Source organism: Lutjanus erythropterus, chromosome 3, assembly GCF_056507025.1.
Source record: "Lutjanus erythropterus isolate fLutEry1 chromosome 3, fLutEry1.hap2, whole genome shotgun sequence".
NCBI lineage: Eukaryota > Metazoa > Chordata > Actinopteri > Lutjaniformes > Lutjanidae > Lutjanus > Lutjanus erythropterus.
Genome location: NC_139319.1, coordinates 27,957,611 through 28,101,789, shown reverse-complemented (window position 1 = coordinate 28,101,789; position 144,179 = coordinate 27,957,611). Strand labels below are relative to the sequence as shown.

At 38.8% G+C, this 144,179-nt stretch overlaps 5 protein-coding genes, 2 long non-coding RNA genes and 4 other non-coding genes across 12 annotated transcripts; 4 read left to right on the top strand and 7 right to left on the bottom strand.

Annotated features, from left to right (window-relative positions):
* Nucleotides 1-8,604: 8,604 nt before the first annotated feature.
* Nucleotides 8,605-10,356, bottom strand: cxcl18b (chemokine (C-X-C motif) ligand 18b). Its single transcript, XM_084713437.1, has 4 exons — nucleotides 10,191-10,356; nucleotides 9,860-9,974; nucleotides 9,673-9,765; nucleotides 8,605-9,103 (listed from the first exon to the last, which is right to left on the bottom strand). The coding sequence occupies exons 1-4, from the start codon at nucleotides 10,261-10,263 to the stop codon at nucleotides 9,043-9,045; spliced, it is 342 nt and encodes a 113-aa protein (XP_084569563.1). The 5' UTR covers nucleotides 10,264-10,356; the 3' UTR covers nucleotides 8,605-9,042.
* Nucleotides 10,357-22,942: 12,586 nt separating this feature from the next.
* LOC146330204 (uncharacterized) lies at nucleotides 22,943-26,134 on the bottom strand. The gene is made up of 2 exons (XM_084713425.1): nucleotides 26,001-26,134; nucleotides 22,943-23,692 (listed from the first exon to the last, which is right to left on the bottom strand). The coding sequence occupies exon 2, from the start codon at nucleotides 23,689-23,691 to the stop codon at nucleotides 23,296-23,298; it is 396 nt and encodes a 131-aa protein (XP_084569551.1). The 5' UTR covers nucleotide 23,692; nucleotides 26,001-26,134; the 3' UTR covers nucleotides 22,943-23,295.
* Nucleotides 26,135-38,494: 12,360 nt separating this feature from the next.
* Nucleotides 38,495-46,431, bottom strand: LOC146330203 (macrophage mannose receptor 1-like). The gene is made up of 10 exons (XM_084713412.1): nucleotides 46,366-46,431; nucleotides 46,186-46,268; nucleotides 44,529-44,884; nucleotides 43,728-43,853; nucleotides 41,780-41,879; nucleotides 41,415-41,483; nucleotides 40,976-41,067; nucleotides 39,265-39,378; nucleotides 39,033-39,135; nucleotides 38,495-38,701 (listed from the first exon to the last, which is right to left on the bottom strand). Exons 2-10 carry the CDS (start codon nucleotides 46,247-46,249, stop codon nucleotides 38,634-38,636), a joined length of 1,092 nt encoding a protein of 363 aa, XP_084569538.1. The 5' UTR covers nucleotides 46,250-46,268; nucleotides 46,366-46,431; the 3' UTR covers nucleotides 38,495-38,633.
* A 9,169-nt stretch (nucleotides 46,432-55,600) lies between these two features.
* On the bottom strand, nucleotides 55,601-71,859 carry LOC146330202 (ribosomal protein S6 kinase beta-2-like). Its single transcript, XM_084715685.1, has 17 exons — nucleotides 71,626-71,859; nucleotides 68,982-69,003; nucleotides 68,718-68,772; nucleotides 68,442-68,479; nucleotides 68,227-68,341; nucleotides 67,022-67,090; nucleotides 66,739-66,886; nucleotides 66,442-66,499; nucleotides 66,149-66,249; nucleotides 65,553-65,643; nucleotides 64,417-64,507; nucleotides 62,388-62,495; nucleotides 59,193-59,255; nucleotides 57,799-57,876; nucleotides 57,427-57,534; nucleotides 57,167-57,279; nucleotides 55,601-55,792 (listed from the first exon to the last, which is right to left on the bottom strand). The coding sequence occupies exons 3-17, from the start codon at nucleotides 68,769-68,771 to the stop codon at nucleotides 55,615-55,617; spliced, it is 1,413 nt and encodes a 470-aa protein (XP_084571811.1). The 5' UTR covers nucleotide 68,772; nucleotides 68,982-69,003; nucleotides 71,626-71,859; the 3' UTR covers nucleotides 55,601-55,614.
* A 504-nt stretch (nucleotides 71,860-72,363) lies between these two features.
* On the top strand, nucleotides 72,364-79,480 carry LOC146330201 (uncharacterized). Its single transcript, XR_014769257.1, has 3 exons — nucleotides 72,364-73,269; nucleotides 76,789-76,983; nucleotides 77,323-79,480. It is a non-coding gene; the product is annotated as an uncharacterized LOC146330201 (long non-coding RNA).
* A 1,280-nt stretch (nucleotides 79,481-80,760) lies between these two features.
* On the bottom strand, nucleotides 80,761-80,833 carry trnak-uuu (transfer RNA lysine (anticodon UUU)). Its single transcript has one exon. It is a non-coding gene; the product is annotated as a tRNA-Lys (tRNA).
* Nucleotides 80,834-81,368: 535 nt separating this feature from the next.
* On the bottom strand, nucleotides 81,369-81,441 carry trnat-ugu (transfer RNA threonine (anticodon UGU)). The gene has a single exon. It is a non-coding gene; the product is annotated as a tRNA-Thr (tRNA).
* An 857-nt stretch (nucleotides 81,442-82,298) lies between these two features.
* Nucleotides 82,299-126,073, top strand: LOC146330198 (E3 ubiquitin-protein ligase DTX4-like). 2 transcript variants are annotated; one of them, XM_084715684.1, is made up of 12 exons: nucleotides 82,299-82,619; nucleotides 84,898-85,124; nucleotides 104,750-104,964; nucleotides 105,112-106,013; nucleotides 117,563-117,624; nucleotides 117,764-117,925; nucleotides 118,735-118,796; nucleotides 118,912-119,078; nucleotides 119,771-119,924; nucleotides 120,013-120,102; nucleotides 120,234-120,332; nucleotides 121,414-126,073. In XM_084715684.1, exons 2-12 carry the CDS (start codon nucleotides 84,914-84,916, stop codon nucleotides 121,543-121,545), a joined length of 2,256 nt encoding a protein of 751 aa, XP_084571810.1. In that variant the 5' UTR covers nucleotides 82,299-82,619; nucleotides 84,898-84,913; the 3' UTR covers nucleotides 121,546-126,073. The 2 variants fall into 2 exon arrangements, with proteins under 2 accessions (XP_084571810.1, XP_084571809.1); XM_084715683.1 differs by lacking the exon at nucleotides 82,299-82,619 and adding an exon at nucleotides 84,094-84,606.
* A 523-nt stretch (nucleotides 126,074-126,596) lies between these two features.
* On the top strand, nucleotides 126,597-126,684 carry trnay-gua (transfer RNA tyrosine (anticodon GUA)). The gene is given in 2 exon segments: nucleotides 126,597-126,633; nucleotides 126,649-126,684. It is a non-coding gene; the product is annotated as a tRNA-Tyr (tRNA).
* Nucleotides 126,685-127,428: 744 nt separating this feature from the next.
* On the bottom strand, nucleotides 127,429-127,500 carry trnae-cuc (transfer RNA glutamic acid (anticodon CUC)). Its single transcript has one exon. It is a non-coding gene; the product is annotated as a tRNA-Glu (tRNA).
* A 963-nt stretch (nucleotides 127,501-128,463) lies between these two features.
* Nucleotides 128,464-132,315, top strand: LOC146330195 (uncharacterized). Its single transcript, XR_014769256.1, has 2 exons — nucleotides 128,464-129,028; nucleotides 131,792-132,315. It is a non-coding gene; the product is annotated as an uncharacterized LOC146330195 (long non-coding RNA).
* The last annotated feature ends 11,864 nt before the right edge of the window (nucleotides 132,316-144,179 follow it).

Sequence of the window (144,179 nt, the reverse complement as noted above, 5' to 3'; positions counted from 1 at the left end):
CAGAACTAAACCCTGACCTGCAATTATCTCTAAGTCAGTCCTGCCCAGAATAGTTAATAAAAGCACAGATGCAGTCACTTACTGTTACTGTTCCCATATTGTTGATGAGCCTAGCTTGCAGCTATTTGACAAGCAGCAAAGCCCCTGACAACGTTATTCTCACAGTCTTTAAACACACCAAAATTATCCCAAAAGTCCAATTTGGTCTTCGACGGTGTATTGTGCACAATTTGGTATCCTCCACTGGCTATTTTTTGCCTTTATCCCTCAGCTAGCCCACATCGCTGTCAGATCAGATAGTGAGGTGCCATTACTTGGCAGGATGTGGGGTCAAAGGTTGTGTCATAGGCTTTCACAATATAATCCTGCTGGCTGATTAGGCTTAATGTTACCGTGAATTTATATAAATATATTTCTTATTTTATTCTGACTCCATATGGAGCTGTCTCAGGTGTCATCACCTAAAATTATTATTATTGTTGACCAATAATTTCCAGCCTAGTTTTCGTCAATGATATGTTTTCACTGACTAAAATGAGACAATAACCAAATAAAAAGTCATTTATGATGACAAACTATGATGAAATCTATTGACACTTTTGTCAGTGAATAAAAAGAAGGAACTGTTAGGGAAGAGTGAGTTGGGAAGAGATCCAATCACCTTTTGTGGCAGAGAGGTTAGATTGGACAGAACTGGTTAGAACTGGATAATCCATAACTGGGGAAACACAACTCTGTATTTGTTTCACTGTGCTTAAATTGAAACAAATATATGACAAAAAAGAGAATGTATGTTTGAAGAAACGTTGTATACTTAATGTTAATAGCAGGGTGATCGATGTTTCACCTAGAAATATAAATTATAATGACTGTGGAAATTCTAGAAAAATATTTAAGAAATACATCACACTTTTAAGGGTCCAGTTAATCCCAAAATCAAAAATACATACAGTATCTCACAAAAGTGAGTACACCCCTCACATTTCTGCAAATATTTAATTATATCTTTTCATGGGACAACACTGAAGAAATGACACTTTGATACAATGTAAAGTAGTCAGTGTACAGCTTGTATAACAGTGTAAATTTACTGTCCCCTCAAAATAACTCAACACACAGCCATTAATGTCTAAACCGCTGGCAACAAAAGTGAGTACACCAATAGGTGAAAATGTCCAAATTGGGCCCAATTAGCCATTTTCCCTCCCCGGTGTCATGTGACTCGTTAGTGTTACAAGGTCTCAGGTGTGAATGGGGAGCAGGTGTGTTAAATTCGGTGTTATCGCTCTCACACTCTCTCATACTGGTCACTGGAAGTTCAACATGGCACCTCATGGCAAAGAACTCTCTGAGGATCTGAAAAAAAGAATTGTTGCTCTAAATAAAGATGGCCTAGGCTATAAGAAGATTGGCAACACCCCAAAACTGAGCTACAGCACGGACCAAGACCATACAGCGCTTTAACAGGACAGGTTCCACTCAGAACAGGCCTCGCCATGGTCGACCAAAATAGTTGGGTGCATGTGCTCAGCGTCATATCCAGAGGCTGGCAAAGCCCGCAAACAGTTGACTAAAGACAAGCAGACTAAGGACATGGATTACTGGAACCATGTCCTGTGGTCTGATGAGACCAAGATAAACTTATTTGGTTCAGATGGTGTCAAGCGTGTGTGGTGGCAACCAGGTGAGGAGTACAAAGACAAGTGTGTCTTGCCTACAGTCAAAAATGGTGGTGGGAGCGTCATGGTCTGGGGCTGCATGAGTGCTGCCGACACTGAGGACATCAGCCAAAGAGATGTCTGCCCTTTCTACAATTTACTTGAACTAGATGATCCTCGGCTTGTGGTGCTCACAGAGACAAAAAATATATAGCAATGTCACTTTTGAAAAGTCATGACCCGGTAATGTTAGGTGTAGTGCGTGACATTTGTGGTGGGATTCCCTTCAATGACATGTAACTTTAATCATGTGACTTTTGCGAGTTTTTTTTTTTTGTTTTTTTTTATGCGTAAACCTAGTCTGGCTCACTGGATGCACAAAGTGGATATAAGCCTGCCACTGGTTGTTTGATTCCAGGTGGCATCGCGGCAGTGGCAAGTTACCAGGAAACAACAACAACCTCTGAGTTGCAGCCTGCACTCTGAAAACAGCAAATTAGCGTCGGGGACACTAATGGTACAAATGTAAACATCAGATGGAGCCGCTAAAGGTTGCCTTGTACTGTAAGACGCTGAGGAGCAGTAGAGGTATATGATTTGATATAATTTGTAAATACAGTGGTTATTATTGTAGACTATAGTGTAAAGCCCCTTGAGACCTGCGTGATGGGAGCTACATAAATACACTTGTTTGTTTACAGCTTAGAAGAGGATTTTCTCATTAGTTTGGAGAAGTATCAGCAACTGGCTGAGGTTCATGGGTTTTCTAGTCTTGGTCTGGTATTGAAGGGCTTCCTGTTTGTTGTCTTGTTTCAGAGCAGTGAATAAGTACTGCTTAATGTCTGTGAACGGGCAGTCAGAGGCTCACTGTGTAGGAATCCCTGCTGTTTGCACTCAAGGGACTTTGGCATGTAGCTAATATTTTATCATGCGTTTCTTTTGTTTATGTGTGTGTGTGTGTGTGTGTGTGTGTGTGTGTGTGTGTGTGTGTGTGTGTGTGTGTGTGTGTGTGTGAACAACCAGCCGGAGCAAGCACAGCCTTAGGACCTAGAGAAGGAGTGGACTTATCGAGGATCTATTCTTTCCCACACTCTTGTGCTCTGACCCAGACCAGGCCTGCTCTGATTTCCCTGGAGTGAAGCTGCCGCAGCTCTGATATTCTCCAGCAAACTTTATCTCTCCAGCAAAGTTAATGGTCAAAAATCAAGACGCGTTAGCTCAGCTGATCACTCAAAGGAAGTCAGCGTGGTTGAGAGGCAGAGCGGGCTCTGGCCAATCAATAACCCACTCAGCATTACCACGTTAGCATTCATTCAGACAGGCAGGGGATAAATGTGCTGCACTTATTTGAAAATGCAGAAAATGTTGAAGTCGTTTTGTAGTACATTATCTGATCAATCCAGGCTTCACCTATTATCAGCCTGAGAAATTAAAAACACCATCTGTAATATTGTATAAGCAGTAAATAGGGTAAAAATGTGATGCAGTTAGGCACAAAAAAACATCTCTAGCTGGCCTTAATGTTTCAAGCTGATACACCACAGAAAACCTGATGGCTGAATAGGCTCACATGATATCAAGCTAAAAGACTGAGGCTAAAGCTGCATGTCACCTTAAAGATCAGATGTGCTATTCTAATCTGATAAAGTTTCTAGACAGCCCTGGCTCTAGAAATGGTAAACAAAAAGTGGCTTGGGCTGATTACACAACACTCTTCCAGCCTATCATTGACAGGAGTGCTGAAGGAGGATTTGTTTGGTTGTCCAGTTCAAATATAAACAGAATAGTGTACCACGCCTTTAAGCTAAATATTTCCTTAAGCTAAGGAGTTCACCCTCTCAGGTTGTCTAAGTGTTTAGACTAAGGCTTTCACAACAGTTACTGTCATAATACAGCATGTGGTTTCCAGTTACCAAAGTTATGCTTCACCCATATCATCCTTTAATGTTGATTGACAGGTGTTTGCTAGCTACGCTAACACAACTAGTTAACGTGTTTTAGCTAGCTTCACCAAATTAGACAATAAAAGGAATAAAAGGGGATGATAATGTTGTTTTCCTTGAAGAATATGGAAAGCACAAGCCTGTAATCCAAAGTAAATTTAACCAAGCAGCCATAATCCCCTTTTTCCCTTTTCTTCCCCCCTGCTTACAGACTATTGTTCCCTAGCTTTGGTGCAGCTGGTAGAGTGTTCGCCCCATGTACTGAGGCTATTGGTCCTCTGCAGCAGTCGCTGGTTCGATTCCTGCCTGTGACCCATTTGCTGCATGTCATTCCCCCTCTCTCTACCCCCTCTCCTGTCTTCAGTTATCCCTACCCAAAATAAAGGCAAAAGCCCCAAAAAAAAAAAAAAAAAAATACACACTGGCAGAAGAACTAACTGACAAAATCAATGTTAGAAATCTGCTGTGAAACGAACCATAGCTTGAGTAATGAAGAAATATAAAAATACTGCTGTGACAGCAAGCAAACATCGACAGGAGTCGACAACAATGGATAAGTTTCACTAAAAGCTAATGATTATATCACGTGTCAAATTCAAGACCCGCGGGCCAAATGTGTCCCGCCACACCATTTTATGTGGCCCGCGAGAGCTTAAAAGGTCTGACTGTCTTATAATAAATAAGTCAAAAGGGTGCATTGACCATAAACTACATTTCCCATAATGCATGCCGATTATGTTACCCGCAAAGTGACGGCATTCCACCAATAGATTGCAGTGTTTCCACATCAATGCCATTTTCCGAACAAGTGGAATAGAGAAATACAAACAATGATCCCAAAATGTCCAGGAAGAGAAAAACTGATGCAGATGGAAGGCTGTTTCAAGAAAGATGGGAAGGCAAATAACATGTCACAACTTGTTATTTTTCCTTTTTCACTTGGATAGTTTGATCGTTGATTGATGGAGTAATGTCGGTTTCATAACCTGACAAATTAAAAGGATTTATGTTATAACAGAGCAACAAGCAAACATTTTTTTACATCAATGCAAATATATATATGTAATATTGTAAGTTGAATAAGTAAAAAATTCAGAGTTATTTAACATTAAGCAGTAGTTGCATTTATTTTACATTACATTTAGTTAAATTTAGCTACATTTATACTGTCTTACAGTTACATCTGGCCCTCTGAGGGCAACCATTATGCTGATGTGGCCCTCTGTGAAAATGAGTTTGACACCCCTGGTTTATATGAATGCTGTTTACGTTCGCTGCTAACATCAAATTGATACTGTCTTGGTATCTCCTCTCCATGTCCAATCACCATAAATTCAGCCACTCCACAAATTAGTTTACTTGAACTGTTCTGAGTCTACGGCAGTCCTAGTATTCACTCATATGTCCATAGTCATTACTTTATCCCATTGTGCTTGAGCACTCTATATGTTACTGTGTGACTGTACACGACTCTGTGTTGAGATTTGAATCACAGAGTAAAATACAGACTGGCTTTCTGTTTCAAAGTGAGCTCATTTTCCCATAATATCATGTAAAAACTCATGTGAATCAGGTCTAATTCTAACAAGCTAAGCTAAATAACTCCAACTCTCAAAGCAGAGCTTTCACTTTCCAAGTGGTATGCAGATTTACATCATATCACTCCAACTATTATTACAAGAAACTAAGTTGGAAAAATGGTTCAGGTTCATGTTATAATTGCAGGTATTTGGAATTTCTTACAGCATCACTGTCTCACACTTGCTAATTTTAAGAGGAGCTACTGGCTACATTCTTTTTCTAGATGAAGTGAAGCGTACCGGAACAACTCTCTGTCACTTATCTTTTCTTCAAGAGAGGAAATAGACTATTCACGTTCATATAATCCACTGTGTGCCTGAAGATTGAATAATACTAAAGCTATCGTCACAGTCAGACAGAGCACATGCAGTTCACATGCAGATTTTGCAATGAGAGGCGTGTTTTTCCCGTTGTTTTCTGCAGACTCAGGTACTTAAACAAATAGCACTACACCTCTGTTTGTTTCCATTTTCACTTCTTTACAAATAACCACAAATTCCCAACACGACAAAAGTAGCTAAATCAGGGTTTTTATCTGCTGAGAATGTAAAGCTAGAAATCAGGGAAACCATCTTAGATTAATGTGCGGCATATGTTTTTTTCCTGTTCTTACTGTTCTGCTATGTTTGGTAATGTAGAAGAAGGTATATAGTTAGCTCAGCTTGCTAGATTTACCTTGTCTCGATGGAAAACAAATGTAACGGCTTGATAGATGCTCACAAATGATGAATGCTGTAAACTAAGAAAAACAAGACTGAAATGGCAAACAGTGACTCTACGTGGCAGTCTTGAAAAATGGGAGAAAAATATCTTGAAGGTTAAGTTCACTGGAGGGCAATATTGTAGAGTTTGTGAGTAATACTATAACCTGCAGTAACATGTAGATTAAAATGTTCCATGTTGTCTAAACTGTTTGGTCACAGATTTCCAAGTGAGGTGCAAATTCTTTGCCTATTGACTTTCATTATAAGGTGTACATGTGCAGTTTGCTGCTCTCAATAAAACTTACCAGAGCACAGAGTACCTGCATGCTGAAATGTATGATTTCACAGCCACATTTCTAAAGAATTATGATGGATGTGATGCATTTTTTTTAGAGTTTTTTTGCGGTGAAATTTCAGAAGCAAGTGAAAACTGCAAAGAAAAAAGTTACTTTTTTTTGGTATAATTCATTAAAAATCAAAGGCAGTTGGTAAGAAACCTTACCAAGGAGGCTCAGGATTATAAATATTCTAACAAATATCCTGTATTTGTGAATGAAGGAAGGTACAATTATTAGTCAAATTTGCAGAGAAGTTGTGATGATTGAACAAGATTTATTGCAAGGTTGTGCAGAAGCCTGGCAACTTCCTGGAGAGACTTATTTATCTGCATGCTGCTGATTTACACACCACCAATCACTGGGTTGCAGCAGAATGGCTCGTGGCTCGTAAATCCGACATTTAATGCGCCAGAATGAGTTGCTAAGCAAAGAGTTGGAGGAATCATGCACATCAGATGGCAAGTATAATTTAACTAGCTAGAATGGAGACAGAACGTTCTGTTAAGTCCCTAAAAATAATGACTTTTGAGAGAGGAGCATTGCAAGAGCAGCTCAGGGTTAAAGAGCCCGGACCTGATTATACTGATGTCGCAATTCAACAACAATCAGATGAAGATAATGTTCTGTAAACAACAGACCAGCAGCTGGGAAAGAAACACTGCACACTGGGACTAGGGGAACTTCAGAGAGCAGTTACAGAGGTGAGCAGAAGTGGAAAAAGTATTCTTTACCTCAGTAAAAGTAAAAATATGCTGTGAAAATACTCCACTACAAGTAAAAGCCCTGCATTCAAAACCTTACTTGAGTAAAAGTATTATAAGTAAGTATTATCAACTAAATGCACTTAATGTATGAAAAGTAAGTATAGGATAAAAGGGATGTACAAGTATCTCTAATTTCTAATGAGCAAATGTACATAGTTATTACATAGTTACATTCCCCCACTGCAATGTTTGAACAGTGCTGTACTGTGCAGAAAAGTAAAAGAAAATACACCCTAAAGCTACTATAAGGAGTTTATAACAAATTATGAATCAGTGTCAATTTAATACTGATCCCTTTATATGACCTACATAAGCAAACAAGACTGAAGATCCATTTCTATATAGGCTAGTTATTCTTAATAGCTGTCATTGTATTCTCCTTAAACCCAAATGAAACAAGTCTGTGTTTACATTTTCTCAGGCAAAGTTACAGTTAGTGGTACATTAGCATGTTAAAAGGAAGCAGGAGGAGTTTTTTCTCCAGATAATTTTATTTCTGACATTATATTTTGTGGATTTGGCAGTGGAGACACTACCACTCCAAAATCAACACAAAATTAAAGTTACTTGAAAGTCTCAAAGAGAGAAAGTGCAAATTTATGTACAAAAAAAACACATAGTAGCAAAGTCATTTGGCTTTGAGCCAGTTCACTATTTCAAATGTAATACCATATTTTATTTTTGTTTCTTAAATGTTGTTATTCTGTATAAGGCTTTAGGGTGTTAATTTTCTGCCATTGTCTCAAGGTTTGTGTTTTCTTTCACATTTATTGAGATACCTTTTGTTTCGTTTATCTTTGACCATGAGGAATTGTAACGTTAAAGGTAACTATTAAAAAGAATTTGCACTAACTAACTAATAATATTCAGCTGAGTCATAATACATTAGCATGATTTTTCAGCAGCCACTACAGGCTATGATGCCAGTAGCTTACCACAGAGGGTGGCAGCTCATCTTTTAGGACCTGTGGCTGAAAAAATGTCTGAAGCTTTTGCTTCTGCCACAAACATGTGCAAAAACAGTTTTATAGTCTCATGAAAAATGACTCACAACAGCTGCAGTGTAATTTATAAGTCCGTACACAAAAACAATGAGCAGAGTTCAAGTTTCTGTTTGACTTGCTTGTTTCCTTGTTGCTCTATTCACTCAAGTCTTCAAAGCTTTAGCAGTCATATTTTATCAGTTTTCACCTCAGTCGAGTCACGAGATGCTTCAGGAATCCTTCCCCTCTCTGTCATCCGGGCTGCAGCTGCTACAAACAGCTGTGGTCAGATTTTCTCATAGGCATCATTTAATTGTTATCATGCAAAGCCCCAATTCCCCCAGAGGAGAGAGCCGTTTTCTGTGATAACAATTAATTTGTCACTCCCTGCAACAAAGTCACTACAGTGTCCTCAAGTGCCAGCTGCGTCTTTGCTGTGGAAAAATAACTGTTTTTATTTTGATGCTCTGCTGTGACTGCTCACATGCTCAGCTGCAGAATTGCTTTTGGTGAGCCACAGGTTTCATTAGGTGGGTTAAAAAAAAAAAAAAAAAAAAAAACGGCAGTTGGAAGTAATTTTCTTACCCAGGAATTTAAATTAGAGAGATAAAAAAACAAGCAGGAGGCATGGAGTTATATCAAAATCATTAAATCTTTATTTGATTTGACTCACACATTTGTAAAAAATTAATGAAATAAACATTTGACAATAAATAAATCAGCATAAATAAAAGCTATGTCAAGCAAAAATATAAAAGTATGTGCATTTCAACAGTGGCATTCTTACACAGACTTGCTGCTATAGTACTGTACATATTTATCCATCCCTTAACTTCCATAACTTCTTGTCTTTATTCCATTCTCTCCCCATCCTGCCTCCTAGCTGTTAATCATTTCCACTCCCACTGTTCTTCCACTCTTGCTGTCATTTCCCAGTCCTCTCCAGTGCAGGAGTTCAGTGAAAGCTCTGCTCTCAGCATTCTTAGGCTTGTGTTCTCAGTCTTCATGTCACCTCCGGGACTCCAGTCCGGATAACTTTCCTCCCCAGTCGGGCCTCCCTCTCTTGTACTTTCACTCGGCCCTCCTTTTTCTGTCAATGCACTCCATTTTACGGCTCTCGTCTTTGTTTATCCTGAAAAGAGTTGAGGAAGAAAAACTGGGGTTAAGCCAGAGGACTAATATGAAACATCTGGACGTTTGTGCAATAAGTCACATGTTTCGCAATAAAAAACTTTCTTATTTGCATAAAGATGTCTGTTTCAACGACTGTTTTTTTGCAGAATAAACTGGGAGGTTTTGCCATGCAGAGTTTTGGCTCCCCAAAACTTATTCTTACACTACATCTTGAGGCCAAATCAAACATTTTTTAAGTGGTGCTATTTTCTGCCACGACTCTCCTGAAAGCAATGCAAAATCCAACTGTTACTGCAGGATTCAGCCAGGGTAGCTCAGATGCCGTTTCGAAAAGGTTTGAATTTGTGTACAGATTTAAGCTCAGATTGCCTAAAGTGGAGCTAATGTGTAGCTTTTCAATTTAACAATTTAGCAGCATGAAAGAACTGGAAAAGAGCAGCCAATAGCAACTACATTATCCAAGGTATTGAGATTTTTTTAAAAGCACATTTTTTTCAAGCTGAAGGTGGTATTTTATTGCATGAGAGTGAGGCAGTAATGTTGTTTGTGTTTGCAGAGTGCACTTACCGTTCCCAGCATCTCAAGAAAGCCTTGGCCATCTTTCCCTCAGTGTTCATACAGAATCTCTCAGTTGTGTTATCTGGGTTGTTCATGGTTACACTAAAAAAAGTCAAAACAACAAATTAGAATCGGTCAACAACACTGATGTGAAAGCTGTAAATCAACAGGCATTCAAAGTTGTAATTAAACTTACATTAGTTCAGTTTTATCACATCCAGGTCGTCTTTCAAGGACTATGAAATCTGACATGTTGCCTTTGATGAACTTGATGCTGTTGTGACATGAGCAGCGTCCAAGAAAGTCATGAGCTGCAGTGAAAAGTTTTTCAGTTAGGTGTGTACCTTCAGCAATAGCAGAGTCAAACATAGTTTTAACATGGAAACAATATCTATTCAACTGCATTTGTACTATAAGAATGAAAGTAGTGCAGTATAATTGAATAATGCATCATAAGTTGTAATCTTTTTCAGTATCTTTTTCCTGTAATATGCTACTTTGAGCATTATAAGTTGTTTTTAACTCACCTTGGTAGAGCTGAATGCAAACTGCAGCCACAACAACCAGCAGGAGAGTGCAGCTTTTCTGAGACAAGGCCATTTTTCTCAAGTGGTAGTGACAAAAAAGAAGTCCAGAGATTCCTCAGAGGAAAAAGCGAGCGCTCAAGCAGGTTGAGAAGAGAGGAGTGAATAGCTGCTGCGAGCCTCTTCCCCTTTTATAGGCAATGCAGGGTGGGTTTTCCCATAGTCCATGCTTTTTCCCGTCAAGCCAAATCTGAAAGCGCCTCTGGAATTTCCACACGCACTCTGGAGACACACGCTGGAATGCATTCAGAACTTCTTTCTCAGATAAGGCAACGGAAAAAACTGCACTTTCATTATGTGGATTACTGAGTAAATCATAAACAGTGACTTGACTGCACACAGAGATGATTAATACAGCATGTCACACTATGCCAAGGCATGTCCAGGCAAAGCAAACTCTAAGACTGGCTTCTACCAACGCAGATCAGTTTGATAACATTATGTTGCCAGTCAACAAAACTAGTTTCAAAATGAGTAAATCCAGATTTAAAATTAAGGAGCGCTCTGTCATACAACTGAAAACTAATCTTCGTTCAGTGAATCCATGTCTGTTGATGTAAACTGGAATTAGAGTTTAATCAGTATGGAGATACTTGTTTGCCCAAATTAAAATAAATTAATGAAAAATATATTTGAGTGCTGTCAGGACCTAGTGAGTGTAATGAGTGTGTTCCTTAACAAAACGTTACATTGTTTGCTAGCTAGCTAAAAACTTAACAAACTTTGCATTATGTAATAGCTAGCTAAAGAGTTAAACATTTTTACTAGCTATCTAAAAAGTTAACGTCTTTGCAAGCTAGCTATAAATTTACCAAAACGTGACATTCTTGCTAGCTAAAACATTAGTAAGCCTAGTTAGCCTACTCATGACGGGTCAGCAGAGGACACCCCACTCCTCAATTAATGATGCAATATGAATGAATAAAAGAAAGAAGATTAAAGAACGGGCAACAGCACAGTAAGGAATCGAGAAACTGCCTGGCAGCAACTGGCAGACTGTTTTAACAGTTCAACTGTTTTTATAGGGTTTTCTATAGACTTTGTGTAGCAGAGTGGTTCTACTAACAAGTCAGTGCATCATTAGATGGTTTCAGAGATTTACAAGGTTCTGTAAATGCATTGTGAAAACAATACAGCATGTATTGATATTAGAAAATTTACTTTGTAATTTGTACTTTTGAATGCATAAGTATTTTTTAAAAGCAAGTACTCTAGTACTGTAACTCAAGTAAAATTTTGACTGAGCAACTTTCACTTGTCATTGAGTAATATTTGACCTGTATCTATATTTTTACTCGAGTACTGGGGTTGAGTACTTTGTCCACCACTAACTGTTTGAGTCTGTCTTATGTTCCTCAACATTCCTGACACATGTTAAGAGTTACTGGCAAACCACAAAAACATGACACACTAAGCCGTCATGGTGGTCAACTGTGTGTGTGTGTGTGTGTGTGTGTGTGTGTGTGTGGGGGTAGGGGGTGGGAGGATCCTTTTCTGCTGGATGGAAGGAGGCCAACAAACAGAAGACAGCCACCTGTTATGTAGAATGTACTGAAACACTTCAACTGTAGCTAATGGTTTAACGCATGTGATGAATCAGCTCCTGTTTCCGGTATTTACAAGTGTGTTTGAGTAGTGTATACATGCTGTGGCAAGTATCATCCCAGTCATGACTGAACAACTCACAGCGTGTGAAGAGTTCACTTTCCCATACACCACGCAGGAGATATATTTCACAATAGATAAACTCAGTGATTGCTTTGACAGCAGGTGAGAATTCAGCATTTTGCTACCTGAACACATTTCAAGTTAAGCATGCAAAGTGTACTGTGCTTCAAATGAAAAGAAATCAAAGGATGCACACACTTTTTGAATTGCAAACACAGTTAACTGATCAGTTAACAGACATGAGGTGATTTTTGAGTGGTGCAAAACACTTATATTACTCAAATGTTACTAGACTTCTTTATATATTTGCTCATGTTCAAAAGATACAGACAAACATTAGGATCCGGCATAAGGACGGCAAGATGAATGAAGATTATGACTTCATGCCTTTTTTGGCATTGGCTTTATTTTCAACAAACATTTCAACTTAATTCTTGAAATTTCAACTTTATTCTCATTCTTTCAACTTTTTTCCTCAACATTTCGATTTTGTTCTCATCACTGACTCCATATGGACATTCAACTTCATTTTCAATATTTTGACTTTATTCAGTACTTTTCAACTTTATTCTCGGCATTTTGACTTTATTGTCGGCATTCAACTTTATTCTTGACATTGATTTATTCTTGACATTTTGACTTTATTCAATGCATTTCAACTTTGTTCTTGATGTTTAGATCTTATTCTCACATTTAGACTTTGTACAACATTTCTTAACTTAATTCTCATAACAATCTTACTCTTCGCATATACTCTACACTCTTACGTAGAAAGGAAAATTACCAGCAGAAAAGTAATGAATTCCCAAGTACAATGATTAATAAATTGCAAAAAATGAAGATACACAAATGCCAGGGGACTCAGCCAAAGCATCTAAATAACAGGATTACCCATTGTCTTCCCAGCAGACCAGTTTTGAACATTACTAAGCTGGGAGCACCACAAGCTGATACAAGCTTATTTATGTGGTCGGGTTTTCATCTGTAAACAAAAAGAGATGGGTCAACAATTTGTTGGCCTGGAAAGAGTCATCTGAGGACAACAAATGCCAGTGTTTCCTAAAAATATTTTCAATCGCACAAGAGTAAGCCTGCACCCTGACCACAGAAACTCTCAAATCAAAACATGGCATGCTAAATCCTTTGCTGTACCAGCAGAGCCGAAGTCAGGAGGCTCATTCAGGCTTCACAGCTGCATCCTGCAGTCAAACAGAGTGTGTGATTGCAGCAAAAAACAAATGACAAAGCTGTGATTTTGCACTGTGACATATTTGCAGGCTTGGGGAGTAACAGATTACATGTAATGGCATTACGTAATTAGGATGCAAAAAAAGGTATCTATAATCTGTTACAGTACAGAAAAAATATTTGATAAAACGGGGATTACTTAGCAGGATTACATTTTAAAATCAAACAGGATATACTACAATGCAGCAGACACATGCACAGTGCGCACACATTGCGACACTTTACGACAACACCACAACAAATCACCATGTGAAATGACCACCCGTGTAGCCTCGATCCGTGTGTAAACATAATGTAAGCTAAGGTCGTTCCTCATTATGGCCACTGCCGGGGAGAGAAATGCTTCTACTGGATGGAAACTCCGGCATCATTTTGAGTTTAAATTAGAAAAGGAGAACAACATCAGATTATGCCTCCCAGCTGTCAAAATACTGTCATCATTCAGGGACCTGACGTCCAACTTTAAGAAACATCTACAGGTACGAAGACAAACCGCTAACGTTTGCTGAAATACACAGAAAGCCAGTAAACTAAAGTTAAGGTTTGTTAGCTTGCTAACCTGTCAATAACCTGTCAATACTGCTACTCGTGCTACTACTGTACTGTACAACTACTACTGGAAAACATTTTGTGACTGTAGGTGCTGATGCTGACTTGTGTCGTGCCAAAAAGTGATAATGTTAGTCCACCAAACACTGAATAACCCAGTTTATATATGTCTAATACCATAACAGCTGCATTTATCTGGATCAAACAGTCATAACGTGCAGTAAACATGTCATCTCCTGTTGTGTAGGTGTTTGGTCTTATATTCTTGCTTATCATCTACATTATTTTACCTGCTCTGTGCTGTAAATTATAACCATCCAATCTCTTTTTAACACTTTAAAAGCCCTTCTTGGGTTTAGAGGGGTGAAACAAATCATGTTTTTAGTGATAATAGCAAGATTTCTGCCAGAAAGGGCTATTGGCACAATGCCATTAAGGCTAACTGCTTCTGTGTGCAAAGGAAATCAGTTTCAGCAGATGATCATGTTTGTAACACCTTTAATTAAAGTCAGCACCTGTGCATTTCATGTCACACGCAATACAGACACCAGGGCAGGCAAATTACCTGTAGGTAACTTTGGAGCACACCTCTTTCAGGTGGTGATTTTATTTTATTTTATTTTTTTTACAACCAATAACAATAATAATATTTACTATTATTGTTGCTGTTGTGTAGGTAACTTTTAGGTAACTCTGAAGCATGTTAATACCTGACACACCTCCCAACCCTGCATATTTGCCTCCACATCAGCCGTCTCTCTCTCTCTGCTTTAATTATTTGGCTCCTTCCTGTCTATTGTTGTTGCGGTTTCTTAGTTGATGATAGAACAGAATGAAAGTCATACTGCAATTCACTTGAGGCCTCTTTTTTATTAACAACTTTATTTCAAAGCCAATATGATTGTGCAGCACATTACAGGCCAGCAGTTCCTCACATCATCACATTTCAATTTTATGTCTCCATTGAAAATGACACAAACTCCCGATGGCAAGAAGTGAGTGTGAAGAGCTATTCTCTGACTGTAAAGCCATCAGACTCTGGGCTTGTAAACCTGGACACAAAGATGAGATAGTGGTAATTCTGAGGTTTATTAACCATTCAAACCAGCCATTTCCATAAGGTATTTATATCTTTAATGAGCAAATGAATGAATTAAACTTTGACAGGTGACCTCAGTGATTTATATTCTTTCCAGTGTGGTTTAAATGACAGAGTTGTGTGATTTGTATTACTCAACACTGATTTTATTTATTTATTCAGTAAACAAAGAGGTAAGGTTGAAGGCTAGTATGCCTGCACTGCATGCTTCCTGATAAACCTGGATATATATATATATGTATATATATAAATATAAATATATATATATACACACACACAGACACACACATAACTAGACCTAATGCCACTTTTACTGTTAAAAAAAAAGCTCAAGCTGTATCTGATCCACAGTAATCTGCCAGCCACTCAGTCCAGCAGATCTCTCACTCTGACAAAAGTACACTGAGAATAAACAACGTGGACACAGTTGAACACACATTTCTCACTACTCAGTAATGTGCTCCGATTTTAATCGGTGTCTTGCAGCAATTGTGCTTTTGGGATGTATTTTTTATTCTATCATTTCTTTAACCTTGATTCATTCATGTGCAAAAACAGTGTTATCTGCTGGCCACGGAGCAGCAACACTGGAGCGGCTGGGGTTAAGAACTTTGCTCAGGGGCACCTCAGTGGTGGTAATGAGGGGAGGGCAAGCATGGCGCTTTCATTTTCCCCACCCAGATGTGTCCTGCCGGTCAGGGGATTGAACCGGGGACGTCCCGCTCACAGGCTCACTTCTTAAAACCTTAGGCCACTACAGCACCAAATAATACTGTTATGTTAAACTTACAATTTCAATTAAATCGAGTTACTGTAAAAAAAAAATAAAATAAAATCAAAAAAATGATAGTGTGAAAATAATAAAATTCTGATTCAAGGAAAAGAAAAAAGAAAAGTACAGCAATATGCAAGGTCCAAAATCTGACACAACCACAACAAAATCTGCAAAGAAAGTTACATAAATGTTTCTATTTTGCTGACTTATTGACTAGTAAGATAGACAGCTAACATTAAGTGATGGCGAGGCAGGTAAGGGTCAAAACCAGAGAAGCAATCCAACACAAGGAAAGAAATCCTTCTTATTGTCAGCTTCCTCCAGCAATAGTTCAAAATGTAGAAATTAAACAAATACCTGTAATGGACTCTTCATAGAGAATTTATAAGAGGATACAGCAGCACATCTAGTTTCTTTGACTCAGGTCTTTTGGAGCTGGGAGCCAGATTATATTTTCTGTTTCTGTCATCAGCATCATGCTTTACTACAGCACACCCTGGCACAGCAGCTTATCTGTGAAACTTTAAACCATATAATCAAATCCGAATTTGTGCAAACATTATTGGCCAATCTGAGGTTTACTCTTTTCAAGCAACTCACAAGAAGACTTACTATCAAGTTCATTTATTATTATTACACAACACAGGGTTGCAAAATGACATGAGAGTTGTACTTCATTAATACTACGCACAAATCCAACATAAATTGATTAGGTTTAAAATAGAATAGGATCAAATGTAAAAATAAAAACAAACACAGAGTCCTTCTCCCCTCATCCTGCCAGAGTCTTACATGTTGTGTCCTGTCAGCTTGGAACTGGTTTGTCCATCAGATTAAACAGCTTGATCCAGGATGGTGTGGTGGAGCAGATGTCTGCAAAATGTGGACACAGCAGTCTCTGGTTTTGTACTGTTTGTCCAGCCAGAATCCCAATTCATCTGTTTCATTTTCCTGTATGGGCATTAGACAGGAGCAGCTTTAAATCCAAGCTGTCTTAGCATGGCTCTTATACCCACTCTCCTCCACTCCTCCTGGGGTGGTCCATCGTGGTGCGTCTACCTTATCTGGTCGGTGGATGAAAGATGCTGTGTCCATGTTTTTCTGCTCTTTAAACCCAAACCTTTCCTTCCTTTTCCAATGCCTACAAGCGTATTTCCATCGTAGGTGTTTCAGCAATAAAGCCAAAAAATGAGAGATTAAAAGAAATAGTGGCAGCTATCTTGCACCGCCATCTGCCATTATACTAATGGTATATCTTCTGACTTCTACTGACTTCTTACGCCCTCCAATAGGCAATTTCAAATCCCTCCATTTGAATGCAACAGGCTAAATAATTATTTTATAAATCAGTCTGTCTTGTTATTATTAACAAAGTAGCAGTGGCAGACAGTACATTTACTTCAGTACTGTACTTAAGTACATTTTATGAGTACCTGGACTTTACTTGAGTATTTGTTTTTTTGTAAACTTATAACTCTCGCTCCACTACATTACAAAGGCAAATATTTTACTTCTGACTCCGCTACATTTCCAGGAAGGTTGTCATTACTTGTTACTTTCAGGTTTAGTATTGCTTTGAAGTCAGCTGTTGCTGTTTTTGCTTTTTTAAAATGCAACTGGTCACCTGCTGTATTTCTCACAGAAGGAAATCAATCGCAGTACCCGCTCTCAACTGGGATTGATGTGAAAGCAGAAATACATCATAAACACAAGCAAGCTCTCCCTCTTTCAAACAAAACACAGAAATGGTGATGGCAGAAGACAAAATTAAATCTCAAGATGTTATTATAATTAACAAAAGAGAAATAATTCCATATAGGCTTTTAATGTTGGATTGTTTTTATCAGAGTGAAAAATACCACAATTAATGTATATATTGCTCCTGAAACCAGACAAATCTCATTTATTTAACAGACTATGACAGACTATTTGTTTTTTTGGCCCCTTCTGTGATTGAGTTTCAACAGATAAACACAATACTGGCACAGCGGCTGGAGAAGTGAACTGGTGTAGTGAAGGCTGATTAGGGAAGGAGGTGCAGATGGGGAGATGGGTGGGGAAGCTCAGGGCTCATGACAAGTGGGAACAGGTGTGTGGAAGGGTGGGGCAGTCAGGTGATGAGGAAAGGAGGGAAGGTCTGAGGACATCTGATGGATGATGGCAGGTCTGAGGAGTTGGAGAAAGTACATGGCCTGGCAGAACTGAGCAGGGGCTGCAGACAGGCGACTGAGATCAATGTGGAGGGCTGGGGATGAGAGACGGGCTGAAAATGGGAACAGAGGAACAGATTGTGACACAGTCTTTGAGCAAAAATAACATCTGGCAGGCTCCAGATTTAAACAGATATTTATGAGAGTAGTATTAATATAACTCTTGAAATGAAGTGTATTTCCCAAAATGGCATACTTTTCTTTAAATGGCTATTTCAGTGACATCACTGGAGGTCAGCTGGGCCTATTAAAGAGGAACTCCATGAACACAAAACACCAAGTAAAACCACAACTTGCCATTTTCGCATTTCAATTTTTGTATACGTGATACAAACACACAAGATGTACTGTTATAATCTGTGACTTTTATAAGTGTTGATTTTGTCTTATTAGGCCTGTATAGGCCTGTTGAAATGAAACCAACTATGTGCACATCCAGGCAAGAATCAAATGCAAAAGAAAAGTAATATCACTGCAGGGCATAGAGGAGAAATGTCTGCACACTGTTGGACTCCAAATAAATAAATTCCCATTTAAGGCATTGTTTCGATCCACGAGAGAATAATACTCAACCATGGGGACAGTTCTGATGGTGGAGTTAAAGTTATGTTTAATCTGCCTGTACTTAAAGCTGCACCAATCAATACTTTTACATTAACAATGTGTAATACAAGATGTATCACTCGTAATGTTGAACCAGCAGAAAATGATCACTCCACTCTGCAGTTCCTCTCATTTCTACTCAGCATTTTAGCATGTTTGAGGTGATTCTTGGTTTTACCAGGACACACAACATTATGTTCTGTTTCACTCACCACTCCCATCACCCTTATTTTCTGCCATAGCAGGCAGCTGTTTTCAGCAAAAGAACTCTGATAAATCCACTGTATACTACCTCTGCAGCATCAGCAGAGTTAGCAGCTACTACAGATATAGACTCCAGTCATATGACTTGGACTCAATGCCCACACACAAATTTGATGACTTTGAACCCAACTTAACAAAATCTAAATAGATTTGCAAATACTTGCCTATAACTAATTTCACTCATGTGCTGAAACAATGCAGTGGTGGACAACAACAAATTGCAGATGTAAAACATATGGGTGAAGAGCACATTATGGGCCCTATCTTATGCCCGGCGCAAAGCCATTGTGCCACTAGCGCAAGTGGTTTTGCTATCTTACCCTAGCGCAAGTGCCAGTTTTGCCATGTGTGTAAGATAGCAAATGCACTTGCGCTGGGTCTGTGCCTCTGTGGGCGGTAGGTCTAAACCTGAAGGCAAAACGAAGGCGTGGCCCGGCACGTTTGCTATCTTGTGCTCAGCGCATTGGGGTGAAAACCGCAGCGGGACAGAGGAGCGAGGATGGGAGGAGGAGATGAGGATTAGGTGGGAGAGGCGAAGGAGGAGGAGCATGGACAGCCGCGTATCTGCTCCTCCACCTGGCTCAGGTGAACCACGGGAACCGGGAACCTTCGTGGCTAGACTGGATCTCTACTGCACCATCTCTCTCCCCCTGCTCCTCAGCCAGCAGAGTTAATAATGATGATGATGATAATAATTAATTATAAAATACAACATACTTTCAACGTGCTTCAGGTTAAAATACAAGCACTTACATATCTGCATGACATTTGCGGTTCATTTATTGTATTGGTTTTTTGCAGGCGCGAGTGTAAAATAAATTATTTACACATGAAGCCATTTTGGAGACGTCCTGCTGTCTCCATATATTGCATGCTTTTGCGCTTTCACTTCTGGAAACAGGAGATTTGTCTCCTCACTTTGAAAATCTTTTCTCTTTGTTTCCTCCTGGTAAATCCTCCGCCATGCTGCCTCTGCTTGCACTGCTGGCGCACCTGCCTCTTAAAGGTGATGAGAGCTGACTTTCTGATTGGTTTATTGCATGTTCAGCCTAAACTCGCCTGTGAATTAATGAGGGCACTTGGGCACACCTGATAGGTGTATCCTGGTTTGTGCTGCTGGCGCAAAGGGTGGGGCAGGGCACAGTATCACTCCCATCCCTGGCACAAGACGGCAAAGGTAGATTTCGACACACTTTGAATAAATGAAATCCATTGCGCCTTGCGCTTGCCACTTGCACTTTAGATCAGCGTAAGACTTGTTAGGACTCAGTACTCATCATGTAGGACATGGGACTTGACTCAGGACTTACCTATCTTGTCTTGGGACTTGAGTGCAAAGACTTGAGACTTGCTAAACAATGACTTGGTCTCACCTCTGTTTGTGGTGCATTTGGCAGCTAAAAAGCCAGATGTTTCACTGCAGAGTTGGTGGCGACCAAAACAGAGGTAAAAGGAGCATGAATTTTAGATTTGTTGATGATACAGCTCCTAATGAATGCTAATGTTGCTTTATATCTGCTCAATGTACAAATAATCAGCTGTTTGCTACCAGGTTTGCTTTAACATTATATATCAGTATTGTGTTTACGGTGTGTTGCACTGACCCATAATGGCCAAAATATCAATGAATGCCACTTTAATAAGAACATTTGCAGGTTCAGGTGCTGTTTTGCAACCAGTTTGAACTCAGGAGACTCTTTCATAATATACAGCAACTTAGAGATAAGCTACTCTGTCTTGGGAAATAATAAGATTATGCAAAGTTAACGTACTGTGACAGTTTTTACTTGATCATTTGGAAATATAATTCATCCATACTAAAAGTTGAACATTTCCTTTTCTCCCCCTATGACCACAGTACGTGTTCAGACTGGAGCCTGGCAGCTTGCTGCTACAATCCCAGTGCTGTCTCTGTGTTTTGTTATTGGATTTCAGCCACATGACGTGTAGTTTTCGAGACAGATTCTTTTGATATTATTACCTCAATACTGAGCTCTTGCAGTGGCTTAACACACAAAATTCTGATTACTTCACTGCTTTTTTTGGCAGTATTTCATATTTAAAGCCACACTTCAGAGTGTTTACACATCACAAGGGTCTTTTGGATATTACAACCAAACTTTGAATCGACTACAGCAAATCTGTTTTATATCACTCCTCTGACATGCTGCAATATATCTTATTGCAGAGCGCCGCTCACAGTAACTCACTCCTCTAATTTAATGAGTTTTGGAGAATGATACGATATCTGCACCTCAACATCACTGTGGAGGATTCAATTAAAAGGAAATCCATTGTTGTCAACAGACACATTGCTGAAGCAGCACTAAAAGTAATAGCTCATGAGTCTTTTCTTATCTGCACACCATTAACTTACTAATGATACATGAGTGAGGTTATTCCTCTAGAATGTTGTGCAGGACAGTCATCTTTCTGAGGAATACGTTTTTTTATTCTGTCTGCGTGACGTATGCAGTGTTGCACACTGTAAGAGTAATTTCGGGTCAGTTAGAATAACACTTGCAGGCTTGTTCTGTAGAAACGTCTCCAGGGGGCTGCTCTGCTCCCTCTCTCCCTCAACACATGTTTGTTGAACGCAGTTTTTGCCAAGACCCAGCTGGAGACAGTTTCCACATGGTCACAAAACTTCAGGGAAAAAGAAACTAAAAGTAGATGGTTGAGCGTGAAGCGTAGCCTCGAAAGATAATGAAAGACAGCAGTGTTTAGAACCAGAAAGGATGTTTACACAGTCATTGCTGAAGGTTGAGTCATGTTTTTCGCACAATTGTTTCATTTACTATTGCACAAAACGTCTTTAGACATACAGACTAGCTGAAACTTGTAAGCTCAGTATACAGAATAGTAACACTGCAGGAATAATGAAGGTGTTTTTTTATTGTTTCATCCAGGAGTCTATTTTACAGTGAATATTTAGAATGCCAAAACAAATCAAACAAAAAAATTACACATTTAATACGGTATATTTTATAGTAACACAGTTTCACTCCCAACTCATCAAATACAACAGCTTGGTCAGTGGCTCCACACTTCAAACTATGACGCTGTAGGTATTGTCAGTTTTGCATGTGGAGGACTCTGCAGCAAAGCAAGCAATGATAAATATGTAACATTGGGTAGACTGTCAAAATAAAGGCACAAAAACTACTTAATTAAGCTTAGGCACAAACGCTACTTTGTTAGGTTTAGGAAAAGATCATGGTTTGGGTTAAAATAAGTATGTTTCTTGTGTAAATATGGATGAAAGTTTAATGATAAAGTATTGCTGTTTCAAATTGAATCATTATGAATATTGTGTTTGATTACCGTGTTGTAAAAAATTAATGGTACTGTCTTGCAACATCAGTGTTAATTATAAATGAAAACATACTGGAAAACAACATCACTCAGGAGACTTTCTTGCTGTCAAGGAGGACAAAGTTTGAAGCATGGTCATATTTGTTTTTTATAAAACTGCGGAGGGAAGCTTCATTGAAGATTATCTCTCATTGTGTCCACAAAACATGCAGAAAAAGTTGTTACAAACACTTCACTTAAAATCTTATGTGTCATAACTTAACACCACTTTATAGTGAATGCAAAGTAACTTAACTTTTAGCTCAGTATGTGATGTAGAGACTTCAGAATGGTTGGAATAGTTTAGTGTGTCATGTTTTGTCTGTTAAACTTGCTGACAGCTCTCTCCAGAGAGAGACATAACCTGTGTAAATTAGTCCTGTGTTTATTTTAACTATCCGTCCACTCCACCTCTTCAACATGCCAGTTTTCTCACTCTTTATACTTCATCACCTGACTTCAGCAGCATATCAAAACACAGTGCTAGAGAGATGCTATCAGGAGGGGCAACTGCAGCTTCATAGTTTGAAGCATAGGGGCACTGACAAACCGCTGTGTTTGACACACTGGGAATAAGCGAGAGCTGGTTATGGCATGAAAAAGTCCCAATCAAAAACCACTCATTCAGTTTATTTAAAACTGAAAATAAAATAATGGTCCTTTAATATTTGTTTTCAATGAATTATGATACGGTAAATGAAATACAGTGTTGTACAATGTCATATAATACAGTGTTTATTGTATTTCAGCTTGTTTCGTTTCTTTGTTTGATTTGTTTAATTTAGGCACTTTTCCATAGTTCGGGGTCTTCAGAAGATAAAGATATTTTATGCATACCAGGACAACAGGTCACTAAGCATCCACTTAGTGGGACTGTTTTTTTCATATTGGCATTTTAAATCTTCCATACTTATGGTCCTCAGAAGAAAAAAGAAAGTATAATCAAATCAGAACCTAAAACCCAAAGAGAGTTCAGATTTTCAGTTTGTTTGGGGGCCCCCTGGTGGCTAAAGGGCCCTACGCAACTACTTAGTTTGCTCACCCCTTAGGCGGGCTCTGCTCATTTGTTTGTTCTGCCCTTGATATTTTTCCCTTTTCATCTTTTGTTTCATGTGTTGCACTCATTTAACACTTCAAAGGGAATGCATATCACTTTGGGAAAGTGGCTGTACTCAATTACTTCTTACATAAATGAATCATGCAACATGGAGCATGTGTCAAAGCACGCTGCAGGGATAAAGTCATGAATCTGTTCGCCCTGTTAATCCCACCGCCAGCTCACAGGCCTGCAAACAGCAACTGTCCAATCAGCCTGTCCAGCAGGTTGTGGTTAGAACGCAGCAATGAGTCGCAGTTTGATTCGTCAGTTAAAGTAATCGATACGTCTGACAGGTCCACTGGTATCCAGGGTGCGTAGGTCCTCGAGGACTTTGAAAACATAGAAGGAGCCACAGGCGTAGCCCTTCGGCTTGTGCGCTCCATCCAGCGGCGGTGACCTCTGAGGGGCCCATGGAGAGGATAGGGAGCCGGCTGGGAGAGCTCTTTGATGGAGTCCACGTACTCCTCCATGGTGTGTGAGGAAAAACCCAGGTCTCCATCCTCTGTGTCACTCTCCTGCAGCTCATTGATGGTAGGAAGTCTATCCACTGTGGAGAGGAGGCATCTGGGCTTCATCCTGCAAACAAAAGCATGACCTTTAATGTTGCTTTTGTGAGATTGTGATGTGAACATTAAAGGTGATTCCCTCTTGTTTTTCAGAGGGATATCCTGTGCTCCTGTGAGTCACTTCCTCATTAAGACTTTAGCAGTCATGGCAGAATCAGCTGGATTTACTCTATGGGAGAAGCCTAGAAGGGCAATAGTCAAAATTTAGGAAAAAGCAATCTGTGATGTAAATTTCCTGATACAGAGTGACAAGTATTCAGGATATTTATCTGATTTTGGTCAAATATTGAACTAATAACCCCTCTCTTAAACATAATATGCTGTGGCCCAGTTTGAAATCTGAAAATTTGAAATGTAAGCCTAAACCTTTAAGATAGATATATTTTGATAATGTGACTCCGCTCCAAATATGGTGTAACACCTGTTGAACTAGGTCAGATAAATGAAGAATAGCTTGTTATTTAAATTCTATGACTTTGTTTTATTAAATATTTATATTATAAATATTATATATATATGATATAAATATTATATTTTTAATGGTCATTTCAAATGTATGGGAATCACAGATCTAAACATATGAACACAGTTTGGTTTCTGAATTTTGGGCAAAGAGAAAACTTTTCCACACTGTCACTTGTCTATCTCCCAGTTACACTGGAAGCTATGATGCCTATTCTGACACCATGTGTTGTTTATAGCTACACCAGTCCATCATGGAAAAGCTCCAGATGTCCTCTGCATTAATTCATACCCATCTCACCAAATCTATGGAAACTGTACACTTAATTAATATTAATTAATAATTAATTAATTAATTATTATTTATTTATTATCTCCGCCAGGTGTAAGCCAAGGGAAGATCATGTGATTGGTCAGATGTGTAAGTGTGTGCACGTGTGTGAATGTGTGTGTGTGACCAATAGGTCTCAAACTACTGTCTGTATTGCAGGACCCATCAGCCTAAAATTTTTAGGTACATTCGTGACTGAATGCTGAAGGACCTCTCATGGTCACAGTGATAGACATTTTTTGACAAACCTTGAAAAACCTTTATAAAGTCTGTTTATACCCTGTATGGACTACAATGGCTGTGACTATATGAGGCTGCAAGTCATCAACAACTGCTAGGCTAAAAACAAGGCTTATACCTACCAGCAATGTTGGGGGAGTGACTAGTGAAATGTAATTCACTTACAAAATACATGTAATTGTAATCTGTCACACTAAATTCCAGTTACTAATCAAAATGTTGGTGATTACAAAATCTTGTAATATTGTCTTTTGATTGCTTGGTATAGATCTGTATCAGTATGATACAAAAGTAGTAGTTTTTTCAGTATTATTTATTTTTTATTTTATTCCCTACTATGGAAAAACAATGTACAAAGTAATCGATGTGGAGTAAGCCAGTACAGTGAATGAAAAGACAAATATTTCAGATTTACTTTTTGATTAACTCAGTCTGTACCAGTATACAGAACATGTTTTACATGTAAAAGTAGAACAGGCTTAAAGAGACTCACAGGATCAAGGTAATATATGGATTTTTGTTTGCTTGCTTGTTTTTGGAAAGTCAAAAGTGTTTCAGTATTAAAGTAATATATAAAAAATTATAAAAAAAAAAAATTGTTGTATTTATTTTTTTTTCTTAAGACATCAAATAAGTATTTTATTGGAAAAGTCATATTATATAGTTTGAACTGAAATGTGACCAGGGCATACTATATATATATATATATATATATATATATATATATATATATATATATATATATATATATATATATATATGTGTGTGTGTGTGTGTGTGTGTGTGTGTGTGTGTGTGTGTGTGTGTGTGTGTATGTAGTCACAGTTTCCATAATCAGCTTTTTGATCATATGTTCTACAAGTTCTCTTTAAATTGAGCTGTTCTTTCAAGGACATTTCTCTGAAAATCAAAAAAATGCCTACTAAACTCTATTTTTCTTATAATTTGTATCAGATTACCCAATTCTTTCCGGAAAACCACTAAATACAATATTAATTTAAAAAAAAAGCATTACCATTTTATTTCGCTGCATGAACCCTGTTCATGCTGTCTGGAATAACATGATGATGCAGAAACAGAATCCTAGTTGAGAAATTCTGGGCCTGATTCACTGAATTACTAAATTAACTTAGAAATGGGTAGACTTTTCATTGTGCAACCTAAACTCCTAGTTGGTTGCCAAAACTCCCAAATTACCAGAACAAAAATAAGATCCTCAGTGGTAGATCCTGTTTAAGAGTACTAAAATGACTCTGTTTCCATTTCCATCCAAACACAGACTCACCTAGAAAACTCTCTGTGATTTGTCCTGGTGACAGGTTGCCTTATGACAGAAATTCCTTCTCAGTGTCTTCCTGCCTTCCTGTCTGCCGGTGCGCTGTTGTTCTCCTCTCTGTTTTCACCCAGGTTGCCAACAGTCTGTGGGTGTAGTCGACCGAGCTTTTGCTAAGGCTCTCAGCATGTACAGAACATGGTGTGGCGACATGGAAGTGCGAATCTGTAAGCGCTGTCGGAGGATAAGCCAGGCCAGGGGAGCTTTTATAATGTATTATCCTCACCAGGCTAACGGAGCCAATTATAGCCCTGAGAGCAGAGAGAGAAAGTCACGCTGTGGTGGTGAATGTGGGTTGAGATGTACTGTACAACAGGAGGGAAGCAGGGTGGTCAGGGGTGGCCGAGGTGATCAGTGAGGGGATTATCGATGGGGAAATGTCATTATCTCACACTCAGACACACTAGTTATACTCAAGTTACAGCTGGGACTCTTCTTTTATTGATTGGTTGAGGTTGTGGTTAAATTCATCAATCTATGAATTTCCTCAGTTGAAAAAGTCAGGGAAAACAAATTTATCTCATGAATGCTAGGCCTCTGACATCACAGTGTATGTATCATGATGTACATTCAAGGAAGAGTGGAGTATTTTTTTTCCAGGAGGTGAGGTTTAATACGTAAATAAACCTGCAGGATTAACCTAATTCTTTTTCTTTTGGTGTTCGCTCTAACTGCTGATCAAATCGGTAATATTGTTCCAGATCAGATCAGGGGTGTGTGTGTCAGAATTTCTGTTTATCTCTTTGTTGTTGTGGCTGACTTTTAGGCAGAGCAAAGGAGAAATGTTATATTTATTTAGCAAGGGATATTTGTTGCAATATCGTTTCCCGTGAAGTGCATAAACATGCTGATAAAGGGAAACTTCACTGGTTCAACAAGAAGGGTGACTCAGTCCATCTCCACCAAGTAACCCGAAAAGAATGTCTGGATGTAATCCTTTTTAACCAGGGATTAGGAGCGGTAATATGAGTACACATTTTTCTCAGCAACTGCGACGGATCACAATGACATTTATTGTCTCATGTAATTACATGTAAATGCGTAAGTAGCACGTATCCTATTAGACATTTGTGTGAAATTTTGTCATAACTATTGCATGAATTTCTGAGCTATGGCCAAAAATGTGTCTTGTGAGGTCACAGTGATATTTGACCACCAAAATCTAAATCAGTACATCCTTGAGTCCAAGAGGTCATTGGTGCCAGGTTTGAAGAAATTCCTTTGAGTCGATCTTGAGATATCCTTTTCACAAGACTGGGATGACCTGAAAGCATCACTGTGGCCACAGCTATAGCATAGGGCATTTTTTCATTATGAATCACAGAGGTCGTTCAGTTTACAGTCAAGAAAGTGTGCAAAAGATTGGCTTATAGGTCCAGTATTATGCAAGATGAACTCCAGGCCCGGAGGGAAAACACACACACACATACACAAGCGATTGCATCACTATTGACTGTAGAAATGTCTGCCTGCAGTCTCTCTGTCTAAACTTTTTAACTTTTCTTTATCGTTAACTTTCTGGCCTTAGTTATAATTTTGTATACTTTAGAAATAGCTTACCCTTGTTTGTTCTTCGGAAGATAGCTTTTAGTTACCTTCTTGGTGATTTTGTTGTACTTTTTTTTGTTGTTTTACTTTGGTTTCCTGTTCTTTTTTCCTCTGACAAATATTTATTGTTACCCCACTCATCCCCTGGCCAAACTTTGTGGTCATAACAGGGTGAAACACTGAGCCCGGCTCTATCCAGGACTTCACTTTGCCTTACCAAGAAATAACCCTCAGCAAAACCATTTTTACTCTTTGTTTTTTGTGGGAATTAAACAAATCAGATGTAACACAGTTGTAGCAGTAGTTGGTGGATTTAGTTACCTTTGGACAGAGACAGGGTAGTTACAGTCTTCATGTTAAATTAAGTTAAATGTTTCCTGCTCTAGCTTAATATTTTAACAAAGTTGTTGCCAATCATCAAGAAAGAAGTTAAGAGTATTGACCAAAATATTGAGATATTCTTTAAAGTTGCCCTTCAAAAACGAATGGTGTACCAGAGATCTCAAAAGGGTTAGGAGGCAGTGGTAATTAAAATGGAGTCTAAATTAACAAGCAAACCAGTCAACCACATAGTTGAGTTCTACACAGGAACTCATTACAGATAAGAAACACCACGGTCATGAATCTGGATGAAGCTTTTATAGATATGAAGTGTTTTTCCAAGTTTTGTTGGAAAAATGACTCACTGTTAGCCTTTATTATAATTATGATAATGATCCTCATCCTGGCAGATTATTTTTTCGCCCATGATTTTCCACCACAAATTAAATTGTATAAATCAATCTGCTAACAGGTTGCTAAAACTTTCATATCTTCCAAAATACAGAAGACATGACCTCAGAATTTCTGGGCCTGTAGAAATGTAAAATAACAAACACCTTACACCCTACATATATACCTTTTATTTGCTTGATTTTGTTTGTTTTTTGTTTTTAATTAAAGCTTTACTCAAAGTTTGCACCTTTCTATAAGAAAGAAAGTGGTTCCAACACGAAACTGCTCACAGCAAGGTGTGTGGATTATCTTGAGTAACTGAGTCTTGATTTCTGGAAATAGTCATTGCTGTTGAGATTTTCAAGTGTATTTTTTGGTGCTTTGAGCACCACAAACTGACTGCCATTTAGGCCCATTATATTGGAGAGAAGGCAGACATCTCTATGGCCAATATATCCAAAATTCTTCAACTCACAGAAGAGTGCTGTGGTTTTGATTAGTGTGGAGGAACAGTGATGCAGTGACATGACGTCTGTGGATCAGATTTGTGTCTCCGTACTCTGCTGTCAGACACGTTTTGCATAAATGATCTGCAGCAGTGTTTCTCATCTTTCTTAGAAAACCCAAACTTAGTGTACACTTGAGCGTCATGAAAGTTTGGTGGTGTGGCGTGGTCTGTTTTCAGTAAATGAAGAGGAGACACAGGAGGGGGAGGAGGGAGGTCTTGTTTTTGTGAGCGCGGCAGCAGGCGTCCAGCGAGAGTGATGCAAGCAGAGACAGCGGGAGAGAGAAGACGGAGGAAAGTTACAGTGGCAGCTCCCTGATCCCAAAATTAAACGTATGCACATCCTAATGAGGTTTATCGATACGCTAGTGCTGCATCGATTTGTTTCCGATTCATGTTCAGCTTTTTACCGATACAGGCCGTCTGAACCGATGCACTCGTATCTAACACATTAAAGTCTGATGCATCGGGTGCATGAGTGACTCGTTACACCCCTAATAAATAGCACTGCAGGCTAGGGGAGAAATATGTATCTTTGATTGTGGGGTGAACTGTCAATTTAAATAGAAATTACTGAATCTAAACACCACATGAAGTCTTCAGGGTACTTTAAAAACATATTGTTTAATGGGGAAGGAAGTATTACACACAATGTGGTTTGGTGAGCAAGCAAGGTTTCAGACTGAAATCAGTCCTGTGTTCATATAACACAGCGGGCTGTGTTGTTTCAGGTACTTGTGAGACATGAAATACAGTCCAGGAATTCTGAGGAAAAGCTCCATAACTTTGGAGACTTAATAGACCAAAAAAGGTCAACACAAAGTCTATAATTCTCTGAGACAGGATATCACATCCTGCTGTTGGGTGATAAAAATTAATTTACATTGGACGCTACATGTCAGCCCTTAGACCTGCTTTCTTCATGTTTTCTAAACTAACAATTATTTCAGGCAGCGTTCCATTTCTGACATCCGCCTGCTACAGTTTTTAAAGACGCTATTACTGTGTGAAACAACAGCAACATCAGACTCTTGTCTCTTTTATCAGGAAAAGTCATATCACATAGTGGACATGTCAAAATCAAACCAAACATGGTGCCATCCTGGTAGGGCTACCACCTGGAGATGTGTTTTGTAACTCATGCCCCCTTGTTTTGACTTGAGTGACTGTAAAATGGATAACCATTTCATTTGATATAAATTTGTCGCAATAAAAGTCTTCATTATTTTATTTAAAAGCTGATATTATAAAGCATCAAAATCAGGAAATGTTCAGATTTCATCAGAAGTAACTTAACACAACTCCTATCAGCTGAAAGTGACATGAAATGGTAAAATAAAACTGATACCTGACAGTACAAACAGTGACACAGGAGATTCAGTTAGAAGCAACAAATGCTGAGAGCTGAACACACAGAGATTTTCAAAAACGCCTCCTGCACAGACGCAACATGTGCTCCTTTGAGGGAGAGAAGTGGGTCATCATGGGTCGGCCACAGTCAACGACACAACACTGCAATCCACTTTTTGTGCCTTTATTTTGAAAGTCTATCTAGATGTTATATTGTTATTCACTTGATCATGAGGGCCAGGGCTCCCCTCCCCATGAACACATTATCTACCTAAACCACCGTCGAAACAAGTTCCTTCCCGATACTGTTTACAAGGACATATACTATAATGCAGTGTTCCCCAGCCCTGTTCTTCAGGGACCCCTGCCCTGCATGTTTTATGTGTTTCCCTGCCCCAACACACCTGATTCAAATGATCAGGTTGTTGTCAGGCGTCTGCAGAGGCTTGATGACGAGCTGATCATTTGAATCAGGTGTGTTGGAGCAGGGAAACACGCAGGGCAGGGGTCCCTGAGGAACAGGGCTGGGGAACACTGCTGAAATGGATTTAACCAGACCCTCCTCCAGCACTATCACAGAGTGAAAGTGGAGATTACCACTCCATAACAGACAGCTGACAATTTAAAAGAAAAAAAAAAAAAAAATCAAGGGAAAAACATAATGGACTCTATACTATGGCCCCTACAGTCCTCACACAGTGTATTGTCTGTAGTTTAGCCTTTATTAAATCAGGTTAGTCCCACTGAGATCAAGGATATTACCATAAGGGAGACTTGGCCAAGAATAGCATCAACACAGTTTCAACAGAAGTAATTAACAGACAAAGACATAGATTAATTACATTAAAACTTGATCAAAACACTTGCAAACAGTCAACCTGGACTCAAGAGGTTTCACCAGAGCTTTGAAAACTCATTCAAGGCTACTAGGTTTTTGAAATTGAAGATCAGTCTGTAAATCAGTCCACGCATTAGGAGACCTAAAAAAAAAACTAAAAAATGTTTTTCCCAGTTCACTTAGGAATTTGGGAACAACAAATCACTCAACAAAGAGGTTTTATAAATAAACACATAAGAGAGACGTGTCAGACAGCGCTCTCCATCGCAATTTTCAAAATGCCAAATGAAGGAATATCTGTTGAAAGAATTATGTTCATCCCTCCAGTCGAGTTTCAGAGAGTTGGAGAGTCTGTTGTTGAGTCTCCTGGTGGAATAACCTTACTAAGAGGTTTTGTGTTGGGTTTTACCTTCATTTGTCACCCATCTGCATTTCAACAACCAGCCCTCTGAAAACACTTTGTCTTGCTGAACTGATTTGTTGAGGTAAGTGATCTACTTCCTAATTAAGAGCACTGTACAGCCTGCCAACACACACACTCCCACATTTTTCATAGAAACAGCAGAGAACAACAGCTGTTACAGTAACACACTTTAGTCACCGTCTAGGAACTGAAGCCATCTGCTGTTGCTCTCAGCGAAAGCCACTTTTGATAAGAACACAGACTGGGTTTTTAAAATGTTAATATATTTCACTGTCCTTTATTAGTGTGGCTACGAGAGCGACATGCTTCAACTGCACAGCACTCGCAGAGAGACGAGTGAATTCTGCAAACAATACTTCAGTCACAGAAAGGAAAATTTAGCCACGTTCAGCTCAGACCACGGCGTCACAGATAACAGGAATAAAACACATTCAGGGATTTTCTTGAAACAGTAAAAAACTCAAGCAAGAGTACTCCCACCATGAAAACAAAAAAAAATATTTTAGTGTGTTCAGTAAATAATACACTGCAACCCAAACTACGTATGGACATTCCATGACTGAAAACGGAGCAGGAAGAAGAAAAAAATTGGCCCTTTATTAATAATAACATAAATACAGATGGTCTGTTTTCAACCAGCTAAAATATGGATACAACATCGACATGTCACAAAACACACTACTCATACTACTCTTAAAGTGCAAATCCTGCTGACATGTGGTCTAAAAGTGAAGGTTCAAAATAGACCACACTGTAAAATCTAATAAGTTGGGTGTATTCAAAAAAAATATGCAAAATCATTGCCTCAAAAAAAAAGTAAGCAAGCGTAAGTAAAGTTGAGATTTTAAAGTAAATAACTTGAGTCCATAACACTTAAACAACTTGTGTATTTTAAGTCCACAGTACTTGTATGTACTAACCTGTTTATTGTGAGTGTAACACTAATATCAACACTTGTACACATGTATCTACAAAAACACTGTAATCTTTGTTGACGGTACTGGCAAAACATTTTGAATGTCTTTTCACTGAGGAGTCATTATAAAGCAAAATAACTTTAAAAACAGAACAAAATTAAATTGAATAAATGAAAATAAGACCACCGTCTAATCCATTTAATTTATTCATTGATTATAGATTACCTTGATACCTTCATTTCATAAAATGAAATCAATATTTTGGCCAGGAAATATTGTGTAATTTCTCCTTTTTTACAGGAGCACATTTTATTCACGTATTCAAGAAAAAAACATTTTTATAATACAGTCAGTGTGTCATTAGTTTGTTTTACCTTCTCATTTCATGACTATCTGATTATGTCATGACACATTAGATCCAGTAATCTGATCAGGGATTTCAGCAATACTTCCACTGGTAGTAATAGTAAAATGTAGTGTACAGACTCGTGTACAGAACATAAATTGTCAATATTTCTAATAACAATCAGCAGAACTTTCAAAGTCATAAAGATGAATATATAAAGAGTGGAGAAAGGTATGGTGATGAGTTAAACACAGGATTGGGGGTTTTCTTCCCACGTGAAACCAATTAGTTCAAGTAGATATTTGAATCCAAACCATGATCTTTTCCTAAACCAAGCAGTTTTGTTGCCTAAGTCTAACCAAGTGTGACCAGACGTTGCATCTTCATTATTGCTAACTTGACTGTAAAATGAAATACATTAGTTTGAAAGTCTGAACTGTTATGAGACTGTTTGGGTTAGATAGATAGATAGATAGATAGATAGATAGATAGATAGATAGATAGATAGATAGATAGATAGATAGATAGACAGACTTATATATATATATATATATATATATATATATATATATATATATATATATATATATATATACATATTAACTTAAATTAAGAAAAAAGATTGAAAAATGATAGAATAACCTTTATACCATAGCACTACAGGCTTGAATTGACAACAAGAGACTTTCAGATGGTAATTATTGATGACTGTGGATGACTTTCTGGTAGTGATAGTGTTATAGTATTATTTGGTAAGAATGACAAATAGTTTGTGTCACATTTTAACCACCAGTTCACTGAACTCCTAAATTCGCCAACAAAAAGAAACTAAGAGGAAAGAAACTAACATGCCTTTTGCAAGAAGTGACCTCGTGTACTGTATGACCCCGGACAGGCACTGCCTCGCAGTAAAAATGATGGTGTCACAGTTGTTTCAGTAATACGTTTCATCTATAATCAGACACTGGAAACACTGAGTCAGTTTTCTGCAAAACATTTTCTAGGAACTGAGGCCAGGCTGTCTCTTGATAGGAACATCTCCACAGTGATTGTACAAACATCCCTCACAGCTTGTCCCGAGAGCTTCAGTATTTCATCCGTGTCTCACTTTGCAGTTACTGTACAGCTCCAGGGGAAAAATGTATATCAGGAATTGTTAGTGATTATAATCACTAGACAGGAAGCTGAGTTTCAACATTGCGCTGTGAAATTAAGTGTGACCATACTTTTCCATTAGCTATACACCAGCCATCAGTGTCAGTGTGGCTTAAATTTTACAGTGTGAAATGAGCTCACCTGAAGGTTTGTGATATTAATACGTTTTCCACCTCCTCTCTTTCATAATTCTCACTTACTATATATGGTAAAATGTAATGTAAAACTGTACTCTGGTCATTAATGCAATAATAGTAATATGTTAAATGTGGCAATTCATCCTCATTAAAATGTGATTTTTTTTTTATCTGGACACATTTAGGTTTTAATGAAAATAAATGGCATAAATTTGCATTAACAGTGGTCTTTATATCTGCCGCAGCACAGCGGCTGTTACCTCAGATGCAGCTCTGCTGAGAGCTGACCTCAGGGACACACAGCTAACTATAAAATGGTGTACATTAAGCTTGCATGCTAATGTGCTATTTGAGGCACATTTCTTTGTCAACATAGCCTGACATAAACCCTGAGATTAAGGCCAGAGCTGAAAATAGATGCTGCTGTGATTAAGAATAGACTGTGAGGCTCAGGTGCTGCAGACGCACGGATATTACTGTAAGGAGGACTGAGACAAGCTAATTGCACCGTGTCACCTGATCCAATAGTAGTCCACCTTAAAACTTGGTGAAAGTTTCCTCCAGTTAGTTTGGTAGGCAGGTAGGTCAGTGGATGGGTATGTAGGTAGGTAGTAGGTACATGCATAGGTAAATATGTACATATATAGGCAGGGTAGGTAGGTAAATTTGTAGAGTGAGACATTTCTTTATCAACAGAGCGTGACATAAACCTTGAGATTAAGGCCAGAGCTGAAAAAAGATGCTGCTGTGATTAAAAATAGACTCTGAGGCTCAGGTGCTGCAGATACACGGATATTATTGTAACAAGGACCGAGACAGGCTAATTGCACCATGTCACCTGATCCAGTAGTAGTCCAATTTAAAACCTGGTTAATCTGGTTTATATTTCTTCCAGTTAGTTACTTTGTTAGTTAGTTAGTCAGGTTGGTAGATATGCTCTTAGAAAAAGTAATGCTAACTAAATAGGATAGGAGACGAGGTTCTCCTATAGGAACCCTTTTTGGTCCCTCGTAGAACCTTTTATAAAGGTTTCACTTGGAACACTTTCAGAGAGTTCTACCTGGAACCCTACAGAAAGGGTTTTACCTAGAACCATCAATGAAAGGGTTCAAACAGAACCCATCAATGGTGAATGGTCCCATCCAGAACCCTCTCTTAGGCCCTTGTATTTTGTCACAGCATGAATGGAAGGAGTGTGGGTAACAAATTTTCATTTATTTTTTTAAATCAACATAAGCTAATGTTTTACACATGTGACCTATTTAATGTTCTTATTTGTTGTTTTTATACTGTAATGTTTGGTTTGATGCAGAATTTTCCTTTATCCAAAAATGGTCAACAAAAAACAAAAGGCAGTAAAGTGTGGGTCGAAAAATTACAGACAGAGACACAAGAATTTTCAACTACATTTGACATTTAAAGTTGCGAGCAGTAAACTGTGACTAATATTATCATTGTTAGTGAGATAATGTTCAGCTAACATAAGCCTAATAGCTAAGTACCTTTGTAGGTCAATGAGGCTGGAAACAGTGCTAAAGTATAACTTGTTTAGGAATCTAAACTCAAAGTTTAGGACTTTGGACTTGACTCGGGACTTGCCTGTCTATAGGACTTGACTTGACTTGGGACAGTACATAAATCAGATAAGTAATCACCCCTGTGGCTGTATACTATAAAGATAAAGTATTATGGAGCTTGAATATCAGGCATAATTTAATATAGGCCTAATAAAAAGTGACTACTTGTAAAAACAGCAACAAACAAATAAAAATAAAATATATAAATATTGTTGTCAGCTACTTTTTGTATTTTGAGATGGATGGACATGCAAAAGTTGAAAAGTCTTTTGTTCTCCCCAGTTTACAGCAACTGAAGGAACTTTTTTATTGTGTTGATTTTGGAGGCTCCTGCGGGCAAAAGAGGTCGTGTTTCCACCATCATAACCACAAAATATAATGGCAAAAATCTAATTAGCTGAATAAAACTCCCACTTTTTTTTAACTGACCAAAGTGCTACTCACTGTAACACTGTAACCAACCAGTTGCATCCTATGAGACAATTAAAGGTCATAACTGACACACTTTCAACATGATGCAGCAAACACAACACCACCTGCCCTTAGAATATAGCCCTTAAACGACAGCCGACACACTATCTACCTGAGGAAAGAAAGGAAGGCACAAGAGAAAGATGAGGAACATTTGAGAGTTGGTACCCAGAGAGATAAATGAAGGATAAAAAAGAGAGAAAACACAGGGAGGTGCACTTCTTCCTCTTTTACTTAAAAGTAAAATTACTTAAAGTATTTTTATTCAAGATTTGACTATTGACATATATCTTTATTTGGGAAAAATGTGAGATTTTCTTCCTTCTATGCTGTAGCCTCTGAGCTATTACTGCTGTGGCTGTGTAGTGCCCCCAGCTGGTCAGAAGGGACTACTACACACATTATCTTCCTGGTTATGCAGAGTGCAAAGAGACTTTGTTAAAAAAAGACACTTAAGAAAATGAGTCACAAAATCAACTATTAAAGCAACCCACAACAAACAGACAGACAGACAGACAGACAGACAGACAGACAGACAGACAGACAGACAGACAGATAGATAGATAGATAGATAGATAGATAGATAGACAGAAATCAGTCTCAGACAGCATTACATCATTAAGAAAATGATTCTGCAACTCCCTGTGTAGAACAGAGTATTTAGAAAGTCATTACAGCAAAATGTACTCGAAGTTTCTCCACTGAGTGTTGTAAAAAAAAAAAAAGAAAAAGAAAGACAGCATGATTGTCCCCTAAAATATCAGTTCATTTGAATGTGTTATTAAGAAAATAAACCAAAGTCAGATGACACGAAGCAGCTGCCACATTCAACATTCAACACATGCCTCAGTGTGTGTGTGTGTGTGTGTGTGTGTGTGTGTGTGTGTGTGTGTGTGTGTGTGTGTGTGTGTGTGTGTGTGTCTCAGACTGCACTCTGATTATACAGATTATATGACTCCGGTTTCTTATTTTATTTTATTGTATTCAATCAATAGGAAGTGCTTGCACATGTGGAAAGTATATTATCATTATATGACACCATTAAACATGTAATGCAACCAAGTTCAATTCTTTTACATGTCGGTGTTAAGTATTCATTATGCAGATACAAGAGTCAGCTTTTATCTGTATGCAAGTTCTGTGACAGATCTTGCATAAGTGTATATGTAAGGTTATCTAACAATAAAGACCAGTGACTCTGCAAATAGAAAACAAAAGGCATAAGGGCACATACTGCCCTGCAGCGAAGGATAGTGCTCTGAATAAAATGTGTTACATAAAAAGTTTATTACTATCCACCAAAGATCAAGAGGCTATAAACACAGTTGTATTTTTTATTTTTTTCTAAATCAGAGCAACATATGGGCCACGGGGCCACGGGGACACAAGAGGGTCTGGTATTGTGTGGGGGGGCAGGGGGGGTTGGGCGATTCCGGCAGCAAAATTTGAGTATTAGGCACTTAATTTCCTGCATTCTGGTGACTTTTTGTGCATGTAAATAACCGCAAAATCAACCGGACAGCCAATCAAGTTGGGGTGGAAATGTCTTTAAAAAGGCACACACATAATTCAGGTGCCAGCAAAAAACAATGTTATTTATTGGGGAGGACATGTACAAGTCTCTAGACTGATTTCTGCTGATTTCCACAGTTGGCCTACAGTGACCATGGTGTTAATATCAGGCTAGCCCCACTCTCACATTGCATTCGTATTGTATGTGGGAAAATATGAGTATGCGTGCACAGAGAGTTAGTATACTGTATATATTCAGTGTAGATCACACAGATCCATTGACGAGTGTGGCAGACAGCACATAACCCACTTACAGTGTAATTTCATGTTTCAGAGCTGACTGGCTGTCTATGACGTCTGATGGCACCAACACTGGGATTTACAATCGGCATGAAGATGGAAGATTTTCTTAGTTAACACCAGAGCAAAGCGTATTTTAATGCTAAAACAGATGTTTGAAACTCTTGATTTGGAGCATAAAATGAAATTGAAGCACTTTGGTTCGACCAGCCTCGGGATTCTGCCAACACCTGTTTCAAACTTAATTGTAAAAATTAACCGTGGGTTTAACATGCAGTGTTTTTTAGAGGAAAAAAGTGGCTAACAGTTAGCATTAAATAGGAAAACGTACATGTTCATTCAGATCATAACAAGTATTAAACTGTGTGTGAAGCAGCACTGACGAGTTGGCGAACTCTCTGAATCTGGGAATATTCAGATGCATGTTTGAGACTGTGTGTGAGGATGATTTGAGGATTCAGAGGCTCCACTTCATCCCCAGAGTCATCAAGTTTCTGTCCCTGTAAAGTTGTCTGTTCACTGTGTTAAGGCCTTCAGTGGTGTTGAGCTCACTGCTGTTCACCTCTGGTCCTGCAGGCATCTTTGTTCGGAGCTTGGTTGTATGACATATATGACTACATGATGTAATAGAAACAAATAACCACCTTGAAGCTCTGGGATGATAAGTGACTCTTTAATTTGTTTTTAAAATTCACACAAGAGATATACTTTCCAATTTTGTAAAAACACTTGTGGGTGAATGTGTTCATGAGTGTCTGTCCTGTGTGTGCTGCAGACTTAAAGTGTGTCCTTCACAGAACTGCATTCTTCACACAAAATGAAGGGAGGACTTTGTCACACCTCCAATTGGTCCAACCGTCTGTAAAGACAGAAAACAAAATAGAGTTAGATGCTGTATGTGCAAGAAATGAATATGTTGTCATGTTCTATGCAGAAGACCAATTAAGTCTACAGGTTTTTGCAAACATTGTGGAAAAATGGCTAAAGCCACACTATATCAGTTTAAGAAGATCAGTTTCACAGGTCTACTTCATACAGGCTGCTGCTGGATCATAAAACACAAACTAACCAACAAATTTACAACATTTAAGGTAGAGTTTGATTTTAAAAATAAGGAGAATATGTTTTGTTAATTTGTATGAATGAAACTGAGATTGTTTCTAAGATCCATCAACAGTGTGTTTTCTTACTGGCAAAGTATGTTGAAAGGCAGGAGAATCTGCTGTCTGGAGCTGACATCTGCATAAAAAATCCCTCATAAAACCAGGAACCATCGAGCCACATCCACTGGTCCTGGAGAGAGAGCGAAACAAACAAGGCTGTTCAGTAAAGAAATTGTTTTCCTGCTGAGGAACGACCTTATATTGCACTCAGAAAAGCAACGGTGCAGCACAGAAAGTCTGTGTTGTTAAGTCGTCTCACATCAAGGTAGAATCCTCCGATCCAGGTTGAAGAGGGGTTTTGCTGATAGAGGAAGGCATACTCCTCAGGGCTGTGGACTGAGGCCAGACTGGCATCAAGAAGAGCACAGTTAGTCTGGTGGAGAAAAAGAAGACAGAGAAGGATGACGCATGGGATAGAGGGTGGTTGCAGAAGGACAGTGACAGGGAGGTGATTAGGGGAGGAAAGGAGAGTTAGTGAACTCAGGCTGACTGTGTGAGGTGGGGATAAACGAGTCTGTTGTATTAAACCCCCCCCAACTCCTTTTTCAACTGTGTGATGATGTGAAACCTGGATTATTTTAAACCCAGGCTCAGATGAAACAAAAAAGGACGACAATCAGCTCATCAGAGGTGAATTAAAGCTGAGAGCCGACACTTTAACCTCAGAAGTTGTTTTATTTTACCTCCAAAGGGCAGGGTGCTCTTCAATAGTGTCTTAACTAATCCAGACTAACATGATCTTAGCCAGCTAAAACGGTCCTTTATCTGCCTAACTTGGCTCTTCAAAAATAACCTAACGTTTGGGATTCAGTGGCTTTTGATCATAGACTACAGCAGGAATAAGTCCTAAAAACCTGAAATGAGTTAGCACATTAGCATTTCTGGTGGCCTCGTCTCGAAGGATTGGATTTGTGTTCATGGTTAGATGCCTGAAATAAGGTTTGTGTTTAGCACAGATTTAAGATTTTTTTTTCATTTAAGTCTAATGCATAAAATACTTTAGTAAAAAACCCCACTTATAAATTTTGAAGCTTCTGCGTGTATTAAAAAAGGCGGTTGCTAACAAGCGGCTGAATGAAACCCCAGAGGTTGTCAGGAACATTAAGTGTCATCGCTCCAAACACCAGTCACTTAGTGGTGGTGAAGGCATGCGACTGTACAAGCAAACTGTATATGTAGGAACTTTTTTCTTTCTCCTGAACTACACCCTCCAACCAAACCATTGCTCAGAAGGAAGCGTGCATCTCCTCATGGACAAAAGGCTTGTCTGTGAGAGCGGGATGTTAACATTATTGTCTTCCTCTTGGGCTGAGTCATAATGTGGCTCGAATGAGCTGGGTAGCACAGTGATACAGCTGTCAGTCATAGTATGAGAGAGAGAAAATAGTTTGTCACATGAAACTGCTCACATGTAAATTTGTGGATTATCTTGAGTAACTGAGTCATGATTTCTGGAAAGAGACATTGCTGTTGAGTTTTTCCAAAAAGTGAAAAATAAAAATTGTCCATTTGAACACCACAAGCAAAGTGCTACCTCGTTCCATTATATTGCAGAAAAGACAGACAGCTGTCTGATATCTGAAATTCACACCAAAACCATCTAGATAAATAAATAACACTACAGGCAGGATGAAAAACGTGTGTTTTTGATTTGGGGGTGAACTGTCCCTTTACAGACTTGTTACTCTGATAACAATTCCACATCAATTTGAGCCAGTTTTGAAGAACTTAAAAATCCAGGCATGTGTCAAATGATCACATCCAGCTAGCTCTGTCAGGACTGGAGAGCCAAAACAATATGAAAAATGTGAATATCACAACAGCACATGATGTCCACAAGAAAAAAAAACAGTGTTTATAATTCAGGTTTATTGAATTTGTATTTCCCCAATCTGTGACTGCATGTTTATCTGGCTGCATTTGCAAACATCTGGTTATGACAAACACTGTCAGTTCTAATGTGTATTTACATCAGCATCAGGCCAGCTCATAGGTTCTTCGTTCAAGTAGTAACAGCGGCCAAGGAATCCCGTCCAGCCTTGAGGACAGAGCATCTCTGGTGCTGTGAACATCAAATAAAAAGACAGTTATATCAAATCCACATCATGACCTTTTGATAGGCTGTCTCTCTTTTCTTTTTCTAGGTAGACTTGTTACGTGATACAAGTTTCAACCTGAAGATTTCATCTTGTTAAGATTTAGTGTTTCTAATCACGTCAGTATCAATGGCAATGGAGAAGAATGCTGTGAAAAAGTAAGAATAATAAGTGCATATAATAGTTTGTAAAAAAAAAAATCAATGTTGCATGAAGAAAAACATAATCCTTGGTCTCATTCTGAAAGTGTCTTCTTTCATTATGAGCCTCCCATTTATGTTTTTATGTCATGCAAAGAAAAATACTGACTTACGGACATTGGAGTCCTTCGCACAGATGGAGGAATAGCCACCAGCGTTGCATGGGGAATTGCTCCATGCCTCTGTGAAAAGAGAAGATTAGAAAAAGGCCATGAGAATGAAAAAGCAAAGAGTTATGTAACTGTGCAGATAATAAAACTCACTCAAGTGTGTGAAAGCTTTGATTTTTTTTTTTTCCCTTCTGAAAATAAAGTCCATGTGTGTGATGAGCTAATTCATTCTCCCAGTGTCACTGTTGTTTTCTGCTTTCTACTGGCTGTGGGCCAACAGGCAACTTACTGATGCAGACTGCAAAATCCACTTACATAGTACACTATAATATAAGGGTCCCTGGACGTTCATGTGTGCGTCTTCTTACCATAAGAATTGAGCAGTAGGCAGGGGTTGCTGCTGTCTGGGGCCTCGCTGATCCAGCTGTTGTTGTAGAACCAGGAACCATCAAGCCATAACCACTGGTCCTGGAGGGAAAACACAAGACCATCATCAGTGTTTTGTTGTACAGTGGAGACAAACTTAAAACAACAATGGAAAAAAAAACAACACAAAGGAATAAAACTGAAATAGCAACTTGTGAAAGAGAAACACTCAAATTTTCAACATGATCTCATTGATAGCACAGAGACAGCAGTGGTGGACATTACAAATGTCTAAAACTCTAATTACATGAGACAAAGGACTTATCTCTGCACTGTCTTGTTAGATCTTAGAGCTGCATTTGACACCACTGACCATCACAACCTACTACCGAGACTAGAACACTTAGTTAGCATTGAAGGAACAACACAAAGCTGGTTTGAGTCCTGATTATTGGATCGATCTCACTTTGTACTTGTTAATGTTGAATCTCTATTCACATCAAAGTTAGTCACAGAGTTCCACAAGGTTCAGTGCTCATACCAATTCTGTTCACCTTATATATGCTTCCTTTAGGCAGTATTAAGAGGAAGTACTCTGTAAATAATACAAATAGTAGTGTGGATCTGATCTATATGATTTGGCACTAAAATATAATCGACCTGGCTTGATAATATATATTTGTTGGGTTAAGCCTCCATTAGCAGTCATAACACTGTGCTGCCAAAGGTGTGCTAACTGCCAACAAGTACATCAACAAGGAAAACTGCAAACCTCACTTATAATCATACCCTCCCATAATCCCAACGCAGTGAACTGAATCATTGCAGGGGGTTTGACTTTGGACTGATTCTGTTTTGGATAGAAATGCAGAGGTTGTTCTGAAAGGATGCAGGAAGACTTGACAGTCTTCTGACTCTAAAGGAAGTCCTTCAGTTATCTCAGCCACCATTCATCCAATCAACTTCACACTTGGCAGGTGTATTGCTGAAGATCCAAGGAATTTAGTTCAATTTGGCCAGATGGTGCTATAACAACAATCTTTACGCCATGTTTAGTTTTGTCCAAATCTGGTTTTTAATAGTCTACTTCTCCTACAAATTTTGGGAAATCATCAAAAAATTTGGAAAAGAACACCTCTGAACCAAACCAGAAATAGCCAAATTTTGGATTTTTGACATTCCATACAGTTTTGCTGCAGTAAACTCTTAAAGTTTGATGAAATGCTATGGGCAGGACTTACATTACAAAAAAACATGTTATATCTCCTGAACACTTCGAGCTAGTGCAACCACATTTGGTGGACATGTGGATACAATGTCTGAGTGACCATAACAAATTTGGTGCCAGTAGGTCGTGTTGTAGCAGCAGCTGCTTCAAGCATCTTTTTCAGGGGCCAGGCAATCAGCCTGCACCGAACAGACACATGCTCCAAATGTACATTCACTCTGAATGGTCATGCACCGAACTGGCACTGCACTAGTCAAAGAAAAAATGGCAAAATATCAAACTCTCTTGGCAAATGATCAAAATAGCATGGGTGGCCGTGTTAAGCACCACATATTAAATGTCTTTTGAGCAGTGTGTGATTCACATTTGCAGCATGGCCCTGATGATAGGCTCAATGACTTTCATGCTGTTTCATCACCATGATAGATTCAGTGATCAAACTGCGATTTAGACCTCTTTGTAAGATAAGTCATGCAGTAATTATAAAATGTTTATGCATGAACAATCTTTAGGCATACAGGATTACTCTCATATAAATTCATCATTGTTAAAGTATATTTATACACACTCCTGTAAAAAAAGTTCAGTTATCAAATGTTTCCTCCTCAGTCTGGAAAACACACCTCAGCTTTTTTCTCTTGATCATCTCTAATGGCTTTTTGTTTTTTGTGGCGTTGCAGATTATTATGTCCATGGCCAATAATATTACATCATGATTGTACCTGCAGGTAGAAACCGCCCAGCCATGCATCCTGATTTTCGTTATTGCCGGTGAGCTGCTGGAGGAAGCCGTACTCCTGAGCACTGTGGACGGAGACCAACATGGACCCAAGCATGGCACAGTTGGACTGGAGGAGGGACAGAGGACAGAGGGACAGAAAGAGACAGTTTGAAGTCTGACTTTCTTATGTACACATGATCAAGGCCCATCTTTATAAAGACAGACCATTTTCTGCATAGAAATTATATGATGCTTAGATGTGAGATCAAAAAAGGCTATCAGGATATTGGATATTATTCACGGAAAACCACTGGCTGGAGTGGGGCTTTTTATTCAGATTAACTAGATTGTAAATTTCTGATTTAAAAATAGAAAATGACCAGATTATAAGTCAGAATTTATATACATAAAAAAGTTAGTAAATCACAACTGAGATAGTTTAAGTTTTGACTTTATTTAGAATTTATTTATCTAAATATTACGAATATATTAATTTTCAGTTTAAAGTCAGTTTCTTAAATAAAAAGTGTAAATTTTTAAAGTCCTTACTTTTCAACCATTGTTTTTTTTTTTTACTTTTCTCAGCAGAAATGGGCTTTCATAGCTAATGTTTATGGAAAACAACGGCTTAAAAATGGAAAACTAATCGGCGTGCCTGATATGGCTTCATTTACTAACTGGGATTATATAGAACAGAACACATCAGTCAATAAGTGATAAGCTCTAATATCGTAACGGACAATACCTGACATTGTAATGCACAGTATGTTGAGTATTTGATAATAATTAATTATGTGTATACCTGAGCTTGAGGCCAGGTCATGCCCTCATTCACAAAGTAGTAGCAACGTCCCTGGAAGACCTCCCATCCTTCATGACACATCATCTGGCTCGGTGTGGGTGGATGTGGTGTTGTTGTTGGTGGAGGTGTGCTAGGAGTCACAAATGGTTGGTCTGAGGTATTTGGAACAGGGGGAACTGTTGTGAAAGGTGTAGTTGTAGTCATGAATGGTGGGTCTGAGGTATTTGGAACAGGGGGGACTGTTGTGAAAGGTGTAGTTGTAGTCATGAATGGTGGGTCTGAGGTATTTGGAATAGTGGGGCCTGGTGTAGTAGTTGTTATAGTGGTCATAGTGAAACCCTGTACAGGAGGAGACACTGTGAAGAAAGAAATTGAAGTCTGTTCAAGAAGATCATCATGTAAAACCTGCCACAAGTCAACATATAACACTTAGCCAGTTTTGAAACATAAATGTAATTTACATAGTTAACCTAACAGAAAAAATAGATTCATTTTTTCATGCATAGACAGACATTTAGTTCAAACTCTCATTTAATTCCTACTTGTTTTGCCAGATGTTCATAATTTCATCAATGCAGAGTAGGAAAATAATTTGATAGGAGCAATATCCTCAGTAATTTAAATATGCTCATTCACAGTGTTTTACGCTTTATTAAAGTTATTATACTTTCTTTGTGCATAAGAAGTGATCCATGATAATTTACTACTCTGCTCTTAAGAAGCAACAAGATATGAATTTGATCTCTGTATTTATCTCAGTTCAGATTTGTACTGTGTTGGAAGTGTTTTGGACCCTGACTCCCTGCTTGACCTGAATGTGATAGTAGTTAATTAGTTTCATTGGTAACACTGCTGTGAAAAAGGTCTGTTAGCATATAGAAACATCTATAAAAAACTTCAGCATATAAATACAATCAAAAACAAAAAGGACAGCTATTGTCATTTTCTGATGTAACTGTTTTAAAATCACAACATCAGGATTTCTCCAAGTCTATATAACTAATAACTGAGATTTCTTTCTGGCTTCAGGGGCAGTATACATATTAATTATGTGGTATTTTTCACCCTGATAAAAACAATTCAACATTAAAAGCCTACCTGGAATCATTTCTCTTTTTCTCATTAAAATAACATCTTGAGAATTAATTTTGTCTTTCTCCTGCCGTCACCATTACCGAGTTTTGCTTGTGCTTGTTACAGAGCGTGCCTAGATGACATATTTCTGCTTTTACATCAATCCTAGTTGAGAGCAGGTACTGTGATTGGTTTCCTTCTGTGAGGAACACAGCATGTACATGCCAATTGCATTTTAGAGAAGGAAAAACAGGAACAGCTGACTTCAAAGCTGTGCTTAGTCGAAAAGTAACAACAACCTTCCTAGAAATGTAGTGGAGTCAGAAGTACAATATTTGTGTTTGATATGTGGTGAAGTACAGGCATAAATTTAAAAAAAAAAACAACCTAATATTCAAACAAAGATATACTAATACTCAAACAATGTACTTAAGTACAGTTCCCAAGTAAATGTACTTCATTACTGTCCATCGCTGGCATTCTAATTTTCCTGCTCAATCTAAAAATACTTCGTGTGAAACAGAGCAAGCAAACTGAGATGATGTAGTGGACTAATGTGAGTGACATCTTTGAGTTTACATACGTGTCGCAGCCCTGACGGAGAGGACGACCCCCAGGAGAACACAGAGGACAAGAGATGACTTCATGGTGATAACTGATACGTTCCTGCAAATGAAGAAAAAGTTTATCATTCAGTGCTTGAAATTCACTTTAAGCCATATTATGGTTCTGATGAGGTGGCGGAGGCAGCAAAAAGGCTTACCTGGTCTCTGTGAATGAGAGATGGTCTTCCACGAGGAAGTCTCAAACAGCTCTGGGCTTTATATCACATCATGTCACATGTTAACACATTACAGACCGATGTGTACCCAACATGCATGCGATAAACTAATCAGCATGTTTGCATTCAGATCTCAGTTTATCAGTGTTTGTTCAAGTAGTTTCCGATGCTGTTAGAAGCCAAGTGTGTTTGCGTGATGCTGTGCTCCAAGTCAGTGCTCTATTTTTTCCCTGAAGGTGAGACAGAATGTGAAACCAAGTAGTGACCTAAAGGAGCATGTGCTAACGTAGGTTGCTGGGAAATGAAATAAATGGGCTGCTAATCAGTTAGTGAAGGTCAGTGAAGTCAAGCTGCTTATCCTGGAAGGTGCACCTGACAGTCATGACTGTATTTGCTATAGATACATTAGTAACTTACAGCATGTGTCTTGGAAAAAATTTTTAACATGCCGTTGCCCATTTAAAGCCAGAGGTTTTAATCTGCTGTCCCAGAACATAATGTTGTTCATAATGTGTTTAAACACGATTCACTTGTCAAAATTAAAACCTTAAATAACACCAGCGTTTGCCCAGTTTTTTAAGAATAAAATTCAAGCACTTTAAAGGTAGCTAAACGAACATTTCCAGGTCTGTCTTCTCTCCCTACGTGCTTCAGCCTTCCCTACATCCAGAGCAACAGCCAGAGCATTGTGCCAACATGTGTACTTTCAGTATTCAATGTGTGTTCAGATACAACGTCAAAGGTCAGAGGACTCGTGTGCGCTCTGAGAACAGATGGCCACCTTCATAATGCCTGGCAGAACAGGAAAAAACAAACAGAAAAGAGCCGGAATGGAAACATTTTCTGTCCCTGTGTCAGTCAGTCTATGTCTGTGTCTGGTTTGAGATGCCAGAGAGAGTTTTATTTCAAACATTAAGAGATAGTTATTTTCAAATTCAAGCATATTCCTACCCTTGAACCCATAATAAAATGAAATCAAGCATTTAACACACTTTCAACATTGTGTAGAAAACCTGTAAAGGTGACCTCAAATGTCAACCAACTTGGTTTGGATCATGTAAAATCCAACTATGAAATTATATAAACAATATTAAATGTTTAAAGCTGCACTATAATCGATATATTTATCTAAACAACTGATCAAATATGTTATTATATAATGACAGTGAAAATAGGAGGTTCGTATGCAGTGTTCTGGGAACCTAAAGTTGCGCATGACTTTGCTGGTTGCTGGGAAATGAACTAAAAGGACTGATTATCAGTCAGTGAAGGTCAGTGAAGTCAGGCTGATTATCCTCAAAGGTACACCTGATGGTAATTACTGTATTTGCTGTAGATACATTAGTAATTAATGTGTTTTGGAAAAAAACATCACTAAGTATTTATCAACATATTGTTGCCCATTTAAAGACAAATTGTATTAAAGATTATTAGACAAGTCAAAAATATAACCAAATATATCAAAATGGCAGTAAAAGGCCTGATTTTTTCTTAAGTTAAACATGCACTCTATCGAGTAAAAAGTTAATGAAAAAAAACCCTAATGTTTGAAAAGTACATGCCACCATGTTAATTAGGCACCCATCCAGGATAAAGACTAATTTCATCTATATCCTCTCTGCTGCTGCTGCTCACCCTTACAGTACTTCAATCTTTTTGTTAATGATGCTTCCTGATTGCATGCTGCTTTAATTAGTGCTTTCTTTTAAATTAACAACATGACTCTGATTGTGTTAATGTTCTCCTGATTGCTGCCATGTCTGCTGACTCTCTCTCTCTCTCTCTCTCTCTCTCACACACACACACACACGCACGCACACACACACACACACACACACACACACACACACACACACACACACACACACACACACACACACACACACACACAAGCCAGTTTTTCCAGACCGTAACCACAGGTCATACCAAAAAAAGTTGATCCATCTCCTCAACAAATCAAAGATGTTTTTCTGCATGTTATACTGCAAGACTAAGACCAAAGAGTTGTTAATTAAGTCACTGGGTTCTGTTACTCTCTCACGTGGCTTTTCTTAACAAAGATATGCAGATGATACGGAATTAATCCTGTCTTTTACAGGATCTGACGTTAAGTCGATCTGATACTGACACCATAGGAGTGTAAGAAAATATTGTGTTGTGCTATTATATTTTGTAATACTGTATTGTTTCTCAAAACACTGTCTTGTGGTACAAGCAAAGATTTGTGGCAGTGGTTCATTTTGCAGTGTTCTTTTTTATTGCAATATATCACAATACACTGAATCTTAACCCCTGTATCGTGATACGCACCATGTCATCAGAATCTTGTGTGTGTGTGTGTGTGTGTGTATCTACATGTACCTGAAGCTCCACCTTGATGAGACTGTACTACTCTTCCCTCTAGGTCCATAACCGTTCCTTTACCAGGATATTTCAACTGTTTCTCAGGAGGGAGCACAAGTTCTGGTCCAGGCTTTTGTCATCTCACACTTGGACTAATACAGACTCGCTCCTGGCTGATGTGCCTGCATGTACCATTCAACCCCTGCACCTGATCCAGAATGCAGCAGCCCAGCTCGTCTTCAACATACCCAGGGTGTCCCACACCACACCGCTCCTCCACACCCTGCACTGGCTACAGGTGCCTGCTAAAGATCCATTCAAGATGCTGGTACTCCCCCACTGCGCTGTGAATGGCCTATCCTTCATCCAGCATAGTCAAACCATTGACTGTAAATAAAGATGGATGATGCATCTCCACATCTCCTACTGTACAAAAATGAAGCCAAAATATCTGGGATACAAGTGACCAAGAAGACCATTTGAAGACTATTGAGTTCCCGCCCATACAGCAGGTCAGCACAATCTGGAGCAGGGCTCAGCTGTCAACCATGGTGTAAAATCCATCTTTATAGCATCATCTAACTAATTACAAAGTACATTTTCTAATATCAATACATGCTGTATTGTTTTCATGATACATTTACAGAACCTTGTAACTCTCTGAAACATCTAATGATGCACTGACTTGCTTGTAGAACCACTCTGCTACACAAAGTCTATAGAAACACCTATAAAAACTTCAACATAGAAATACAATCAAAAACAAAAAGGACAGCTGTTGTCATTTTCTGATGTAACTGTATTAAAATCACTGCATAAAAGCAGATTGAAGATAACTGTGAGAAGTTCTCCAAGTCTGTTAAATAACTGAGATTTCTTTCTGTCTTCAGAGGCAGTATATATACATGAATTATTCTGTATTTTTCACCCCAATAAAAACAATCCAACTTTAAAAGCTACCTGGAATAATTAATAATTATGATAAGATGTTGAGACACCAGGGCCCAATCTAGATCTTTTGGCTTCACTTTTGGAGAGCTCTCTGTCCATCTTTATATTTATCAGTTGGTCAAAGATACTCCTCAAATTGTCTAGGCCAAGTCACAAACAAGACCAGAGTGTATCAAGATCGAAACAAAACCAAGATTTTCAGTTGATAAGACCTGGTCAACATCAAGACCAATGTTAAAAAACATCAAAAACATTACATGGCTAGCAAACACTTGAAACTGAAACGTAGAGTATACGGGTAGGTAATGTTAGCAGAATTTTGGAATCAGAGGTAGATTAATAACATTAGCTAACTTTGCTAGTGTCACTTATACGTAGGCTACCTTTCTTTATGCTTTCTTTTCCAGGTGATAAGTGTGTTGTGGTCAATAAGGGTTGTATTGCAGAATTTACATACTGCAAAATCAGTATGTGTTTGCAGTCTTGCCTCCACAGTGGAGGAATGAGCATGCACTCTTATTCTTTTTTTTATTCTTTCAGAAATTCAGCATATTTCATTAAGTTTGATGTACTTGCATTAATTTTTTAGCTGTAAGGCACTTTAGATAGTCAGCTAAATTAATGTAATGTAATGAGAGGGTTGAAAGTGGGGTATGCAGAAAGGAAGATTTGTGATTTCTACCATCCTATTAAGAAGAAAGAGATTATCAAAATGTGATCATGATCAAAAGAATGGGAAAGTTTATAAGAACCGTTGAAGGAAGATGGTACTAATGTTGTAATGGTTTTCACTAGTGCTCTCAGAGAAAGCTTCTTCACAGCTTTGGAAACTAAGAAATACTGATCTATGTCTTTTTTAGAACATTTGGCACCTACGGAAGCCAAGGATGGCAGAGTTAATTATTTTATTATCTCAAAGTATGTGCTTTGTTATCTTGAGATACTAATCAACAGGTAGATACATAATCAACCTGCTATCACGAGACAACAAAAGGTTGTTTCCTCTTAGAAATATTGTTTATCAGAGATCAGGAGTGCCATGTCAGCATATCTGTTGTGTACTCTCTCTTGTGTTGTGTAATGAATCAGGCGCAAGTGTCACTTCTGGCCTCCAACCAGCAATTTATTCTAAAAACAACAGATTAATATTAGATGTCTCATAACTAACTTCACAGTTATAAGCTCCAGAAATGCACAGGGACAAGATACAGCGGACTGGGACGGGCATGTGGGGCACACAGGGGCCCAATAGATGGCACATATGATGTTACACACAATACACTAGTCCTTGTGGGAAACTAATGAAAGCAAATTATAACCAATACTGACAAAAATAAAATACTAATTACAAATAATGGTATGAAATGGCACATAACAGGTGATCTGATTAATTTTGCTGCAGCAGCAGCAGCATGCATAGATGGCATCTTGACAACTGTTGCAACTGAACGAAAAAGCTAGCCATTAACCTTCAGTGCATTAGATCAAACTTTAATCTTCAAGGTCTAACAAGGCAGAAATTGCATTGTTTCTGTTAGAGATAACATTCACATCAGTCCTCCTGTCATTTAAGGAGAAGACTGACCTGACTTCAACTTTACAGGCGAGTGCACTTCAGTGATCCTGCTGAGAGAGACCCCTCTCTCAGGTCATTTAGCACAATGTGGCTTGCTCAATGTACGAAAAATGACTAGCAAAACACATGGTGAAACAACTTTCCATTGTTATGCACCAAAGGTTTGGAACAAACTCCCATCACAAACAAAACAAGCATCTTTTGTTGATAGTTTTGAGAAACAGCTCAAAACTTTTTTTTTTATGTAGCTTTTAAATAATTCTACATTTTTCTAACATCATTATTAAATATTTAGATATTTCTCATACTTGTTTTATAGCTTTTATATCTTATAATAGATTTTTTACCATACCATTTTTTTTACCATCATTAACTTGTTTTATTGCTAGTATAAATCTATTTTTAAATGTCTTTAGAACTTGGGATCTTGGGATGATTATTATTAGAAGCATTATCTTGAAAACTGACCTTTTTTCCCTCAGGACACTGACATAAAATAACCAGCTTTGATATCTAAACTAATGAAATAATTAACAAGTGATCTTAAAATGCTATTAAAATATATCTGTATCTGATATCTGTATCAGCCTCTGTAGTTACCCACAGTGATTTCAGACCATCCGTTATGAGGTGAATCTTTAAATAACGTGTGCTTTGATGAACTTAAATTTTCTTTGGACTTGAGCAAGTATTCCTTTCATCCATCACATGCTTACATTTTAAATGAAAGCTGAATAAATAATATTCACAATACAACAATTGAGCAATGTTTTTTTTTTATTCATAACACATTCATCAGCAGAAGGAAATCAAGACAAAGTCCTCTCTAAAATAAACTAATCCACTCAAATGGATTTTTTCTGAATTAAATGTTTAGAATATAAATTCCCCATTAACTCCAGAGGTGTGGAATCCTTTACACAGCACTCTATCAACCATGATTATTATTATTATTATTATCATTATGCAAATACATATACAAAACTGAATGCAATTAACAGTTGGTCAACTGCACGTCACGATGAGTGTGGCAACCTGGAGTTGAGACAAAAAGAAAAGAACAAACAAACAGAGCCCTGTGTCCTTTTTTAAATCTTGCATTATAAATACTGTGTTTACAATTCATGATGTTCCACAGTTTATACTTTCACTGTATAGTTACAGCAACTTCATTCAAACAAACTGCAGTGTGAAGAGTGACCCGTTTCTCTGAGTGTAACTGATGAGTGGTGAAACAGCTCAGAATCAAGTATGAACAGACTCTGTATCCAGTGTTAAAGAAGGAAGGCGAGTGGAGGAAGGTAAAACTAACTGGTCCAACTTTATGTGTCAGTTTTCCACTGCTGTGAGCAGAAGAGACCTGTAAACAGGAGCAGGAAAATAGAAACTTCCTTACAGAAAAAAAGAGGCAGCTTGATTTTATGGATGTGTTCAATATCAAATAAATAAATATTATGAAATAATCATATGAGTTAAAAAAATAATAATCTGACTCACTTAATAAATCCAACAGCTAATTACTAAGTTTTTTGCTGGTTATTTTAACTGAATTGCAGGTGGATTTGGATCTGTTTTATTCCAAAATGCCATTCTCTGTCTGAATGAGCAGACAGCCAATTAATACTGAGGTGAGTTAAAAAAAGACTACATGTTTGTGTTTGTCAGGTAGGCTATTATGTTTTTCATGCTTAAACTCCTAGTTTAGCATGTTAGCATGCTAACATTTGATAATTTAATATTTAACACAAAGCACAGTTGAACAAAATTTGTTTTACAGGTAAAACTAAGAGGCAGTAACATTCTGATGTAATAATGGTGCTGAATGAAATGTTACAGGAGAAATATGTAATATACTTACTATAATAAATCATAATTGACCATGATATGTCATCAGAGATTAAGGAAACATGCCAAGTTGAAATACCTGTTTGTCTGACACTATAACACTATAGCCAGCATATTCACCTTTAAAATTTCTATTCAAGTCCAACTTGTCTTGTTGTTTGCCCGTTTAATGTTTAATGTTAATTAGAGTTCAAATAAATGCAGGGAAGTGTTTGGAAGTGTGTTGTCACATACTGCTTATTTAAAGGATCACTTTAGTATGTAATTTTGAGGGGAGCATGAATTTGTGCACCTAATTTCATGGAAATGCATCCAATAATTGCCCTGACATTTCACTCAAAACCACAAATGTCAACCTCATGGTGGTGAAAAAGAAATGCCAGGGAATCCCCAAAGTCAGCAGGATTCATCCACAGAAAAGCACAAATGTGTTTATGAAATTCTGTGACTTTCCATCCAGTACATGTCGCAATATTTCACTGGACAGGTGAAAACGCTGTTGAGACATCTCAGTCTCGAAGTGGTGAAATGGCTGACTGCGTCAGTATGAGATGCCGAGGGGAGTGACAAAGCAGCGTTGGTATTTGATGACCTGAGGTGAGAACAGCTTGATAATTCATATGGTTATTTATGTAATATTGAACACGTGATTCTTTATTCTCCAGTAAAGACAATGACAGACAGGCAAAATTTTGAAGCACTGAAGCAGATGGATGATTTAGCTAACAAATATGCAGCCGTGCTATTTACATCCATTTGTTGGATGTTTCCACCGCAGGAACTATTGCCCCATCTTTACTCCAAAGAGTACTTGCCCATCTCCGTTACCGCTAACTGTACATACATCACACATACATGCGTATATACATCACTGGATTGGAGGCAATGAGTGAATGCTGTAAAGTTCAAAGATTGTTTAAGCAAGAATTTAATATTTGTAATTCTTTTAAACCTAAATTAATTTGTAATATTTACATTAAAATCCCTGCTCATGATCATTCTGCGTCTGCTGCCTTGAAGAGCTGCCTGTGTTTTAGTGCTTTAAGACTCATGCTCAATGGTTTTTTTTTATTGTTCTGTAATAATGCAAGATGTAGTGACACCGGCCAGGATTTGGTTCAATTTACCTCAATCTGGGAATCATTTAGTCAAAGAGAAAAAAAAAAGCTAAAAGGATTTTGGCATCAAATGAACATCACAGTCTTTCTGTGATCCATCTAAGTGCTGAATTGGTGCAAAATATCTAGGATTTTAATTATTTTTAAATACTATTTGACCTAGGTTTCATGTGTAAAAATAGGTTTGTTCAGTAACCCAAAATACTGTTTTTATACAAGATTATAATTTGTTTTGTAAGAGCACCAACTTTATCAGCCTGCTTTGACTGTATATTGTAGAAATTATATGAATGTACCTGTTTAGGTGAACAAATGGGTATACTTTGACTCCTATAAAGGGGCTATTCTGAAGATTTATTTGCCCAAATTAAAAACTATAGCATATTCCTCTTCTCAAGTGCACTCTACTATGGTATGATTGGATCATTTGTACAATATGAGGACAGGATGTGTTAAAGCTTTGGCAGTAGACATGAAGACTCTGTGAAGAAATCTCAGAGAAATGACAAAAACTGATGAACGTCATCATATTTTCGGACAGAAACTATCACTAAAGATCAACTCTGACATTTGTGAATACATCATCATCTGTGCGCGATGCAGCATTTCATTCAGTAGATTTGTACGTGATACAATCCCACCCCAGCTAATCGTACTTCTTTAAGCTTGTGCAGTCAGAAGTTACTTGATAACCTGACAGCTGAAGGTCAGTCTCACGGTTCAACGTTAATGGAAAAGAATTAGGAGTTCAATCAAGTGATCCTTCATCAGTTTTCTAATTAAAACGTGAGCCTGTGATAGGTGACCTCCTTGCACAAACTCTGATTAACTAATTAAAAGCTGATGAACTAATTACATCCAACACATTTTATATTACAGCTTCTCTTTGCTGTAATTGTACAAGCATGTACATACAAAATGAAACACTGTTACCAATCAACCCGTCATTTTCCTGACCTTGACTAGTCAAAATGTATTCAACGACGTTGGTGGAGAAAAATCAACAGTTGTGTTGCCCTCTCTCTAGTCCTATTTGTAGAAAATATTGTTATACAAGTCATTGTTTCCCATATATTAGTGCCACAGTGTGAACTGTAAGTGTAGACATAAGGACGCTGTAAATTAAAGCTTTAAGCGATATAGTGACCATCTGAGACAAATGATAAAACTGAAGTTCTTCAGCCTGTCTTTACAAAGTAAAAGCATGAAAGTTCCATGTTGATCCAGTGAATCAGTGTAAAGTCATGAAGTCCTGAACAGAAAGCCCCAGGTACAACAGTGTGTGTAAAACCACTTCAAAAAGCATGATACCAGCGAAAAACAAAACACTTCAGCTCTGTATCTGTATACTATAAAAAACGTGAATCTGACCAAGGTCATGCAGCTGACTCTTCCTCCTCATCTCCGATGTCCCTTCTGCTTCTTGTTCCTCGCAGGCGTCCTGATGGGCTGACTGGCTGCTCCGTTTTCCAGTGCCACAGGAACTGGAGCTGCAGGTGGAGAGGTGGGAGAGAAAAGGTCTGGCTCTCCGTCGATGCTGGACTTGAAGGGTCCAGCGGGGGAAAATTTCAGAGGACTGAAAGAAACAGAAGCAAAGCAATACCAAATATAAGATGGCTGAAAGAGGATAAATAAAAATATTTACTATTTTTCTTCATCTTTTAAATCTTTCAGAGACCTCCAGTTATTGTGATTTGGTAAGAAATGTGTACTTGACTATCAGTATTCTTCCAGATGTGGAAGTAGTGAATCACATTTACTCTTATTACTGTAACAAAAACATTTTTGCGTACATGTATTTTTTAAAATAGGACATTTTACTTTTACTTAAGTACAGTTCAAGATGTATAGGATAGGAACAAAGTCACATGAGAAAGTTCTGATCAACTGTATGGGAATGAAACAAAAGCAACACCGCACTCAGCCGACACTCTGGAAAACACATTCTACATGTGCGTTCACTGGCTGAGTGTCGGGGTGTGTGATCGCACTGGTTGGTAAAAGTAAATAAATGCACTACAATGGAGTTAAATTAAGAATGGTGTCATTATAGGTGAGGGTTATCATTATTATACCTCACCACAGTTAAAAAACAAAGGTTCCATATAATTAATTAGTTTTTGATTTTATGCACCATCTGGCATGTCGTTGTTCCACTAGTACATGGTGTATGTTGACATTTAATGCAATTTATTTTGTAGCCTAAAAGTGTTCTTTAACAGCAGCATTATAGACCATCATGGAACACCTGTCTCTTTTTTAAAAATGTAACACAATATGGTTTACTCAGAGTACACTATATCTTAATACATTTTTAATCAAGCACTTTTACTTGAGTAAAAATTCTAACAGTATTGTAGTTCTCTTTCCATCCCTGTTTTGGTCTGAGACCTATTCCGAGAGACAGTCAGTTTGCCAATTTTCCACACAATATTGTCATTACTTTGCTATTGTGAAAACAAAATTATGGCATTAGCACTATGATTTAATATTATTTTGTTATGCATGTTTATTTCTAAAAATGTACCTGCTGTTAGGACTAGCGATGAATGATAAATGCTTGTTGATATGTGGCTTAATAGGTTTGACTTTATGATTTTGTCTGGGATTGTGTGACTTGCTGTCATTGTTTGTTTTTGTGTGGGGGTATTTATATTTGTAAAGTTCTTTGTTTTGTTGTGCTTTTGTCCTTTAAAAAATAATCGAAGAGAGGCCAGAGAAAGAGTTGAAGAAACGTCTACAGATTAAAAAAAAAGGGTGTATCCATGATGCCTTAAAATAAGTTTGGATCCCAGCAAAAGAAATACTCTTAGTAATACTAGTACTATTAATGAGAATGATTGTAATATAGCATTGCTATCATTACTGCTGTTTCTTCCTACCATCAATCAGGTGACATAAATATACTCACAAAATGTCAAGCTAAGCAAGAAGTATCTTCATGTATTACCTGATGGGTGTGCGTGGGCTGCTGTTGTGTCGACGTACAGGTCGTGTTCGAGGTTCGAATGAGAAGCCCTCCTTTAGACTCTCTAGGACCGATGGAGCCACGTAGGTGAAGCCCTGTTGGTAAATGATCATTCCTTTACAACAGTTATAAATAGGCAATGTTACCATGTTAGCACCTCTGTAAAACAAGTGTTGAAATTTTTAGTCAACTATAGTGTCTAGAGCCTTGATATAAAAAAAAGTGATGATAAAGTATCTCACAGCGAAGGCGAGCTCTGCACTATGGCTGAGTGAGGTATCGTCTGGACTGTCCACTGGTGTCTGTCTTGTAAACCTGGTGTCAAACTGGCTCACGTCCTCGTCCGACTGCTACAGAAAGACAGGGAGGCAGAGGCAACCAAACTGTTTCATTAAGATGTATTAAGGTGTGTGTAGATAAGAAGGTGTGTAAGAAAGTAACTAAAGACAGTGAGAAGTTTGTAAATATGAAAGAGATTAACAGTGGCTGGTGGCTGAGAAGAAAAGTAGTGATAAAAGAACAGAGTTTACTGAAGCACAGAATGACAAACGTAACCTTAACTAAACAGGCTATTGGTCAACATAATGGGCACAAAATGACAGCTGATAACCTACCAGCTGTGGTTTGTATGGCGGCTCCACTCTCTTGTTCAGCAGGTCGTCCCAGCTGATGTGCCTGAAGAACGGATGTTTCTGCAGTTGAACAAAAGGGCTCATTTACATATTCTTTATTGGTCTCATTTCCAGCTGGATGAACATGAGTCACTGAACACCAGGGGAACTCTGAGTTCATCTCTCTTTTGTTTACAAGCTCTAAATTATCTTATAATTCAGCAGCATTTCAATCATACCCCTCAAAAGTGAACTTTTCAATGTGCACCTGTACCTCTCTTAAAAGCAGTGTCATATCTGTCATTGTCCTCTCAATACTGTATACTTTACATCCTTTATATGGGTAAAACAGGTAAACCAGGTTAACAAGCATGTTACAATTACAGCTTGCTCCTCTCAGCTCCCACCAAGCTGAACTTGCTGAGAACCACATGTGGCTCACCTGGACACCAGACTAGAGAGCTGACAGGCTCAAGTCCAGAGAAACTGACGCAGACTTTTATGTTCAGTCACGCCTGTCGCTACACTCCAGTCACAACATTAAAACTACCTGCCTAATATTGTAATATCATGCAAGTCCCCTTTGTAACACCAAAACATCTGACTCATTGAGGCATGCCTGTCACAAGACTTCTGAAGGTGTCTTGTGGTATCTGATGTTAGCAGCAGATCCTTTACGTTGTGAGGTGGGGCCAGTATAGATTGGACATGATGTTCCCGCACAGCCCATAGACGCTCAATTGGATTGAGATCTGGGGTATTTAGAGGCCAAACCAACACCTTGTCAACACCAGCCCACCTTTTGTCCATTCTGACAGGCATCAACATGGGCACTCTGTCCGGACCATGGCTACGCAGCCCCTATACGCAGCAAGCTACTATCTACCGTGTTCTGGCACCTTTCTGTAATAACCTGCATGAACTTTTTCAACAATTTGTGCTATAGTAGCTCCTCTGTGGGATGGGACCAGATGGGCTAGCCTTCACTCCCACAAGCATAGATGAGCCTTGGGCTTCTTTGGACCACTCTGGGTAGGTACTAACCACTTCATACCATGAACAGCCCACAAGACTTGCCATTTTGGAGATGCTCTGACCTAGTCATTTAGACATCACAACGTGGGCCTTGGCAAAGTGACTCAGTTTTTCTGCTGTGTGTTGTAACTGATCAGCATGGCACAGTTTTGCCTGCCTGATTATGTTAATTGTGATGCAGCCATGCCTGGTGGAATCAAACGGGTACCCATACATATTTATGCACCTCTTCATACTGTGCATATCTATAATGTATAGAGTGTATTCATGTCATACCTCCAGCTACTTATTTGAAATATAATGTCTTACATATACACACAGTACTCCACCACTGAAAAGCTAAAGCTATTGCAGTTAGTCACCTGGATATCAGCACAGTCTGCTTTACTGGAGCCAAGTCTTTGAGCTGGATTCTTCTTCAACAGCTAGAAAAAAAGGATAGAGAGGTCAATATAAAGATTCATCTTTGTGTGCTATAGTACTCAAGTTTTAAAATAATCAATGAAATAATTTTCATAATATTGTTTATTGTTTTTAGATACTTTCATTAGATTGGAGAAGATAGATTAATTAATCTATTTCATATGGAAGGCCTACAATTTCCATGTTGATTATAACAATATTTATAAAAATAATGGTAACGTATTAAACCGAATATTGGCAAACACATCTATCATTCTGTAAGCATCATCTATTCAGCTGCAAAGAAAAGCCTGTGACCTAATAATATTAATATTTTGCTGGATTATGCGAAATGAAAAATAAACTCTTAAATGGAGTTTGCCATGTCTGAGGATTACTTTGTGATGACTTAAAACTTCATGCATGTTTTCTATTTAATTATCTGTAAGCAGTTTTTATGTCATTTCCGATGAAGATGTAAATGTGGAGGTCGAAAGTTCATTTTTAACTTTGGAAACAACAGTTGCCAAAACAATCTCAATACAAGGTCCATTTATAGTCGTTCTGGAGTTTTTGATTGTACGTCTGATAGCATGGACCCCGTAATAAGATGTTTTTTGTTAAGTCATGTAAACGTCTTATGACCTAATTAGTTTTACTCTTGATGCAAACATGAGTTCAAAATCCCCAAATGAAGCTCACAGCTGTGCTGCCAATAGCATCCAAACTGACAAAAGTCATTTCAACCAACTGATCTAAATCTTTAGAAAATGCTGAACTACAGAACATGAGGCTACACAAGGTTTGCCCCCATTTCAGCTTTGCTTCAAAGGAGATTACACTGCTATGAATATCAGAGGATCCCATTTCTTGAAATTCACCAAAAACAAGTCGCGGTGACCTTTAGCACACTCATATTATATAACACAACTGACAGAACATTCATAATTCTCATAATACTTAGCCTCAATCCTTTGTTTTGTTTTGTGGTCATAGACTACCACAGCATGGTAAAATGAGAACGAACACATTTTAAGTTCCACAAAGGAGAAACTCTTTAATGGTGGTTATGAAGAAGAAAATGCGTGTCAAAACACTGCCAGAGTGGTTTCATTAAGGACAGGAGACTGGAAAATGATGATAAATGATACATGAAGGCAAATAGATGAAATGCTTTTATTCATTTTTTTCCATTAGTGGTTTGAGCACCTCATACTTTTTAATTGTGAGAAAATTTGTGCATCAGGCCACTTTGCAGAGTCAGAGAGGATCATCTGACGATAAAAAATGACTATAACAAAAAGATTATTTCCATCAGACAAACAGGACCCACTGCACTGCTCTGAATATTGTCTGTGGATGATAAAACAATGTAGAAAATGTTTCTGCTGCCAATTGTGTGAAATCTCTGTCTGCATGAAGGCCTGTAGTTCAATTTAGAACATGGGGTAGCAGCGGAGACAAAATGCTGTCTTACAGCCTAAATGAGTATTAGAACAACAAACGCAATAAAAAAAAAAAAAAAGATCAGACTTAGAAAATGGATCAGAAAAAGCAGGTTTAAAAAACTCTGGTTCTAATCCTGAAGTCTGAGTTGACAGAACCTGAGATAAGAAACTCAGAGTTTTCCACTCTAGCTGATCAGCTTATCAAGATTAGTTCAGTCAACTCTGAGTATGTTAACTCTGAGCTAAGCACATGCATGAAAGCCATCATCAATAGAGCGCCGATATTATGATTCACCATGGCAACAGGCAAATAAAAGGCAGAGCCTCCATTTTAAACCAGTGTTCGTACAAATATTATGTCTGCCAATGCAGACCATAATATTTATCTCAAAAAAGGAGGAGCAAGGAGTCTAGAAGTTGCCACTATTACACTTTACTCAGTGTAGTCCACTCATTCATCATAAAGCCGACATGAATCCTCTTAACGGATGATAAAGTGCTGGAATACAACTGTATTTTACATTTAATTTTTAAATATGTTTATCATATTATTATTATATACAGCATGAGGACAAAATGCACATGGCAGCAACTGAAGATGAGAATATGGATCAAACAGACATACATAATAGACAGTTTACTTATGGACTCATTGTTAAGTCATAGTATGACCCAGTAATGATGATTTTTCAGGTGTCAGGTTCAAAAGGACTAAAGTTTTAGACATCTATTTTAGTCCCACATTTAATAATCTCACCTAAAAACATTCTATATTTCAGCATGTGTAAATATTTCAATATGAAATGCTGTCAAAACACATTAAGATAATATACAGCATATATTCAAAATCTCACTTTTGACTTACATTTGGTCCAGTTTTTGAATTCTTAACGTCATTTCAGCTGCACCACATCCTCCTCACTCCTCACAAATATTCATATCATCTCCAACATGATTTAGAAATTAGTGTGACCAATCACAACATGACAAATGATTGTTCACTGATTAGTGTCTTGTGTGTCTAAATCTTCATAGAGATTTATTTTATATAAACAGTGATTAATGTACAGTAACTAAATGTGTCAGTGCAGGGGAAATGGTTGACAAGCTGACAGCTGCCTTCAGAGTCAGTGCTATAAAGAAGGACAATATATGATTTTACTCTGAGCTGAGGATGAATTCAGTGACAGTGACACAGACAGCAGTCTCTGTCCTTACATTGATGACAGACTAATTATTAAAGCAGTCATGTTTAAGTCCTCAGGTAACAAACTAATAACTAATAACTGGGATTTCAATGTTTCTAGAGTTTCTGCAAAGCTTTTATATCAACTGTATGAATGAGAAAATTAAACTCTGTGTTGGACAGCTGCTTCAGGCTCTGCAGGAGGGGAAAGGTCAGAGAAAAACTCAGGGTTTGTTGAAGAAAGCCTGTCAGCGAGCAAGTTAGGCTCACAGAGTCAGTTGTCATGGTAACCGACCCGGAGTTTAAGCTGCCTGTCTCAGTGAAAAACCCAGAGTCTCCTTCATCTCAGGTTTAATAAACTCAGAGTTTTCACTAAACCTGCTCTCTGGAACAGGATATAGAATTAATTTTCTCACTTGCCTCTCAGGGCTTCTGTAGAACCCAGCATTCAAATAAAATATGAAATATTTATCCAAAAAAAACATTTAAACATCATCTGTGTCATGTGTGTGCTACAGTACCTTCTTGATAAGGTCCCTGGCATCGATGGTTAGGTATGGGGGAAGATTGAGTTTACACTTCAAGATCTTATCAATGGTCTTCTTCCTGTTTTCAGCGGTGAAGGGAGGCTGGTGGAAAATCACAAGAAATTCTGTCACTGAAAGAGATAAAAACTACTGGTTTGTTTCATCTGTAAACAGAGATCTTTATCCACCAAGGAAGGAAAAAACAGCACCATAATAAGCCATGCTGAGTGGTAAACACATTGTTTGACAGAAGAGCACATAATGTCAAACATTTAATGGTTCCACCTTCTTCATTAGTAAATGAAAAGTCTTTGGGTTTGGACTGCTGATTGGACATCATAAGCAATCTGAAGATGTCACTTTGGGCTCTGGGAAATTGTGATGAGACTTTTTTTTTTTCACAATTTTTGACATTTTATAGACTAAACAATTAATCACATAAGCCATTATCATTGATAGATAATGACAATAGTAGTTACGCATGAGAATTACAAAATTGTACCCACTGACAACATAACACATGATGCTGTTATCATGAGTCAAAATGCAGTCCAAAAACTGTTGCAATTATTTCTTTCTCACACAAGTTTTTTTTATATATATATATCAACCTATTTAAAAAAAATTTCTTGATAGAGATACTGCATATGTCATAAAAGAAATAAACACAGCAGCTTTCCAAATTTGCATGATTGGATATGATTCTGTCTGAATCTTTCACACTTCTGTTTTCTCCATTTTTGTTGCTTCAGTTATGTTAGCTGACACTTACTCAAGTTAATAATTTTTATTCTTTCTCTTTTCTTATAGTTTCAATAAAGTAGTCGTCTTCCAGGCATACTGAAGCCTATTTAGTTCATTGATATAGTAATAAAATGATTCCTGGAGATAAATGTACAGCTATACGTATTATAAATATTACAAATATTAGAAATCTATTCTACCATTAAAGTAAAAATTAACAATTTATTGTTTGTATTGTTAATTTCAAAAATGGGTACAGTTACTAATAGAGGCCATAAGATAGGAGTAATGTCAGTCAGTCAAGTCAGTGTTACTGGTGTTATAGACAAGTCTTACGCAATCCTAACATGAGACAACTTTGTGCATTATTAAAGAGACAAACTACATGACATTGCATTGTTTACATCTCTTTTCAGCTAGCAGTTGTTCAGTAAACAACTGAAAGTTGAATTGTGATGTTCTGATAATTTTTGTAGTAATCCCAACAGCCTAATAACTCTTTACCTTACCATTTTTCTCCCTCAATAAAATACAAAGTCTGAAAGATGTCTGGTAAAAATCTCTCTCCTCAGCCTGAATATAAATAAAATAATAACTGACGGCTATAAGAAATAACATAAGGGCTGAAAAGAAGTTTTGGAAAAAACAATCAGAAGATTCAGGAGGGGAATGTGTGACATCACCCCGGCTGTTTGCAATAATAGTTTGCCTGGTTTGGTCACAAAGAGTTTTTATTTGACTTGCAGGTCAGTCTCATCTGTTGCCACAAGCTTTGGGTCCAGTCCAAAGAAATGAGATCACTGATACAAGCTGCTCAGATGAGATTCTAGTCAGGGGGAATGTTCTCACTCTGTGCAAAAAGGTGACGGGTGCAGACGTCAGGCTCTGGCAGCTACACTTTCATAATAAGAAGACCAAAATGGGGGTGAACCGGGCACCCAGTCAGACTGACTCTCTTTGGAAGTGTTTTGGGCGTGGGTAGGTAGGCAGATCTGGTGCAAGTTCTTAGCCCACAGATATCAGTTTAAAGGGAACAAAATGAAAACTACTACAGATCATCACTATCTCTTGACTGTGTGCTCATAATTAATAACTATAGACCTTTAGCATGGCAGCCATATTGGTATTAAACAGTCAAATCAACACAGGTGAGTTGTTTTGACCTGAATGGAATGGAAACTTAATTAGTGCTGTTGGTAGCACTGGTGTGTACAGTACTATATTGTGACAAAATGGCTGCTTTGAAAAAGGTCTATTCTGTCACATAGTTCTAACTTACTGATCCGGTCATCATGTCGTACATCAGGGCCCCCAGGCTCCACCAGTCTACTGCTCTGTTGTGACCCGACCTGGTCAGGATCTCCGGAGCCCTGGCACAGAAGAAGACATAAGTAGTTTTCACATATGAACTATAAAAAAAATCCTGAAATTCAGAGTGGAACACTGTCTGAATTTGCCCTTTTAGACATGTAGCACACAACAGGAGTAGGTAATGACATTTCACCTTAATATTACTACAGGAGTTAACACCAGTTTCAATTATACTCATGAGAGCGAGAAGAAAATATATATATTTGTGTGTGTACATATAATATATGCAACACTTACTTTGTACAGTACTTTTCATACGAACATCTGTAGTGCTCCACACAATAAAATATATAAAGGCTACATATGTAGACCTGTGTGTGTTATAAAAAAAAAAAAAAGAAATGCATGATGAAAAGTAAATGTCATAATGAACAACATTATGCTCATGTAACATGAACTGTAAAAATACAGTGGTATTTTGTAACTTATCAATAGACAGATGATGCAGATGTTCCACACATCATAGTTAATTAATGGCTCAGAAGCAAGGATCAGGTCTCATTTTGCCTGTTGTCTCGACTCTTCTCTCCTCATGTCCCTTCCTCACTTCCTCAAATTGGAATCAGGGTGGGAGGGACTAAGATATGAGGAGAGGAACTGAGGATACACAAACTGGGAAATGAGAAAGGCCTTTTCAGCTCACATGGCATTTGGACTAGGGAGCTGACAGGGTTAAATATGTTTACTGTCCCTGTCCAACTGATTGGGACAACTGGGTTCACACATACAGCTCCTGCAGGTTACGTCTAGATAAATGTAGAGTTGCAGTGCATGTGTGACGGGGGCTGTACACAAATGTAGAAATTTGTGAAAAAGTGTGAAGATGTGTGTGGGCAGGGTAAAATGGCTGAAACACTGCTAATAATTCAAATAAAATGATAAAAGTTGTTACAATCTCTTACATTTTGTAAGACAAGAGATACTCCTGCATCAACATCAGCATAACATATTCTTATTTCTATAGAACAGAGGTGAAAGTGCAGCAGTGTGTAGGAGTGAACTGCTGATGTGTGTTTATGTCAGACTGAGCGCAGTGTTACCCACATGTACTCTATCGTGCCACAGAAGGTGTGTGTGACAGTTCCATCGTGAATTGATTCCTTGCAGAGGCCAAAGTCAGTCAGCTTGATGTGCCCTTTAAAAAGAAAAAAAAAATCCAAAACACCACCTGTGGTTAATGTGAAATGTGTAAGTGAGAGGAAATGACGCTATCATATAAAGATCTTTCAAAAACAATGCAAAACAGGAAACAACGCAAATAACCAACACATAGTTCACATTCACCGGAACACTTGAGGACGGTTTTGGATAAAATGCAACAGGTGAAATTAAGCCTTCAAACGGGGGATATTTTTGAGGAAATCTGATCAAAATTCAAGCTGGTTCAGACCTGAAAAAAAAAATCAATTTTCCATGACAGAGTTAATGACTTTGAGGGCTACCTCTTAATTTTAATAAATCACAATTTATCAGTTTGTGCCTTCAAACCATCACAAAACTAGATATGAATTCTGAGAGCCTGAACTGTAAGCACCTCCAATCCACTCATATATTCACGGTGATTCTACATTTTCAGACATTTTTTTAGTTTGATTAAAATGTCCTATTTTGTTCACATTTATTTGCAGGTGTTGTGTTACCTTGGTGATTAAGCATGATGTTTTCAGGTTTGAGGTCTCTGTAAATGATCCCGTTAGAGTGGAGGTGACCCAGGGCCAACGTGATCTCTCCTAGATAGAAACTGCACAAAGGTATAAATAATTTGAGTCCATGACACACGAGGGGCAGACTGATCTGACCTAAACTGCAAAAGTGAGAGTAAAAAGGAATGAAACAATGTATCATTATTACATTTATGTTAAAAAAAGCTAATTTGCAGGTCATGCTGTTTTTCCAGACTGTGTACAAGCATTTACACTGTATGAGTTCTTACCAAGCAGTGTCCTCCATGAAGATGCCTTCTTTCTCCAGCTGCATGAACAGCTCCCCTCCTGGAGATAAACAACAGTAAGGTCGGTGGAGTTAGTGCTATTACAGAATGTTTCTTCCATCCATTTTTTCATTTCTTTGTTCAGCCCTCTTTTTCTCCCTCCAAACAGCCTTACAGACATAAATGCCAAAAATAAGGGATCTGATTAAAGTGTGTATATATGCATTAGTATATATACAAGTTGGTCCATGGCATCTGTCTCTGTTCCTCCCCATCCATCCCTCAGTGACTCTGTCTTACCACTCAGACACTCCAGGATGAGGTAGAGTTTTCCCCCAGTCTGGAAGGCGTAGAGCAGATCCACGATGAACGGATGTCTCACTGTCTCCAGGATCTCCCGCTCTGCTCGTGTATGTGCCGTGTCTTTAGCATTACACACTATCTTCGCCTATATACAAGTGAACAAGACAAGCAAAGCAGAGTGTTGAATGAGGCAAAGGAGGAGACAGAAAGCAAGGCAAACAGAAGGAAGGGAAGAAATAAGATGGGTAGAGTGAAGAAACTTAGGAGGAAGCAGCTGTACCTTTTTCAGAACCTTCATGGCAAATATCTTCCCCGTTTGAGCACCTTGAACCTTCCTCACCTGGAAAACCTGGAAAAGGCCATTATGTTTAATGTGATTAATAGTAACTGTTGTGGCATAATCTTTAATTATTTTGGTAGACGTAAATGATGGCCAACAGATGTACACTGACAAGTTCTGCAAGATCAAGGTAATTGTGAGGTAAGCAAATCTTTGTTTGTAATTAAAGTTAGGCTAACTTAAGTTACAGAAGCAAATAGGGCTGGATATCAAACCTTAGAAGCCACTTTTTGAACACATGCACTCGACAGATCATTTACAAAGCATTTGCACACAAAAGTGTCAATATTTTTCTTGATTAACTGTCCAAAAACTGTTAAAACTGCTATGTTTGTATCCTACTCTGTATTCTTTGTCAGTTCATTCAGTTCATTTAAAAAGTGAGCCCCACCTAAATCCTTCTTGTACAAGATGCCTCCTTTTTGTCTTCTCTCGACCTGTTAGTTATTATTCATAACATTACACTAAAGTTGTCTTGTGTAGCACACCTATTTTGATTGCTAATGTGTAATTTATTAATTTTACATAAATATTTGAATAGAAAATAAGTTTTTCGAATATAACTGTGACCAAAGCCAAATTGCAATACTACAATAGACCTCTTTATTGGATTTTAGTGTTTCTTCTATTTTATATTGATATTTTATGGAAATTCAGTGATTTTATTTCAATAATAGGCTCTGTGCCCTTTTGTCCTTTTCTCTCCCGTTTCTTTGTCTGCTCTCAATTTGGTACACATTGAGTTAAATGTGTTGTTGTTGTTTTTTTTTTTGGTTGTTGTCTTGTCTCACTTGAGTGCAAGGCACTCAAAAGGGATGCACCAAAACTGTGTATGCAGAGCATGCCACACCATCCTCTGGCCTTTGCCACCTTTAAAAAAAACCCATGTAGAAAAACCCTGGGTAAACCTATTCAACTGATATTAAACCATCACAATACATCTTAAAGCTTATTTACAATGAAAATATTACTTGATACTGTGTTCTAGGATCACTTTGTAAATTGTTAAAAATAAAAAAAGGGTGTTTTCTTTCAAGGGAAAGATGTCACTGTAAAAAGGTGTCTAATGTGTATCTTGTATGTTTACACAAGCTTGCACACCATGGTACACAATCACACACACATACATGCACACATACACAAACCTTGCCATAGGCTCCTTTTCCCAGGACAGTAAGAAGCTCAAAGCAGTCAGGTCCAACTCTCTCACTGTCTCTGTTGACACTTTCACTGGTCAACTCCACCTCCTCTGTCTGAACACTGAGATGAGCATGGCACAAAAAAGTAACAGGTTTGGTATAAATTAATTTTTGCACCATATCAGTATACTTAAAAAAAATCAATGATAAATTGAACTTACTTCTCTGGTTCAGTCACAGTGAAGTCACAGACATCATCCTACAGATGAGGCACAATAAGGCAACAAAGTTATAATAGTAAGGCAACGTGTAAAATGTCCCTTAAAAACTGAATGTTAATAGCAGTGTACCCAAGCCCTGCCTTTATCTATGTGTGTGTATATCATAGAGAAGCATTATATGATCAAAATATGTCTAAACCACAGATTAAATGTTTCTCATTCTTGTGTATTTGATGTATAAACTGGTGGTCTCATCAGTGACTGGAGAATACAGACCTCTGTATCACTGATGTCCTCAGTCTCCAGGTCAATGTCAAACACTCCCGCCATCCTGAGACAGTGAAGGTACAAGTCAGTTTGTTGTGTTTCATTCATTAAGAAGCTCCTCAACACTTTCATCCCAATGAGGAATGTAGCATTGCTGTACAGCGATGAAACACGCATGTCTCCAGAGCAACAGACAAATGAACAGGTCTGTGACTCATTCTACGCTGAATAGCACACAGATATTACAGGAACATTACAATCAGTCATACCTACCTTGATTTGTCAGATATCAATTCTGTGAAAACAGAAAGTCCAATGTGTTATATTGTCAACACACATTTTCTAAATTGAATTGCAAGAAAATGTACTGTATCACAACATATACTCCATAAAATCATCTACTAAGCAACGGCTAGTACAGTGTGAATATAAGTACATATAGCCCTGTTTAACTCTCAGTTAATGATATGTGCATGTGAAAAGGGGCCAAGTTATCTGTGGGTAAACACCTACTCCAGGGCTAAGGATAGCACTGAGCTGAGAATATGCAGTGTGAAAAACCCTTCAAGGATTTTTAGCCATAATACTTAACCCTATGTGAGTCTATCTGAATGACAATTTCTGCCTTAAAATAATAATAAATGCACAACAAAAACCTGTGCTTATAATTTGCAGATAATGGGAAGTTTATATTATTAATTCATATAAACTAAATGATGACAGATAAATAATGGCTATAATAATGTCTGATTTTATATATTACGTAAAGGCATTCCAATTTAACTCTTAGGCAAGAATAAAATTCACTACATAATATTAAATTATCCACCTTCGCTCACTACTGCGGGTGTGCGCCTGCTACAGATTATATGAACTTCTTTTTAAAATACAAAAACAAATTATTTGTTATCTTATCAGTATGGGCCATGACAAGCAGGTAATCATTGGTTATTGATACTGGCTGAAAAGAATTCATATTGTGTATCACTATGCAATGCAGTTTAGCGTCAGCGTTTCAACATCCTGCATTCACACTGCAATTTCTCTAGTCGGTATTTGCTATCCCAGGAATATCTGTTTTATTTCATTCAATGCTGTAGTTTTATTGATTTTTAAGGTATTTCAGTTCTTGACTATCTGATGCAGGACTATGGCACAATGAATTCTGGGTAAATTTAGACCTTTTTCAAAATTCAAAAAAAAAAAAAAAAAAAACTGCATCCAACCAGTCAGCTGTTTACTCCAACAGAAATTATGTGTCTTTTAAGGGAATTCAACAGCTACAAGGACATTTTACATAGAAAGTTTAGTGAAGAGTGTAACAATACAAAAGAAAATCTGATACAAAAAAATGCAGTGACAGTAAACAGTGTTAATCCCACTGCTGTGAGGAGCATCAGAGATGTTCAAAAGATATGGTACAATGGTGCTAGAAATTATAAGCCATGTTCTCCTTTGTTGTTGGGTTCTACTGATCAGTTGGTGGCACTGATACCATGGTAACGCAGATCTGAAGCCTGAGTCAGCTCCGGGCTGTTTTCACAAGGATATTTTAGACTAGACTGTGGTGTTACACTAGTTTTAATTTTGCACATAGACTAGTCTATTGCGAGTTAGACCATTTCACAAAAATAAAGACTGACTGTAAGCCAAAAATTAAAAATAAAAAATACACACTTTACCACCAGGCTGACTCAGGCTTAAGACCCATGTTGCCATGGTAACAATCAGTGCCACCAACTGATCAGTAGCACCTGATTACATTACATGGCTCACAATTTGTGGTTTCCAAACATTGCTAGAGAGAGCAATGATTTCTTTGCATCTTGTACTATATTTTTATATCTCTTTTGAACATCTTTGATGCTCTTCTCAACAGTGGGATTAACACTGTTTACTGTCACTGACATTTTTTTGCATATCAGATTTTTTTTTTTGTATTGTTACACTTGTCACTGAACTTTCTCTGTAAAATGCCCTTGGAGCTGTTGAATTCCCTCAAAAGAGACATAATTTCTGCTTGGGTAAACAGAGCTGAGTGGCTGGATGCAGTAGGCCATTTTCTTAACTTTTAAAAAGGTCTTAATTTATCCAGAATTCATTGTGCCAAAGTTCTACTTAAGATAATCAAGAACTAAACTGCTTTGTGCAACAGATGAATTTAGACATTTCTCTTAAGTTTGACTATCAGTTATATCTAAACCATAGTCAGAGTCTATCTTTGTGAAACCAGTCCCTTGGGGAAAGGTGATTTATTTTTCTGACTTGCAATAGACTACTGAATGATGTTTTACTTGCTGATCAAACAGAATTTAGTGTTTATATTTTTTTGGAAGACCTCCAAAGATCTCTTCAAGGACCTAGTGCGTCTGAACCAGTCACCCAAGCAATGTTGAGAGGTAACAATTCAAACCGACATACTGTAGCAGTGTTAAAAGATATGCTTATGCTTAAACTTGGCCCACCCAAAAACGTTAGCCTAGCCAGTTGCCTTGGCAAAACATGGCACAGCTAGCGCTACACATTTGAGCTTAAATCAGACCTTGACAACCGTGACTGAGTCCTTATCCGAATTGTTGTTGCTTCCACTTCATCTCGTGTCGGTCAAGTTACATACGTGTCGGTATCAAATGCTTTGAGCGAGAGCTAGCTTAACTTCTAACGTTAGCATGCTGCTCTGTCAGATGACAACCGAAATATCACGAATGATGTTGACAGCAAATGTACAGCAGTGGTTTAATTAGACGGTTATCGTACACAGTTAGACTGTACTCTCGCTAGGACGCTTTTTTGTCCTGCAACCCCCCACTGTGTTAACACCGTCGAGAGCAAAGGTGAGCTAGCTAACATCACGCTGACAGCTGCTTTGACAGGTAGTGAGCCAACAAACATGCTAACGCTAATGCTAACGTTTCACCTGTGAACAGTACTTCATCCGGCTGCTCCTTATCTCAGTTAGCAGTCCAAATGCTGTAGAAGCGAGGCGGTTTTTTATACACAAACAGTTGTAGCGGTCATTGCTCTCGTTATACTTGCGTCAACTAATAATACAAGGAGTTGTTCAGGCTCCCTTCATGCTCCTCTATCCGGCATGGAAGCTCCGTGCTGTTGTTGTTGTGTCTGCTGGGTGGACCTTTAACCTTCTACGTCATCAGGGGTCCTGAAAAGAAAAACTATAATGATGACAGTGACACTACGTTTGCTACATATGCTACTGTTATTACAATAAACAGCGAAATGTAATAACAGTGACACTACTATACTACTACCACTACTACAATACTAATACTACTACTACTACTAATGATAATAATAATAATAATAATAATAATAATAATAATAATAATATACCAGTTATAATGTGCAATGTATTTGTAATTCATAATAAGTATTATTATTCATCTGATTATTAGTAGCAGTAGTAGTAGAAGTACTTGTAGTAATACTATTATCCAGAAAACAAATAATAATAATAATAAGAAGAAGAAGAAAAAGAAGAAGAAGAAGAAGAAGAAGAAGAATTTTATTTATATAGCACTTTTCAAGCTTACGCACAAAGTGCTTTCCATATTAAAAGATTTTCAGAATAAAAATAATAAAATAATATTCAAAACATTATATTATATAATAGGATAGAATCTATGTTATTGTGTTGGGGAAGCAGACATCTCAAAGACACTATCAATATGTCAAGATACTGTGACACTAAGGTTACAGGGTCAGAAACCTGCTGCTCCATATCCACATGCAGCTCTCCAGTGGCCCTGTGTGACTTTCATAAAAGTTTTATGGAAATGAATAATGTTTTTTTTTTTTTAACATTGCATTTGTACAGTTCATGCTTTACATGTGTCTCTACGACTAAGACGGAAATATCAAAACAGTAAGGAAAGGGTTGATCAGTCATAGTGAGCAACTGTGTCTGCAAAAATCAGTACTGCAGTCCAGATAGCGAATTGGAGCTATAAATGGTATATTAAATAGGTTGAAATACTTTTTAAAAAACTATCTGTGGGTAAGTGAGTTATCCCTGCCACCCCCTCCACCCTAGACTTGAGGAAAATAACAAAGGTTGCTGGAACACCACGGGACACATCCAATATTGTATACTGACAATGACAAGTGACAACAAGTCCTCCACTCCGTTAACATGTTACTCAATTTAACTGCTATAAACATCTAGTCCTTTTACAAGATCATTAATGATTTCTTAAGACTCACAAACAGACACAAACTCATTTGGCGAACATTCAGCATTAGTTTGAACTCTAACGTGAGACAGGCAAAGAAAAGCAGTCATTCTGGCCTAAAAGATCTAAATAAGTAATGTCAAATTACTAATGTTTGGAGCGTGGTAAAATTGAAAGCATATCTCATGACCACATCAAAATAGGTGACAGGTAAACAGAATGAGTCAAACATAGAAGTGAGAATTCAGTGGAAACCGTGGCCTGGCAGTTGAAAAGGAAGTCTGTGTTCCGTTAGGTCTTAAACTTAAGAGACAGGAAAACATTAAGACAGAAGAAGATGCCGTCCTCCTGGATTACAACGATTCTTGTTGGTGAGTAATTTATTGTATAATTTCAGACAGAAAGGCAGAAAGTAAACTTGATTCGTGGGTGCAGAAATTTCACTATTACTTATAATAGATAAAGGTTGAGGTAGGCAGGTGGAGACAGACATGAGACAGGAGTGATGATGATTTGACGAGCTTGATGTGTTTGAAATGACTATTCTTTAGTCAGTCTGCTCATTTCAAACGAGCAGACTGATGATAATGTTATTGTAGTAGCTAACTGTTTTCTTCTATTGTAATCTGTTAGAGAAATTACAGTATAAGAAATAAAAAAGGGGAAGACAAAATAAGATCAAAGGCTATAATGAAAATGGATTATAATAGGCCTACATAGACATTTTAAAAAATTTAGAGCGTAAGAAGTGTGACATCATACATTTCATCTAAGAAAGACGCAACACAATATTGGTAATATTGCATGAGTCATTTGATTTAAGTGAGAAGTGGTCAGCTGTGTCAAACGCAGAACATGTGAAATAGTCATGAGCTGGTAGTAAATCCTTGCTAATCTTACCAAGAGCTGTTTTGGCACTGTAAAATTAAAAAAAACCCAAATAAAAAAAATAAAATAAAAAAAAAAACAATACATTTTTGGATAGACCAAAAAGGATTTTTAACAGGAAGATGCGCAGTTTGGACATCTTCAACGCACTATTGCTATCTTAACACTATAACTTGGAGACTATGTGGGCCAGCTGTGTGACTAACAACTTTCCATCTACTGAGTAAGATGATGATTTCAATTACGAAATGTTATAAAGGCACCGCTAACATTTAGTAAGAATGGGTTAGCATGGCTGTAGACTCAGGAGAGAATGAGTTTCAACAATGCGTGTCTTGGTTTCCTCCCTCACTAGTCTCCTTCTTGCACGGTCACTCAGTTTGTGAGGACGGTCTGCTTTAGGCACATTTACACATGTGCCACATTCCTTCCATTTCTTAATGATGGATTTAACTGAACTCCAGGGGATGTTCAGTGTACTTGAATACCTATAAAAATATGAATTCATATATATTAATGTTACATAGTGTGGTGAAGGCGGTCTGTTTTTTCTGTGTTTCTCTATTTTTCTTGTGTTAATTTATCTATTTCTGGCCATTGTCACAACATCTAACTAACATGTAAAACTTGAAGAATGCAAATATCGCCAACCAAACTGGTACCTTCATCAGTTACTGAGGGCCACTGCCTAACATCATAAGTCCAATTATTCATGCTGTCAGCAGGCAACAGTAGACACGGTGTCTAGAAGGGAACCCCAGACCCACAAAGAGAGAGTGATCATTTTAACTAAGAATATGAGTCTTGCGATAGAGAGGCAGACAGAGAGTGACAGACTACCACATGCCACCTCAGTAATGGCAGCAGCACTAGATGGCAGAACACACAAAGCATCTGCTGGATTCACCTATATACGTTCGTCTCTTCAACAATATGAAACATTTCAATACTCTGCTGTCCAGGCGCTGCCTCTCCCTATGAAAGCCAATTACCACTTCTGTGATAAAAAAAAAAAAAAAAAGAAGAATAAAAGGGAAGATCCTGTAAGTCAATATAATAAGAAACTTTCTCAAAATGGGTTAGGTATCTCAAAATAATAAGCTAGTATCTCATTATTTTGAGATGTTAATACTATATTAATTCATTTACAGTTTCTCATTATTTTGACACACTAACTCAATATTTTGAGATGAATCCACTTTTCCATTCAAATCAATACAGAAAACATGAATATCTTGCACCATTTAGTATGATGTCATAATATAGATTTACTCCTCAGCACCCCAAACTGTGACTGACTCCCGGGGTCACTGTACATAGCTTTGACAAATTAGGAAAAAACAAAATCATCCAACCCATTCATTCTGAGGACATAAAATCATTGTTTTATTTGACAACCCTGTTGCCCTGGCATTTTGGCCATGTCCGTAAATGAAATTTGTTGTCAATTAAAGATACTGTGTGAAATTTTCATAAAGTCTTTCTTATTAAGGACACTGGTGAGTATTAAGTGAACTACAGTCAGCATCCTGTTCCTTATGCTTGCGTGAGGATCCAGGTCGTTGGTCAAAATGGCGACAGTGACATACACCAGACTGAATGTGATTGACTGGCATCATGTTGATAGATGAGGTATATGAAGTTAGGCTTTTGTTCTGGGGCGTGCTGGTCATTTGTTAACATTAGCAGACTCCATCCATCCATCCATTATCTTCCGCTTATCCGGGGCCGGGTCGCGGGGGCAGCAGTCTGAGCAGGGACACCCAGACTTCCCTCTCCCTGGACACTTCCTCCAGGTGTTCCGGAGGGACCCCAAGGTGTTCCCAGGCCAGCCGAGCGACATAGTCACTCCAGCGTGTCCTGGGTCTTCCCCGGGGCCTCCTCCCAGTGGGGCATGCCCGGAACACCTCCCTAGGGAGGCGCCCAGGAGGCATCCGATATAGATGCCCAAGCCACCTCAGCTGACTCCTCTCGACGTGGAGGAGCAGCGGCTCTACTCCGAGCTCCTCCCGGGTGACAGAGCTCCTCGCCCTATCTCTAAGGGAGCGCCCCGCCACCCTGCGGAGGAAACTCATTTCAGCCGCTTGTATCCGAGATCTTGTTCTTTCGGTTATGACCCAGAGTTCATGACCATAGGTGAGGGTAGGAACGTAGATTGACCGGAAAATCGAGAGCTTCGCCTTTCGGCTCAGCTCCTTCTTCCCCACGACAGACCGGCGCAACGACCGCATTACTGCTGCCGCCGCACCAATCCATCTGTCGATCTCGCGTTCCATCCTCCCCTCACTCGTAAACAAGACCCCAAGATACTTAAACTCCTCCACTTGAGGCAGGGACTCTTCTCCGACCCGGAGGGAACAAGCCATCTTTTTCCGGTCGAGAACCATGGCCTCAGACTTGGAGGTGCTGATTCTCATCCCAGCCGCTTCGCACTCGGCTGCAAACCGCCCCAGTACAAGCTGAAGGTCCTGGTTCGAAGGAGCCAACAGGACAACATCATCTGCAAAAAGCAGAGATGAGATCCTGTGGTCCCCGAATCGGACTCCCTCTGGCCCCTGGCTGCGCCTAGAAATTCTGTCCTGCAAGCCCCAACCCCAGGCCTGGCTCCAGGGTGGGGCCCCAGTAACGCCAATCTGGGCGACGTAACTGACCCTGGTGTCGAACTTTCCATAGGGGGCTTTGGAACCGCTCTTAGTCTGACCCATCACCTAGGACCTGTTTGCCTTGGGAGACCCTACCAGGGGCAAAGCCCCCGACAACATAGCTCCTAAGATGATTTAGCAGACTCCATTTCTAAATAATGTTAGCTGGGATTACACACTGTTTGAGCTGTAGAAGAGCTGCTGAAGAGAGGCAGAGCACATGAGAGCATGCGTAAATGTCATGTCCTTTGGATTTTCTCATAGTACCTTTAACAATGTTATTTAAATTTCTATCAAACATTTTTAAATAGTAAACTCAGCATGCATTAATAAAGCTGATGTCCATTTGATCCACTCTAGGTTTTATCACCATGGCTGGATTTTGGATGCCGTTTGTGCCTGCTGCTGATGTCCAACATGTCCAGTTCGGTTCAACAGTCACTCTGGGATGTAACATCTCCTACCTTTACGATACAACATGGTTTAAGCAAAACCAAGATCTCACGCCCACTGTGGTCCTCTGTGCCAGTCTCAAAGACGGACAACCAGCCGAAGGTAGTGCATGATTTCAAAAGCTGATTCGAGGAAAGATGAGCTCTTAACTCAAGTGAACTGAGGTTGTATAGAGCATAAAACTGATAAGTAATCTACATACTTCATCATATTATTTAAATGAGAAATTTGTTATGAAACTGAGGACAACAAAACCTCCAACTGGGGCAACAGTCCAGAAAAGATTAAGGATTTTAATTGCAGGCCTTGGATAAATAGTAGCTTATCACTAGACTCCTAAAATGCAGAGGTTCAGATTGAGGATACCTGCTGTTTGAGCTTAGAAAGAGCAACAACTGTGCAAATTCTTAGTTAGCCATATGCCTTCAATTGTTTTCTCAGGGTGTCAGCTCAGCACTCGTTTCTCAGTGAGTTTGATGAACCGATCTCTGGCTCTGACAATTGCTGGTGTTGAGGAGAAAGACCTGGGGCTGTACTACTGTATTGCTAATGTGAGGGCACATCTAATGGTTGGGAGAGGAACAATGCTTCAAGGTAAGAAAATATATTTTTCATGATGGTTATTTTATTAAAGCAAAACTTTAAGCAGACAGTTTTCGCAAGCCTTTTTTCTAGGACTGATCCGAAAGCGTCAAAGCCTCCAAATTCCTCCTATTGCCATGGTAATCAACATCCTAATCAGTATGTGCACATAAAAGCCAGTGCACAAAAGGGTATCTGGAAGCAGAAAACCATCCTTGCAAGAGAGCATTTTTACTCCCCACGCGTGAACTTTTGACTTTGGACTTTGTCAAGCTGACTTCTGAGACTATTGAGGCAGGGAAGGAATAGACAGTGGTTAATGTCTCCCATCCTGCCCTTGCAACCTGCAAGTGTGAAGAAAGCAAAAACAGTATCCAAGACAGTCCTAGCTTTTACATATCTCAAATATAAAGTTTTACTCTGACAGATGTTATTCAGACAAGTTTACACACCAGTCACAATCAAATCTAATTTACATAATATGATTAAAACAATCAAGGTCTGGTTCTTTTGACATGCACAATTGCTTGTAGGAAGTACAGTATAATGGCGTTTCCCAGATGCCACTCTAGATCCTGCAGCATCCTTCTACAAAGCTGGCAGTGGTAGTAGCCATCTGACCAGTAGGTGGCCTTTAAACTAAGAAGTCAGTCTGTTGGCAATCTCCCATGTTTCATTGTTGAAACTGGGTGGAAACAATTACGGTTTTATAAAGACCTGCACTGTAGCACCAATACAAAGTCCTCAGGGCAGCCTTTCAAATTGCAGTATTTACATAAAGCAATCATGTGCTTACTACTGAGGAGAATGGGGAGAGTAACGTTTCCGCTAAGGTGTGTCCTTTGGAAAAAAAAAAAAAAAGGGGCTGTTAGCAGCTATAGACACCGCCATTCAAACAATTGCCATGCATTTAGAAATCTCCTAATGGTCAGTAGGTGGCAAGATGTCCATCCAGTATCTATCGAGGCATCCTTAGGCTCAGGTCAGTACACTCTTCTTTTCATGTGAGCACTTCAGATTGTACAGGTAAAGGCATGGATCTAAGTTCCCAACTTACTGCACATTCAAAGAAAAAAAAATGTCTTGGCTTGACAACTTAACACTGGTGTATAATAACTCAGGGGGCTGGGGCATATCCTCCCATCCTCAACATTTATGTGCACATTTGAATGCAAATAGAAGGCTAACTGTTGAGGTGATTGATTGGATATGAATAACAGCTTTTTTCAGAAAGACTGTAATTATATCAGGATATACTTTGATTTTATCAAATACAGCTTTTACAAACAGCTCTCAGAATGCAGAACGGAAGTAAAATCCTCAACTTCACTTTCTCTCTCTGTATTTCCCCAGTTTCATCTTCGGGTTCCTCCTGGTTTATCCATCACCACTCATACTGTTTTTTTGTGGGTCTTGGGCTGCTGCTGATGGCGCTGACTGTTTGCATCATCCACTGCAAAGCCAAGTCAGACAAGAAGAACAACAACAACACCCTAAACAGACAAAAACACTTACCGCGATACAACAACCTTGCTAACAGATGCTAATATAATCGACCTTTTTCACAGCCGACATTGGAAGTTGTCCAGCAGGAAAAGCACAGCTATAACTAATAATGTTTGTGAAGGCCCTGAAGTTGCCACACCTAATGGAATACAGCTTTGATTAATGGTCTGCATCATACCAGTGCTCTCAATGTATTAGTTTGATAATAATCTGATTTAAATTAGTCTGGGATGTTTCTCCCTTTAACTATACTCTTCCAAGAATTATTGATCATGTTCCACCAAAACAGTACATAGTAACAACACCAAGAATATCAATGACATGAACAAGCAGGACGCCTTAGTTCATCAGGTGGGAATTTCCTGACTGTACCTCGAATAAGATGCAGATCTATTGAAGGTGCCTTTAATTCATTTAGCTTTGCTTGATAGAACAAACTATCTGTGTACAGCAGTGCCCATTTTCAAAAGCAAGCTTTAAACTTTTTATATTAAATACTCTATGTGAATGTTTCTATATTTTCTGTCTATGGCAGGGGTGTCAAACTCATGGGCCATTATGAAATTATCTTGCGGGCCGTATATAATTTTATCGCGGGCTGGATGTGGCCCGCGGGCCTTGAGTTTGACATGTGTGGTCTATGGGATGGATGCAGGTGTCAGTTTCTTCCAACTGGGCGTGTTTTTTGTCCTTGCATTTTACTCATTGTTTTCTCCAGTGCATGTTACTTTCACGTGCTATGCACTAATGTAAATAACTTCTAATGAAATCTGTAGCTGTCTCCTGACATTGTATTTTATACTTATGTATATGATACAGATGAGCTTATTTACAAGCTGTTGTCTGGAGTGGTAAAGAATTTGGACTGTATTTTGGTCTTTTTACCCTTTTAGTGCTGATGTCATGAGAACATCTTGGTGTTAGCTGCTGGAGGCGAACATGAATTACATCAAAACCACAGTAACCCACATAACCAAACGAAATGTCATCTTGCTTAAGCGAAGGTGTAATGACTCAACCACCACCAGATGCCACTGCCAGTCAAAAAAATGTGTGACAACTGTGATTAAATCGATAAAACAAAAAGGGGGAAATGTGTGTGAGCCGTGACAAAATGAACTCACAAATGCCATGCGAGGAAATATTCTCACACCTTGTTTCCTTATTAATCAATTAATCATCAAAATAAACAGATCAGCTTCTGAAATAAAGTTTTTCTCTTTTACCAAATGAAGAAGTTAGTTGCCTTTTTAACTCTGTAATACACACTTACTTTGAATTTGACAGACAAGAAATAACTCACAAAAAATATCTTGGTTAGTATTTCTGCTATTATAACAATTGCCAACTCGGGTTTGATCAAAACAAATCTGTAATTCCTCATCATATAATTAAAAAAAAAAAATGTTTTTCAAAGGACTTCTTTACTACTAATTTATTTCAGGAGACGTATTATGTAAGTACACATGTATTTATTTCAGTGAACATTATTTCATAATGCCACATTTATTTATTTCTGAGAAACTGAGATAAATAAATGTGTAATGATGAAACTAAAGTCTCCTGAAATAAATAAAAGTAGTCTTTAAATAAAAAAACATTTTTTTGTTGTTGTTGAATCTATATCTATATCTAGCTATGTATTTATATATGGGTATATGATGCCTTTGTTTGTTTAAATTAATTTTACACGTTTACTTGTTTTCCATCTTTGGCCCCCTTACACATGCCTGCTTATGCTTGCTACAAACTGTAAGCGGAGTACAGCCAAAAGGACGCAAAAATGACTATCGCCCGAACAGGGACTTGAACCCTGGACCCTCAGATTAAAAGTCTGATGCTCTACCGACTGAGCTATCCGGGCTCTGCACGTGGAAGGATAACTATCATTTATGGACTTTCGCAGTACACTGTACTGTATTCTATTGTATGATTAGTTGCTAACCCGTGCGAACATTTACAGTTGCACGTACAAATCGACTGTAGACCTGTCTGCACACGATTTGGCTAACAGAAAACAGTGAGAAGGGTAACTTGTCAAAAATGATATATAGTAACGTTATTTACAGTTAACTCAATAAATCATTAGCCTGCACGTTGGCAATCACAAAGTGTAATGTTAACACTAGCTGGCTAATCAAAATTACAGCCCTATTACACTAGTTAACGTGTGGATTTACCCATTATATAAACACCTACACTTTAAAATCATAACAATACAAAAGAGAACTTTAAGACTAACATTAGCTCCACCATGTTTGCATGACAGGCAGGAGGTGGGAAAAAAAACTCACTCAGTTCACTCAGGAACTTGCTACATGTTTTGTTTCGCTTCACCACAATGTAGCAATGTATGGTGCACAGTGACTTTTCCTTCAAAAAAGTTAAAAAGGGTTATCAGGCCCCAGCGAGATTTGAACTCGCGACCCCTGGTTTACAAGACCAGTGCTCTAACCCCTGAGCTATGGAGCCCGATGTACTTCAATGTGACGTCACGATTCGTTAAATCGTTAATTCCGTCGACTTTGTAATATTGATATATTGTATCGTTCAATTAAAACGAACATCCGGCTCCGCAGTGCGCGTGGCGATACTTTCCAGCCTCACTGAGCCAACACTGCCCAAGAAAATTAAGCGGGTAACAATTAAAAGACGTAGGAGCCGGTAGAGAACTGACATTTGATAGGATAATAAAGTTACAGGTAACGGTGCACCTATAATGTATTAACATTAACTGGTGACATGGTGCCGTCCGTGTATAGGCCTACGAATTCTCAAAAAGCAGCCTGTGCTGCTTTTTATTTACATGATTTCGACTATAACCTTCCCAAGAAAATCGATGTGATTTCCAATTTATCCATCAGGCGGCAGCATTTTACCATTCTCAAAAAGCACCGGTAGCAACTTTTAAAGCAAAGGGTAAAGGGAACAGCTTGACGCTGAATTGCAGCCATTGACATTATTATTTATTAGTTTATGTCAGTGCTTTCAACTTGGCCTCAGGAAAAAAATAATAAATAATAAATAAATTAATTAAATAAATCACAATATAACTGCCATATTTAAAGCATTTAACTTACACATTTAACTTAAACGTGTGTAAAATGGTTCTAGATTACGATGTCGAACAAAAATAGCCTAAAGTCAAGCATCAAATTAAACTAAGTTTGGATCAACATGGGAGACCCTGGCTTGAAATGTTTTTGTAGCTCCATTGGTTGCCCTCCCTCCATCACTATGGGGGTTTGGGGGCGTGGTGAGGGGCAGGACCCGGGGGGCCGCTGTCCTCCTGTCCCCTCCATAGCCTCATACAAACTTTTCCTACAACACGGTGAAGATGGACACTAAAAGATAGCGCTAGCATAAACATGGCAGAGTTTATTTCAAGGCATAATGGACGTGCCATTTTCATATCCTTAACCCATTAGAGGGAATTAATGTCTACTCTCTTTGGATTTTGGTTTTTACTATAAAGTGAAAGAGGAAGGATTTGGTTTTGTGCGACCATCGGGGAAGGAAAAGAAAGAGCCATGGTGGAGCCAAGAGGACGAAAGGGTACATTTAATTCATGAAGAGGTCTGTTACGAGACTGGGTTTTGCTAGTGTACTGGACTAGGAGAGGCAGAGGACCCAGAAGATCGTTTTATCAGGTGGGTGTTTCAGATCCTGTATCCATGGAAGCCTACATCTGCCACTAAACTCAAAAACATAACATGGTAAGTCATAACGATGAGATAAAAAGTTAGAATTATTAGATTAGAAGTCATAATTCTGAAATAAAAGGAATATATAATAAAGAATAAAGAATTATAACATAAAAAGTTAATTATCAGATTTTAAAAAAGTAGAAATTGTGAGATAAAAGTCATAATCATGAGATTTAAGGTCAAATTATGAGATAAATTTTCATCATTATGATAAAAAGTCGGGTTTATGAGAGAAAAAGTCAAAATTGAGAGAAAAAGCAGGGCCCAACCAATACTGGGTTTTTGAGGGCCAGTGCTGACATAATATTATAGGGTGTGAAAAAAATTCAGATATTGATAGATAGGCTGCGATTCTTTGTACAGAACATGATATACAGAATATACAATATATACTTGTACACATAGTTTTTTGCAGCGATTCTTGAAAAATCGTTAACATTGTAACAAATAAATTTTGCAGTTTAACAATAAACGTTGTTGTCCAAAATGTTATTGGTTCACCAAAACAGTAAACTTTCTCTTGCATTTTTAATAATTATAAATAGGCTAACTGTAAATAAAAAAACACAGAGTAAGATATATGCATATACTAAAATATCAATTACAATGAGAGAAATGGGATTGAATAGACATAAAATGCTTTCTATAAAGCTAACTAATAAGAACAATCTGTATTATGTTCTGTTTCAGAACAGATATCATATAGGCCAATATTGGACAACATATATGCCGGTACTGGCAAAGACTGCTGTGATAGACTAATATTGGGCTGATAATATCAGCTCACTAATATATTGGGTGGACTCTGTTAAAAAGTCATAACTATTAGATTAAAAAATGTCCAAATTATGATATAAAATGTCATAGTCAGGATAACTAATGAAAAGTCTCTACAAGTACATGAATCATTGCCAATCTAATTTTATTAATCCCAAATGGGGGGTTACTAAAGGTACGTTTTGTGACAAATAAGTTTAACTGTATGACCCAGATTTTTTAAATCTCATACTTATGTTTTTACCTGACAATTTCGACATTCTATCTAATAATTACAACCGTTTTATCTCAAAATTATGACTTACAATATGGATGTTGTTGTTTTTTAATGGCAGACACAGGCTTCTGTATTACCGTTTGTGCGCAGTGGTGGAAATGATGAAGACACACAAGCTGGTGCGTTCAAACGCAGTGTCAGTAGCCCTGTCAGGCTGCAGAATAACAGCAGTGTGTTATTCTGATTTAGCACTAAACCTGTAGTGAAATCTCGAAATATGACTCCCTGAAGTTAGTTCGGTCGCTATAAAATAAAAGCATTGCTTTTAGGTGCAGATGTGCAGTTTCTAAGTTGCATTTGTTTGATCCAGACCAGTTGAACCTGTTCTCATGTGACCCGGGTTGTTTGGGGAGTCGTTAGGTTGCGCTGTTGGAAGCCACTATACTTTCTCAACATTTCGGTATGCTACGCCCCAAACTACGGGAGAAAAACACACACTGGCTGTTGCTATCTACACCCTGCCGAGGCTGGTTCTGTCAGGATTTATATGTAGACACATCTAGCTCACGTTGTACAAGGAATAACAACCGAAGTGTTCATTTTTAAACGCGTTTTTTCCCACGGCGAGGAGATTTCCTTCCTCCGCTGAGGCAAGGATCTCGGCAAAGGCCGTCGCTGGAAATAAACGGCTCGCCGGAGAAGCTATCTATCTATCGGCGTGTCTGGAGCGAGGACTGGCAAAGATACACCACAGCATTTAGGCCCCTTCTTTGTCTGTGCACTTTGCGGAGGTTTTGGCATCGTATTACGGTGTTATAACCAAGGCTGTCGAGCGAGAGGACCGTGATTTCTTGTCCGCCTGGCCATGCGAGGAGCTCGGGTGTTCGTAGAAGAATGTGTCGCCTTCTCCCGGCGTTAGCTCAGCCGCGGCTCCATGTAAGAGAAAACCCCTGTCTTTGTCTCAGCTCTGTGCTTTCACTCTGCATTAGTTCGTTCACCACGAAAAAGAAAAATAACAAGGGCCACGTTAAAACTGATGGAAATAAAAAACAAAATGTTGTAGCTGTGTGTTGTGTGGTTGGCCTCTGCCTCCAGCAGCTAGGCTTTATTTTGGCAAACAAATCCCCTCACTCATCTCTGGGGCAGGGAGGAGGGGGGTGTTGTTGGGATACTTCCAGCTAACAAATGAGTGTTTTCTCTGTGTTTCGTCGCTTCTTTCCTTTCTAGGGCCAACAGTAACAACATGCTCCTGGCCTCTGCCGTGGTGGTGTGGGAATGGTTGAACGAACACGGCCGGTGGCGGCCCTACAGCCCCGCTGTCTCCCACCAGATAGAGGCGGCCATCCGGAGCAGCGACCCCCGCGGAGGGAGCGTGGTTCTCGGCCAGGTGGACAGCCGGCTCTCACCGTACATCATAGATCTCCAGTCCATGCACCAGTTCAGACAGGACACAGGTAAGGCAGGGGTAGAGGGAGAGGATGCACTGTGCAGGGGTGTCATGTTTGGGCTTTATATTGAAGGTTCAGGGCCATAAAACTCCCCTCATTATATAGGAGAGAGCTATAACTGGCTTTAAAATGGCATTATAGCCCCTAAGGTGTTGTGCATTACTGTGCAATCTGCTTCTTTGCCATCTGGATGTTGTTTGCTACTGATCACGGTCTTGGCTTTCTACCAAACATCATGCTTTAAATCATCATTGACCCAAAAACACACCACTATGTATCTGTGCTGTGTGGCTGTACAGATAAAAGTGTAATCTCATCTGTCTGGACTCCTCATATAAGAAATTTGATCTGCCTTGTGATGTTGCTGTTGTCCAACAGCAGTCCACCAGATGTTGTCCAGACAAGATTTTTTTGGGGTCTTTTGCAATATGGCAGATCCATCACAAAAGACACCAACTCAGTGAAGCGCTTTGCATTTCTAGGTCTAGGATGCTGGGCCAAATATGAACCGCAAAGCACCACATCTGTGAATTTTCATTGTAGCTACACTGAAGTTTGATTAGTCTTACCTCATAGACAGTATACAGGGCTGCATCTGTGGAGAACTGTGGTGAGTTTTGACTGAAATCTAGATGAAAAGAATGAAACAATAAACCAAGTTTGAGTTCCACTGACCTGAGCAGGTGATGTTTAAAGTATGGGACTGATTAGAAAAGAAATTGCAACGCTGCTTTTGGCAAAGTCGGCAAAGTCAGTGATTGGCATTGACTGATCCAAACTCTATTTTAAAGAGCATTTGCATTATTTTATTTTATTTTGTTAAATTGTTCTTATTCTGTGACTTCACAGTAGTGTTCCCTATGTATTTTAATCCTAACGATACAATTTTAGTTGAAATATGTATATTTAACCATCAAAATGCTGTTTTCCTAAGTCTTTCTAAAGATGTTTTCCCACATGACCTGAAATAGGTTTCTGCATGATGACATTGCTGCATATAACCCACCTACATCACCACTTTTTGCTAATGGCTGAGTGGGAGTTTCCCTTAGAAAAACCTAGAAAAGAGTGCAGATGGAGTTGTCCTTTAAATTAAAATAACACTCATTACTGTGAAGTTTTAATTACAAGAAAAATAATCAGAATTTTGGTTTTTGTTTTCTTTACAATTTGTCATAATTGCAGTTGGGATGTTATCCTGCTGTGCTAACCGTCATCGTCATCACTTTGGCAAACAAAGCCATTGTGTAACCAGAAAACATTCCTAACTTAGTTGTTTTAGTTTCAGTGAGTGTCAGATTGTGAGTGAAAGCATTGACCCTTTAAAGGTACGGTTCACACCAAAATAAAAAATACATATTTGTCCTCTGGCCTGTAGTGCTATTTATTAACCTGGATTGTTTTGTTATGAGTCACTAAGATTTGGTGACGTCTGCTTTCTCTCCAGTACAAGGGAACCAGATGGCACTCGGCTTGTGGTGCTCAAAGTGAAGTGAAAAATACATTCACAAATTCAAAAACAGTCTGCCTTGCCAGAAATCATGACCAGGTTGCTCAAGATAATCCACAGACCTTTGCCTTGAAAATTTCACTTTTTACCAAACTACACCTGCCAACCGTATCACTGCAGTATCTAACTCAGTGGTTGCAAGCCAGCAGAGGAGGAAGGCAGACATCTTTATAGCTGATATCTCCAAAACTCTGCAACTCACACCAATTTAGCTAGATGGGTAAACAGCACTTCAGAGAAGAGGGAAAATAGGTATTTTGGATTTTGTCCCTTGTCCCCTTAAGTAGCACTTGAGTGTAAAATCACCACAGTAGAGTCAGGTAAAATATGCAGATATGTTATGTCTTTAAACTTGGTACCTTTAATTAGCAGTAATACAACATAGTGGCGTGGGTATGTTTTCTCTGAGCAGGAAACCATTTTTTTTGTTGACATACATCATCAACGTTAAATAGGACTACAACCTAACATGTATTATAAAAGGTATTTGCATTGAAATTATATCTTCTTTATGTTTACAGACCTGGTTTCATATAGAACCAGGCTGATATGGCAACATGAAAAATCAGTATCACAATGTAAAGTACTAGTACCAGATAAACTTAATCTGTTGATTTGCTCTATAAACTCTTGTATTTGTTCATCCCCTTTTCAAAGTTAAGTGTGTTATAGAACTTCTGTCAGTCTGAAAGAAAGTATGTGTGTGTGTGTGTGTGTGGTGGCTGTGTTTGGTTGAGATTCAGCAGTATGATGGTGTAGAGCAGCTGCAAATGACCATTGCACCACTGACTTAGCTGCATTCTTTAGCCCTTATCCACTACAACTACACACACACACACACACACACACACACACACACACACACACACACACACACACACACACACACACACACACACACACAGCAGCTGCACACTCCTGACACGAAGAAACAGAGAGAGACCTTGATTCTGTGGAAAGAATGGAATATTTGAAGGCCTAATGAGCAGAGAGTTCACTTTAGTTGTCCTCCGTCTGAAGCTCCCCCTTTCTCCCCGGGGTCTCTTACCCTTCTTCTCCCTCTCTCTTGTACAAGTGTTTAGTTTCGTCAATAGACAAAAGTCCCAGGGGCCTTTCGGTTTTGGCTTTGACATGGAGAGACAGAAAGATATGAACGTGTGTGTGTAGTGGAAGAGTGGGAGTGGTTGTTGGGAAGGGAGTGAGATAATTGGGGAGTCTGTATTCTCCCTCTGACTTTCGCTCCTCCACCATTGTTGGATTTCGTTGAACAGATGTGGGTTACTCCATTGTGGCTAGGACACACACACACACACACACACACACACATGAGGTAAAAGTCTGAAAGGTTTGGAGAAGCAGAACAGACCTTGCAGGCAGAGGGGAGGGGTCAGTAGGTTTGGGGTCACTGGTTGTTACAAGTTCAGTAAAGTGGAAGATGATGGGAATAAAGAGAGAAACACGAAGAAGGGAAAAGAAAGCAAAGACTGAGTTGGGTTCTGATCCCCATTTTTCAAATCTTTCCTTTCTCTTAGCTGCTTTGCAGAAAACATCCTGGGTTCTCATTTTGTAGCAGCACTGATTGTTGTTTTCACTGGCATCGGATATCAGCTACAGCTAATTAATGTTACTTTAGTTTGTTTGATACTTTCTCATGCATGTCTACTCTAAGATAGGTTTGTGTGTGGTTAAACTTTTGGGGGCATTTTGCCTTTGATGGATATATGATGTGACAGACAAGAAACATGGGGAGAGAGAGATTTGTCATGCAGCACATGGGGCTTTGTGGTTAGATGGCATGTGCCTTAACCATTTGGTAATCTGGGTTCCTCTGTATGTATTTACAGTATCCTGTAGACAGTGTCTCAACATGTATTCATGTAGCGCTGGGTGAACTATCCAATCAATTTGATCAAGTTGAATTTTTGTTTTTATACAGTGTATTAAAGCTAGGGTAGGTAATGTGTTTCAAAAGCATTTTTGTCACGCTGTATTTTAGGGCCTGACTGATACTGGATTTTTGAGGCTTGTGGCTGGCGGACTAACTCTACTGTATTTGATGTAGGCCTAATTAATATCCTGACAGCAATCAACAAATCAAATATTCTGTCACCAGTGTGTAATAAGCCCATTTAGTCATTTCGTTCGGCCCGCATTAAATGATTGGAAGGCCTACCTGCCTGTCTACCTATATTTACCTGCCTAACTACACACACTCTGCCCGTTGGTTCATTGCGCATGACGCCAGTTTTCCATAAGACTTGGCAGATATATTGCGAAGCTGCAGTCAGCTAATCGCACAAGAATGAGAGAGAAAGTGCAGCCAAAATTTTTCAATGCTAACATGCTAGCTTGACGGCTGTGAGTACTAACTAACTACTGTCTTTGTTTATGGTCATCATGATAATGAAACATGTTTTCTTTCATATGAATGGGACATGAAGTAGTTAGATACAGTTAGCAACTCGTTTTCCAGCAGTAGCCATGTGGTGTGCGTTCACCGCCTCAAGGTTGCATACTTTCAAATTGTAGCTTACTATAGCTGGTTTCTCCAGTGTTGCCAACCTTAGCTTTAAATGTCAAAGTTGTCAAAATTGAATTATTGCAACACCCACAAAAGGATATTTTCAGTGAAAGAGTAACACCGATGTTAGCTGGTGACATTAGTTGTTTTAAGTCATGACAGTCACATTAACTGTGACATTATAGTTACAGTAGAAGTGAACTCTAACTAGTAGTGAATTGGTGAACAGTCATATCCACAAGAGAGACAGACTGAAAAATGACTCACTGCACTCCCTCACTGTTTCATGCTTTTGTTTTGTGGTTTTGTGTTTGTTAGCAAGGTCTTCTCTTTCAAGAGGTGAAGTCATGGGAGTTCCCAGAACAATGTGGAATTGTACTTGCTCTGCTGTGTGCAGATATCAGAATAATGTCTTTTCAAGAAGTTCAAACATGAGCAGCAGATGAATAAGTGAGTGGACTTCTCTCTGTCCCGAAACAAACTTTCCAGCTGATTGTGCAAGACTCTGTTTTTATGGACTTCAGGAGTTTTTGTTGTTAAACAAAACCAACAGATTGATGGGACTTCTTAAGTGAAACAGTCTTGCTGATCACATCGCATCAATTTCAGTTCTAAAATCTCCCGGTTAAACCTTAATGCCAGTGATAAAAATGTTTAAGCTTGTCAGCTGATAGCGTGAAGCAGAACTTTTGTGTCTGAGCTCAGCCCATTTTTTCAGGCTGTGTCTACATGTTGTTAGGCATAAAGTAGTAAACAGTTGTGTTTCTGCCTTAAGTTGCTTACAAATGTTGAAAGCTTTAACCTAAATAAGTTCAATAAGAAATCCAAAAAGATACAGATTCCAAATAATACAGATTCAAAAAGTGGGATTGATATTGGATTAAGATTTGATGATTTGATATTAAGCCTCAGCCATCATCAAAGATGCCACAGCAATACAAAGTAGAAAGATTTTTTTTAAAGTTGTTGCAACATATGACCAACTCAGTTTCTCCCACTTTTAAATGAACAGGCTGCACCCAGGGCTTTAGGGCTGTCAGACAGGCTCAAACAGTCTTCCTGGGTTTTGCATGCTGATGGGGCGTTGGAGTCTATGAGAAGGACACCTCATTTTGACCCTACAAGAAAATGTACAAGTCTCACTTCACAGTCATAGGCCTATAGGAAAGGAAGTTTGAAGTGCTTGCCGTCTATTCCCCTCCCACTGTCCTTCTGAACTCTCCCATCATGCTGGTTCTCCCAGCACTGTCAGTTGTGGTTGGAGGAGAGCGGATTTCCTCCTCGCCTTGGGTCTCTGAGGAGAATCGTGGATGAAAGCCTTCCAGACGCTCTCTGCACTGTCACCACAGATAGCGCAGGCATTAAGCTGACAACATGCAGCGCGCAGGAAACGCCTCCAGTCCCCACATAGTCTCTCTATGAAAGCTCTGTGTTCTTGGTGCGACAAGTGTGAGCCCATGTTCCCGGAGCTCTTCACTGCTACAAGTGCTTACTGGTGTGGTGTCCCCCGAGATTATCTGCTAGACAGGAGGGTCAGTGCTGTGACGCAGGTCTCATTTCTCTAATTGTTTGAACTTCCATAGGTGTTTGTCTTTTGAGTCATGGTGGCTTTCATTGTTCATGCTTACAAGTCGATTCTTCTTTCATCCCAAACAAACAAGAAACATAAGATGCATTGCTTCTTGTGAAGCAGAGGGCGTGACAGCTTTGATGAACTGTCTTGTGTTACTACGTTGTGGTATTGGTTTTCAAGAGAGAGTAGAAAAAATCTTACAGTAATGACTTAACAATCTATTTGCAATTTGTGATGAATTCTAATGCTCCGTTGCGCTTTCAGTGAAATTGATAAAGTTATGGCTATATTAATATTGCTTCCTCAGATCACATGCATGCTTGCATGCTGTTGTTGGTGTCTGTAACCAAAATGGCTTCCTGTAGATTGAGAAGGAGATTGAAATTTGACTGCAGATTAACTGTGTGTTCCTTTCCTCTTATACTAAGGGTTGTTTTCAGAAAGTGTAGATTTTAAATTAGTGTAATGTAATCATATTAGAGGTGGGACCAAGTCATTGTATTGCAAGTCACAAATAAATCTCAGGTCTTTGCACTCAAGTCCCAAGTAGGGTTGTCACAATACCAGAACTTTAAACGTCACTACACACAAAATACAAACATATATTTAAAAAAAAATCTCTACTCAATACTTCCTTAGATACCATGGCAAAAAGGAAATGGTCCAAGTCTTTCAAAATAGGACCATCCTTTTCACTTTTCTTAACAACTTGCTCACAGTGCTGGTACAGAAAAAGTCATAGACATTGTCTGGTTTTGCTGCAAGCCAAATTTGAAGCAGGACAATAAAGACTGAACTGAACTGAGTTTATGGATGAGCACTTATATCAATATTTTCATAGCTTTAAATGCTTTCAATACTATCAAATGTTTGTATTACATTTTTAAACATGGTGTTGAAAAATACCTTTGACAACCTTAGTCCCAAGTCAAATCCCAAGTCTTTAACTTTGAGTTTTGAGTCCTAAACAAATCATAATGGGCTTTTCATGAAATGTAATATAATTTTAACAAACAGTCTTGACCTACCATTTTTTGTGCAACTTCAAATGTCGAATAAAGTGTTGCTTGTTTGAAACTATTTTTGGTATAATTTTTTCATCAGTAAAATAACTTTAGTTCTTCATGGTTCTCTCCTGTAACTTGATTGGATGCTGATGGATTGAATCAAAGTGATGTGGGGAATTACGAGTCAACGTGCTGAGAAGGAATTGCTTTAATGTTAGTTGATTCAGAAAATGAAAGGAAATTAATTGATTCATGCTCACTTCCTGGTCTTGGGTATCAGGTTATTTCAAGTCAAATGCCTCTAGTCCAAGTGAAGTCACGAATCATTGGTGTTAAACTCCAAGATGATTTGCAAATCTTTTGTGATTTTCATTTGACTTTTATTAAATTTGTGACTTGAGTCTAGAGTCCAAGTCATGTCACTATCTACACCTCTTATTCATATTAGGGAAGAAAAATGAAGGATAGTATTGTTGCCTTGTATTCTTTGAATGTTTAATTGACTGAATTCCAAGTGAAGCAACATGTGCCTTGGTTGCAACATATAAAGTCAACTGAAGTTGCTTATGATGGAAGATCATATAATCTCATGAATTGTCTTTGAGGTTGGATTTCTCTTCTTTAGTTTAACATGAAACAGGAGCTGAGAATGGACTTGGGCTACTGTTAATAAGGGCTGGACTTGAAGAGAAATATATTCTTATTTCATGTGACTTTGAAAGACTGACTTTCTTTGAGGGGCATCTTTTTTTCCTGCTCCTGCAGCATGTTGCTCTTCCCGTTCCAGCTGGTCCTGCTGAAGGAGGCACATTCCCAGACCCCTACAATGCCCCGGGGCATTAAGGTCATGGCAGAGGGGGGCGGGTGTTGGATGGGGGGCTCCCCAGAGACGTGTGGGAGGGGCTGGATTGTGGCGACAAGAAAGGGGGTGGGAATGGAAGCAAACATTAACACTGACTACATTTACATGCACACAACAAACTGGGTTACTGGGACAATTCAGGTTATGGCAGGAAATTACAGAACATGTTGATATGCACTGCAGTAACTTAATGTTAAAACCCCCACTTACATGATACTGTATAAGATCTTCTCTTCTTTAACTTATTTCAAACATTTAGCAGGGACTATTTGAATTAACATAAATGATTCCAAATGCAAAATCAATGCTTCCTGGAGGGAGTTTTTGAGGATTTTTTTTGTCTTTGACTGTGACTGTTAAGGTCAGAGTCTCCTCTTCTTTTGTTGTAAAGCTGCTGCTTTATGTTATACGTCCTGTGGTCCACCTGATCTGTCTCTCACTATCTTTTGTCTTTTCTCCTCCATCACCGTCTTTCTCTGCTTTTCTCTCTCTCACTCTATGAAGCTGAAAATTGACTCTGAACCCAAAACTCAGGGGACTGGTCTCTTTCAAGGTGAGACAAAGATGGAGAGAGAGCTGAAGGGAGTAGGCAGCACGACAAAGTCGGAGGGGAGAGGGGAGAAAAACGTGTGGAGAGGGCGACAGAAAGTTAAACAGCAAGAAAAAATAGTACTAGAAAAGATGTAGAGAGAAAGATGTAGAGACGGCTTGATGAGTGTGAAAAAAATGACAAGACCTGACAGACAAAACGAACGGGAGAATGAAAGAATAAAGGCTTATGTGAAGAATTTCATTTAGACATGTTGGATGATGTTGGATAAATTGTCTTAAAATACTGTACATAAAGATGTCTTTTAGTCTTCACAAAGACTTTTTTTTTTTGCATTGTTCTGAGAAAGTAGTAAACTGTTTTTCCATCCTGTTAACAAGGTCCATGAAATGTTTTCAAAAGTTATCAAAACTAAAATATGAATTGTCCTTATTGTCTTTAAACATCTTGTATTCAACAAATGCATTTATATAAGAATTGGCCACCTGTTGAATTCATACTATAATAATGCTGCTATTAGCTTGTTTGCTCATTGGCCATGCAGTGCATGGGGGCAGTGTTAGTGTTTAAACCAATAGCACAGAAGTTTTGAGAGAAGATTTTAGGCCCAGGGTGAGGGGGGTGTTGGTGGGGAGCAGCACTGAAATAGGCACCAGAACCAGAGCCAGGCAAGCAGGCAATGAAACCAGGTTCTGCAGCCTACCAGTGAACACTGGAAGGCCGAGACCAAATACAGCCTCAGAGACTGACAGGGAATACACCACTGAGGTGATTTCTGCAGCTCCAACCAGAGCTCGGACTCTGGGGATGACGATAACATGGCAGGGTAAGACAGGACAGGATGGGTGTGAAGCAGGAGAGGAGTAAGAAGGAAGTTGAAGTTGGTGCCCACCTCCAGATTTGAGCAGGGGTAACGGCAGGGTATGCCCCAGGGTGCCAGGGTCCCAACCCAACAAGAAAACCACCTTGGTGTTGTTGGTCTGAGGTCAGACCAGAAGCTACAGTGACTCACTATTGCTTGTTGAGATACAAAGTGTTAGTATGAGACAGGTTGGACTGGGGCTAGCTAGCATGCTAATGTCAGTAGTTATACTGTTGTATCATTAGACTCTGTTGAGAATTTCAGTTAATTGTTTTATGTATTAAACAAAAATTCATCCATATTGTACCTTTAAAACACTATTTGTTGGCTAGAAGAACAAACTTTGCTTCCAGTTAACGTCCTGGATGCTGCCTGTTCTCCCTGTTTTCTACATGGACACATCATAAATCACGTGAAAATAGTGGGATGGAAACTCAGAGAAAGGAAGATGAAAGAGGTGGAGGGGCCAGAGAGCACTTCTTCTCTCTGAGTTGATGTTGTGAAACTCTGCGTGTCAGGTTACTGTGTAGACCTCTGGGGAGACATCACTCACTGCCTGCACTGCAACACACACACGCAATCAGCAGACGTATATGAAAGCATGCGAAGACATAGGTAAATATTTATGTCACTGCTTGCGTTCCTGTATCATGGATTGAGAGTTCCTTGATTTTAAACACTCCAAACCTAAATCTTTACTTACTCTACCTAACACCCTCACACTTCAACCAGACCTGTCAAAGCTTCTGCCCATAACCAGGTGGAATCCAACTGACCAGGCACAAGCACCAGAGGCCCACACACTCACACACTCACATACAGGATTACCTGAGGCTGATGACTCTCATGTGATTCAGTTTAGAGGGGTCACAGGGAGGCAAAGAGATGAAGTGTAACAAAAAGAAATGGAAATGAAAAGACAGCTTCACACAGTGACCAATTCATAGGCAACTGACTCAAATTTGATTTTTGTTAATATCGGGGAACTTTTTTTTTTCACCTCCACTGTGTGGGGGAAAACACACCAAACCCACTTTTCTGTTCTTTTTTTTTAGTTTGTCCTGACAGGTAGATGGAAATAAAGCTGTACAGAATAAAAATCAGGATTTTTCTTCCTTTAAGAAAAAAAAAACAAAAGGTGGGACACAAAAAGTCTTAAAAAGTGAAAATAAATGTAGAAAATAAGAGAAAGTGACAGTGGTGGAAGAGATGCTATCAGACAGAAAGAGGGTGAGATATCCAGGTGACCAAATTAAAAGAGAGAGGAAGTGGGAAGGAGGTGAAGAAGCAAAGAAAACAGAAACCAAACAAGAGGAAGTGAAGTGTCTTAAATAGTTGATGTAAAAAAAAGAAATGTGCCGACCTTTGTTGCCAATCTGACCTTCTAATAATTTCCAAGCTCATCTTGTCAATTTCAGTCTCAATGTTCTTCTCTTATCTAGAGATGCACCGATTTCAATTTTCTTGGCTGATTCCGATTTCCAGTTTTTTTTTTGAAGGGTCTGACCTGCCAATTCCGATTTTGGCCAATTCCAATTTTCAGTCTTTCTAAGAACTGTAATTGAAAGCATTCACAAACAGTTTTGCAACTTTTCTTGTAAAAATTTAATTGGATATTCATAATAAGACACTGACTATTAAATATTCATTAAATACTATTAAATTTTTCTCCAAAGTCCTCCAGGTTACAGCCCGGCCTTATTATAGTTTTATATTAAGATTATGAATCAGGTGAATGTGATCTCACAAGATCATGGAATCTCGTGGGATTTCGCGGGACGTGATTTCACGTGTTCTCCTGTGGAAGCAGATGTAAACAAACTGTAAAACTTTGCCATGAGACAAACAGACGCAGAAGTTAAACGAGTCTGGATGAGAAAATGTTTGAGGAGACACATCAACACAGGTTGTTTATTCTTCATCCAGAACAGGAGGTGAGAGTTTAACTGTCAGTCTGTGAACAGCAGTCTGCTGCTGGCTAACATTAGCATGAAGAGCTACAAAGTTTATGGCTGTTCTGCGACATTGTCAGCTGCTCTGTCTCGTTGTAGACTGTCTGTCTTCTCTTTATCCTGTTCTTGGAATCTGCCGCTGACACCATCTTCAAGGAAACGTGTCTGAGTGTGTAACTGTTATCAGCGCTGTGGTGATATCAAGGTCAGTTTGTCTGCCACACGCATGACGTGACCATCGTGCAGAACACGTGTGTGACAATGATCGGCACAGAATCGGATTTGTGATGCTGACCGACTGGTCACCGGTCAGGGCCGGTCACGTGAAAACTGGCCCGATTCTGAGCATTGCCGATTAATCGGTGGAAGTCTACTCTTATCTCTTGTTTTTACTTTGTCTTTCGATTCACTCTTCATCCTCACACCCAACTTCTCTTTACCTTGGGGAAAACTATCCCACTGCTTTTGATTCAGCTCCAACTTCTCTGTTGTTGGTGCGAAATGTCGTTTTCATTTTAGATATTAAATCTTGATGGAGACTCACACACTGTTGAATGTATCAGTTTTGCCTTTTCCTCAACTGTCCCCCACCGCTCAGCCCTCTGCTGCTCAAGGGTACTCAGGGCTGTTTGAGGATGATGAGTGGAGAAGTGGAGCTAGAGGCCAAGGAATATTTTTGAGAAGTGCTTTAAGTTATCGTTAAGAGAATAGCAGCACTTTCGTCTGATTTGCCTTGTTCTGGGTTCAGGTTAGGACAGAAATCATTCTGGGTTCAACTGGGACATGTCACGTTTTAAGGGTGAGAAATGGGGGGAAAACGTGGCAGAAATGGTGAGGAAAATCATGTAATTCCTCTAATGGGTGGATACAAAGTTACAAAGCATGAGGTCACCAAGTTTTGGTGTGGATTTGTGGCTGATTTAGGAGAGTTGGATGGGCAGGGAAGCTCAGTATGATTGTGTGTGTGTGTTTTCTTGAGTAGAAGTCTGTTAAGTGCCCCTCCCTATGCTGTCATCACCACTGTGGCTGTGCCTGACTTGTCCCTGTCCAGTTTGTCACTTGGGTCTTTGACATCAGCAGCTTTCCCTACAGTATTGTGTTAATATAATATAATTGTAGTAGAAGCTTATGGGTTGGCACGATATGGTAAATATTATGGTTTATTGGGATTGTGAGGATTCATGATTAGTAAATTATTTTTGCATCACAATTTTCATTTTCACTGGAAAAAACATGATGACGTGACATTTGTTAAGGTCTGTAACAAACAAACATATTTTCTTACATCTTGGGAATGAGATTTGTAGGCCATGGCACCTCTGCATCTCTGTACTTGTGGCTTCTGCAATTGCACTTGGCCATATTGCGATTTTGATAATTGTACAGCTCTAGAACTCCAATGATGAGGCTCTTTCTTTATGTAGTATTCATACAAAATCAGGCATTACCACTGCTGCAGAGTCTGAATTACAGCCAAACAAAATGCAAAATGGTATGAACACATTTTTGCACCATTGCCAACTAATGGTATTTTCTTTATTTTTAGCTTAATTAGCTTTGATAGAATTCTTAATATTCTTACAAAAATAAAATTGGTGACCTAAAACAACATAAATGGTCATATTAAGGTATTAGGCCACTCTGCTGGGAGGATGAGTTCCAGTCTTTGAAAGATATTCTCTTACATGGTGTTGTGATTATAGTAGTGGAAAGCACTGTCACTTGCATACACATCACTCCCATGGGTGTTCAATCAGTTTGCTATCTGCTGTGAGGGCCATAGCATATGATTCACATCATGTTCATTTTCATGGATTCATGCAGTGAGCCCTTGCTTCCTGTATGGAAGCGTATACATGTATGTATATGTAATGTATTCAGTGGCTTTGTACTTGTGCACAACACCTCAGCTGGTTTAAGCAAGCTCATGTGGTTGTAGTTGAGACTGGTGGGAGAAGCAGAGACTGTGTACAGGTATAGAGTGCCTTTGTTCCTTACAACCATATGCAGGAATTTAAAATGACAATTTTGTGGCCAAAACACACCACCTGAAAATTGAAACAATTATTGGGCATTTTAATGACCCATTTTTAATGAGAGAAAAAAGGTTGAAATTAACCGCTATTTTGAATTTTACCACCCTACTTTGAATTTAACCATTACCTTATTTATAAAGGCACACACATAACAGACTTGGTGCACTAATCAGACTTAATAAATCCCAAAAAACTGTCATACTGGTGAGCTATCTGTCCTTTTTATCAACGATTTCTTCACCATCACTCAATACGCTGCACTATCAAGGGATATAATAGACTGGCAGGGCATATTTGTTATGTGGTGTCATGGCGGTTTGCATTTAATGCATTTTGTAAAACTACTGAACAATTTTCTTAAAGCTATTGATGAAGTGTCTATTGCAGAGTCTATCACTGTTGATTTATTGCCCAGGCTTGTAGTCAAGGTCTAGATTTGGCTGTATGAAGAGGAAAAGGATGTGCTGGCTCATTCTGGATGTTGGATTTTCTCAGTTACTGATGTTGAGTGTTTCATGATTATTTAGAGGATCACAAACACCTTCCTGCCATGCATGACAGATGACCCCAACCTAACATGTGCTCGCCTGCTGGTCAGTCTGCAGCTATGTGTGGGAATGTGTGTGTGTGAGTGTGTGCAGGGAGGGGTCAGTGGTAGAGAGAACAATAAAGACCAGATGGCAAGTCTCTTTCTCCACCTGCCTCAGGCCTCTTTGTCCCCTCTCTTTCATTTCACACACTTAAATTTCTCTCACTCATGCTTTTTCCCCATGTTTACTTCTGCTTTTAGCTGGTCACCACACATATAATGACAATCTACTCACCTTCCAGATGTGTACAGTTTATTTAGCTCAATGTTCTTGACTTCTTTGAGCAATTTACAAGTTCTTTCTTTTCAATAGATAAAGGATGGACTATGAGTTCATGTTTTTTTAAAACCCTGCCTGCACTCACACACGCACACACAAACAGTCTGACCACTGCACAAAACCGGTGTGGCCACACCCAGACATGTTGCACTTGATTCCAACTGTGAGTGACATACGAAAGCAGCAGCCTGCCTTGTGTTGATCCAACTCTGATAGGAAAAAGTTTGAAGGGGTGCGGTACTGTGAGAGAGCAGCAGGATTAAGGCTTTTTCTGGACATACACATACACACTAATTGTGTGTAACACAAAAACACAGTTTCCCAGAGCTGTAACCATCAGAGCCAGTAACATTTCCTTTTATCTGACAAGATTTGCTAAATTTGTAGATTTGAGGCACACCTTACCATAGTCACACTCACATAAACACACAATTACACAAACACACCCAGTCTCCTGTTCTCACCAGCTTCAGGAGAGATCAGCTGAAGATGAGTGGTTAGAATAATCTTTTCTCTCCTATTCCAATTTCCAATTCTGAAATTTCAACCTACAGTAACGTCCCGTACTAAATGTGATCTGACACTAGTACTCTCCTTGTCCACTATTGTCTGTATAACAGAACCTCACTGCATGCACCTCACTGGGTCTGCTCTGGCATTAAAAACTAAATTGGTGGCCTGCCATGAATAATAAATGTACCTCAAAGAAAGTGGAAACACAGAACTTTATGAAGACATTGACAAAAAACTGTATTGGATCAGTTTATCTGGATTTTCCATGACATGGCTCATACCCAATCAGGGTAATCTGCTCAGAGATGAATAGGCCTATATTGTATCAAATCAGTGTATCTTTAAATGACATACGATATAACCTAAATTCATGTATTCAGTATGTATCACAATGCATATTAGCTTCAATGTTGCATTTAACCATAGATTAAATACAAAATAAGTATGGTCATGATCTCATTCTGCTGTAAAAGTTAAAAAGTTTGTCATGTTATATTAGCAGGTACATGCTAATGAAGACAGCTTGGCTTTGGTAATTTCACAAAAAATTACTGGCTAAGTAAGTTTTTAAAGTTTTCAGTATAATCATTACAATTCTCTGCATCTAAACCTGCATTCTCAGTACTGGATGCTGTTACTTACTTATTTGCTATTTTATGCTAAATGTACATTGGTTAATAAAGCTGCAGTGTTGACTGGATGTGATGTTAGCTCAACCACATATGTAGAGATGTTCCAATAACATTTAATCTTTCTCTATACTGATTCTAATACCTGAACTTCCCATATCAGCTCATGTTTAAAAATATACATCTGTAAGATTATTTTTTAACAGCTGTATACTACTACCCCTGTATGCATGTGACATTGTTGCTGTTGTTGTTGTATGGCCTGACTCAAGTTAAGAAATAAAGGGTGTGATGGACACTGCTAAGAAGTAGTACAGGGCTGCTGTATGGTCCCCAAATATCCCTGTGATCATTCTCTGATGATTAACTATCAATGCCTGATAATACAAACAAATACCCATAGAAAGCATCTGGTTTGGAGGTGTTGATGCCGTGTTCAGAGACAAAAAGACAGGTTGTCCTCTTTGTGATAAGACCTTGGCCTGATTAAGAGGGTCCGACACAGATAAAGCTTTAACTAAACACAAAATACACAGATGCTATTTGACCACCATTCTGGACCCACAACTCCCTTTCTCATAATAGCGCTCGCTGTATTCATAAATGCACAAAGAGAATCCCTTCAGGGATCAATAGAGCTGCACATTATTCCTTTTATTTTTGGCATAATAGAGAGGTTATGAAAGAGCACCCTTGTGGTTTTGTCCTCTTGGAGTAGACACCTTTATTGCAATATATGTAGGTTTTCAGCTGGGTTAACTAGTTTTCTGAAGATTAAACTGTATAGATGCAGTGTAATTTAAAAGACTATGCAAGTCTGCACCCATAGCAGATTAATAATTACTAAACAATAACCATTTTATCCTTTATTTTCTCTTTTCTATTACACTCTCTTAGTGTAAAAGTCTAATTTGTCTCACTTTCTGCAAATGAGTATTTTTAGTAATCAAGTCTTTTCATACAAGCAGACATGCATAAAAAGTCTAATTAATAATATCATCAGGAATCTTTAAAAAACTGTCCTCTTCACTTATCCATCATTTCAAACCGTCAACCAGGGTTTGGTAATGCATTAAAATTTTCCAGCGTATCAAATAGCAGCTGCGAATTTGCTACATTATATACATTGTATACATTCACTACAGCCAATAAATAAGCAAGATAAAGTCAAAAAGTGGCAAGAAAGGAAATATCCTTCCTATTTTACTTTGTAAACTCACTGTAAAACATACTTAGTTTAAACTCATCAGAAAAATAAAATGTACTAAAATCGTCTTTGTTAGTCTTTTCACTAGTGCAGCAATCACCAATCCTGGTTTAGTCAAAATAAATCCTAAATTCACTGCGTTAGATGTAAAAATATTCTAGCTCTACAGGCTGTTTTCTCCTCATTCATTTTTTGGCCAGTGAGTATGTCCTGTGCGCTGAATTTGAGACTGTCCCTAACAGGAGCTCCCACTCATTCTTCACAGGCAGACCATTAAATTAGCAGAAAAAAAATGACAAAGATTGACCCCCCAAAAAAGCAACTGATAACGGACAGCCAATCGCCAATAGCCAAATCACCCAACCCTACAATGGACTGACAATTTTCAGTTTGTATGTGAGTGCATCAGGGCTGGGTGGTATGGCCTAATATTTATGTCACTGTGTAATTTGAATCACGGATGTATAACGGCGTGTATCACACTATATCTTTTAACTGGTATGACAACTGCATGGCAGCTATTACTGTACTCGTAAGAGTATTAATAGGACATATTTCACAGCAGTATTTTAAGAACATTTAATGTGTTAAACTGGAATAACAGAAAAAAATACAAAAAAAAAAAATTAATATATCAATTTAAGAATAACAGTATAATTGTATGTTCAAAATTCATAGCTTGGGGCAAATTCATATCAGTGTACTTTCTATACCGTTTCGACCGTCTGCCCTTTGTGTGTAAGGTCTGATAATATTTTAATGTAGTCATTTTGAAGAATTCAGAGTTTTCTATGTCAGTGTAAAACGATAAAATGAACTTGCCGTTCTTTGTCATTGTAGTTTAAGCAGAGCTTGAAGAAATAACATTAAAGCATTATGTGAAAATAAACATCGTCTCCTGCTCGTATCAGAAAAACAGACAGACGGATGACAGTCTAGCTCGGCTGCAGTCTGCTGTTTGTCTGACTGTGAATGAACCCGTTCGCTCTGTGGTTTGAGAAAGAAATTAAATTTCACATGGTAATCAGCAGGTCAAGTGCTCCCCACCATGCTGCATTCATTCAGCAGAGAGTGACAGAGGAGGAGGGGGGTCATATACTTTCACAAACACTCCTTTTGTCTTTATCGCTTTGCATATTTGTCTGTCTCTTCCTGTAACTACACTTTGTCCTCCTGAGAGATCTGTCGGCATGTTAAAGTCTTCTTTTTAGGTATTCCTTCAGCAAATGAACTACTGTACCACTAAAGACAGAACAAAAAAATACAGTGGGAGATATCTCAGTTCATTTATTCACTCCCTCTCTGTCTCAGTCTCTCTGTCCACACCAAACAAACTCAGCCCCCTGTCCATTCAACCTCTTTCTTTTGATGTCTGTGTGCCGATGCCACTCTGCCAATATCACCTCTTTGTACTAGTCTCTCACTCACTCTCAAATACACACACACACACACACACACACACACACTCACACACATACACACACACATATGCCTTCCTCTCCTTGTCCTGGCATTGACTGAATAGCCTGTTACCCCTAGAGACTGAGGTGGTTTCTGGTTGGCTGGTTTAGGGACCCTCCTCCCACCTCTTCGTCCCACTGGGAGACAGAAACATTGTTGTGTTCTGGTTATTTACTTGTATTTTTCATTATTTATCGCATTGTGCTTAATAGTGCATTTGTCAGTGAAATATTGGACTGAAAGTGAAGACAGGAGGTAGAGGGTGAAGTGAACTACGTGTTCTTTAAACTATTTAACTCATCGCCCTGCAGGGCCCAGTATCACAAGGCTGGCATCCCCCCTCCATTTGTGACGTTTTTGTGGTGGATTTGTTTACCCACTCATCCAAGTATTTTAATGAAAGTCATGCATCTAGTTAGAAATGCTACAATGTGGCTCTATGACCATTACTTGTTGGAAAAACATATTTTCAAGTGTCTTTTCAATACCCCTCCCAAGTCTTGGTTTTTCCTGCAGGCAGCATATTTAGAGGTAATGGAAACTCCACTAACTCTCATTGTCAGTTGGCCACTCTCAAGTATTTCTGGGATGATTTGGAGGAGAAATTTCACTTGCCAATTTGTTGATAAAGTTCACACAACAATGTTTGGTAACACTATCTATGAAAGTGATGCCTCTAATTCATTATGAGCACATTCATAAGACATTATAATTCATTTATAAAGCTTATGAAACTCTTCAAATCTTTACAGTCATGCATGATAACTAATACAAGGTATATCAGGTATTATAAGTGGTGGGCATAATGTATTATAAGTTGTGCATTCATAATGCTTTTTACCTCATGCCAAAATGACAGACGCATAGGACCCCAGGAAGATTAGCTTGTGTCGAGGGCACTAGCTAATGGGGATCCTTTTTAAATAAATAAATAAATAGAAACAACATAACATCATGCAATTGCAAATAACTTCATACGATGCCGTCACTTTACTTCAAGCTCACAAACTCATGCTCTGGTGTAATATTGTTGTTTGTAAGACATTATTTAGAATAACTTAGAATTTATCATCTGTTATGATATGTTAGAGCAGTGTCTTTGTAACTGGCTGAAGTTATGGTAGTTATAATGTACTGTGTAAGCAAGGACTGAAATTCCTCTTTCAAACATAGTTGTCACTTTGGCATGGAGATACAAAGCATTATGAATGCTGAACTTATAATATATTATATCTACTACTTGCAATACTTAATTAATCTTGTTATAAGTTATTAAGAGTATTATAAAACCTTATATGTGTTCTATAATATATCATGGATGTGCTTATTATGCATTAGAGTCATGACCCTCATAGAAAGTTGCACAAAATTCACATTACAAAACCTATTCTCATTTCAGAGGTGTTCCCATGATTCACCAGTTGATCCAACATATGAATGGAGACCAAGATTAGGTTATATGTTGTCCTGACAGGCTCTATTTACAGCAGCATCCTCAGCCATCTTTGGAAGGAGCGTAATCCAAACCGCAAATGTTCCCTCTGTAGATTTACTGTAACATTTTAGTCCATTTATTATAATTAGAGTAGTTACATGTGGCTTAAGTGATAACTGTCAGAAAAAATAACTTAATATGTAAAAACAGACACCAGTTTAATTATATAGGCATGTTTTACAGCTTAGTGGTCTCTGGTCTGCATATTCTTGAACTGTTGGCCACAGAGCCTTGGCTCACTCAAAGCAAGGAAATATTACTTGTTGAAGAACACTCATTTACTCTCTTGGTCAGATTTCCTTGTGACAGTCTGGTGATTTTAGCCAATGTGTGTGTGGTGTTAGTCCAGAGCCTCTGGCTTGCGCAGGATGTTGCTCTTAATATGATGTCTGAGCGCTGGCCTGCTGCTCATTCCCAAAGTCTAGACCGAAGACTGTTCATTCAGTATGTAGGTCCATCCTTTTATTGTGTATTTATCTTTTACTTTTATCTTTAAAAAATAGTCTACACTGTTAAATATATATATACATTATGACATAACTAATGTCCTTTTTAAAAATGTATTCTTCCTCTTTCTATTTCAGGAACCATCCGTCCGGTGCGGAGGAGTTTTTATGACCCAGCCTCGGCCCCGGGTCAGGGCTGGCAGTGGGAGTGGGAGAACGATGCAGGTACGTGGACGCCTTACGACATGGAGGTGGCCATCGCCATTGAGAACGCCCACAACCGCCAGCAGCCCTGCCTCGACCTGACACCACTTGGCTTCTGCTACCTCATTGATTTTCAGAACATGACACAGGTACGTTTGAATTCTTCTCTTCATCGATGTCAATGACAAAAGTAGCTTGAACAGCTAATATTTAGCTTTCAAGCTGCAACATCCTCCTAATGTGATGACCCTATAATAAAATGTCCCAAGCTAAATTTTAGTTGTATTCTCCTGCAGGTGAACAGACAGAGCCAGAGGTGTCGGAGGATTCAGAGACGCGCAGACGTGGCCTACCCTTTAGTGTCTGGTCCTCTCCCGGTACCCAAAGGGGGGGGTGTAGGAGGAGGCGGAGGCCTAACAGGAGCCCTGCTGGGTGTTGGTGTGTCAGGGACCAGTTTAGGAATTGGAAGCTCTGTCTACCCCAATGGGGGCTTACCAGCTACTGGACTGGGTCAGCCTTGTTCCTGTCAGCAGTGCATGCTGGTCCTTAGCGTGAAGACCAATACAGGTGGAGGAGGTGGAGGAGGAGCAGGGATACAGACTCTAGGTAGACGCTCACTAACCATGCAGCGGCCCAAGAACTCAGCGCCTATGGCCGCCAAACCTCTGAGCCCATCTAAATCAGCCACTTTGGGACGAGGACAGCAGCAGAACTCCAACTCCAACTCCAACTACTACCAGACGCTGCCACATGGCCTTGCCATCTCCAAAAACACCGCCTCCCCGCGAAGAAACGCCCAGCTCTTCGCTCAGTCATTAGCCGCCCTAACCTCCGGCACCTCCTCTCTGGGTATCTCTTCATCTCTCAACAGGCCGCCTCCACCGTCCCTCCCACCTCCTCAGCCTCCATCATCCAACCCAAATGTGAACCCTCCATCAATTCCGCCCAAGCACTCCTCATCGTCAGCCAACGAATCAGTGCCAACCGCCACGTTAATTTCCCCTGCCAGCAGCGTGACCACACCCCCCTCCCCTGTGCCCTCTCCGTCGCCGGTGGTGATGAAGCCGCAGCGCGCACCATCGTCTGCAGCAACAGTGTGCCATGCCCCGTTGCCACAAAGATCAAGCTTAGCCGGGCTGAGCAGACCAGCGTTACAGAGGATTGCAATGGCTCAGTCCAGAGCGCTTATAGCATCAGGGTAAGTCAGTCAAACATACATGGAAGACAGCACACACACACACACACACACACACACACACACACACACACACAGTACCACTACCCTCATTAAAGGCCTCTAGATTTACTTACATGGTCTGAGGAAGGTGAAGGCGATGATGGTGTGCTCTAGGGCTGCATAAGTTACCATATTTGTGTCTTTATTGCAGTATGAATTACCACAATAAACTCACAAGGAACTGCGGGATCACAATAGCTGTGGCTCATAAAACTCCTGCTCCACTGTTATTTTCAAATTCAGATTCAGCGTTGATTTAAATCTAAATGGAGACCAACATTTTGTGGCAGATCAGAACAAGATACATATAATAGCATACTGGATAAACTGAAAGGTGTTAAAGGTGTTAAAGTTAAAAATAATTTAATTACATAGCAGCCAGTCATTTTCAAGGATGCAAAGTTTGAGACACTGAACTTTTATGTCATCACAAAATCCAAAGTATATCTCATATATGACTGCAAGCAATAAATATGATTATTTTGATCAATATTGATATCACAATTATTTATCATAATTATTCACTGATTTTAGCAAAATACAAAATATTTTTATTTTACTTTCACATTTAAATAAACAGAGCACTGCTTTCACTTCCATGTTTTGCTACATTCCTACTAATGTACAGTTCTGTGAATCAATAAGACTGTTATTTATTCAGAGTGGCACCTCCTAGAAGCAAAATGTAAATAAAATGTACCACAACTTTTACTCAAAATTGAATTAACAGAGCACTGCTGTCACTTTCATGTTGTGCTGTATTCACATGATGACACTCTGACTGGCTCAAAATACATCTGACAATTCATACAGTACCTTAAGATGTTTGCCAGATTTTCGCCATAGGCGGCTGCCACTGATGTTGACATTTGCACATGCCCACTTGCATGCTCAAATGCGCAAAAAAACTTGTACAAATAAGCACGCCTGAGCATGCAGTGCTAAATATGTACACACATACCCACATGCTTACATACAACAACCCTTGTAACAGCCATGAGAAGGTGTTGTGCTTGTTGTAATGAGTCATGCAGTTGTTATTCTGCACTTACTGACTGAGTGATGTGATATCAGAGGTGTGACTCACATTCATTCTTTCTTTGAAATTTCTGTTGTGTGTCTGTTGGTGTTCAGGTTATATTGTGGGGTTTCAGGCCTGTTCTTGCTCATTTCTTTAGTTAAATACACGGTGTTGAGCAAAATGCATTAAAAACAAGTGAAGGTGATGTTGCATGAAGTTGACCAATAGAATAACAGGCAAAAGCATGAGACTGAGCTGTACTTTCTTCTCCTTCATTCATATGTCTTGTGTCAGCAGTACTAGCGAGCACTAAATTCTGGTGACCTTCATATTTGAAACACTCATTCAAATGCATGTTAAGTAATGATACATGTAGATAAATGAGAATACAAAGAATCTTTATGGAAAATGGAAGCAAGGCCAAACTGATGTCATGAAATTGACCTTGTATCTGTTTACTTGGAGTCCTGTGGAAGAAGTGTCTGTCAGAGTGTGTCTGTTTGTGTGTGTCTGAAAAGTCAACTGAGCCCTCTGTGTGCTTTCCATCTGTGAAGTGGCATCTGTAGAGCAGAAGGGGAGGGACTGGGGGATTGTGGGAGAGGACAGAAGTGTAAAGGCCGTGGGTCAGCCTCTATCTAAAGCTACTTTATGCACACAGCGGTATGCATGGTGCAAAGGTCTGAGCAGAGAGTGGCTCTGTTGGGGGTCTATGTACTGCCTCATACTGGAGGTCACTGACTGTGGAGAACTCAGGACTCACATGGAGACGCATTTCAAAAACACACTTGCAGAATTTAATGAAAGAGGTGAGCAAAGACGAGCTCTAAATGTCCAAACCTGTAACCATGCGAATCTCACTGTGGGGGACAACTGTGGTGAGATGCCAAAACAACACTTTAGAGATAACCGTGTCTTCTTATGTCCTTTTTTCACACTTCTGTTAATCTTCAGCTCCAGCAGTATACCTCAAACTAAATCCAATCAGGTGCATTTACAAAGGCTACAGCTGCTGTTGAGTTCTGTTCTGTGAGCCTGTGTATTCAGTGAGGTCTTCTTATTTGAATGAACGACAGTCTGAGGAGAAGTAGTAAACTGCCTACACCAGACTTGATTTAATTTGGAGTAAACTGAAAGCCTTACCCACTCTCCTCCCCCACTGTTTTCCTCTCAGCCTGAACATCCCCCATTGTAACCTTGAACTCCTGCTTCTTCTCTAACCAATCTCCAGCTCTTTATCTGTTGAACTTCTCCTTTGTCAACTCTCTTTTGTCATAACATTTTTCCCTTGACTTTCTCATGAGATCAAACTTTCCAACTAAACCAACAACCTCCATGTTACTTTTGTCCATCTCTACCTGATTCCTTCCATATTAATGATAAAATGCTCTTAGCCATCTTGCAGTTGTCCTTTTCTGCACCCATTTTAATTAATTCCAGTCTTCTGTTTCTGGTTTGTTTCAGGAATTTAATTCAGTTGGAGTTTATATCAAGTTAATTTCAAGGCTGCTGAAGTAATCAGGGCTATTTGATGTAGGGCTGCACCTAATGATTCACTATAAATTAATCTGCCGAATATTTTCACAATTAATCGTTTAGTCTATAGAATACCAAAAAATTGTGAAAATACTCATCACTAATTTCCAGAGCCGAAAGTGATGTCTTCCAGTTGCTTCTTTTGTCCAGCCAACAGTCCAAAACTCAAAAACTCTTCATTTACTGTCATTAATGACAAAGAAAAGCAGCAAATCCTCACATTAACCAGCAAGTTTTGCAGCTCTAATTTGCTGTTTTTGAAAAATAAACATAAAGCAAACACGTTTTGGTCTTTAAGTCATGCTAGCTGCATGGCTGAGATGGCAATGTCTGTCTCTGGATCTGTCAGTCCACTGCTTTGATCCACACTGAAATATCTCCTACATTTATGGCCGCCAGAGGATGAAGTCTTTCTACTTGGGTGATCTTGATCAGGTCAAATTTTCAATTTGTCAAAAACTTAATTTCCAAATGCCTGCAAAACTAGTGCCATTCCCACCAACAAGTGCAAATTAGCTAATGTTAGAATGCTAACATGCTAAACTAAAGGCCTTTTCACCCCTTTCACATTGCAGTTGACAAAGAACTGTATATGCCATACCTACATTCTGTCATCATCACTCATGTAAGCTGCATCCAACGCCGTGCGTCTGACGTCAACATGTTGTCAGTTCAGTTCTCTTCCCTTCCCAAATACTTAAGTTGTCAAAAGTGTCAGTACTTAAAAACGTTTTTTTTAAATTAAACTATCAAAAGTACCAAAGCTATTTTTAAAAATGGTTCATTCAAGACCTTTCTTCAGGTCTTTATTGTCCTGCCCGAAATTTGTCTTGGAACACAGGAAAATCAGACACTATCCAGTGAGTGTTGCAGCATTGTATGCAGGCTGTTAATTAAAAACTAGTATTGTAAGTTTAAAATTCTGGAATTGTGACAACTCTGCTAAGTACGGTTTCATAGAGCTGTTGGTATGACTCTGGACTGTGTGTTTTAGCTCTTGAATTTAACACAGGAAGTGCTGACTGATTGCACCAGCGGTTTTCAGCATTCTTTACAGTCATACCGAGGAAGGAAAAGTGTTCTCATTTACCCCCAGAGGCTGATTTCAATCAGATTCCAGTCACAGCTCAACTTCTCAAAACAGATTCTTCAGAAATGCAGCTGGAAGTTCAAAGGTCATTGTGACATTTTCAGATGATGTCATGGAACAGTGACTAAAGCCGTTTTATGATGAACGTTTGTTGGTCGGAACAACAGGTGTGTGTTTTCTACTGCTGCAGAGGAAGTGATGCATTTTCAATTTTAGTTTTGTGCCAGAGACTGAAAAATGGGATTCTTGCAGATTATCGCTGTCAAACTGAAAGCGAGGTCAGATGGTTTTGAGATGTAGATTCTTTTGGCTGTAACCCCCTCCCCTCAACCCCGTCGACCGTTCCCTTCCCCCTCTTCTCCTCTCCTTCCCTGGCTCCTCTCCTCCCTCCTCTCCCGTCGCGTCTCAGCAGTCTGGGCCCCTCAGAGCCTCATTGTTGGTCTCCACAGTAACCTTTGTTGGATTACCCAAGCCTGGGCCACATTAGCAGCACAATGCTGAGCCTCCACTAGTTCTCTCTTCTTTCTACTCTCTTCTCCTTCCCCCTCTCTCTGCCCAGTCTTTCCTATGTTCTTTTCATACTATTTCTTCCCCTTTTCTCTCCTTTGCTCCCCTGTATACTTCTCTTTTTTTCAGAAGTTCTCACTGTTTTCTGTGTGCGGTCAGCAGCCTGTAGAGTTTTGTGTTATTTTGAACATAACTCTCCTTCTTAGTAAAGATACCTTAACTACAGTCGTACCCTCATAGCATTTAGTAGGGCAGGTGGGTTTTTGGGGGTGGATGGAAGTGGTGGAATACCCCACATCATATTCACCTTCACAATGGGAATATTTTTTCGGATTGGGGGAGAGGCAGACAATAGTGCTGGTCCAGTCATCATTGTTGCTACACCACAGACAGTCACAATTCTGAAGAGGTGTGTGTGTGTGTGTGTGTGTGTGTGTGTGTGTGTGTGTGTGTGTGTGTGTGTGTGTGTGTGTGTGTGGACAGTCTCAGACTCAGACAGCGCCCAAGACAAGGCTTATGGGAAAGGGGTGGTGGGGGGTGCAAGACAAAGAAACGAGTCAGCAAACTGTCAAAGATTGATCACACAGTGGTGCAAGAAATCAGGCCAACACCAGAGAGAGAGAAGGAGGTGACACACACACACACACACACTCACACTCATTCAGACACAGAGATGGCCGACTGTGAAGGCATTTAACAAATGCACACAGACATTGTCCCTCTCTCTTACACACAGTAAAAGTAAATATTGATGATCCTTAGGAAAGATGCAGGGAAGAATGTGTGCTGTCTCCCTCTCCAGTGGGGGATTATAGGGGCGAGACAAAGGAACTGAGTGAGTGGGGAGGAAAAAAAATTGGTGCGTTGAGGGGAGGGGGCTGCACAAACAGAGGAAAAGCAAATGAAGCAGGAAGGGTGCAAGAAAGAAAGTCTGACTTTATTAGGGAGAGACATGAGAGCAGAGGAGCAGAACTGGGCAGTCAGAGTGTGTCGGCACCTGTTTAGTTCACCAACAGGTTGCAGACGACAGCTCTCTGTCTGAAGTCTTCATTTGTCGTATGGCCCGTAGAGGGAGCTGTAACCACAGACAGGGGAAGCATCTTATCAATTAGTGTTCCACACATTCAGGGAATATCATGTGGAATAAATAAAAAGCTAGTCGTTCTAGTTGTTTATAATTATTAAAATTGGCATTGATTGATTGATTGATTGTCTCTTGTTTTAGTTCCTAGATGTCATTTTAGAAAATAAAACTTTGTTGTTAAACTGTTTCCATTCCATATCTTTGTCACAGTAGATTAAGAATATAGGCTGATATATTGATATTGGAATTTTTTAACTCTCCAATAATCTGCGCCATCCCCCAAAACTCCAGCATCAGTCTGGCTACAGTTAAATCAACTTCCAAAAATAAATAATTAAATCAATGCCAAAAGACACATTCATTTAATTTAAGAATGACCACCCACAGCCATTTTTTGCACATTGTATTTGCCAGACCACGCAAGCCTGTCTTTATTTATTCAACAAATCCATGTCCTTCTCTGGTGATCAACAAAACAAACTCCCAGCTCGCATTTAAAATTTAGTTTGATTTCAGGAAATGTCACACATCCAGTCCACAACAGCAAACCTGTCCACTGCTTTCTGTCAAATCAAATGATTTTTCACTAAAGCAGAGGAAGTCTGCTTAAAACATCATTAATGAGTGTGCGTGTCCATAGGAATGAGTGTGCAGCTTTATGTGCATGTGACAATATGTGTGTGAGAATGTGTGGGAGTGTGTTATTGTCTGGTATCTAAATCAGTCCAGCTGATGTCCATCTGGGCCTGGGGGAATAAGAGGAGCAGAGGGACAGAGGGACGGAGGGAGTGTGTTAGACAAAGCTGAGGGAGTGTGTGATCTGCTGGGAAACGGGCAGAGGGGAGGAGGGCGGGTTTGAGGTTGCACAGGGTCAAGAGACTGGAGTCCCATTCAGACCCTTCCCCCTCGGCAAGGACAGGATCTTCCTTTTTTTCTTTCTTTTTTTTTTTTTTTTGATTAAATCTCTGTCTTCTTTTTTTCTTCACTGCTCTCATTTCCATCAGAGCTGCCTGGATTCCTGCTTTTCTCCTAATACTTCCTCCTTTTTGTGCATCGTGCTTTATGAAGAACCAAAGATGACATATACAAATAAATATATAGATATATAGCTGTGTAAACAAGCACTTTTATTAATTATTAAACCAGTTTTATTTTGTAATAATTGTGAAGTGGAAGGTGCTGCCGGTCCCAAATTATTCTTCCACGCTGTAAATCGACATTTCAGAGTTTTCTTTTAGCAATATCCTCAATGTTCCTTCACAAAGAAACATAGGAGTCTGTGGTTGATGGGGGTGGGCTGAGTGATGAAGCTGAAAAATGTACCTTGATAAAATATCTAATTTTTGATAATTATTGATAATCTTAAATAAAGACTAGAAAGAAAAAGGCTAAATTTAATCACTTTATTTATGAAGGTTTGCAGAAAATTATTTTCAGGATAACACAACAACGAAAACACCTACAAATAAATAAATGTACACAATTACATAAAAAAATAAATAAGGATTAATTAATTAGTAATTTGTTCTCACAAAAAGAAAGAAAAGTTTTTATATAAACAAATACCAGACAACATATATGCTGATACTGATATAGACAGATCTATCTGTCCGCCTGTAAATTAGAGCTGCAATGATTGATCGATTATTAATTGATTAATAAATTAATCAGCAACTATTTTGGTAATCTATTAATAGTTTTGAGTCATTTTTCAATAAAGATGGCAAAATTCTCTGATTTCAGCTTCTCAAACTTAAATGTTTTCTAGTTTTCTTAGTCCTTTTTATGACAATAAACTTTTTCACCATTTTCTGACATTTTAGGTACCAAACTACTAATCAATTAATAATCGATTAATCGAGAAGATAATGGACAGACTAATCTAAAATGAAAACAATCATTAGTTACAGCCCTACTCAAAATACCAATATAATAAATAAATGATGAACAAGAATGACAACCTTTCATCCTTGACCTGACAGTTAATTATTCCTTTCAGATATCAAAAACCACTGTAATAACTGACACATTAAGTGGGTCAACTTTGTTAACAAAGGCTGTGTGTATACGTGTGTGTCATCAGCACATCAGTGGGGCAGCTGGGAAGTGTGTTAATGAGCTACATGAAGCTTATTGAGGATCAGACATGACTCAACACCTCCCCCCTCTCTCTTTCCTACCTCACACTGTAAAGACTTCCTTGCTTACGCAGCGGCCTGTTAAATATTAATAGATCCAGAGACTGGCAACAAGTGATTTGTGTGTGTGTGTGTGTGTGTGTGTGTGTGTGTGTGTGTGTGTGTGTGTGTGTGTGTAAGATCACTGTCATAGTCAATCATTGATTTGTTCAGCACTGATCTAATACAGGTGTTTCCCATCCGTCATCAGCAGGCAGCCAGAGGAGGTTGTGTATTATTAATAAATCTTTAAGGCAAGTTTAAGATCTTAAACTACTTTGACCACATACGACAGCACAGCGCTGGCATTACAGAGCGAGGCTCGGACTAATCTGATCAGCATAGATGGAAATTTGATGTGATTAAGATGTATTGGTAGCCACATTCAACCATGCATTCTTGTTGATGGATAATGACTGACTGACTGTGGACATGGCAAGAGGCGTGGAATATTTGGTAGCCACAGGGTATCTTTTTTCGGCCATTGGGCCATGGTTAATGTCGAAACGGAAACCCACCAGTATTGTCTGTGTATCAGTTTTCCATTAATGTGACTGCATCCTGTGATGTGATGTGTGTTAAATTGTGTGTTTTGGAAACTCACAGTGGACCAGCGTTACCTGCTGACGTGTTAATTTTTGTTTTCATGGCTGATTATATCACTGATTACTGTTGTTTACTTTCTCCGCACTCTTCTACTCACACTCTTAAGTGTGTGAACTAACACCCCATTTCACACACAAAGTCATTCTCTCATAGTCTTACCCTCATCCACACTAATGCAGACTTACACACACACACATCCCAGTGAGTCATTCACTCGCGTGTCGTCATGTGTCGCTGAGTGGGGTTAAGTGAAAGCAGCTTAGTGTACTGACAGAAAGCCTGTTAAAGCTAAACCAACAACAGATCATCAGTGCACTCTGTCCTTCTGCCTGTCACACTGCCTACAGTCTGTTAGTATGAGTGATTCTGTTTGCAGTTGTACAATAAGAAGGGTTCAACTGTGGCTCCTTCAGTAGCTCAGCTGGTAGAGCACTGGACTGTAAAATGCTGGCATCCTTGAGCTAAATCAACACTAATACATTTTAAAACGTAAACAAGTTAGTATTTTGACAGATATCGGAAAATGAGTCATGATATCAGTAAGAATGGTATTTTTTCATTTTGTTTTCACTGAAAAAAGACATAAAAATTATGATCATGTGAATTTCACTGGGGTCCGTACCAATGCCTGTAATCTGTTATCCATGTTGAAATAACCATTGCTATCAAGGCTGATGCTCTTGGTTTTCTTCTAGATAAGAATCACGTGACTGGGATGGGATGAATCGGGAAAGACATGTCACCTGCGCCACCATTATCAAAACTCAGTATTTTTGCCCGTCCAGATTAAAACACAATCCTGTAGTTCATAAACTAAAAGGGTGTCAGCAGTGTTTCCAAAAGTCTCTGTTTTAAGGGTTCAAATATAGCAGAGTGGTGTGGACACAACTTTAAAACAAATTTAAATTTAAATTTATTTCAATTTTAAATTATAATTAAAACCAGATCTGAATCCTGCACTGTCAGTAAATACAATCCAGTATCAACCAAAGTTAGCCAAAGTTAGTTTGTCAGTCTCTATCATAAGCATGCGAACGCAGCATGAAACGCTGGCTTGTCTTGTCCATGAAAGCAGTGACACAAAGGACACGATGCCATTTCAAATCATTTCGATGTAAGCCATCATGAGATGATTTAAGGCTGTAACTAATGATTATTTTTGTCATTGATTCATCTGGCAATCATTTTCGTGATTAATTAATTAATTTCATGATTGATTGATTTGTCAGAAAATGGTGAAATATGTTAAAATGTTGCCATTTTATCAAAGTCCAATAATACATATTCGAAAGGTCTTGTTTTGTCCAGAGCCCAAATAAATTCAGTTTTACTGTCTTGGAAGACAGAAACCAGAAAATATTCTACTTCGAGAAGCTGAAATTTTCATACCGCTTCATTTATTTATGTAGCCTCAAGTCACTGGTTCAAATCTGACTGAAGGATGTGCTGGTTCACACAGGCCCGTCTTCACAGGTTTTCCACGTAGGACTGTTAGTTTGTGTTCCTTTTTGAATCACAGCTCCATTGCTCTTGAGATAAAGATTTGTTTTACATTTACTTGCATGGCAACACTAACACATCTGTATTTGTCTTTCTCGGAGCTTGAGCACAGCCTCCAGACATCCTCAGTATGTGTTTTATTTCCTCTCCTCTAGCAGTCATTTTACGACTGGAGGACAAAGACAGTCCTATGCTGTGAAGACTGTAATCTCACTCACACACACACACACACTCAGCCCACAATGTGTGTTTGTGGTTTGCTCTACAGCCTGAGTAGCCTCCAGGTCTATAAGTGTAGTCTACAATGGACTAACCTGTCACTGACCCCAGCTGATGGCTGTGTTGGCACATGCAGCTGTCAGCTGAGTCCTTTATTATCACCTGACCTCAGACTTTCTGTGGGAAAAACTCTGACTGCAGAGAAACGCATATAGAAACATTTATAGTAGTCAAACACTGGGTCGGGACCCACAGGTGGGTCACAGGAGATTTTATTTTGGTCGCCAAATAAATAAAAGACTATGGAAGAAATTTAGTAGTATCTTAATTATAATTCAGTAGCCTAAAATGTTCTAAATTATGAGAGGATGTCCTGTTAACTGAGCCTAAATGGATTTATTTATCATTTATAAAATATTTAACGTGTATATGTTTGCAATAAAACACGTCAAGATTAGGGCTTTAAATAATTTATTGCTGATCAATCTGTCCATTCACGTTCATGATTGCTCGATCAGTTGTTGGTGAAAAATGGTGAAAAATATCAACCTGGCAATAGTTTTCCACTAATTGGTTAGTTGTTAGGTCCATGAAATGTCAGAAAATAATGAAAATTGATTAGTTAATCCTGTCACAATCTTGTCAATTGAAAAATAGGCCCAAACACGAGAAAACAGGTGGAATTTTGACATTTTTTCTTCACAGTTGATTAACTGTTGCAGCTCTAGTCAGGATAATATAAGGTGATGCGGAAATGGAAGTAATGGAAGTTTCCTTACTCAACAAATGTCTCCACCAGATAAAACGATGTCAACTAAGGTGCAGTTACTGCCATTTCTAGACTATCGATTAGGTATCGATTAATACATTTTTAGTTGATTAAATTCTTGATGGGGAATAATGATTAATCATCAACATCTGTAATAATGCCAAATCATGAAAAATTCTTCTCAGCACTCAGGAGCAGGTGGAGATTGTACTCTTTATAAACCAAATAAGGAATTGCCTCATTTGACATTTTTTTGTCTTGCAGAACTATTTGTTGAAGAACAAAACTTAAAAAATCTGAGAAAATAAGGAGAAAACATTTATCTTACCTATTATTAACAATTATCTATCTACTATTTTTTGAGCAAAATGTGCAAAATCTAGTAAAACTTACATTTCCAAATACATATGTAGATCATTATCATCAAATATACTTTCTTTATAATTTCTTAAAAACTAATGATGTGAGTCTGTCTGTGTAATCATGTGTGTGTCACTTCAAGATAATGACGATGGGCTTTGTGACGAGGCAGGTAATCTCCAGCATGCAGCTGTATGACGTCCATCTCTCATCTGAGCTCACTGAGCAGATGGAAACTCGGTGGATTAGCCCTCATAAACAGACACACTGCCACGCAAAGTCATTCATACGCTCTGTAGCCACAAAACAAAGTAGTACGCTGTCAGAGAAGGGGACACAAACAGGGAAGGAGAGATAGAAGGACAGATACGTAACAGAAAGAGGAAAGAAAGACGGACTTTTTTGTGTCTCGGGATAACTTTTTCCTTCAGTTTGGCCAGTATCATTTACTTGTCTTTTTTCTTTTTTTTGTTTTGGTTTTCTTAACTGTGTCTACTAAGTGTGAAAATGACAGTCATCTGTTTTTTAAAGTGAGTATCTGTCAGCTGGATTCTTCTGGTTAGCTCAGAGTGTTTGCCAGCCTCACATGTCTGATGGGATTTTACAGACACACTAATGTTAATGGTTTGTGTCTTCTCTTGCAGTGTGCCCACCGTCCCGGTGAAGAACCTCAATGGATCCAGTCCTGTTCACCCTGCACTAGCCGGTAAGAACACACAACTCACTACTGGTCACAGACAAAACAAGTTGAGAACATGGAACAGGGAATTTCACAAGAAACCAGACAGGAATATCTGTTTCTCTTCTGTTTGTTTTCTAATCAGACTCTCTCTGTTGTATTTCAGGGATCACAGGGATCCTGATGAGTGCTGCCGCTCTGCCCGTGTGTCTGACCAGGCCTCCCAAACTTGTGCTGCATCCTCCACCTGTCAGCAAGAGTGACATCAAACCTGTGCCAGGCTTCGGCCACTGCTGCAGGAAGACCACCAAGAAACAGGCTCGCAAAGGTGAGCACTTAAGTCAAGAACAACCTCAGAAAAGAGAAAGTTCTGCCTCTACAAACTTTATCCTTCTCTACATCTCAGAGGTGAATATTGTAGTTTCTACTCTACTGCATGTGTCTGACAGCTTTAGTTACTTCAGATTACAATTTTTCATACCCTTCCTGCTACACACAGCAAATGTTGCCGGCTTTTCTCGGGTCTTTTTAGTGACTGTTTTGGATCTTTTAAAAAAAACAGTCCTGACTTCCGGATGTTGTGGGCCACTTAAGACAAACCAAACATTGGATCTGTATGTATCAAATCATTATTATCAACCCAGTCATATGTTTTTCTTCAAGACCTAAAAAATGTCCTCTTGCATTTCAGCTCATATTTTGTTTTAAGACTGACTACCATTTAATCTATGAAGTAAACAAGCCTTCCTGTGCCTTTTGCTTGAGGACCGACAGACATCTTGCGAACAGAGCAAACTCTCTGAGAGCAGAAAATTTAACATACTCAAAGGGTGAAAAAATAAACTGAAGAGGGTGCACATCCCGGCCAGTCCCGGCTGTCACACCAAGCTCACCCCCCTTACCTGCCTAAAGAGAATCTAAACAAAAAGCACAGTGCTGCAATAAGGCAGGTAGAGAGGATGAGGGGCACAGGAGAAAGAGAGAGAGAGAAAAGAAACACACCGCAACCTTTGTGAAGTAATACACATACAAGGCCACACGTAACAGATACATCCAAACATTTGTAGACATAATTCACAGAGGTAAACAGCTTGGACTTTGCTTTCATGCTCATGTCTCCCTTCTTTCTGTCTGCAGGTAAAACTCCAGAGGAGGTGGTGAAGAAGTACCTGCAGAAAGTAAAAAGTCCACCAGAGGAGGTATGGACAGAATCTAACTCACAGGACACAAAATGTTGGTTTCACATTAATGATACAGAGCAATAAGATTTGCACCATGAGTTTTCATCTTCATTCCCTTCCTTGTCTTTCCCAGGACTGTACCATCTGTATGGAGCCGCTGGGGGGTCCGTCTGGATATAAGGGTCCAGGCGTGGGGCCTGTGTCTCGGGCGGAGTCAGTCGGGCGACTAGCACAGTGCGGACACCAGTACCACTTCCAGTGTCTGGTGGCCATGTATAATAATGGCAACAAGGACGGCAGGTAGGTTACAGATGGAAGCTGTGTTTCCATCAGTGTGTTTTGAATTTTCTCATTATAAAAGGTTGATGGATACTGTAAAATGCAAAAAGAAAATTGAAAATTTTGAAAAAAGTTTTTGCATTCACTTCAGGTGGGGTTTTTTTTGCCTTTTTCTAAAGACTTGATGGGCTGAATGGGAAATGTAAACACTCCAAATAAGTTCTGAGATAACAAACATTTATGTCACATGACTGATCAGCTGTTTGTACTCTGACAGTCTCTTCATGGCTCTATAATACATCCATAATCACTCCACACAGATGATGATGGAACCTTTATCACATTCATCCATGAAGCAAACAGAAATGTCATGTTTCCACTGTGTTTTCGACATTGTTCACCGTTTGAGGTTTGACTGCTGCTGTTTACATTTTGTCATCTTGTTGCATCCTCCAATTCTACATTGGTATAAAAGTTTTCTAACTGGGAAAACTGTTTACTGCTTTTCTCAATAAACCAACAAGTAATATTCATATAACGGTGGTGGATGGAAACAAGCATTCACTCAGATTTTCATTTGCGGATTTACTCAAACTTTGGTTACAATTTACAACTCACTAGATGGAAATAGAACTAGAGAGACCGTTACTCTTCATTGACACTCAACTTTTTAGCAAATAAGCTCTGTAATCAATCGGTGTTGTCTCTGTCAGTCTTCAGTGTCCCACCTGTAAAACCATCTACGGCGTAAAGACAGGCAACCAACCGGCAGGAAAGATGGAGTACCACGTCATCCCTCACTCTCTACCGGGGCATCCTGACTGCAAAACCATACGCATCATCTACAACATACCACCAGGCATTCAGGTACAGCAGTGTTGGTTTATTTCCTGGTCAGAGTTAGACTGATCAGTGTGACCGTCTGCTGATTTTAATCCTCTCCCTCTACTTTCAGGGACCAGAGCATCCGAACCCAGGGAAGCCCTTCACTGCCAGAGGCTTTCCCCGACACTGCTACCTCCCAGACAGCGAGAAAGGTCGCAAGGTAAACACAATTCATCATCCCTGATACAGACAACCAAACTTATTAACCTCAGACCTTGATACAGATAAATTTTAAGTGGTATTTTTTAAAACAAAGCCTTTGTCCTCACCTTTACCCTGACCTGCCATCAGGTACTGAGACTGCTCCTGGTAGCGTGGGACCGCAGGTTGATTTTCTCAGTTGGTACTTCGAGCACTACAGGAGAGTCTGACACCGTCATCTGGAATGAGGTACATACATAAATAATACTACAATAAAATACTGTAACTAAAGTAATGAATGAAAATTGATTTGACTGACTATACTTTAGAGAGATCAACCACTTACATCACTTTGTTGGGGACAGAATTATTCCTGTACACTTGTTGTTTAAATAATTTGCTTATGTAGCAGCTTACAGTGTTCATTTTGAGTCTTTTCATACATGACAACACATGGAAAAAATCTGGTAATTTTTTAACTTTTAACTCATGGTCTCCTTAGCCTGCTTCGAGCTACCTGATGCAGAAATTTTTGTAAATGGAACGCACAAATCACTGGAGGTTTAATTTCGCCTTTTAGACTCCAACAATGGTCCTGGCAAATAAATATTGTTCAAGTGTGTTCACTTGCAGTGTGCACTATCATTCAGAGCATGGACACATATATGCAGAGTGAATATTCATTGGTTTCTTGACTCCTTTATGACAGTAAACTTAATATCTTTGGGTTGTGAACAGAACATCACCTTGGGCAGTGGTCAACATTTTTCACCATTTTCTGACATTTCATGGACCAAACATCTAATTGATTAATCAAGAAAATAATCAACAGATTATTAATCGATTATGAGAAGAATCATTAGTTGCAGTCCTTTTCATATTGAAGGGTTAATTCAAGGATTCAAGAGCATTTTTATATTTATTTTTGGTTGAGAAATAAATGTTAGTACTTTTGATCTAAAAAAAAAATGCAGCTTTTCATTTACATGTATTTGTTCACAGGCCAGCGTTGCCTGGACCAGTCTGGTGACAACATTGATGTAATAATGTGCAATAATGGACCAAAGCGATCAATGTGGCGTCTACGCACTAACGTCTATGTTTTTTCATATTATTTCACGACATTTCATGCCACCTATTGGCATGAGTGGGGCAGAATGATAAGACTGTGTATAGAAAATAAAATAAAACAAACACTTATAATAATCATCCACTTATAATGATTAATTTGAGTCGGACCAACGTGATCACTGCAAGCGGTTGCCACTATATATACACGTCAGGTTTGTTGTTCCAGAAACATAAGACCATATTGTTATTGATCTTCCAGGTCCACCATAAGACCGAGTTTGGCTCCAACCTGACGGGCCACGGCTTCCCCGACCCCGGACACCTCGACAATGTCCTGGAAGAGCTCCGAGCTCAGGGCATCACAGAGGATGACGGACTGATGGAAAAATGAAAGGACAAGCGTTCGGGGCAGCGGAGACACGGGAGACATCCATGTGAGAGTAGTGACAGAGTGGCAGGGAGGACGAGGAGTAGAGGAAGAGAATCGGGCCTAAAATAAGAGAAGCAGCAGCAGGAGGAGGAAAAGAAGATGTCCTAGACTGAGACACTCTCTCTGCCAGCACTTAAGAAGGGGCGCAGGGGGACGTTTCAAGTTTTAGGAGACACTGATTTTGTTTTTTTCACAGAGGTTTACCACTTTTCAAGATTAAGTCACTGCTGGGTTGCAAGTCAGTCTAAACTTCACTGTTTTCTAGCAAGCACATGAACAGAAGTAGGAGGAGAGTTTGAGGAAGCTGCAGCACAAAGAAACGGAGATGGCACTCGAGCTTTCATCTGCTTAGCAGCTAGGTACTAAATGTTGACAAGTGAGAATGAACTGGTACTAATATTTAGGACAAAAACAAGTTTACTTTACTGAGAGAAAGAGTAGCTGGGAAAAGATGGTACAATTTTAGAGCAGTTCAATGAAAACAGTGAGAGAAAGGACAAAAGAAGACAGAAGTTGAGTGGTGGGGGAGGGGACCGGAGAAACAAGAGCAGGAATAATGTAGCAGAAAGAGAGAAAGATGGTGCACGAATGTAGCCTAGGATAGGAGTAGAGTAAAATTAACTTGTATGGTTCTTAACAGGTACGTTAGCGTTAACTAAAAACCCAAGGAAGCCAAGAGTGATGAAGGGAAAGAAACAGACATACAGAAAGCGTGCTGGCTTTGTTCAAACCACCTGCTTGCTTATGGTTGAAGTTTAGTACTGCTGCTCCCTCTTGTGGTGACACTGATGAACTACAAGCCTCAGCCTACAAGCTACTGGAACGAATCAAAATGTTTCTACGAGTTATCCACCTGTGTTATTATTTTTTTTTATCATTGTTACTATTATCCTCATTTAACGTCATTCCATACTTTACCTCTTACCTTTGACTTGATGGGTTTTATATGACCTGGGCTCTGTTTGCTTATGATTGTGCGTGAGATGACAAAAGACCAAACTGAGGCCGAGTCATTTTGGCCTATTTTGGAGTCTTACTATTGAGCCACTGTGGTACAAGTTAACCTTAGATACACAGGTACCAGTATTTACTTACATATCTTTATTTTATTTTTGTCCTTTTTGATGGTTCATATAGTTTCAGTGGATGTGAATAAAAACCTGATGAAGATGATGGAGCATTTTTGAGGGGACTGCCTAGAATTTAGTGCTGAGGATTTCCTTCGAGGCCTCAGCGTTTAGTTCTAGTTGAGTGAGCTTCACTGTCAGGTGCTTTTCAATTCAAGAGATATGAACTGAGAGCTTGGGGCCGGTCTCACAGCCAGAAAGCCCTTCAGATTGGGCAGAGGGTTGGGCGGTCAGGAGAGAATGGAGAGGACAAGAGGTAGAACTGAAGCAGAGGTCATGGCCTCGTCTGCCCAAACACACAGTTGGGGATGAATATTCAATACCCTTCAACTGATACTGATACGAACAGAGTGCTTCACATGATAAGTGGACAGGTGTGTAGGAGAAGAGTCAACAATAAAAGCAAAAAGACTCCTGCACACAGTCCTCTGTACTTTCAAATTCAGCATTTATTGATGATGATGAGTGATGACCTTGATCAGGTTGATTTTACACCAATCAGGTCACACTACACAATTGAATTATTCATTATTTGGGTATAGAAAGGATTGAATGCAGATATTCTGTGACTGGAGACCAATATTACTTGGTGTTGGGTTATTTTGTCCAGTACCTTTAAGGTATCAAGTACCATTGAGGAGAAGAAACAAATCAGTACAATCAATTACATTTCATTTGGTCAATCAAACAAGTAGTAAAGGACACTGGGATTGCTAAAGCCTCAGCATGTGGTTGTCAGTAAGTACTAGGAACTGCACCACCATTATCAAATATGCATTAAGACCCATAAATGGAAATTCCTCTCGTTTGTGTTATCAAATATAGTTCATCAGTACTAAAGGGCCATCCACAACAACAACTATAATGATAAAGACGTGATCATCCACACTGATGAACAATAACATTGTGGCACCAGGCACGCTCTGAACACTTAACCTGTGTCAACAGCTTAGAAAAATGGACACTGATGATCTGTTACTGCTGAACGCTGAGGGATACTGGTGCACGAAATTCTTCAAAGATGAGACCAACACTCTGTTCAGAGAGTTGTCATTTTTAGATTAGAAATTTCAACATCAGTACATCAGTAAAGACCAAATGGACTGAGACTCTATCCCTATCTGTCTCTGCTAAAATTGTGCTTTCCAGTGATATAAAGTCCTGCTGTTCCGGCGTTTCTTTGTTCACCATTGAGGTCGACATCCCCTCAGTCCTAGCTTCACTGCTACCGGTGTTTGACTCAAGTCCCGCATTTCTGCTGTTGAGGACAGCTTCCGACACTCTGCTGGCTATCATTATATTTGTGGTGTGGACTAGAACAATTTTTAAAAGTTCTAAATTCATACTAATTGTTCTTGGTGTGGACAGCCCTTTAAATACTTTTTTCATTCTTACCTAAAATGTTAAAGATGTTTAAAAACACAGTCACAGCTGGGCTTGCTCCTGATTGGCCGGCATCAGTAACACAGCTGAAACCCATCCATTCAGACCAGACAGAAGTCTTCCTGTGAGGATGTTGATAAATTCGATAAATATTCTTGTAGATCGGGTTTTTTAGGACAAAATTCACAAAGAGAATTATTTTGCGCCTGCAGCAGAGTAGCAGTGTGACTGTGAAAAGACAGACTGTGAAAGAAAAGATAATACAGGACCTTTTAATCTATGATTTAATGGTCCAAGTACCATCATTCTTATCTCAGCATCTCTCCTCTTCTGATCTCCACCTCTCCTGACTGATCAACACACTGCCCAGTCTCTGGAGTTGGGTCTATAAATGACCCATATTAATGTTACAAGACCTGTGTGTGTGTGTGTATGTGTGTGTGAGAGAGAGAAAGAAAGAGAATCTGTGTACTGTGTATACTACCAACATGCTCCCAGTTTAGGGTATTACTTTGGTACTCCACGGGAATCACATCATCCTTTAACTCTGATGATGTTACTCCCTGTATGGTAACTTCTTCATTATTTTTTTATATATGAAATATAGTTAAACCTTTGGTTTTTAATAGCATTTTTATTGACACTATCATAGAGTAAATTGCCTTTTTTCATTTTGTACATTTATGTTGTATTAATTATGCCCTTTTTCATTTGTTGCAATTGGTTTACAAAGACAGTATTGTTAAATACAAAGTCTTTTTTTTTTCATTGTGTACAGACATAAGCTGATTTGCATCATCTTTTCTTTGGAAAAGGAATTTGATGGTAGACTTTTATCTGAGTGTGACATGTAATGAATTTTAATAGCAAGTCAAACCCTCATACCCTTGCTTTTCTGTGAGGTAAAGAACACTTCAATTTTCTATGAATCATCCATCTGTCCTGCTACATAAGATTACTAAAGCCAGACATAAGGGGGAAAATGAGAGGAAGTTTATTGTATTTTCTTTTTTTTTTAATTTGAAGAATAAAGTGAAATTGTTGAACTTTTAGTATTACTGCCAGGCATAAGATAAAAAGATAAATCAGAGGTGGTAGATTTTATTTTTTTTATTTGTTTTGGGTTTGTTTGAGAATTAAGTTGAAATGTAAAGAATAAAGTTAAACCTTTATCCAGGCATAAGAACAAAAATAAATCAGTGGTTTTGACAATTACGTTGAAATGTCAAGAATTAAGTCGAAATTTTGGCACCACTGCCAGGCTTTAGAAAAAAATGTTTTGTGCATTTTGAAAATAACGAGGAAATATTGAGAAATAAATTGAAATCCCATTTCAAGAATATAGTAAAAATTATATTTTATTCTTGACATTTCAACTTTATTCTCAAAATGAAAAAAAAAAAGTTTTTGTTTTTTTTTTTACTTTTTTTGGTACCAGAAAGTTTGATTTGATTCTCAACATTTCAACTTAATTCTCAAAATACTACATTTAAAATGTCTTATTCCTGGCCCTAATACTCTTAGGCAGTCCTGCAACTATTCTGCACTGAGCCGTAATCTGCCTTCTGGAGCTCTCAGTATTTCTGCCCCTGAAAGTAGCCGATTTTGATTGACATTTTGGTTTTAGTCTCATGTCATCCCCTCATTTAGCAGCAGAATTGTTCAAGTGCAGGTGGCATGATGAAAATAAAAATTGTGAAGTGCTATGAAATCACATTTTCTTATTGTGTCATAGCAGTTTTCTTGCTCCTTTGGTACAATGACTTGAGAAAACAGATTTTATATGATCAGTAAGTCACTTATGTTGCTTTTAATTTGTCTTTTTTGTCATTAAAAGAATTAATTTTGATTTCTCAACAATGAAATGTCATTACTAGTTTTATTGATGGTTCTCTTGACTTGCTGTACTGGATGATGTGGCCATAATTTTGTTATTATGGGGTTAATAAGACAAATTATTAAAATGAACCTGAAGTGTCTTTGGACGATTTCATTTGAAGGCTTTGATCCATGGTGTGCAGTGTCTGAAACCATGTGAGCAATGTAGCCACCAGCTATGACCAGTAACTGACCATTTCAGTTTTTTTCCCTTCTTTAAATGTGGATGTCTTTCCCATCACCTGTTCTCATCCCTACTGAAGGCGATATCTCCTCCAAGCATCTGTGGATGAGGGCTCTCTGTGACTTATCTTCTTGTTTATGGGATGGGGGTGAAAAGTGGTGATAATCGGTGCTGGTATGGGAGAGAGATTAAAACATGATGAGAAAAGTGTAAATATTGCAAAAATAATTGCTGGAGTATGAGTGATTAATACAAGAAAAAAAAATAAAGAATGAATGAAACATTGTTGTGATGTTTTAATTCAGTAGCTATAGGAAACTTGTAAGTGTGGGAAATATTCATAAAAATGTAAACTTCTCAAACACACAGCACAATACATTGGAAGTTTTCATGTAAAGTCTTCTAATAAAAATCATGTATCCCTTTACACTACGCATGCCCCTTCGATAGCTCAGTTGGTAGAGCGGAGGACTGTAGGTATATATAACAGTGATCCTTAGGTCGCTGGTTCGAATCCGGCTCGAAGGAGGTGTTCCTTTTCACAGGCTGATACAGATATTTGACGGCACGACCTCGTGGAACAATGTTTTTATCCCCTCCACAATAACAATGTTTCAATAAGAAAATTTTAAATGTCAAAATACGCTTGGCATAAATACACTTATTGATTCCTGTTGGCAGGTTAAAACGAAGACTTCTGGAGAAAACTGATAAATAAATAATTTTTGAAAAGACACAACCATACACATGTGTAAATGAATGCTTAAATAAATAAAAGAATAGATTAATAAATAAATGTGGAAATATGTATGGAAATCAATATTAAAATCCACAAATAAGTAAATAAATGGTATTTGAACAGTTAAATAAATGTCAAATAAATAAATATTAGTAAGTATTAAATCTAAATATTCATTTACACATTTTCATACGCCCTAATATATTTATTTTTGTATGCCCTGTTTTATTGACACCTTCATTTATTCTTGCATTTAATCTTTTTTTTATTATTATTTACCGTATATCTGTATTTATGTTAAAGTATATGTATTCATTTATTAAACCAACTGTTTGATCTATGTCTTTATTTATTTGTATGTATACGTATTTATTGTTGATTCGGCTATTTTCTATTTCCAAATACTGGCAGGTATGAATTTAGCAAGCTCTACATAATGAAACGTTACGCAAGATGTAGTGGTTTTGCGAGGGGCCCACGACGTAAGCTCAAATGTTCACAAAGGCTGCGAAATGTGGTGGTAAAACGTCATGTTCCCTGACCGGGAATCGAACCCGGGCCGCGGCGGTGAGAGCGCCGAATCCTAACCACTAGACCACCAGGGAAGTTACAGTCTACAAGAGCCGAAAACTTTAAGTACCCTTTGACAAATGTTAGATATGTTACCTGTTAAAAGGTTGACTTAGGTAGAGGCTGTACGAAATGCCATGACGTTATTCTGCTGACAGGCCCACTTGGTACTGAAATTACATAAACACACAATCCAAATTACATTACATTAATTACACTCAAAATTCGACAAAGTCTGTCCACAGGATTTCTATACAGACATACAGATAGAATTAATCTGATAAGAGAACATAATAGGGAGCTAACTACGAAAGTTTTTTGCAACAAGTATTAACCTGTGAGACTCTGAATTATGTCACATTACATGGACTGAAACACTGACCATTTATTCATCCTATAATTACAATGAAGGCACAAAATACATACTTACATTCCCTGATGGACATAACCTCTAAAACAACATCTATCCGAGATACCCATGATCTTTCTCTAGTGAACTGGCAGACAAACTGAACGAGCCAAACAGACCAATTAACCTGGCAAAGTAGCCGATTGGCTCCTGACAATCACGTGCACACTGTCCAATGAAATTTTGAGGGAAGCTGCAAGTTATCCTCACAAGCCTCATCTAAAAGTTGCTAGAGTTAATTTAAACTAAATTTAACTTTAACTTCTAACTGTAGAAATAACTTTAACTAAGTTAGTTAGTTAGACACTCGTTAACCCTTAGCTAAGCCCCACCTGCAAACAGCAACTGTCCAATCATATCTTAATTATAGCTTAGCAAAGTGTCCTTCCATTTCCCGTGTTAATGATTGTATTTCTGGCATCTATCATATACATATAGGTTTTGTATTTCATCATCTGACCGATGTTTGCTAGGGTGCAAGCTGCCTTTAGCCTCACTTTTTTAGTATTAAGATAATATAATTTATGCAACTGTAAAGCAATGTTATATGTTTAATACACTTTAACAGATTTTTCGCTTTAAAGGACCAGTGTGTAATAATTACAGGAATTTATGTACATAAATTAGATATATTATATATAAGTATGTTATTTATTATTATCAATCAACGTAAACTCATAATCTATATGTTCCCGTTACTTTAGAAATAGCCATTTATAGTTACATACTGTCGGGTCGCCTTAAGGAGATCATCATCCTGCGCCGTCTACGGCAGCGCAGAGCGGACAAACTGCACTAACAGTGAGTCTTGGGAAGCCCATGGCGACCTTACGTAGACGCCGCAGCGTAAACACGGAAATAGACGGGGAGGACAGACGCAGGTGATTGCTGGCAGACCATTTAGCGTTGTGAACCTTGACTGGCACAGTTTTGACAAATGGAGGATCATACATACACTGTACCAGAACAAAAAGCAGCGGACAGTGAATCCCCGTCATCCAAGAAGCGGAGACGCGAAGAAAGTAAACGCAAGCATGACAGGAAACGGCAAAAACACGAATCAACATCGGCATAGCGTTTACACGATGGAAATCGCTGATGGAGGACAAACGTTTTCACAGTGACGCCGAGGTTGCCTGTTTTCTGCTGGACAGGTAATTCATCCTACACACATAATTGTAGTTTGTTGTGAGATAGCTTTCGCTCGCCATTTTGTCCGCTGATGGCCACCGTACTCTTGGTGAGAGAGGGGCGGTGTCAGGGTAAATCCTCTTAGTTGCAATCTAAGGTTTGAACGTTAGATGCCACTGGAAATCACACACTTCTCCTTTAAAATGTGTCAGGTGGAAACATTAAAAAGTCAGCTGGAGCCAGACTTCTCAGCTGACTCAAGGAGTTTAAGCATTCGCCAGCTACACTTCTGATAACTGCCTGTAAGAATCATCATTGAAGCTGATGTAACCCAGTGACAATTACAGGTTAAATAATACATTACTGTTACTGTTACTATCTAACCAAGTAGAGAAAAGATCAGCCACACAGGACTGATTGTCTGGTCAAGTTCTGCCCCTAGCTCCACTTGATTGACAGGTCATGACGAACAGCTGGATTGACAGAGCTTGATGTACCTGCATGAGCTTCCTGTGTGAGGAGAGAGAGGAGACAGAGAAAAAAAAACGGTGCTGTGTTGTCTGTATGTTTATTGAGTCTTGTGGAAATGCTGTGGCATAAATACAAAAATATTAAAGCAGTACTAATACTGATACCGCTGTTATTGAAACTTTAATAACTCAACACACAAGTCAGCTGGGAATCATAGCAACTCATTCTATTTTCCATTGTACACATTTTCCTTGTTATGAAGAGCATTTCAGTGAATTGCACAGTACAGTATGTGAATAGACGGATGTTAAAATACCAGGCTGTTGTTCATTATTACTACACTGTAAGTGTTATTTTTGAGATTCATGTTATTCATGTTCAGGTTTAACAGGTTACTGTGGGAGATGTGACAGTTAATGTTATTTGTAGTCTCACTAGACAATGGGTATTGAAAATATTTGCAGGGTCATATGCAACACGTAAACTACCCACAGTCCTTCCTAATGTTGGATTGAGGAAAAACTTAATGCTTTTGTAATGATGGCTAAATTATTAGTTTTTGTTTAAATAGTGTTATGGGCAAAAAGATGTATGCTGTAATGATTCAGATACTGATATCAAGATTTAAAGTTATTGAACTAAAGTGTAATGCTAAACATGTTATCATTGAGTGTTATATATAATGGATGCTTAATGTTATGTTGTCATTATGCTTTAGTATAAATGTTGTGCAACAAATAGATTAAAAAAAATCTTAAATTCCTGTTTGCCAAAAATAGGTGAGGTCTTATGGACAGAGTGAGAACTACTTTTAAAGATCCATTCTTATTGGTGGCGAGCGTCCTGGTGTGATCCTGTCTGTCTGGATTATTGCACCTGGTGGTAGGGTGGTTCTAGCCACCAGGATTACAACACACATCGTCAAAGAGTGCACTCTATCACAAGGAACTGTCACAAGAACAATCACAGATTCTAAAGGAACAGACCGTGGATTGACAAAACATACATCAAAAGTGATCACAGGCTACACAGACGTTAATGACTAACGACAAAAGTAAGGCTTTATTTTTAAGGCCCATTTTTTATTTTCTTCACAAATAGAGCCACATTGCTAGTGTGGCCAGCAGATGGAGCTAGAGCTCTAGTGTCCTACAGACTCTGATGATTTGCATTGAAAAACATACTAAAGGCATGATTTTTGCGGCAATCTGTACCAAACAATGTGGAACTGCAATGATTTGTTGATTAATTGATTAGTTGTCAACTATTAAATTACTTGGCAACTATTTTGATAATCAGTTTGTTTGTTTGTTTTACGGAAAATCATCCAAATTCTTTGATTTCAGCTCTTTGAATGTGAAACTTTTCTGGTTTCTTTACTCGTCTCTGACTGTAAACTGAGTATCTGTGAGTTGAGGACAAAACAGGACGCAGGGAGCAAGGAAGCAAGTAGTTATTGGCTATTGTTTTGGCTGAAAAATATCCATATCCATAGACCCACCACCAGAGCAGACAGCCAGTCCTCCTGTAGCACTGAAAGCTACTCCTGGTCATGGAAAATCATGGCAGTCATGGAATTCCTGACTCCATTCTTGAAAATAGGGGCAATAGTCATCAATCATCAGCAGGCCAGACATGCCCCAAGTCTCCTTCCTGCAACCCCGCTGCACAGCAGCACAGCCAGCCAACAGCATCAGAGGGGTGGAAACCCCCCCACACTCACTACAGTCAACATAAATACAGGAAAGCCAACAACTGTTGTGAAAGAGAACAGCAAGGACAGAGTTAAGTTCCAGATCCACAAGATTATTTTAATAGTTGATGTCTTTTGTCATTAATTCAATCTATGACACTGGATATTTTTTTTTATAAACAATGTTCAAAACAGTCATAAGAAAGTCATTCTCTGTACATTTTTAAACCCCTCAGGCTGTTACAGGTAGAAACACATTGATGGGGCAACAACACCAAAAGGACAGTAGAGCATATTTATTTACAATTGTGTACCAGCGCACAAGTGAACAATGCAGTGCAAAGAAATCATTATGTAATCACAAAATAATAATAATAATAATAATAATAATAATAATAATAATAATAATAATAATAATAATAATAATAATACAAAGGCATACTTAACAGAACAATGAAGTAAAGCACACTGTCGAGTGACATGGGTTTTTGTCCTGAAGGTGCAGTATACCACCAGGCAAAGGGGACAGATGCACACTGTTACGTGCCAGTCAGGATAAGAGTTGTTTCTTGTTTATCCCTCCTGTCTGCCCCCCCCCCCCCCTTCTTTCTTTTGTCTCCAGGTGATAATGGCTTCATGAGGATTCACCTGTGAGGACATGGACAGGCTCCTCATTGGTTCCCTAAGCTTCGAGCTGTCCAATCGCAAGTCAGAGCAGTCAATAAGAAGGGCCAGCCTGAGAAGTTCAAGTCTCTCTGCTGCACTGAGCCTGCCTGCTACTGCTTGTGATCTTGTTGAGTAGACTGGCCTTTGTGTTTGTAACAAGGTATGTGGTGGGAGACTGAGGACATTAGGTGAGTTTGGGGTACCCTGTACGTTTTCACACGTAGTTGTTATTTGTTAGAACACACTAGGTTTATTGGTTGGTGCCACCCTCTGATGAGGCCATTTTGTTAGACTAGGTAGTTAGGTCTTTTGTTTGTTTGTTTTTGGAGGTAGAGAAAAGTTAGGCCTAGTTTTGTTATATTTCTTTCTTTTGTTTGGCACAACCACCTTGTCCCATCTCCCCCACATTTTTTTGAAAACCTTGTGTCTGTAAATACTAAAACATAGTGTAAATAAACCCTCTAAGTTTTGCCACTTCTACTCTGACTCCATCAAATTCTTGGTTGTCTTGTTACTGTCTTTCTCTTGCAAGGGTATGTAACAACACATAAAACATCAGGGCTCTCCATGTGGTGCCTCTCCTAGAGTGGGTATCAGCATTTACGTTGAACAATAGGGCCATTATATGAGCATTGCTTATATGGGAGCCAACAAACAGAGGGTGAAAAAAGCCTGTATAATATGTATATGCACATATATGTTTTTAATATAATCATTTTTTAAATTTTAATTTATTCAAGAATAAATAGATTTATATAATTGATTTATGGTTGTATCTGAGATTTTCATAACAACTGTCAGTAAGTATGGACTCATAGATGGATTTATAAAGAGTCATTAAAAAGATTTTATGTAATCTATGAAAATAAAAACTCAACCTTTTGCTGGAGTGCAAAATATTTTTGTTAGAGGGACAGATTTGGGCCCATAAGACGCTGTTTGTCTACCACTGTCTGTGAGGTTGCATATAACAGCATTTCATGGGAGTGGTAATGCAGTGATAAAATACATTATAAGTACACTATTGCATTTGGCTACTCTACACAGAAATGAGAACAATTACTGATACAAACTAAATATTCTTCAGAATAACTGTCCTTTGTGAAAGGGGTTCAATGGTATTGAATGTTTACAGCCAAAAATCAAGTAATGAACATGGACATTATTGCGTAACATCCAGCACATGTTCAGAAAAGTATGTCTGCTTGTAAAATGTACACTTTGGTTTAACTAAATCTAACACAAAATATAGTTCTTAAATTGAGTTTAGGTGGGTGTTCACCTCAACCCTTGATTTACATAAATAATACAACTGTGATACTCAGTGGATCGTAGAAAAGCTATCCAATATGTAAGATAGATTTTTTAAAGTAAATTATGCCTGTGTTGGCAGTGATATTATGCAGACAGTAGTTGTGCTTCAGTTTGTTTTTGTTGTGACTGGGCACAGGGAAATATGCTCTTCAGGAATGTGGGTGGCTCTTAAAAGAGCCTTTGTGTTAAAAAAGTATAATTCTGCCTTATTTACACTCTGTTAATCTTTCTGGCAGCAGCACCCTCCAGGCAAAAGTGAGAGCTAAAGGCCTCCTTCACTCAAATGGCCTCCCATGTGGCAGCATATGGATGACATCCTGCAGACTGCTGGCTGCACCACGCTCCTCTGGTACACAGCGAGCATCTGGCCCTGCCTTCCTCATTCCTCAGTGCAGCCTGAAGTTGTAAGGGATTAAGGTGGCCCTCACACACAGATTAGCAGTGTCAGGGCTGATTCCAGGAACACACATAATCCACTGGGAAGAAAGGATGCCAAATGCATCAATACATCCTCTGCTGTCTGGTGATGTTGGTGCCTGGAAAGTCCCTGTGTAGGGGAAAGGCCTCATCTCACACATAGACATGGGGCAGTGGTCCATGGTGCTCTTCCCCTGGAATCAATTAATCTGTTGGGAGGTCCAGGCACCGTCTCTGAGGCCTTCACCAAATGCAGACGTGTAGGGGGTTCCAATCAATCAATCAGGAGGACAATGGAAAATGTCCCCTTGTAGTTGAGGTACAGCCAGAGCCTACTAATGGTGCGTGGATTGCCACATACTTACCATTTATGGAGCCCACTCAGTTGAGGAAGTTTCAGCACTGAGGGACGCTGTCTGCGATGGTCCTCCATGGTAGGGACAGACATGACCTCATCCACCAGGGACTCCCAGATGGCTGCAGCAACATCTTTGATGATTATCCCCACTGTGCTGTGCCCCACGCTGTAGATGAAGAATCACCATTTGCACAGTGCCTGAAAAATCATAATGAAGCATAGTGAATAATCATAATATTTTTTTAATATTGTAAAAACTTGTCACTATGTATGTAGCCAGTCAGTAATAGGAACTGTGCTATTTATTGAACCATCATTGTTTAAGGCTGTAGAAGGGCATAGGTTACAGTCTGTGTAATACACATTTAGAGGGAGAAGGCAAAACAAGATCAGTGCTGTAATTTCAGATTTTGTAAAGCTTTAAGACCAAACACACACACAATAATGCATGCATAGGATTGTAACTGTATATCATCCTTAATGCTGTGTTTATGTTCATATTACTGTTATTGTGTTATGTCCACATAGATGGACAAATTGTGCTTTGATTCTTTGGCGACATTGTTCTTGAATCATTCATACCAATAAAGCCATTTACATTTCCTCCTATTTCCAGTTCACAATTTAGCATAATATAGCATATTACAGTACCTCATCAGTAAATCATAGTTTATGTTACTACAGTATTAACATTAACAGAAAACAACTAGAGCAATTTAATGTAGGCAAATTGTAAGGCATTCAGCTGGACCAATAATCTCCCAGTAATTGGTGTTCTGATAATCGTGGCCCCATCCCTGGACAAAAGTCACCAAACTGCATCCTCGTCAGTCTGAAGTACTGTGGGAACAATAGTACAGCCAGGTGTAACTCCTGCACGTTGGAAATATCTCTGCTGGTAAAGAAGCACCATTGCACTAATCTTCTTCCCCTAATTCATCATGACAACTGTCTACTCATGGTGACTCCACTACTTTATATACACCACCAAAAAGTTAAAAGAATATTGGGTGGACACACTGTAAATATTAACATCAAGTTTAATTACAAATACTGAGTTCACCTAACACAGTTTTTAGCAACTTGTTATTAATACTCATTTTAAATAACTTACTTGTACTTTGAGGTTGAAAAAGCTGCCAAACTCAGTGTTCTTGAGTTGAGTTCACTTAAACAAACCAAGTACTTAGATGTTTTGCTTTTTTCAGTGGTAATGAAAATGATGATGAAATGTAACTAAGTACATTACTCTTGTACTTAAGTATCCCACAAATTAGAGGCATTTTACATAAGTGAGAATGAAAAATGCCTGTAAAACAAATTGCCTCAAACCACCCAGTTATTGAAAGTAAAAAACAGACTCATCTGGCCTGTTAGTCTTTATTTAGATAAGGGCTGCCCAAACTGGTGCGTCTGGACCAAAGTTGGCTCACCATAATGTTTGATTCAGCCCACCAGATGTTTCTAGCTTTAATTAAGAATGAATATAGAAATTGTTATTTATGCTGTTTTATTTTTGTCTGTCACCTTTCCAGTCTACCTTTACCTGTCTTGTTCAATAGAGGCAAAAGCCCCCAAAATAATATAAATCCCTCTTTAAATAGGATCCTTTATTATTAATTATTTTTCATAATCTGAGCAGACTGATAGAGCGACAGCACAGCACAGAAACTTAATGGAACTTGGGATCTTAGTATCATTTTGTATCTGTACAACACATCGGGTGTTTGCTTTTGGCTCATGGCCCAACAGTAAGTTTCAGTTTTGGCTCTTGAAGGGAAAAAGTTTGTCCATCCCTGATTTAGATATTACAAACAGTCCATGTTCCCTCACAAACAGCTGTGAGCACAAGTTAAACCTGCCTGTTTGAAGTCCTGGAGCAGCTCGAATTCTCCATCTGATGATCCACAACAGGGTAAATATGAATAATGTAAAATGAAAATAAAACTGTGCAAGTCATTTTGAATTAAAACAGTTTAAAACAGTATTTTAGTTAAGAACTAGTCTTTTTCTGGTAAATAAAGTTATTATTAATGCTTGTTTATTAACTGGCCCTTAAAGTATGAAAATAAAAGATTTACAAGTGAAAAAGAATAATAAAGAATAAAATAATACAACAGAATGAAAAAGAAATAAAATAAAGAAATAAAGGAGAATAAATTATTTCTAAAAAGGAAGAAAATATATAAAGAAACTCAGATATGTGATATTTGATGTTTGCTTTATTTAAATTCTTTATGAAGAAATGTACTGACGTCTTATTCATTTTAACTCAATGAGTTCTGAAATTTCTATGAATTATAAACATTTTCTTATCCAGTTTTCTTTTCTTTTCATCTGTAAAGTTGCTGATATTGAGTTTGGCATGTGACACAAAAACCTTTTTAAGCAGCGTCCACATTTCAAAGTCACCTGTCCCAGATTATCAGGCAGATTTCTTTAATCAATTTACTTCTTTCTTAATTTTCATATTGGTTTTAGGTTGCCAACTTTACATCTGGTCAAGTCCACACAACTGTCACCTGTCCATCCTGACAACCAATCACTTACCATTTTTCGAGTAGTCGGCCCACGTCTCTTCCTTTATAATGGAGGTAAAAGGGAAGTGATGATGTCTGAAAGACAGTGTGGGAAAAACGCCACATGAGTCCTCCGAGAAGACCAAATATCTCTGGAACCAGCTGATCAATAATCTCCCTTCGGGGCAGGTGAGTTGGCGAACGTCAGGTCTTCATTTCCCCTTTTTTCTATTTTGTTCTTTCACAAACTTTTGGTGTTTGATTTTCTATTTGAGCATGAACCGAACGACTGACACCTGTCCACAGATCTCTAATTAACTTTGTTGGCGAGTTGATTTATTCTTTTTACTTTTTACTAAACTGAACCACTAAAACTTTCCCAAAGATCCTAATTTGTTTCTTTGCATGGCTGTGGCATGATGTGGAATTCTGATGTCTCCCCATGAGTGACGAAATTGTCTTAACTTTGGTATAAATGATCCGATCTCCACCAAACTTCACATTTGATAAAACTCCTGCTCTGAACACATCTACATGACAGTACTCCACAAAAGTCATGACACCACCGACTGGCAACAGGAAATGACATGTTTTAGATTTAAATGAGCTCCTCAGCACAGCAGGTTGACAATATCTTATTTAAATCTGGTCAGAAAAGGCCTTAGGACAGTTGTAATGTTACATTGTGAAGATCTTGACGTATCATCAAACGGCATGGCCATGATGGCACAGCGACGGTCAATGGTTTGCCAAAACACAGGAAGTTGCATTAACTTCTGTTTACTTGGTCAAATCTGCCCGAAACTTCACTTGTTCAATAGTAGTCCAGGTCTGATCATATGATATGAGTTCTGTGGATGGGAGTGAGATGTGTACTGAGCTGCTGGATGAGAGCAGTGACTGTCACCCTGCAGACCATTACATTAGCAAAATGAAATAAATGTTGCCCCAAAATCGGCTAATAAAAACAATTATGGATTCAGCCCATCAGCATAGGTGACATTTTTATCAAGTTGCCCAACCATACTGTGCACTGTGGTTGTGAAATTACAACAGCAGACTGGAGTTGTTCTTTTAAAGTAAATTTCACCTCACCTCATCTCAACCGCAGCTTCTCTGTAAAAGTGGTTGTAAGTGGAGGACAGAGAAGTGAGCACGACTACACAGCAAAACATGGTAGAGGACTATTATCATAATTTCAGTCATTTTATTTTGTTGTGAAAATCATGGAAGTGCTGCGCTTGGGTGTTATAAATTTGAGGAAAAAGCAGCACCATGAAGAGCCTGTCAGTGGCCTGGTGGCCATTAATATTTTTTTCTTGCCGACGTTGGAAGCCTACCAGACCACAAAAAAAAAACAGATTTCTTTAGTCATCTGGTCATCTTTAGTCATGCCGACTATCCTCCCATAGAAAGGAAGTTGCACATGATAGCTTGCCACTGCTGCTAGCACTGCAGGCTAAGTATGACTGAAACTGGCAATTACGGGCTGTCAGAAACCCTACAGCTTTTCAGAGCTTTAAAACTGAAATGGGATTTGTTTTTGAAATTCGTCCCATATTTAGTAAGAATCTTCTCAGGGAAGTGCCATGATTAGATCTGTTTCCCTCAAAACATTGCCAAACATTTGGCAATCAGAGTCTGCCGAGCTCAGCAGTCATTACTCACAGTGAGAGTTTGTTAGCCACACACACACAAGGTCATTATCATCACTTAGTCATCATCACGGCTGATGTGTTATGCAATGTTGAGTTACATTAAGTACAGCACTGCTGCCTCCTTGCTTGAGCTATATTTGTCACTGGGTTTTAAAAGATCCCTTGAGAGCCACAAGACATGCTGCATAAATTATATTTGAACCCCTGTATACAAGTGTTTTAGGAAGGGATGACTGGTGTTTAAACAGTGCTTTTACAGTACTTGTTTGAGCAGGGTGCATGAGAGACATTAAACAAAGTGCTGATACCCAGGTGTACATAAAATAAAGCAACAGGCAGAGTTCCCTTGCTGCAGGATAACCAAGTTCTGCATAAGGAAAAAAAAGAGAACTAAACCTGTGAATGATATCCCCTCTAAACTTGCAAAATAATAAAGTCACCAAACTCATCAAAGCTTATTGGCAGGGACACAGGAGCCAGTAAGAACAGCACCCAACATAATTATACAGTGCGTGTTAAATTTCAGTACATAGGACACAGAGAAAGATCACACATGAGTTGTTAATGAAAAAATGTTTAAGCTAAAGAGCAAAGGTTTCCTGAAAACTCTGACCACATCATCATCCCAGCTTTGCTTCTACAGTAAGAAGAGCTTCAATAGATTTCTGGAAATGAAACTTCAGTCTGTGAAGGTGCAGCAGTTCTGCTCCTTGATCCTTGAAGTGATGTCACTGTGTGACTGTGAAACATAAATGTCTCGTGTTGCTTACAGTCATTGTTTACTACCTAAAGTAAAGGATTACTGCCAGCAAAACTCTCACATTGTCATAGTCAGGATGTTAAATGAAGCAGTTTTTTGTGACCCTCTAAGTTTTTCATATCACCCATTTAAACAGTAAAAATACATACAATGTATTTGATGTATTTCTGTAATACCACAGGACTCCTACTACTAAATTTAAAAATGACCACACTCTTCTTAAAAATGAAGAAATGTTTTCACAGCCAGTGGAGGGGAAATATGTCATTTCACTGCAGTCACTGCAGTGTCTATGTGTAATGTGTCTATGATGACATGTAACTTGTATCTTGTAACATACCAAAAGCTTATGAATACAGTATTGAGTCTGGGTTCAAAAAGCAATATTTCTCTGTGTTTATAATATAACAAGAGACTGCAGTACATGACCAGGTGATATTACACTGGAACAGCATGAATAGCATCAGTAATAGTAATAACAGTGAAAACATTTTGTCTCGCTTGACTTTACATGCTGTCTAGCTGTCTGCTACAACATTACTAGCCAATGCACGCATGTTGTGAATTTACATACAGTAGAAACACACAATTTACAGAGTAGTGAGGATCAGCAGCCAGGCTTTATAACAGATGGGGTTAAACTACATGAGGGGGTGATACCAGTAGTGTGCCATGGGGTGGCTGAGCTGGATTACTCTGGACTACATCAACAAGACCGAGACAGGGTTCTTGGCGACTGGGCATCCCAGGTCCTATTTATCTTTTACCCAGGCTTGCACTCTGCAGAGGTTACTCCAGTGCCCCTGAGTAAGAAACAACATGGAAGGCAGCAGTTAAGAGTTTTAAGTCCAGAGTGACTGGTGTAAGCTTGGACGCTACGAGCTGCCTCGACAGTGGGAGAAAACATCCAGTCCCACTTGTCAGCTACTGGCTGCCTCGAGCTGGGTTTACCCAAGCCAGTAAAGGGCTAACCTGCCACAGCCTGCATGCTTCAATGAGTGCTTGGAGCTAAAGGGAAAAGTCAAAGAGCAGACTATAAACGACACACCAGGAAAAAGAAGCAGATGACTAATTCCTTGGGGGTTTTTTTTGGATCACCATCAGAGAGCAGCTCACATTAAACACTCACTCCCTCTACCATACTTATCTTATTAGTAGATAACCTTACAACCACACATTACTGCTGCAAACAGGGTATTTAAACCATTAATCAACCAACATAATGTGAACACTTTGCTGTTTTACCAGCCCCCAGCTTCTCTTTCATTTACCCATTTTATCACATTGAAACATGTTGGGAAACATGCCACTTGCTCACATATAAAAGTTGTTTTACAGATGAGGTGTGTGTGTGTGTGTATGTGTGTGTGTGTGTTTGCTTACAGACTTTAGACATTATTAATTGAATATGGCTTAAAAGGACAGATGATACACTCTCCTTTGGTGGGAATGAATGACTGCTGTGCTTTGATTGGTTTGGGGTGAAATGATGCCCACAATGGTGACCAGGCTGAATAACAGCAAAAATATGTTCTCAGTTTTGGTTTGTTTTTGTTCTTTTTGACAGGTTTGGAGTCAGGGAATGCAGGCACAGTGGCAGACTCCCACTGTATAGGTGATATTATAAAGTATGTTGAATACTGGCATGTGTTAGCCTTTAACAGAGCTATCAAAAACCGTCCTCTCAATATTCTTGAGGGAATTCAAAAGCCCTCTGTTTAATGTAAAAATGTTGAGAATGTACTAATTTTGAGTCTTTTATTATTGTGTGTGTGTGTTTTTTTGTTTTGTTTTTTTTTGTTTTTTTTTTTTTACTAAAACTGAATAATAAAGACTAAGATTGAATAATAAAGACTCTAGCAGCTAAATTGATGTATTAGGATACCCTGAAATATTTGTCTACACAGCCTAATACTGGTCCCTTCATCTTAAACAAATTTTTGTTCAAGGCTGTTCTGTTACTTTAACAAACCTTTAAAAAACCTGTAAATCCTCTTCATGATATCACTGTAACTTCATCACTTCATCACTGACTGACCTTTGTTGCTCAGGGACCTCCAGGAGAAACATGGACCATGACTCAGACAGTCACTTCACCGAAGCTACATGTGTTTGGACAATGGGAGGAAAAACACACTTTTCCACCAAACACAGAACACAGAGGTAGTGGGCAGATGACCTGTGCTGAACTTTATTGCAATAAATGAGGATGGGAGAATGAAAGGTGAGGAAGGACTCTGGCTGGTGATGGTTGAAGGTTCAGTGTGAATGGAAGATGGCTGGTCTGACTCGAGCCGAGCGGGGAGTAAAGACAGGGTGATGGCGACGTGAGAGCTTGAATAGAACAGATCTGATGTGTCTGCTAGTCTCTAATACGGCCATTCCCAAACTGAAGAATGCCACGGCCCAATTTGAAACATGAAAATTTTCTGCATCCTTTATCCAAACCATTAATCACACCTCTGATCAACAAATGAGACAAATAATACCAATGATGAGAGGAATGTTCCACTGTTAATGTGACAGGTCACCAAATACAGCGTAACACTTGTTAAACCAGGTCAGATAAATGAAGAAATCATGTAATTCATATACCATGACATTGTTTTATTAGTTCTGATTACTTTTTAAAAAATGTTCATAAATACTGTATTTTACGATTATTTCAAATTCATAAAATTATAACTTGAAAATGTTCTATTTACTTATTTTTCATGACCTCTCAAGGCCCACCTGCAGGGCCTTCACTCCCACAGTGGGCCACAGCCCACACTCTGGGTATCACTGCTGTAGTATGTGTTGTGGGAGGGAGATGTGGAGATGCTTCCCTGCAAAGCTTAGTCTGCTTGATACATATCAGAGAAGTCAGGCTTTGGATTTTATGCTCTTTTATTCCTCTTACCTGTGTCTTTGTGTGAACTTCATTAGGATGTAAAGCACCTTGAGTTGCCTTTGTGTTTAAAAATGTGTGATGTAAATCAATTAAGTTAAGTATGATTTAATTTTTTTGTCACAGCTCAAGCATGCGAGAAAGAAACTTTGCCTGCCACAACATAATTATCTGCTTACAAGTAGCCCTAAGCCTTTATGCCTGTCGCTCAGAAGTGGGCCAACAAGTATACACATGGGATGGCTGTGGTAGTGTGGTGTTTCTAGTGGTTTTGTAATGCCCCTGCCAGAGAAGCGTGTTCAAGTTCCGCTCTGAGCACTTTAAACTGCCAATGTTTCCTTTCATTGTTTCTACTGTCTAAGAATGAGCTGCGGTAAAACATGATTATAGGGCCGTCTGTAGCTCCATTCTGAAACAACACAAAGGCCTCCCTATTCACCCTCCTGGCTGCTGGACAAACAGTAGACAATTACAAGAAGAACAGCACTGCTGCCTCCTTGGATGAGCTGCTGTATTGGACTATGACATTAAATGTAATTTTAACCTGGCTGCTAAGCTGCCATTGTTGCCCTTCTGAAGTTGTTGGGCTTTTCCATTAACACAATCCATAAGCACTGCTGCGTCAGGTCTGTGTGCGGGGTATGTGTGGTGTGCATGTTTGGTCAGGTTGTGTGTGAGGTGTGTGTAGGAAGGAGAAAAGAGACATGGATGCAGTCAGTGCAGACAGATGTTGGTGATTGGAGCAGTGAAGTTATCTAATGGTAGTAAATGAACAGTTTGCCCAAGAAAAATAGTCCAAGCAGAAATAGTCCAAGAAATTCCCATGTCTGGTTAAAATGTTGTCAGTGCCTTTCTACTGGGCACCTGCCTCGCATTTATGTGTGTATTACTGAAAAAATAGACTTGAAGTCTGAATAAATCAGCTCATCTTTATGCCTGTCAGACACAGCTGGGGCTCAAGACACACAGAACTGGTGCAGCCAACTGCACTGACAAAAAAAAGAAAGCGTTTGTGTGAGACATGCGAGTGTAAAATGCATTTGAGTTGCTTGTGGTTGAGACAGGGGGTGGGGTTCTAGCTCAGTCAGCTGAGTTATCATTTCCTGCCCTGTGCAGCCAGTCTGATTCCCAACTCACATACAGATGATTTGTCACTGCCCCCTTCACACTTTAGCTGCTGAAAGAGACACGCTTTTCATGTAAAGCCACCTGCAGCTCTACAAGGCACACTGGGCTGGGTTTGTCACAGGAGGTAGGAAGAACACCTGCAAACATAATTAATCACTGCATGATAAATTTCAGAACAAAGGACAAAGAGGGAAGGCATCACATAATTTGTCATTAAAAATGTTTAAGCTAAACAAACTAAAAGCCAAATTTGAAATTTAGTGCAATAGAACATACTCTTTCCCAGAAAATATTTCAAGAAACATCAGACCACATTATCAGCCCAGCTTTGCTTCTGCAGGCAGAGGGGAAACAAAGGTCACCTGGAAATGAAACTTCACTCTGTGACAGAGCAGCAGTTCTACACTGAGAATCATAACATGTAACTGTCACACAGTCAAGATTCACAGTTTTAAAGATGAACACTTGGCAATCATGCAAGAAAGTGTTGTCTGCCAACAAACAGACTGCATTTATAATCTGTGTCACTTTTATGTCTATATAATAGTCATTCTTAACATGTTCCTCATTAGTGCCAAGGCAAAACAAATGCACGTCATGTACTCATATCAGTCCTGTCTGCTTGAATCAATATTTCCTGTCAGGAGTTTCCACGGTGGTATGTGAGTGGGTAACAGGCCAGGGTGTGAGCTGAGGGCTAGAATGTGGGTGACTAACACAAGAGAAGCTAACTTGGAGCTCAGAGGAGGGAGGCAAGCTGACTGGAAGCTTAGAGACTTGGGCTGAAAGCTGGGAACCTGTGACTGAGGCTTGGGAGCAGAGAAGGCTGGAGAGACTGACTCTGAACTGTGCGGGTTGAATTTTAATTATGAACGCTGACAAATATGCAGGAAAGCTGAGACGTCTCTGAAAAAGATGTTGTCTGGATGGCAGCATTGCTTTGAAATCTGTATGTACTGTTCAGCTTTAATGAGGCCTTTACAGATGTGACACTTACCCATGATGCCATGGACAATAACATGTCACAGATGCTGGCTTTTGACCTTAGCACTGGTAACAATCTTGGTGGTTATTCTCCTATTTAGCTCAGACAACACGACGAGTGTCTGGATGTTGTTGATATATGGCCTTTGCTTTACATGGTCTTAACTTGCATTTGTACATGCAACAGTTTTGTGGAGCCATGTAGCAATATGCTGTATATAATCATGTCAGTTTTTATTATAGTGCTGGCTGAGGGGTCAAAGGTCACAGACTTTCAGTTTATGTGCAGAGATTTGACTGGATTCTCTGAATCTTT

Bases quoted from the DNA above. Each gene is read 5' to 3' on its own strand.
- LOC146330198 (XM_084715683.1), top strand. The intron at 106,014-117,562 runs GTAAGTCAGTCA...CTTCTCTTGCAG, and splicing joins AGAGCGCTTATAGCATCAGG to TGTGCCCACCGTCCCGGTGA. The intron at 119,079-119,770 runs GTAGGTTACAGA...TGTCTCTGTCAG, and splicing joins AATGGCAACAAGGACGGCAG to TCTTCAGTGTCCCACCTGTA.
- cxcl18b (XM_084713437.1), bottom strand. From the start codon at position 10,263: ATGGCCTTGTCTCAGAAAAGCTGCACTCTCCTGCTGGTTGTTGTGGCT. The intron at 9,975-10,190 runs GTGAGTTAAAAA...TTTTCACTGCAG, and splicing joins TTGCATTCAGCTCTACCAAG to CTCATGACTTTCTTGGACGC. The intron at 9,766-9,859 runs GTAAGTTTAATT...GACTTTTTTTAG, and splicing joins TGTGATAAAACTGAACTAAT to TGTAACCATGAACAACCCAG.
- LOC146330203 (XM_084713412.1), bottom strand. From the start codon at position 46,249: ATGAAGTCATCTCTTGTCCTCTGTGTTCTCCTGGGGGTCGTCCTCTCC. The intron at 41,484-41,779 runs GTAAGAAGACGC...CTCTTTTCACAG, and splicing joins CCTACTGCTCAATTCTTATG to AGGCATGGAGCAATTCCCCA. The intron at 39,136-39,264 runs GTGAGACGACTT...CTCTCTCTCCAG, and splicing joins TCGGAGGATTCTACCTTGAT to GACCAGTGGATGTGGCTCGA.
- LOC146330202 (XM_084715685.1), bottom strand. From the start codon at position 68,771: ATGGCGGGAGTGTTTGACATTGACCTGGAGACTGAGGACATCAGTGAT. The intron at 66,500-66,738 runs GTAAGACAGAGT...GTTTATCTCCAG, and splicing joins CATCCTGGAGTGTCTGAGTG to GAGGGGAGCTGTTCATGCAG. The intron at 55,793-57,166 runs GTAATACATGAA...TGTTTCTTTCAG, and splicing joins AGCCCACGCACACCCATCAG to TCCTCTGAAATTTTCCCCCG.
- LOC146330204 (XM_084713425.1), bottom strand. From the start codon at position 23,691: ATGAAGCCCAGATGCCTCCTCTCCACAGTGGATAGACTTCCTACCATC.